This window comes from Camelus bactrianus, chromosome 19 (assembly GCF_048773025.1).
Source record: "Camelus bactrianus isolate YW-2024 breed Bactrian camel chromosome 19, ASM4877302v1, whole genome shotgun sequence".
NCBI classification, from domain to species: Eukaryota; Metazoa; Chordata; class Mammalia; order Artiodactyla; family Camelidae; genus Camelus; species Camelus bactrianus.
In genome coordinates, this window is record NC_133557.1 from 28484007 (window position 1) to 28624231 (window position 140225).

The 140225-nt window shown below is 51.8% G+C and overlaps 3 protein-coding genes and 2 long non-coding RNA genes across 12 annotated transcripts in view; 2 read left to right on the forward strand and 3 right to left on the reverse strand.

Moving 5' to 3' along the window:
* Nucleotides 1-23946: 23946 nt before the first annotated feature.
* Nucleotides 23947-62754, forward strand: LOC141574069 (uncharacterized). Its single transcript, XR_012500677.1, has 4 exons — nucleotides 23947-29390; nucleotides 34089-34167; nucleotides 59018-59103; nucleotides 59935-62754. It is a non-coding gene; the product is annotated as an uncharacterized LOC141574069 (long non-coding RNA).
* CTCFL (CCCTC-binding factor like) lies at nucleotides 33000-56005 on the reverse strand. 2 transcript variants are annotated; one of them, XM_010958761.3, is made up of 10 exons: nucleotides 55475-56005; nucleotides 54826-55048; nucleotides 50988-51158; nucleotides 50562-50695; nucleotides 48217-48337; nucleotides 47415-47564; nucleotides 45061-45221; nucleotides 42031-42213; nucleotides 36974-37097; nucleotides 33000-33354 (listed from the first exon to the last, which is right to left on the reverse strand). In XM_010958761.3, exons 1-10 carry the CDS (start codon nucleotides 55994-55996, stop codon nucleotides 33206-33208), a joined length of 1938 nt encoding a protein of 645 aa, XP_010957063.3. In that variant the 5' UTR covers nucleotides 55997-56005; the 3' UTR covers nucleotides 33000-33205. The 2 variants fall into 2 exon arrangements, with proteins under 2 accessions (XP_010957063.3, XP_074203586.1); XM_074347485.1 differs by lacking the exons at nucleotides 33000-33354; nucleotides 36974-37097; nucleotides 45061-45221; nucleotides 47415-47564 and having other exon boundaries at nucleotides 42092-42129.
* A 24324-nt stretch (nucleotides 62755-87078) lies between the features above and the next one.
* LOC141574070 (uncharacterized) lies at nucleotides 87079-91799 on the reverse strand. Its single transcript, XR_012500678.1, has 3 exons — nucleotides 91321-91799; nucleotides 89106-89254; nucleotides 87079-87475 (listed from the first exon to the last, which is right to left on the reverse strand). It is a non-coding gene; the product is annotated as an uncharacterized LOC141574070 (long non-coding RNA).
* Nucleotides 91800-91951: 152 nt separating this feature from the next.
* On the forward strand, nucleotides 91952-97916 carry PCK1 (phosphoenolpyruvate carboxykinase 1). Its single transcript, XM_010958576.3, has 10 exons — nucleotides 91952-92110; nucleotides 92357-92617; nucleotides 93074-93255; nucleotides 93692-93895; nucleotides 94029-94216; nucleotides 94751-94913; nucleotides 95511-95735; nucleotides 95822-95953; nucleotides 96351-96446; nucleotides 96874-97916. Exons 2-10 carry the CDS (start codon nucleotides 92394-92396, stop codon nucleotides 97326-97328), a joined length of 1869 nt encoding a protein of 622 aa, XP_010956878.2. The 5' UTR covers nucleotides 91952-92110; nucleotides 92357-92393; the 3' UTR covers nucleotides 97329-97916.
* A 30794-nt stretch (nucleotides 97917-128710) lies between these two features.
* Nucleotides 128711-140225, reverse strand: part of ZBP1 (Z-DNA binding protein 1) — an 11984-nt gene continuing 469 nt past the window's right edge. Inside the window, exons 1-8 of one of the 7 annotated variants that reach the window (XM_045519274.2) lie at nucleotides 140201-140225; nucleotides 137429-137641; nucleotides 136741-136803; nucleotides 135991-136164; nucleotides 135709-135864; nucleotides 134368-134571; nucleotides 133106-133339; nucleotides 128711-131782 (exon numbers count right to left, since the gene is read on the reverse strand). The exon at nucleotides 140201-140225 is cut by the window's right edge and continues 469 nt beyond it. In XM_045519274.2, coding sequence (XP_045375230.1) covers nucleotides 131634-131782; nucleotides 133106-133339; nucleotides 134368-134571; nucleotides 135709-135864; nucleotides 135991-136164; nucleotides 136741-136803; nucleotides 137429-137641; nucleotides 140201-140225 — 1218 coding nt within the window. In that variant the 3' untranslated portion in view covers nucleotides 128711-131633. Of the gene's footprint in view, nucleotides 131783-133105; nucleotides 133340-134367; nucleotides 134572-135708; nucleotides 135865-135990; nucleotides 136165-136740; nucleotides 136807-137428; nucleotides 139996-140200 lie in introns of all 7 variants that reach the window. The other 6 variants (XM_010958575.3, XM_045519273.2, XM_074347486.1 and 3 more) reach the window with 6 other exon arrangements.

The following is a 140225-nucleotide window of genomic DNA, read 5'->3' on the forward strand; positions in this document are numbered from 1 at the left end:
GGCAAGGGCCCTCCTTGGCGTCTGGCGAGATCGCCCTGGATGGTGTGGGTCTTGCCTGCCCCTCCCATCCTGGCCTCTCCTGGGTCCTCTGTGTCGAGGTGACTGATTCTTGAGTCTCTGGGACCTTTGACTTCCCCTTCCCTTCCTCCTCTCTTTCCTTCTCCCTCCTGCCAAGTCTAGGCCAGGAAGCACCCCTCCAGGCCCAGGGCAAATCCCTGCTCGCCGTCTTGATTTGAAGGTTTCCTTGTGGGGAGGGGGGCTGCCCTGGCTGTCAGCGCTCACTTTCCCAGCTTCTCCTCTCCCGCTTCGTTAGCCCAATGCACCAGTTCTTACCTTGCCTGTTCATCAGAGAGGCTTTGACAGCTTAGGGGAGAGAGCATCCCAGTTAATAACTAAGACAAGAGCCCACGTTCACTGAGCGGTGGCCGCGTGCCTGGCGCTGTGCGAGGAGCTCATTAGGTACCAGCTCACTGACTCCTCACCGTATTCCTGAGGTCATCTTTGATATCCTCTTATTCCCCATCCCTGTCTCCCACCACATCCAATCCATCAATGAAAGCTATTGACTCTACCTTGAAAATATCTCCAGAATCTGACCTTCTCCCCACCTCGCCTGCTCCCACCTGGGCCAAGCCACCATCACCTCTCGTCTGGATTACTGCCTCCTTCTGGTTGTCCCTGTCATCCCCTACACAACTGGAGCCCTGCCCACCTCTCCTCCTCCACCTCCTGCTTCACTGGGCTCCAGCCACTCCAGCCTCTTCTTTCTCAAATGCCCCAGGCCTGAGGATGCCTCAGGGCCTTTGCACTGGCTGTTCCCTCAGCCTGAAATGCCCTCCCCCCAATATCTGCATGACTTGTTCCTTCACCTCATTCAGGTTCTGCTTAAATATCCCCTCCTTATAAAGCCTGCTTGCCCCCTCATCAAAGGGAACCCCACCTTCACTCTCTATTCCTAACCCCGACATGGAGATATTTGTATCTATATTTTTTGTCTGTGTCCTCTCCATCCCCCGCCCCAAATATAAACTCTAGACAGGGTTTTTTGTCTGTTTTGTTCTCTGCTGTATCTTCAACACGTAGAACAGCGCCCGGTGCAGTGTAGATGCTGGATACAAATTCACTGTGTAAGTGACCAGCCCTGCAGGGTGGGCACCGTAGTTACCCTCACTTTAGGTGTAAAATGAGCCCAGAAAGGTCTGGCCACTTGCCCAGGGTCACAGGGATCTGCAGGGAGGGATCCCAGCGTTGAGCCCTCAGGGGCTGACCCCCGAGCCCTTGCACCCCACCTCTGGGGAGCGCTGCCTCCTGGCCTGGGCGAAGGTCTGAAGCAGACAGTTCTAGGCTCAAATCCTTGCTCTACAGTTACCAGCTGTGTGACCTGGGTGGCTGTCTCACCCTCTCTGGGCTTAGCTCCTTGTCTGCACAAATTAACAGCCATTCCTTCCAAGGATGCCCCAGGAGGGCGTAATTGGCACAGCTCTTAACAGAGTCTGGCATCCGGCAGACCTCTGGCTGTTGTCACTCTTCTGCTTTATAGATGAGGCAACTGAGGCCCAGAAACTGCTCAAGGCCACAGAGCCTCTGGACTCAAGTGAAGGCCTGTGTGGCTCTGAGTCTTCGCCTGGGGAACGCGCGCTCCCTGCTTGGCCAGTTCCCGGGCCTGCTCCCGCCTGTCTGCTTCCCTGGCAGGCGGCCTCCCGCCTCCCTTTGTTCTGCCGCCGCTGGCTGTCCAGGAGCCGGCGGCGTTGCCCTGGCACCAGAGGGAGGCTGAGGTGGCCACACACGGGTTGCTATTTGCTTTCCTCTCCACGGCCCTTCCTGGCCCGGGCGGAGGTGGGTGTGAGGCCAGGTGTGCAGGTGCGGAGGCTTTGTGGTCCGCTCCTTTCTCTCTAAGCTCCTTGTGATGCCTGGGCCCCTGCAGGGTGTGACACCAACTGTCCTGGTCTGTCCGAGACAGAGGGATTTCCCGGGGAGCAGGACTTTTCGGTGCTAAAACCAGGAAAGTCCTGGGCAGACTGGGGTAAGTTGGTGACCCATCCTTCAGGAGACCTGTGTGGTGGGGCAGTGGGCCCGAAAGCAGGTGGAAAGGGGACAGGATCAGCCACCCCAAGGACACTGCACTGCTCCCCTCTGGCCCTGCTGGCTGTGGGGATCTGTTCTGGGCCTGCCTTTGACATCAGGCAGAGCTGAGTGAGGGATCCCTGTCCTATCCCGTGAAAATGACTCCAGCAAGTCATTTCAGCTCTTGGAGACTCAGTTTCCTTGTCTGTAAAGTGAGGATAAGATTCCACACAGGGATGCAAGGGAATCAAATGAGCAAACAAACATACAGCACTCAGCTAGTGTAGATATCTGATACAGGAGAGCGCATCTGATTATCTTAGTAGATGTCTGCTGAAATCCCAGCTTCTCACCCCTCTTAGAATAAAACCCAAATCCCAGGGGACTTTGAAGCTCCTGTGATCTCTGACTGCATCTTCTGTTCCTCCCTGCTTACTCTGCTCCAGCCACAGTGGCCTCCTGACTGGCCTAGACCGGGCCAGGCCTCTCCCTGCCTCAGGGCCTTTGCACATGCTATTTCCTTTGCCTGCAGTACCACTTCCCTCTTTCCCAGAACTGGCTCCTTCTCATCTTTGGGCCTTGGTTTAAAGGCCGTCTGCACAGAGAGGACTTCTTTGCCTGATTTGAAGGGATGTTTGTCTTCTTGGGAACAGGACATTTCTTAGCTGGTTCACTGCTGCTGCCTCAGGTTCTAGGATGACGCCTCGCCCGGAGCAGAGCTCAGGACAAGTTCCTCAAGAGGATGAATGAATGAACATTGCCCTGCGAAGGTCTCCAGCAGGTTGGAGACAGAGCCCAGGGTCTTAAGTCTGTTTTCTTCTCCCAGCCTCTGTTTCCTCATCGGCCAGCAGGGGTGAGAGGGTCATCCAAGCTCCTTGGGGTTTATGAGGTAGGAATGCAGTGACAAAGATGGACCAGTCTTTGCACCGTGGCTGCACGTAGTAGGACTGAGACAGGTGGTCCTGCCAACGCTGACCCCCCCATGCACCTCCACACGCGTTTTCCTCCATGCGTCCTCAGTGGTGCCGCTGCGCACACTACACGCGGATGAGGAAACTGCATCCCGGAAGGGGTCGTCCCTGTCTGGCCCCTCCCGCCAAGCTGGGCAGCTCTGAGCCTCCTGCCTTGTCCCGGACGCCTGCCCCCTTGTCTCCCCTCCCTCCCGAGGGGCCGGGCAGGCAGCTGACGGGTGTCACATGCCCTCAGCCCCCCTGGGCCGGCTGGGCTCCCGCAGAGACTCCAGCACATTGTCAAAGCTGTCAAACAATGTCCCTGCCAGGTTTTTACAAGAATCCAAGGCCTCACTGCCCGAAGCCAAACACCCTCTTAAGACAATACCTCCGGGGCCTGGGGGCCCATCCCCAGCGCCGCCTCTCCTCAGCCATATATAGGCAAAAGCCGGGGAATCCCTCTCCCATCACCGGGCTGGGATCTGAGGGAAGCGGCCACAGCCTTGGCCTGACCTCTGGGATCTCGCACCTCCGGATCTGCCAGCCTCTGGCCCAGGGACTGCGGGAGGAGGCCAGGTGGGCGGGAGCGGGCTGCCAGGCCTGGTGGGTGCTCGGCAGGCTCAGGGCCTCCTGGTGTCCCATCAGCTCAGCTCTTACCAAATAAGGCCTGGGCTGCAGGGCCTGGACAGGCTCAGACTCGGGAGGCAGCGGCCTGCTGGTTTACCTCTTCCTCCTCCTGCACTGTCTTGAGCACGGAGCCAGTGGGCCCCGTGGAGTGCTGTCCCCGAGGCTCCAGGGAGAGCCCCAGCCCAAGGAGCCCCCGGGCACTGTTTAGCATCCCTGGGAGAGGAGCCTCCATTTAGAACCTCTGGAATGTTCCACTTGGAACCCTCAGAAAGCTCCATTTAGAATCTTGAGAGACGTCAAGGTGCAGAAAGACTCCTGGAACTCCTGCTGTGGCCCTGGGACCACTAAATGAGACCAAAGGGATGACCTGCCCCTCCTCAAAGTGCAACACCCACACCTGCTCCCACGTCCTCAGGGCTGATCTGCTGTGGGGTGTTATCTGTGGATCTCTAGTCACACCCGTCAACCTCTTCTTGGTCCTTGGTCTGTGGGGTCAAAGGGCAGACTGGCCAAGGGGCTAGGGCTGGGGGCCAGGGACTCTAGAGCAAACCAGGGGTCCCTGAGCAGTGAGTGATCTGTCCCCCTACCTGTAACTGTGGTGTGGTGAGCACTGGTTAGTATGGGAGAACCCCATCCCTGTGAACCAGCTTAAGCAGCACCTGGGAATAAGCATCCTGCAGGTGGGGAGTGGGAAGACGGAGGGGCGAGCCCGTTGCTGGTGCCGGGGTGCCGGGGGCCTTGTCATGTCTCAGGAGCCGTATGGGGAATGGAGCCCCCAGTCTGCCTACCTTGGTTCCTGCCAGCAACATCACTTCTTGGAGCCTCAGTTTTGCTGTCCTTAAAATGGGTACAATGCAAAGTACCACTGGAGTGGCTGCAGGAATTCAATGGGATAAGGCGCATGGAAGACTGCAGGGAGCTGTTTGAGGATTAAGTGGGATCCTGGGTGAAATAGGGGGTCTCTCCTTTCCTGGGAGATGGGGGAGGGGTTCTCCTGTTCCCAACACCCCCCCCCCAGCTTTTCACTGCCTCCCCTGCTTTCTCAATAGCCTATGGGAGCTGGGATGGCACTTGAGGTCTCCTGAGCCACTCCCAGGACAGAAAGCGTGTGGCTGGGGGTGACGTGGATGTTCACGTGTGAACATATGTGAGTGTGTGTGAATGTGTGGGGTCTCCGCGAGCTTCCATGGGCACAGCTGTGTGATCCTGAACGTGTGCAAGGGTTCGGACTCCTACGGTGGGCATGCGATGCCGGGGGATACTGGTGGTTTCTGCTGATTTCTGTTTCTGAAGCCTTTTCAAAAATTCTGGAAATCTCAGGTTGATGGGGCTCACCAGGGGGCCCTTACAGTCCCTCCCCTGGGATTGGCTGTGGAATAAGGGGCTTCGTGCAGAATGAAAATGCACAACTTCTTGTTCAAAAAGTATCGATTTCCAAGCTGGCACCAGCACAGCATTAAACCAAGCGAGGGGCCTTTCTGAACATGGGGACCCTGTGTGACTGCCACGGCCCTGTCCCCTCCCTGTCCCTGGCAGTGTGAGTGTGTGGACCCCCATTCCAGCAGTGGTGGTGGGATCAGCAGGAAGGGCCTATAAAGTCTGTAAAAAAAAAGTGACCCCCCAGCCCTGAATCATGGAAGCAGCCGGGAGCCCACGTCAGGACACAGAGCCTCTGATAAAAGCGCTCTCCCAGCCGTTGGACTTGAGTCAGGTGAGCTGTGTTTGCTTGGACCTGAGGCCAGTGAGTTTGTGCAGCTCCTGATTTAAGCCAGCCTGGCAGGACACTGTGAGCGAGGCTGTCCATGAGGGGGATGCCCAGTGGGTGGGCGGGACTGGCTCTGCTGGACGGGCAGCTGGGGCCGAGCTGGTGAGCCCTGCAGGTGGATGGCCGGGGGCAGGGATGTCCTGAGGGCCCCAGAGCATGAGAACTAGAGGCTGCCATCTGGGGGCTCCTGCAAGGGGCCTGGGGCTCCCCTGACAGCTGTCACTTGACATTGGCCCTAGAGTTAACACTCTGCTGAAAAAGTGTGTTTCCCCACCTCTCTGGAAAGTTCTTTGTTAGCTCCAGAAACTACCCACCCAGTGCTTGAATGTGTTCACTGGGAACTTGTGACCATTCTGCTGGAACCTGGGGGATTCCACTCAGAACCTTACGGGTCCCCCCACCTCCACTGAGCTCTGAGGTCCCTCGGTGGGGGCTGGGTTTGGCTTGTTCCCTGGGGTCTCCCAGAGCCTGGCACAGCGCTGGCACAGGGCTTCATGAAGGAGGGAACAGCGGGCTCCTGGCCGGCCCACGCCCTCAGAGCCGGGAGCTGGAGTTCATCACGGTCCTCCCCCGAGGCCGGGATCCCAGCCAGCGGGATAGCTCGCCCTCTGACACTGTGTTAATGGAGAGCCTGGTGATTCACGTTCATTGGCTGATTTTTTGATGTAGAGAAAGGTCTTTCTCCAAGGGTCTGAGGCGTCTGCCAACAGCTCATGTCTTTCCCCCATAACCCACACGCCTAAATCTTCTTCTGCTTTTTTCCAGTTTCTCTTTCTTCAAAGTGGAGAGAGAACCAATATGTTCACAGAGACAACCAACCAGAGAGCTTCTGGGCCAACTTCAATGCTCTAAAGTAAACGTGTCCTCTCGATTAATTAATCAACAAAGATTTATTTGGCATGGACTGCGTGCCAGAGCCGGAGCTAGATGCTGAGAAACCAGAGGGAAAATGAGCTGAGGGAATCCCTGCCTGAGTGCAGTGAGGTCGATTTTCTGTTTTATAACTGCAGAAACTGAGGCTCAGAGAGGTTGTGTGAGTTACCTAAGGCCACACAGCATGTGCATGGCAGGCTTTGGCCGGCAAGATAGCTCAGTGCAGAGATTGGCTAGAAGAGATGGGGTATCATTTGGTGGTTAAGACTCAGGCTTTGGGGCCAGTGCAGCTGGGTTTAAATTCCACCTCTGGGACGTTGGACAGGAGCCTGGGTTCCCTTAGCATGTTCCCTCTGCTACGTGCCGGCTGACCTTCTGGAGCCTGTTTCTCACCTGTAAGATGGGAACAAAAAATGTACTGCTCACTCCTTCAACCACTCAACAAATACTTATGGAGAACCTGCCACGCACCACCCACCACTCTAGGTGCTGGGTACAGCTGTGTAAGAAGCAGCCCCAAGAGTTATTGTGAGAGTTGATGGAGGATGCAGGCTGCATGCCTGGTCCAGGCTCCCTCTTCAAGCCACACGTCAGGTGAATCAGGGCAACAGGGCTGTGCTGCAGGTGGAATTTGGCAAAACAGGCCCTCACCTTGGCGATTCCATCATCTGTGCTCGGCGTGTTGGGGGCCAGGCCAGGAGCCTGAGGGGAGCAGGGAAGGGAGGGGCAGGGTCGTCACCACCTTCTGGGCAGAAGCGGGTTGTCAGGCACTAGCTGATGGGCTGGTCCCTCTGCCAGCTCTTCACTGCACTGTCCTGTGGCCTCTCAGGACCACCCGGCACAGGGCGGGGGCCCCATTTGACACTGAGGAAACTGAGGCTCAGGGGACGAAGTAATTTGCTTACGATCAGGCAGCTCGTGAGGGTGGAGCCTGGGGGGTGTCCCTCCACAGCCCGATCTTTTAATTATAAGGTGATGAGAGAAGACAGTCAGGGGAAGGAGGGGGGTGAGAAAGGGACTTGAAGGGGGAAGATGATGCCCCACTTTGGGGCTTCCTGGACCCTCGCTTGTCTCCCCCTCCACCCGTGCCTCTCTGGGGGGCTCATGCCCACCCACCTTTCGAGGTGAGCCTTTGGGCCCAGACACATGGCAGGTGTTATTCGTCTCTGAAGATGGTGCCCCCACCTTGGGGTTGGATTCTCCTCCCCAGACCTGGCATCTCCGGCAGACCGAGGAGGCTATTTTAGAACCGTAGGGCTGGTTTTTATCAAGGCTGCTGATACGGATGTGTGGAAGCATTGGGTTCGTTCTGCCAACACTCTAAGCGAACTTTGCAAGCGCTCCGGATGGTGCCGATCAGAGTGGAGGCTTGGGGGCAATCTGAGGCTGCAGCCGTGCTCTGTCCCCACTTCGACTCTGGGAGGAGAAGGGTCAGCCAGCAGGTCTCCATGTGGCCCTGAGCACATCCCTTGGGCCCCCTATTGCTTATTTTAAAAATCGCTAAGAGAGTAGATTAACTTGAAGTACTCACCAGGAAGAAAAAAAGGAAAAAACATCATACCCGTGTCCAGGGATGGACGTCAGTTACTGTGCTGAGCACTTCTCACTGTACACCGCAAACTAATACAATGGCCACCAATTATGCCTCAACAGACAATTAAGTCTTTCATAAAAAAATTAAAAATAAAAAAGATTTTCTCAGTATAAACTGAAATGTAAAATAAACTGCGTAGAAATGTTTGTTTTCAGTGGGGAGGTGTAATTACCTAATGGTTTATTTGTATATTTATTTAATGGAGGTGCTGGGGGTTGACCCCAGGACCTCGTGTAGGCTGGGCCTGCGCTCTACCACCGAGCTAGACCCTCCCCCGCCATGAGTAGAAATTTTTAAAAAACCTTTGACTTGCTCCCTTAAAAGTGGGTCATTCTAATTTGCCTAGATGTTTTCATTCATAATGTCCCATGTATTTCTTCATCCTGTTTCCTGCCTAAGGGACTTCCAGCTTTAAGACCTTCCAGTCTCTGTGTATGAAATTGTCACATACACCGCCTGAATCTAGTGTTTAAAATTAAGAAAAAAAAATATCTAACGTGATATGTGAAACAGAGGAAAGGTCGGCCGTTCAGCGACTCAGTTCCGTCTGCAGCCTTAATTTCCCTTTGCCATATAACCTAATGTGTACCCAGGCTCTGGGCACTGGGGTGGGGACATCTTGGGGGGGTCCATTATTCTGCCTCCCACAGTTACCTAACTGATCTTTGCAATCACACTCATTTATCAGATTGTCATAATGACAATTATGTATTCATTTGTGACAGTCTTTGTTTTCTGTCTCCCTTGCAAGAGCATTCATTCCATGACTGAGAGCTGGAGGTGCTAAGTACAAATTCCTTGAACAAACAGCAGGACTAGGGTTTGAACCTGCACCTCCATGTTGTTATTTATCAACAAAGAGAGTTGGATCCCCAGTTTCTCCACTGCCTCCATCAGGGCTGCTACGTCCAGTTGCACAGGTCATGGACCGCACAACTCTAGGGCTCAGCTCACACCTAAGATGCTGTGATCCTTGCAGTTGGTGGGGTCCAGCCTTCAGGCCCATGGGCCATGGCTCTGCTTCTGAATCTGGAGCCTGCATTCTCAACCTTGGCTGCCTTTGGAGTCATCCAAAGAGCTTTTAAAACCCTGAAGCCCAGGCCATGTCCCAGACCAATTCTTTTAGAATCTATGGAGTGGGCCCAGGCATCCGCATGTCCAAGGCTCCCCGGGTGAGTCCGAGGTCGGGCTGAGGTGCGAGTCTCCCTCTGGCAGGGTCAGAGAGAGAGTTAGGAAACACAGAGGGAGGGGAGCCCACTCAGCCAACTTTGCGTAATGGAGGCCAGCAGCTGCTGGTGACGCAGGCCCTCATTTCCTCCTTCTGTGTGGTTGCGGGTCGGCTCTCAGGTTCCTTGAATGGCCAGTTATCTGTCCTGCACGGGGCAGCTGCCCTCGTGGCCTCTGGCTGATTCCTGAGCTGTCCACATCTGGCCATCCGTGGACACGGTGCCCTCTTGTCCATCAGCCCTGCTCCATCGAGAGTGGTGATTATTTCTCCTGGATGACAACCTGGCTGCAGAGAGGGACAGGGAGCTCTGGGGGCCGGACAGAGGGAGAGCAGATGCCCTCAAGGACCCCGTGAGGGCATCCCTCGCTTGGGTATCACTTGAAGGTTACCAGACCCTAAGTTTCACTTGGCCGCAGTCAGTTTGCTGGCGTGTTAGTAGGGGATTATGTCCTTGGAGGGCACTGAGCACAGCTTCTGATGTCTGGGGGGCTCACTTTGAGGGGCAGATGATGAAATGCATTGACGGCTTGGCCTGGCAGCCGGGGTGAGATAGGTCCATGTTTCCAGGACACTTCTGCTCTGCCGGGTGCCTTGGGACTCAGGGGGAGGGAGGAAGGAGGAGGTGGCCTGGGGATCCCGGGGATGGAAGCCAGCGAGAGATAGCATTGTGGCTTACACATTCCACCATTTGTGAAGTGTACCCCTGGCCCACTCTCGGACCCAGTGTGAGGTTGGGACCCCTTGGCCGTGCCCTCAGCATAGGAAAGTGTGGTCCCTGCTGGGACACAAGCCCAGAGATGGGCCTAGCAGATGTCTGCCTTTCTCCAGGGTCTCCCACAGCCAGTTAGCCTGGGGGCCTAGCCACTCAGCATCCCTGGGCCGGGCGACCCTCTCCTCTAGGCACTCACCTCCTCATCCTCCCCAGAGGCTTGTGTTTCTGTCGCCTCTTGGCTGTGGGACCAGGCATTTCTGTTTCCTGCTCAGTGAAGTTGGCAGTGGGGGTGGGGAGACTCCAGGTCTGCTCAGAACAGGAAAGGGGAAGACCATGGTTTCTCCCTGGCGACTCCCCCAAAGGCGAGGCATCACATGGTAAACTGACCCCCTCACCTGCTAACACAGCCCCTCTACCCACAGCCCTGGGGTGCTTCTGTGCTAATGGTCCGCTGTGTCCTCTGCCTGGCTTGGCCAGACCCCACACGGGGCCCCAGAGGAGGAGGAGGGACCTGATGGAAGGCCACGCTTCTCGGCAGTGCTGCAAATTTGTTTCCATGATAATACCTGCTAACGCTTACTGGGTACCGGCTAGGGCCCTTTCTCAACTGGATACCTCTGAGTTCATTTAATTCTCAAGAAGCCTTGGGCTCCAGGTAAACGCTTGTACCCATTTTATAGGTAAGAAGACCAAGGCATGGAGCGGTGAGTTAGCAGAGTGAGTAGTGGGACGTAGCCGAGAGGCAGCTGGGTCTCTGCAAGGCAGGCCTGCTGGCCCTGTGTTTGCTCGGGCCTTGGGAGGGGATTCTCGGCCCAGCCACAGAGGTCACGGGGTGGAGGGGTGTTCGGCTGCTCAAGAGGAACCGGAACTTTGGGAACCGCATTCTTATCTGCTCCCCACAGGAGCTGCGACCCGGCAGGGCTCCTGAGCAATGAAAGCTGGTGGCTCTTCATTCACTTGCTTGTTCATTCATTCATTCATTCACTTGCTCATTCATTTGTTCAGCTGATGCTGATTGAGGCCTTCTCCTGTGCCGGGTTCTCGGCCCAGGGCAGCAGCTGTTGACCAGAGTTCCAGGTCCTAAAGGGAGACTGGTAATTAAAGCAGCAAGCACGTAGTGTGTGGGCAACGGCAGGTGGAAGGGTTGTAAAGACCATTAAAGTGGGTAAGAGCCTGGAGGCTGACGGGATGGGGTCTACCTGTGATGGGGTGGTCAGGGAAGGCCTCTGGGGAGGTGACATTTGAGCAAAGACGTGAATGAAGACAGTGGGTGAGCCAGGCAGAAGAGAGGTGTATTAGTCTCCAATGCTGTGTAACAAATACTACAAACTTAGTGGCTGAAAGAATACCTGTTTATTATCTCAGGTTGTCCACAGGTCAGGAGCTAACACCTTTTAGCTGAGCTTTCTGCTCAGGATCTGACAAAGCAGCAGCCATGGTGTTAGCTGGGCTGTGTTCTCATCGGGAGGCTCACCCAGGGGAAGACCTAGCTCCAAGCCCCCTCAAGTTGTTGGGAAACTCAGAACTGAGACACTGTCCTGCTGGCTGTTGGCTGGGGACTGCCGTCACCTTCTCAAGGCCACACCCATGCGTTTACCATGTGACCCCCCTCCTTAGGCCCTCTCACGCTTTCAAGCTCTGATTTCAGAAGGGCCCAGTCCCTTATAGGAGCTCACCTGATTAGGTCAGGCCCACCTGGGTCATCTCCCTTTGGATAAACTCCAAGTCAACTAATTAGTGACTCCCTCATGGGAGCGATATTCCATCATATTCACAGCCCTGCCCACATTCAAGGGGAGGGAATCATGCTGGATGCCTGCACCAGGGGGCAGGATTCTGCCTCCTTTCCATGCTGCAAGGGACTATAAGAGCACTCTTTGGAAGGACTCCTGGCCAAACTGCCTTAGAAAGAAAAGTCAGTGAGAGGCACAGACTCCTTTCCAAAACCTTTGGCCAGCTTTGGGAGTTTCTCCAAGTCCTGGGTGCTATGTTTGAGAGCCAAGTGGATTTTGCTCCTGTGTGGCCATGTCCTTCACAACAGAGGGGGACAGCTCAGGGCTCTTTCTGTCATAAGTGGCACAAAACCTGACTCAACTGACTTAAGAAAAATAATTCTTATGTAATCAAACAGTTGGGTTCAGGCACAGCTGGATCCAGGAGATCAAATGCTGTCATCAGGATTTGATTTGTCTCTACCTCTGGCTCTGTCTTCCATTCCAGTCAGCCCCTGGCAGCTCACCTCCCCTTCCAACAGAAACTCAGATTATTTCTTTTCAACGGTTTCACAGAAGTCACTCAGACGGGATTGATTTGGGTTGTGTTCCCTTCTGTGAGCCAGTTGCTGAGGCCTGGAGGATGAACTAAGCTGATGGGCCAGGCCTGAGCCACATGTCCATGTTTGGACTCTGGAAGTGGGTTACCCCTGCCCGAACGCCAGGGAGTCAAGTAGGGTAGGGGGTCCTGTAAGAAAATTCGATGTGCTTTTTCCAGATGTGGGAAAGCACACTGGGGTGTGGGAGCAGGGGCAGAGAGTGGTGGCCAAAACCATAGCTGTCTCTGCATCTGGTGAGACAAAAACGGCGGTGTGGGCACCTCCCACCCCACACCAGCCAGGGGCAGGAAGCCAGCTGATGGGAAATTCTAAAGCCGTGTGTGTGCGTGTGTTGTGTGTGTGTGTGTGTGTGAAAGAGAGAGAGAACCAGTGGGCCCTCCCCGAGGTGGGTGGATGCAGGGAAGAACTTGGGAGGTGGCAAAGGGGATACAGCCATCCCTGGGGGCGAGGGGACTTCCTAAGACTGGGAAGGGGTGTGTGTGTTAAATTCCTCGCAGTAGTGGGAGGGAGGATGGCGGGATCTCTGGGGGGACCGTCTCCTTGGAGCACCCGGCGAGGCCTGACCCATCTTGGGGGCTCCAGCTGGAGCCAAGTTCCCCGGCTCTGGCCCAGCAGAGGCTGCAGGTCTGCCTCCTCTAGGGGTGCTTTGGGCTCTGTCAGTGAGCACATCAGGGTAACCAATGTGGACGGACCAGCCAGCACCTGGAATGTTCCACCTGGGGAGGGACCTGGCTTTTCATAATAGCTGGGACAGTGAGGCAGGACGGGCAATAGACTGTGAGGCCCAGGGCAAAGTGAAAATGCAGGCCTTTGTTTAAAAACTATTAAGAATTTCAAGACAGCCGAGTATTAAGCCTAATGCAGGCCCTTCTAAGCGTGGGGCTGTGTGCGTCCAGGCCGGCCACCTGAGAAGCCACCAGCAGTGGAGGAGGGAGCCCAGCACTTCCCTCCAAAAATCTAATTTTATCTGATTAAGAGGAATTGAGTCAAGTGCTGCCTCCTGCCCCCACTGCCGCATCCTCACCCCAGGCACCCGCCTAGACTCCTGTCCTCTCTGGGCTGCAGTGGGAAGACAGACAGGCGCCGCTCACCTGTAAGAGCGGAGAGCTGCACTTGCTGGGCCTGAAGCCTCCTTTCAAAGACGGAAGAGCCTGAACGTGATTCGAATCTGGGTTCAACACTGCTTTTGCCATTGATCAGCTGTATGACCCCGGAGAGGCAGTTCCTCTCTGACCCTCCGGGTCCTCCTCTGTGGGATGAAGATTCTGATAGTGGCCATGGAACCACTGCCAGCTGAGCCACCTGGAGCAGCATCAGGGGTGGTCGCCTGGCTGGGCTCTGAGGTTGGTCAGCGTGTCCACTGGGAGGACCTTCACGTGGGTGGGGCATGCTAGGTGGGGGAGGGGGGGTCCTGCCCAGCTGTAATCGCCCTGAGTCAGGACACCCTGAAAATGGGGCCTGGTCTCTGTCTGCAGCCTCCTCTGCTGGTGCTGCCTGGGGTGTGAGGTGAGGAGTTAATCCCCTGCCCTGCACGCCCGTGGTCCTCCTGCTTGGTGGGCTGGCGTGAGGAGGCCGAGGGCCTGGTGTCCCGCAGAAGCTCAGACTATGTGAGTTTTATGTTATTTGAAATATGACCAAGTGTGGATCTTTCCAGAGACCCCCGCCCCCTCCCGCCATCCTGATTTAGGACTCCTCTGCAAAGCTGGGTCTGTCACCAGGTGTTGGAAGATTCTTCTCAAAGAACCCCCGAAGGTGGGGAGAAACCACACAACACATTCTAGCTTTTAGGGAGAAGGCTGGGGGTGGAGGGGCTGGAGAGGAACTCTGGGTCTTGTGCTCTGTATACTTCTGTGTGTATAAACTCCCTGGGGCTCCTTGTGAGCCTCCAGGGGCGCCCTTGATCTTTGAAGAAAAGTCGCAGATAGGGTACAGAGAGTTCTCTTATGTCCCTCCCACAGTTTGAATTTCTCGTAACGCTGTCGTTCTACGTGACCAGGTCATACACCAACACCGTCACGTCGTCAGTCACTCAGTTCTGGACGTGATTTAGAGTCCGCAGTGTTCCCACTCCAGGACCCCATCCAGGCTACTCTCTGCACTCAGCACTCGGGTTTCCTTAGCCCTCTGGTCTGTGACAGCTTCTCCATTGTTTCTTGCTTTTGATGACCTTGGCAATTTTGCGAGGTACAGCTCAGGTGTTTTGACAGATGTCCTCCAGTCTGGGTCTGCCTGATGGTTTCCTCATGGTGAGAGTCTGGGGTTTTTGGAAAGAAGACATTGGAGGTGAAATACTCTTCACATCCTACCAGGGGCTGCGTGATGTCCACGTGGCATTGCTTGTACTTTTCAGCCATTCTGGAAACTAACAATACTGCATCTTTCCTATGGGAAATGTGTATATATGTGATCGTATATATATGACACATATACAACATATGTAACAGCCTGGAGTGTGGAGGTGTGTACATCTATCTCTCAGAGCCATAGCCGTCCCCATACCAAAGTAATCTCCTGAGGGCCCCAGGGTTAAGTAGGCCCTGGGTAAATAATTGCTGGATGCATGAATGGATGAATGAATGGATGAATGAATGAATGAATGAATGATAATAGCCTTTACTCCTCTGTTATTCTGAAACAGGGCCAGAATTTTAATCCTGGTGGTAAAGATGCCAAATTCCCAATGGAATAAAACTTGTGTTTTCCTCCGGGTGGCCTCAGTGCGCCCTGCCTTGGATGCTGTGGCTGTTTGATTTGGGGAGGGAATGGGTTCATGGGAAGGAATTTTAAAGGACTTTGTCTCCCATGGGGCTCTGGAAGGCCAGCAAGGCATTAAGAAATATCTTTCATGAGACTTTAATTCAGCCCTGAGAGCGGATTTAATCTCTGCTAGATAAGCTTATTCCAGGGCTGCAGACAGATGCCGCGTGCGAAGCGCCCGCCTGGGCTCCGCTCTGGGAAGCAGGCCTGGAACTGCTCCGATGGAACACCGGGCAGGCTCAGCCCGGGCCCGGGAGGAAAAAGGCTTCAGGCTCGGGTTTTCTCTTGGAAGCCTCTCAACCAAATTTCAGGGAGCTGTTTGAGGATGTCCTTTTGAGACATCCTCCTGGGGTCTGCCGACCTCACCTGGGCTCAGAGGCCTCCACTCTACCCTCTGCCTGCCACTAATGGGCTGCCTGACCCTGGGACCCTGGCCCAGCATCGGGGCCTCGGTTCCCCCATTTGTAAAGTGAGCCGGATGCTTCCTATATAAAACATCTCAGAGGGGTAGTGGGTGTGCCTTTTGCAGGCTCCCTCCCTCCCTCTTCCTCTTCCTCGGTGATGAAGAAAATCCCAGGCAGGGACTTCGCCAACGTGGGTGCAGCTTCACAGCCAAAGGCTCCCTGTTCTGGGGAAGCTCGCACTTCCACCTACAGAGCAGCCCGTGAACATGAGACTGAGCTCCCAAAGCCCCCGGCCCGCTCAGCACCTGGTGCGGGAGCGGTGTGGTAGTGGGTTGAGGGTGGCCTCCCAAAGGTGATGTCGACCCGGAGCCTGTGAATGTGACCTCATTGGGAAAAGCGTCTTTGCAGATGTGATTAAGTTAAGGATCTCAAATTGAAGTCATCCTGCATTGGGGGGGCCCCAAGTCCAATGACAAGTGTCCTGAGAAGGGAAGAGAAGAGGAGAGGACAGACAGAGAGAAGTCACGTGAAGACGGAGGATCCCTGGGGCCACCAGAAGCTGGAAGAGGCCAGGAAGGGCTCCTTCCCTAGAGCCTTCAGAGGGAGAGAGGCTTTGCCAACAGCTTGACTTTGGACTCGGGCATCCAGAACTGTGAGAGGACAGATTTCTGGTGTTTCAAGCCACCCGGCTCGTGGTGCATTGTTGCATCAGACACGGGAAACAACTGCAGACGCTGTAAGCGGCAGTGACTATACTTAATCGCCCGTCTTGCCTTTGACTGCAGCCCCCCGTCCCCAGCTCAGGGTAGGCTGCCTGCAGATGCCCCAAGGCTGGAGATGCCCGAGGACGGACATCTTGCATTTATGGGCGTCCTCTCCGCTGGGTCGGCCCTGGGCCACTCCCTGGAGGGTGTAACGCCCGCTTCTCTCTACTGCTGTTGCTACATGATTTTTAGGAACCTTCTCTGACATCCTGCAATCTGACTTGGCCAATTTCCTTGCTGAAATCAGACCTGGGCACAACACTGAACCCCCAGCAGCCTGACTTCCTGGAGGCAGCACCTCCCCCACAGGCTCTTTGGAAACAGCAGGTTCAGGTGGATAGACGGGCGGAGGGCCCGGGCGTGTTGTTCTGGGGGAAGCGATTTCTTCCGATTTCAAGAAACCCTAAGTCCCAGGGACTTGCTTAAGGACAGCCTCCAGCTCTCACTGGCAGAGAAACCAGAGGGTGCAGGAGAATATTTAGCATCTTTTGAGGGGATTTGGATAAAAGTGAGTCCTCAGGGGAGGGGCCAGCTGGGTAGCAAGCATTTGTTCTGCAAGGAGACAGCTGGGCATGATTCCCCTCCACCTATACTTGCTGTTGACCAATGTGCAAGCCACACTACCTCTCTGAGCCTTATTCTCTTCAGCCGCAGAAGTGGGTAATGATGGTCCTGACAGCACAGATCAAGGAGATAAAGCTGACGTCCTCCAGAAGACCCCGTGTGGGTGCCCCTGGGGTTGTGCAACCTGCTGCTGCGGATGCACAGGGAAAGCATCTCAAGATGGTTCATCTTAAGAAGCGCCAACCCCGTGTGACTTAACGGGATGCCTCCTGGGACCAGCTTTGGGGAAGTTTGGGGAATTTTGGGGGAATAAACACCCAAACCAGGCATCCTCTCCTAGAGGTCTTGGTGCAGAGCTGGGCTGCCCTGGTTGGGGGGGGTCCCCGGAGCCCTGGGGTTCACAGCCAGGGCAGCACCCCAATGCAGCCCATCTGGGGAGCAGGTGTGCTGTTTGCAAACCACCTGGAGGCCAGGAAAGGAGACAGGGAGCCCAGCCCAGAGGGAGCCCTGGGTCTGTGGTTCCCAGTAACACACCTGGTGGGTCTGGCAATATTCAGGATATACTTCTGCTAAAAAAAAATGATTCCTTATTCATCAGAAATTCAAATTAAACTGGGCGTCCTGTGTTTTACCTGCAAGCCTGCTTCCTGGACCACCCCCTTTCTCTCTCCCCTTCCCTCCTTCATTATTTTATGTAAACTTTTTACTGAGATGTAAAATACACAAACAGAAAAGGGCACAAATCTTAACCGACCGGATGCATGAATCTTCACAAAGGGAATACACACGGGTAACAAGGACCCAGATCTAGAAAGATAGCCTGACCCCAGAAGCTCCCTCGTGCCCCTTGGTCCCTACTCCCCCCGCCCCTGGGGTCACCCGGGGTCCTTATTTTCAGCTCTATATGTTGACTTTTCCTGCCTTTGAATGACCTGTGCGCAGGAGTGCACAGTACGTTCTCACGGTCAGGGCTCTCTCTCACATGGACCGGTGCCTCATCTGTCCTCTGTGATCTGGAATATTCCACCATCATCCCTGTCTCCCAGGGTAACTCAGTTCAGGGTTCTCCAGGAGATAGTGTCCGTCAAGAGTTAAATTCCAGGCACAGAACTTGGATTTGCATGCACTTTGACTGAGGACCTGGGTAACTGGCATGCAAACGTTAGGAAAATTGGCCCCTAAGGCTGTGGGAGAGGAAGGGATGGAGCAGTTTGTGGAACAGGAACTTGCTTTCCCCCTGCAGGCTGCTGGCTTGGCTCCCACCTGCACAGGATGTCCTATTTACAGCCACCACCAGCGGCCTGGATCCCCCCAGATGTAGCCAGTGGGAACACTCCTGGGCTTCTCGACTGCCTCCAGTCACCCTGGGTCCAGCAGCTCAGAGCTGGATGATAAAGGCTGATAAAGGGCTCCAACCGCAACGCCGGGTGATCACACGGCGCCTTGGCCTTGTGCTGTCAGAGTCCTGCAGAACTCGCCTGCTTCTAGCTATTTTGGGTCCTGGAAAGACTGGGAGAGACACACTGTTTTGAGGAGAACCAAGAGGGAACCCAGAGCAGCTGAGAGGGGAGCTGGAGGCCCACAGGCAAACCCAGCTGCAGACAGCATTTTCCAGCAGATGGGAATGTTTCTAAAAATTGTAAATTAGCGCCCAATATGTCAGAATCATGGGCAATGTTCACATGAAGATATAGTTCCTGCCTCTCCCTCCTCACCCATTTGGGTGCCTGCCTGGCCCAGAAAACATTTGAATTGTGGCCCTGGGAGGACTTGGTCCCCTGGCCATTGCAGGGCAGGTCGTTCAGCGGAATGTCTCATTGTCCCCCGTGGGAACCCCGGCTGCCCTGAGGCTCAAGGCGGAGGTGTGAGGACCGTTTCAAAATCCTGTCATATCTCAGCTGAAAAGTTCTCCCTTCTGTTTAAACACCTCTCTCTTCAAATTAACTCAGTCTCAAAGTCTCTCTTTTTCTTCGTTAAAAAAAATGTTAAAAGCACATTTAAGGACATATTAATAAAGGAGGGGGCGCTCTAACCCCTCCCCGCCCCCACCAGCTCAGCTGCCTTTCATTTTGAATATTCCTTCCTGTGCCACCAGAGTTCAACCTGCCGCTGCTGAGTGGCTTCAAAGCACCAGGACAAATAATCGGTCTTGGCAACGTGGCTGCCTGGTCGGTGGCTGTCACTGTCCTGGGGTGCACGCATGGGCAGCAGCTGTTTTCCAAGGGGGTTTCAGCTTTGGTATCCACATCCTGGGTTCTCCGTCTTCTTTCTTCCACCGGTGAGCCTCAGCTTCTCCACCTGAGAAATGGGCGTGGCAGCCTACCTCACAGGTGGTTGTGTGGACCCTGGGTAGGCTGAACGGGGGGCAGAGTTAAGTGAGCCCGTCTGCAGGTGGTACCCTCAGCCCAGCATCCCTACCGCTCACTGTGCATGTTGTTTTGATGTTGCATTGCTCTCCTGCAATCTCGGTGCAGTCCTGCCCCCACCACCTTCCTCTCCTTTTCTTTCCTTCCTTCCCCTGCTCTCTCTCCTTCCTTCCTCAGGTGAGGTTCTTGGGAGCAAAGTAGCGCGACTGGGGCAGGCCTGGCTTCAAGGTCAAGCAGCCTTGTAGGCCAGGCTGAGTGTGAGGACAGATGGTTCTATGCTCGCCTCCTCGCAATGAAAGAGGAGGGTCATCTCACCGTGGGAGGCCCACCCTTCCCATCCCTTCTGATGGAATAATAAGGGGGACCCGACAGCCTGGGCTGTCCTTTCCAAAGGACGCCTCCAGGTGGAGAAATGCCAGGATTTACTCTAGAGAACGTGGGGTGCCACCAGAATGGAAGCCCTCCGGCCTCCTTGGCTGCCCAGCAAGCGGCTGGACCTCTGTGAGCCGCCCCGCCCCCAACAGGCTGTGGGACCCGTTTCCAGGGTGGCTATAGTGATGATGCTTATTAACTTGCAGGAGGTGCCAATCTATCCTTCAGCAGAGACAAAAATGAAACCTAGAGAGCCCACGTTTGAATGCCAGCTTAGAATCTCATCAGCTGAACTTGGTCTGGCTAGTCAGCCTTCTGGAGCCTCTTTGTAAAGTCAAGGTGATTGTGTCACCAACCTCAGGGTGTTGTCATGATGAGGGCATCAAGGGCATTGCTGCTCCCACCCCAGGGCCTTTGCGTGTGCTGTTTCCCCCCCTCCTGGCATCTCCCTCTCACATGGCTCACTCTCTCTTTGTTCAAATGTCAAACTCTTGGACCGCCTTTAGTAAAAGCGTATTGAATCCCTCCTTCCATCTCTAGCACTCCCAACCCCCACCCTTGCTGTATTTTTCTCCATAGCTTGGACCACCATCTGCCCACCAGGTGTTTAACATATTTCTTTACTTCCTGGGCTGTAAGCTTTGCCGAGGGCGAGGGTCTCAGTCTATTTTGTCCCCAGCACTTAGAGTAGTGTCCTGCACGCAGTAGATGCTCTGTACACATTTGTGGATGCAATCAGTACATTTAAGTAATGTTTGTCTCTTTCTCATCACTAGTAACGAGAACATCCTCTGATCTGGCATCTGAGTCACCGGGATGTTCAGATCCCGGGATGTTCTCCCAGAAGCGAAGCTGTGGCTCAGAGGTTTCTCTTCTCTGAAACAGGAGCAGTGAGGACTGTGGTCACTCAGAAAGCAGCCAGGAGGGGGCGCCAGGCGGCGTGAGACTAGAAGAAAAGGGAGCTAGTTTATCACACCCTGGTCAGAGAAGCCCGCCCCAGTCACTGTGAAGGATTGCCTGAGTGCTGGAAGCTTCTGGAAGGGTCCCTGCAGCCTTTCAGGGGTCTGTCCCAGGAGAGAGCAGACACGCGGGCAGCCAAGTCTCCCTGTCACAGTGCGCATTTCATCGATGGTTTCAGGACCTTCATGTCCGCCCTCTCTTCCTGTTTGTGGGAGGTGGGGGGGCGGCTGTGGGGGAGGTCTGCTCCACACCCTAGACTTCAGATCTCAATCTCTTTCTCCCTCTGAGTCGCCGAGATTTTGAGGTCGCCTGGGCTCTGACTCTCAGCGGGCGTCTGAAAATGCCCTGGTTATTGGCCGTGGCCGCCAGCTGGGATCCCTGGAGAGCTTCAGCCATCCTGAGCTGGACCCCACCGTGGAGGCTCTGGTCTAGATGCAGCTGCGACACTAGGGCTTTTTAAAAGTTCCCTAGGGAACTTTACTGCACGGCCAAACTTGCCCTGTGTTAAAGGATTCTGTGAATGGGATAATATTAACTCTCATTTATTCAGCAAGTGCCACAAACTGAGCTCACTCCAGAGGTCAGGCAGGTCATATAATTGAAGGAAGCAGACTGAGTGAGAGGCAGTAGGGGATGGTGGGGACAGTGGTGACCCAGGGACCCATGGCCCATCCTAAAGGGGCAGCCACAACTCGGTGCAGTTGATGGTCAACGTCCTAGGGAGCAAGCCGATGGGCGTGAGCCTCTGACGAGTCAAGAGAAACGGAATGAGCTAGTTTACAAACACCAGCAACTGATTCAGGTGAACAAAGGTGGGTGGGAGGTGGGTGGGGGAAGCAGTCGTGTCCGCTGGTTGGATGGAGCCTGTAGGCGGCCAGTTTGAGGTCTTGGCTTCATGTTTATAAGCTTTCTTCTTCATGGCAGAATCTGTGGGGGTTAGACATTATTGATCTTTTTAGAAATTTAGAGAAACAGATTCAGAGAGGTGAAATCGTTTACTTAAGTTTGCCGTACCCTGCTACCTCCATTAAAAAAATAAACCTAATTACCGCCCCCCACAACACAAAAAAAAATTTAAAAAGAAAAATATTCACTCGGCACTAAGTATCAGCTCTGTGCCAAGCACATTTCCCTGAATTATCTCATTTTACTGTCTCGGGAGTCCAAGAGGTGGCCTGTCCCTACAGAGAGGGAAACCGAGGCACAGAGAGGTTGAGTAAACTATTTCTCCGGTGAGGAAGTGAAGCTCAGATGCACTAATCGTTCTGCATCCCTTACAAATGGGAGGTGGGAGCTGGAATCCGAGCCAGGCTGGGCTTATTCAGAGCCTACGTTCTCTTTTCTGTCATCTGATTAAACAATGCTTCCCAACGTTTAATCTCTCCCCAAACGCTATCTTCCTCACAGACACCCGCTGAGCACGCTTGGAGGTGGGAGAGAGGGGGAAGAATTCAGCTTCCAGTTGGCGACTCCGATAGATGTCCTTGCAAAACCACATGGCTTTGAGGAGTTTAAACTTTAGTCCTGAAAGATAGATGTTTCGTTGTCGAAGTCAGATCTAGGAAGCCCCATGCTGTGAGCTGTGCTGCTTAGAAATATTGTTCCTTATTAGCTTGCTAGTGCCATTTGGTAAGGAATTTAAATCCCCCATCAAGTAAATGAATTGCTGTTAGTTTGAAAAGAATGGCCTTGGATTTCCACTTCTTTCTAAATAAAACCTCAGAAGGACAAAAGGGACAGGTGGAAGTTATAGGTTAATTTTTTTGTGCTTGCAGAATTCCAGGACGCAAGCAAATGAGGACAAACATGGTAATATGGATATTAACTGAAACACGCTGCAAGCGTGCCATTTCAAAACTCATTTTAAAAAATCACATGTATTAAAAAAATAAACTTTTCAACATTGCTGTGGCAAATGGAAACACTATTACTCACCAGAAACAGCAATACTTCTTGTCATTACCGTTAGTGACAGTCTGAGCATTTACTCTGTGGCAGGAACTGCCAGGATGCTGCCTGACAAACGGTGTGATGCGTTCATCCTCACAGATGTTCCTCTATGAGGCGGGGTCCATTATTCTCATTTTAAAGATGAAGAAACTGAGGTCAAATTCTTCTTGCAGTCTGTTCACAACAGGGGCCTCCAACGAAGATATGAAACTTACTTGGATTCATCTTCTTAATGCACCTGAATCGCCATGTTCCCCTCTCCTCTTCCCTCATTTCCCCTCGCTCCTATTCTTCCTGAAAAGTTGAGAAACTCGGTCCAGCATCACCACTCCCCTCCCAGGCCGAGAAGGATGAATGCCCTTCCCCTCTCCAGCACTGCGGCTCTGAAGCACCCACCGTAAGCACCCTCTCCACCACCAGACAGCACGTGGAGGGCAGAGACAGAGTCCCCCACGCAGCACACAGTAGGTGCTCAGGGAACACTTGCTGAATAGGTGAATGAGTGAATGAATGAAGCAGACGCAGGAAGCAAATTCAAGGTCCAGCTCAGCTGAGTCTCCCGGGCCACAGGCGCCAGCATGAAGAAGGCGGGCCCTGTCTTTGGCTTTGGTAGTGACACGTCCATCTGAAGGTGCTGCTGGTCTGAGCCTCTTTTTTCTCGTCTACGAGATGGGGTGACAGTAGAAAGGGGGCAACACCGCACCTCCCTTGGGGGCTGTCGTAAGGATTCAATGAGTTCCTATTTTAGGTGAGAACAGTGCCTGGCACAGAGCAAGTTCGCGATGATGTTAACAACAGCAACAGTATTACTTATCATCATGATGTGTGTTTCCCACTTCTCTGTATAACCATTTAAGCCATACTGGTTTTCTATTTACCGTAGTGTTGTGAAGTTTTATTTAAAAATAAATGTATTTGATTTTTTAAAAGTGAGCTGAAAATAAGTAAGTATCTGAGCAGTGGTACCCAGATACACTCCACATCCTGAGGTAGTACAGAAGGATGCGGTAACAGGACCAACAGGGAGGAGGTGACTTGACTGGGGGCAGCTTCTACAGTCCCCACGCTGGTCACTCGGAGACAGGCACACGGTGGCCTGGGACGCAGGCACTGGTGTAGAGAGGCCGAGGCTTTTTGAAGAAGCCCGAAGGTGCTCTGCCAAAGACCCCAGATGCATTGCCACCTCGGGCTTCCCCATCTTGTCTGTTCTGAATGTGAGGCCTCCACCCCACACCCGGGCTGCTATTTTTAGCACAGGCACCCTGCACAGCTTCATACACTCTGACCAAATTTAGAAATCTCAAGAGGTCTTTGTACTTCCACGCCCTCAATAGGAGCAATGAATGAAAAAGCCCCTGGTCGCCAGTCCAGCTAGAACCCACCCTAACGTTTGCTGGGCTCTATCTCCTGACTGGTAAACCTGAGATTTATCTCATAGTGAGAAAAAGCAAGTTGCAGAGTCACGTGTGTGGCCTGGGTCTACTTAGGCAAAAACAAAACAAGCCCCCGCGTGCAGGTGTGTCTGGACTGCATCGCCAGGAGGGGAGGGGGCACAGGCGGCCAGTGATGGGGACTGGGGGTAGCTTAGGTTAGGGGGTGGGGTCAGAGGCGGAGATATGAGTAACCCTGTCCTCAAGCAAAAGCTTTGTATTTACTGTAAAACAAGTACATATTCAGAAATTTGAAAACCTTGAGCCCCCAAAAGTTTAAGTATATCCCAATGTTGAAAAGTATATCCCAAGATTCAAACCGAATGCTCATTTAGGATTTTACAGTTAGACGAGGGCTTTTGAGGCTTTGGTGGACCCTCACTGTTTCTGACAACTAGACATCCGCTCTCCCTTCTCTAATGCCTCTCAGATGTCCCAGGGTCACAATTGCTCCTCACTCTGGTCCACTGGGTGCTGATTTGAACCCCAGCTCCAGGGGAGGGGCGTGGCCAAAGCTGGCCAATCAGAGCACTGCCAGTGCTTCCTCTGGTGCACTGGGTACTGACAACACCCAGTTCCAGGGAGGGGCGTGGCCAGGGTTGGCCAATCTGAGCGTTGCCATCCATCACTTCCTCCTCTGGTTCCCTGGGCACTGACTCCACTCCTAGTACTAGGGAGGTGCGTGGTCAGGGCTGGCCAATCAGAGCATCGCACGGCCCTGATTCTTCAGGGCTGGGTCTCACAGCTAACAGGGAGGTTACTGCAGACGTTGTCAGAATCGGAGAATCCAAGACCCTCTGCTGAAGAGCTACTGTGGAACTTTGTGGAACTGTGGAACTCTGTCACACAAACCAACTCATTCTCGTTGTCTGAGGCTCGTCTGAGTCGTGACTGGGTCTCTGCAAGCAAAGGAGGCATTCCCCCTAGGAACCCACACAAGCTGATGGCTGAATTATCAGGAATTTTGAGTATTGATTGTCAAACAAACATGGTCAATATTAAAATTAAGTATATAAACTTACAATTAAATAAGTTAAATTAAAAACAAAAGTACTCAATACTCAGCACTCACCACTAATCATTTCACTACACTTCACTGCACCTTTATCCATGCCTGTGGGGAAATATATCTCGATCCTCTCCGTAGAGTGGAAGAGCTCGAGTGTGCCCGAGTCTCTCCGCTCCGCACACAGTGAGTCACGCTGGTAGCTTGAAACCCGGCATGGTTGGCAGTGTTCACACCGTGGAAACTGGCAAACGCTGCAAATGAGTTTCCCCCGCCCAAAACTGTTGTTAAACAGTTACCAGCATGATGCTGAAGGGAGGCCTGATAGCACGTGCAGGGCCCGCCTGCTCTCCAGGAACCCCAAGCAACAGGAAGGAGAGACTGCAAGCATCCTCAGGGCAAGAACCACGCTTGATCTCTCTTGGCTTCCCCAGCATCTAGCAAGGGCATTCAGTTTACAGGTGCTGATTGACTAGAGCAAATCGGGGTCCAAGATGTCAAAGGTTTTGCCTGTCGCCTAGTGGTGGGGTAGGTCCTGAGCTCAGCTTTCATTTCACTCCAGACCCTGAGCCCCACCTTGGAACCAGCTCCTCTTGTACCATGATCTCTGACACCCACCCCTGGTGGCCTGAAAGGCCCTGCTGGCAGCCGGGCCCAAGGCTCTGCAGCCAGCCACGAAGGAGATGCCCCCTCCTCAGCAGCCTCGGGCTGTGCGCACTCATTTCTTAGCAGCTTGCAACTTTGCAAGGTGATTTTAGCAAGTGATGGGAACGGCATTTAATAACACAAGGTCCCAAGTTGAGGCCGATAAGTCTTTCCAAAATATATGAAGCAAAAACTGAGAGGATAAAATAGAGAAATCCGCAACCATAGCGAAGACCTCAACACTCGTCTCTGAGTGATTGAAAGAACAAATAGACAGAAATCAGTCAGAATGTAAAAGCTCTGGATGGCGCTGTCAGCGATGTGACCCGACTGACATTTTACAGCAGATCTGTAAATTCATCCCCTGCAAAATGTATTTTTGTCCAACCAGATGTACAAATGTGTACATATTTCATACAAATCGGCAAGGGAATTCGTCAAGTGAGACGGAGAGGCAGAGGATCTCGGAGAATCAGAACAATTTCAGGAAAGAAGAACAATGCTGGGGGACTCGCATTTTCTAATTTCGGTGCTTACTATAAAGCTACAGTAATCAAGGCAGCGTGGTACTGATGAAAGGCTGGATCAGTGGGACAGAACAGAATCCAGAAATAGATCCCCACACGTGTGGCCAATTTACTTTCAACACAGCTGCAAAGGGAATTCGATGGACAAAGGATAGTTTCTTCAACAAATGGTGCTGGAGCAATTGGCCATCCATATGTGAAAAAAGAAGCCTTGATCCACACCTCATATCGCAAACAAAACTTGACTCAAAATGGATCACCGACTTACGTGCGAAACGTAAAATTACAAAACTTCTAGAAGTAAACCTAGGAAAAAACCCTTTGTGACCTTGGGTTATGCAAAGATGTCTTAGGCAAGACACCAAGAGAATGATTCATCAAGAAAGAAAGGATAAACTAGCATCAAAATTTTTAAAAAATCTGCTCTTTGAAAAATGCTATTAAGAGACTGAAAAGAGAAGACAGAGTGAGAGAAATTACTTGCAAAACATATGTCTGGTAAAGAACTTGGGTCCAGAATCTATAAATAACTCTCAAACAATCCAATTTTTAAAAAATGATTAAAAGACTTGACCAGATAGTTCATCAAAGAACATGTGCAGATGGTAAGTAAGCCCACGGAAAGATTTTCAAACTGGCTAGTGTTTAGTGAAATGCAGACTAAAACCACGATGAGATATCACTACAGATCTACTAGCACAGCTGAAAACAAAACAAACCAAACCCTGACAATACCAAAGACTGGTGAGGACGTGGGCAATGCGCGTGCTCACGTCTGGCGGGTGGGAATACAGGTGTGTCCACTTGGGGAACCGGTTCGGCAGTTTCTTATCAAGTTCAACAAACCTCTATCTTATGACCCAGAGATCTCACCTCAAGTGAAATGGAAATAAATAAATATTGTACACAATGTTTATAAGCAGCTTTACGCATAATATGCCCAACGCGGGAACAACTTGAATGTCCTTGACCCGGTGAACGGATAGGCAAATTGTGGGATATAATTATGGAATATAATTATGGAATATTACTCCACGATAAAAAGAAGTGAACAAATGATCCAGGAAACAGCAGGGCTAGATCTCAAAGTCCTTACTTTGAATAAAAGACGCCAGATTCAAATATATAATGTATTTGATTGGAAACATACGATTCCATCTATATGACATTCTGGAAATTACGACTATAGGGACATAAACCAATGGTTATTTGGGGACAGGAGCAGGGTAGCAACTGGATACAAAGGAGCCCAGAGGGACTTGGGGTGGTAGTTACATGACCATTCGTTTATCAAAACTCATAGAATTGTATGCTTAAAAGGGGGAATTTTACTGTATGTAAGGTAGTCCTTTTAATACCAAATTAAAAATATGTAAGAAAAAGATATATTGTTGGAAATTCGCACCAAGAAGAATTCTAAACCCCGTTTCACTTAGATGAAAAGTTGTGATTAGTGCCCTCATTTCCATTTGGCCAACATTTGAAGGCCCCACATTCCCATGGCTAATTTCTGATTCTTCATGAAATTTTTTAAAAACAAAATTTTAGAAAAGTGAGCAAGTATCTATCTGTTCACATCCATCCATCCATCCGTCTGTCCGTCCGTCCGTCCGTCTGTCCCCATCCATCCATGCTGATGTTATCCTACCTGTTGCAGTAAATGGTAAGAACAATTTTAAAGAAGATCCATCTGTTTTTATTCTGAAATGGGTCTGTGTTATTCAAAGTGGACTATTCTCCTAAAACAGGACAAAACCAGTTTGCAAAGTCAGACAATTGCATTTCCAAATGGTTCGTGCTCTACGTGACACATTTACCATCATCCAGGGTAGGAACTCCTGTACAGTCGGCAGATCCGGAATCTTCCCGCTGTCTCCCTCCCCTTCCCGTGGGTTACGCTCTGCCACCGCCAAAGAACTGTCCCAGTTCACCAGAGTGTGGGCTCTCAGTGCCAAACCATGGAGGAGGCCCAGCAAATTCCAGAACACAGGTCACATGTTGCTTCCAGAGGCTCTGTCTTCTTCCATTCCCTCTGGGACAAAAAACCCAGAGAGATGCAGAGTTGCTCTTTGGGGTTGAACCACCCAGAATGAAATGCTTAGGTCCTGCCCACTGAGAGCATCTTCAATTTTTCTAACACTGGAGAAAACAGGGAAGAAACCCAGCCTGGAGGGCAGGTGACCCCGAGCTGACTTTGCAACAACACCACCCGTGGAAAAAGCAGATTCTCTGGTGCCACCTGGAGATGCTAATTCCGTGGGCCGGGGTGTCTGGTCCAGGAGTGTATGATTTTCACAAGCCCCTAGACAATCCCAACGCCCAGAGAGATTTCTGAACCACCTCAGCCAAAGGCCTTGAAGGAGCTGGGATTCCGCCTGCGCCCCCAGGACAGGATGAGATGATGGTCAGCTGTGTTGTGTGGTGGGGGCGGGAGAGAGGAGCCACGCTGGCCGAGGCCAGTGGGCAACCAGGTGACCAGTGCAGCGACAAGTACACACTCAGGTGAAGGGTGGTATTGCTCCAAGCAGGACCCAGGCACTCTGCACAGGCTGCCACTGGAGCAGAAGAACCCCAGAGAACTGGGGTGTCGCCTGCAGACGCACATGGCAGTGCCACGCTCTGGCTCCGGTCCAGGCTGGGCCCTCCGCTGTCCTCGCTGCCTTCCAGCAGCTCCAGCCACTCTGTCCATCCCTGAAGACATCCCACCCCATTTCCCCACCTCCACACAGGCGCCAGGCTGCACCCTGCAGCTCGTGAACAGTCCTGCTCTCTCAGGTGCTTAAAACATCACTTCCGTTTCGCTGTGGGGCTTCCGAGGGAATTCAGGAATCAGCCATAATGCGGGTTCCTGCACATGCTAGTGAGTACCAGCAGCTTTAGGACTGTGCTCTAAAATCCAGGCGCACAAAGTCGAGGAAGAGTGAAGTCAGCAACTGTGGTTACTTCTGGGGAGGACCGTCATGCCCACGCCGGGTGACACTGTGTTCTCCAGGGCTCATCCCAGTGAAGAATATTCTAGGGACCTCACTGCTAAGTTGGGCACATCCGTTAATAAAACTCAACTTCCTCCATCTCCTCTGAAAGACTCTTAACCTTCAAATATTAGCTTTTTTAATTTAAGGAGTTGGCATCAGGACTGCAGGCTTGCTAACGATCAGGACAGAAAAGGCGTATTTGTTCCTTTATTCCATTTAACAATGATTTTTGAATGCCTGGGGCAACTGTATAGAAATCTTTCTGTTCCAGTAGCATACCTGGGCGTGACTTTGTAGCGAAACTTTTATTTTCTGCTGAAGACAAATTATTTAACTGACAAAACATTTTTATCTCATAGAAAAATCCTGGAATCCCTCGGAACACCGCTGTGTCAGTGGCCACCGATGGTCCCAGTGCCGCAAGCACAGTCTTCTCGTTTTCAGGGGTGAAGTGGTTCTGAAGCTTTGAAATATGAGATGGGCTTCTCTCCACAAACAGAGAAGTTTAAAGTTTCCAAATGGCCGGTAAGTGAAAGGGTTACCTGGGAAAAGGTCAGACACTGCTGTTCCGATCAATTCAGCGGCCGATGCTGATCGATTTAAAGCGACGTGTCGTCTGGCGTGCCGTTTCCTGTTATTACTTTTCTGATGCTGACAGTTCAGGTCTCGGGACATAATTAGAATAATTATCAGGAGTCTTTTAATTGGCGACCTTTGGACTTGTCTGCAAACTCCACCAACAGGAAATGACACCACGAGCCGTGCCGGCTCCTCCTGCTGCTTCTGTGAGGAGTACTTCACCGGGAGGGCTATTTGCCGGCTTCCTATATGGTCCCTCGTGGCTGGCTCCCGGCCTCTGTGGCTCAGTTTAAGAGTTTTTTTTTTTCCCTTTACCACATTTTTTTTTGTCTCCACAAGCACATGAGCAAGCCATATAATGCTTATCTGCAGCTACTCAGAAAAACAAGCATCTGTGTCTTCTGACATCCTAAACTGTGCATTCTGTACAAGATGATGATTTACAGAAGCAAGGCTGACACTCACAGCCACATCTTGGAGATGGTGCAAAAGCTGTGTAAGTATCACCATAAACGAGGCTGCCACTTAAAATCTGTGTTTAATCTGATACGCTCCATTAAAAATAAACAAACCACAATGTGAGGATGGGGAGATGTAGAAACAGTTGGGGAGTTAAGCCAAAGGTCCTAAGGTTTTGGACTGAACACGTTTAGGTATAAATAGCACTGCCATCAGTGACTGATGGTCATAAGGGAGACATTCAAGGGGCGATTCAGTAAGATTATCAATTAGCCAAAAACATAACGTTTATACTGGAAATAACACCTAGAAAATAAGAAGTTCTGGCCATTTTCAAAAGGTTGTCGAACTTTATAACATAAACGGCTTAAGTTCCATCAGGACAGGACCCCCCCCCCCCGCCCTTGCTGAATCCACCCCCTTCAGTGACTGATCTCCAACAACAGAGACATGTGTCAAGCCTCAGGTTTGTTTAAAAAGCATCCTTTATATAGTAAAACTGTTGTCAAACAACTGTAATTTAAACACCCTTGTCCCAAAACAGAGATGTTAAATTATGCAAGAGGTGTGCATGCCAGAAGGAGCTCTTGCTGGATCTCAGAACTATTTTAAGCCAAAGTGTGTCAAAGATGGCTCGCTCTCCAAGCCCTCTGACCCCAAGCCCACAGTGTCTTCTCTCCCAGGTTCTTGGAAAGGCCCCTTTCACACTTAGCAGCCTTAAGTGCTAGAAATCCTCCTGTTACTATGAAAGATAAACAGTTTTTTATTCATCTTTCTGTGTGGTTCAGAAGTGATCAAACAGATTGCCAAGACTTTGTTGTAACTTGCGTTTTTTAACTGTCTCCAAGGTCTGGAGGAGTCTGTCCCCATGAAAGAAACCACTGCCCTCTTCTGGGGACGACTGTCATTGCTCCTGTCACAGCTGGCAGAGGCACTAACAAGAATTTCTCCTTTTATCCAGGTGTTGGAATTTGGGCACATACATGAATCAAAGCTGAGCATCTGAACCTGATTTTATCTAGTATCTCATCCAGGTGTCACACATGCAAAACACTGCAAATGACCTGTAAGAAATTGTTTCTAAGGAGTTTTGGTGGTGTTTAGATACCAACAGGGTTTACGTTTTGAAACATGTTTCTTACATTATCTGCTCTTTTTAAATTAAACAAATTTAAATTTTGGTAAGATATATGATATGAAATTTAGCATCTTAACCATTTTTACGTGCACAGTTCAGCAGTGTTAAGTCCATTCATTTTGCAACCTATCTCTAGAACCCTTTCTGTCTTCACAAACTGAAACTCTGTCCTCACTAGACAGTAACTCCCCACTCCCCCTTCCTCCCAGCCCCTGGCAATCACCCTTCTACTTTCTGTCTCTACGACTCTGACTACTCTAGGAACCTCATATAAGTGGAATCATACAGTATTTGTCCTTTTGTGTCTGGCATATTTCACTCAGCATAATATCCACAAGGTTCATCCATGTTGTAACATGCGGCAGCATTTCCTTTTCGAGGCTGAATACTATTCCATTGTACAGATAAACATGGTTTGTTTATCCATTCATCCATTCATGAACATTTGAGTTACTTCAACCTTTTGGCTATTGTGAATAACGCTTCGATGAACATGGGTGTACACATATCCCTTCAAGATCCACCTTTCAATTCTTTTGGATATATCCCCAAATTGCCAGATCACACAGTAATTTTCTGTTTAATTTTCTGAAGAACCGCCATACTGTTTCCACAGCGCCCACACCATTTTACACGCCCACCAACAACGCACAAGGGCTCCAGCTTGTCCCCGTCGTCACCAGGCAGAGAGGATACTTTTTAGAACCATCATTCACATAAAACAAAGACAGCAATTTTAAAGCATTTCATTTTATTGAGTTTTGCAAAACATCTCTAAACAACAGTCAAAGAATAAGAAACTATTACAAAACAGGCCCCATTACGGCACACAACAGACCACGGGATTTAAGTCTTATTGTGCCATTTCAATTAATTTGCTGTCATAAAAAGAATCTACTGCCTTTCCTGCTGAGAAATTACTTGCGTGTGTTCACCCTATACGGGCTTCCTAAACTTGGGCTATTTTTAACAGCAGATCCGCCTTTAAGACTTTGAATTCAGTTAGCTAGATGGCGAAAGTCCTTTCACAATGTACGCCTGTATCAAATTGTGTATCAAATCATCACAACCATGTGATTTGTCGACTATATATATCTCCATAAAGCTGAAAAAGGAAGAATCTGAATTTAGGACCTACTGATGGTATTAAAAGATGGGTGGAAAAGTTCACAGCAAAAGCAGCTGCTGAGATTAGAAAAGAAGGAAAATATGACTCAGGACAAAGACAGGTGGCCGTTCATTTTAAGTCCTGAAGAGGCCGTTTCATGTGCTGCTTGAATGTGGGGAAATCTTTGCAATTGGCAAGAGAAAAATACTCACTCATTACAGGGGCTTCTAAAAAAGTACAAATCCTTTACAATTACATGTTTTCATTATCAGATTTTTAGGTTTCTTCTCACTTTGCCAATTATTTAAAAAATATAAACAAAGGCGTTTCAGCAAAGCAGAAGGGTGAGGAACTGATACACTAATACACAAGAATGGAATGCAATGGGGGGGGGGTTCATACCTGCTGAAGAACATAATCAAAAACATAATCCAAAATCCAAAAGTGACCTTTGCTCATCTACCAAAGTAGAAAAAAAAAAACCTCAGTTTTCTTGTGTAATTCAAGTTTTTCATTTTCTACTCAGTTTGAAAAAAAAATAACATTAGAATCTTTTGTGCCGAATTTGGAACTAATTAAAAGTATTATGGTAGCTGTACATTTCATGGAAAATTCATTTGTATAAAAAAAGGACATAAAATTAGCCTTCTGTGTTTACAACTCATAGGATTAGAGATACGATGGGTGTGTCCAATTCAACACAGTCTCCCAGCTTTGTCTGCTGAAGTACTGAACAGTCTCTACGATGGAAACAACCAATTGTCCCCAAATCACTGCTCACTGCCTGTGGGCCAGCTTGCCGGTATCAAGTGAATAAAGTCATCGGTTTGAGGTTTTATCTTTCAACTTGGGATTTGGGCTCTTTATCAAATACCTGCAATGTTTTCAAAACATCCAGTTGAAAACAGGCAAACAATTCTAGACACTACTGCAAGCTCTGGAAAAACCTCGACTATCCACTGTCAAGAATCTGACTGTTTCAAAGGCGGTGCTGAAATTAACCCCCTGCAATGTGCTTTAGGAATTACGTGCTGCGAGGACGCGCCCTGAGCCCCGTCACTTGTCCATCAGGTCGAGGATCATCTCACAGGTCATGCCTTCACCCAGGTCCTCGCTTTCCGCCAAGGCCGCTCCGAAGTCCATGGGAAGCGCCCCTCCTGGGCACTGCTCTCCGCTTATCAGGGAGGCCTCCTCAGCTGCGGCTTCTTGGGGGAAAAAGGCACAGGGTTGGCAAGGTTAAAATAAACCCAAGAAATAAGAATTGATAAGCGGTGCAACTGCATTTTGGAAACAATCACTGCATTTTTAACACCACAGCAAGCGTTTTAGGAAACAATCCTCCCATTTATAGGACGGTACACACATTCTGATCTCCACTCTGTGCTTTAAGGCAGGGTCTCCCGACCTCGCTCTGCAGACATTTAGGGCTGGATCCTTCTCTGCCATGGAGGCCAGCCTGAGCACTGGAGGGTGGTTAGCCGCTCCCCGGCCTTGACCCATGGGATGCCAGAAGCACGCTCCTCCCCTGTTGTGACAACCAGAAATGTCTCCAGACCTTGCTACCTGTCCCCTGGGGGGTAAAAGTCACTCCTGGTTGAGAACCGCTGCTGTAAGTTGAACACAGATCCCGTGGACCGAGTGGCTGAGCTGCTCCCATGAGGCCTGTCTCGGTGCCCATGGAATGACACTGATGAAACGAAAAAGGCCAGCTGCTCTCAGGGCATCTGTCCCTTTGGCCAATCAGCATATCCTGAGTCACCTCTGGGTCAAGCATCATGCTAGGTCCACACTGTGAGCCACACTCAGACTGGCAACCATCCCCACCCGCTCACCCGCAGGTTCTAGATAATCAGCTTGACTTTGAGAGCCTAAAAACAGAGGCTCACTGTAAACCTATCTGTCTTCAACCCTCTACCCAGTTTCTAAATTCCTTCCCTAGAAAACCCATGGAATGTCACCACCGGGCCATGGGGAAAGCGAGACGGAGGACCCCACAGGGAAGGCAGCTTCTACCTCGTGTGAGTTCAATCTTGTTGCAAGATACTTTTTCCAGTTTTTGTTTTTTGGAGGGGAGGTAATTAGGTTTATTTATTTATTTAATGGTGGCACTGGGGATTGAACCCAGGACGTCGTGCATGCTAAGCACACACTCTACCACTGAGCTACACCCTTCCTCCTATAAGATACTTTTGCTTGAGATTCCTTGAAGCATCTTGGGGGTGGGGGGAAGAGCAGTAAGACCCGGTATATGCAGGAAGATGGACACGAGGCCCCAGAATCGGTGCACCTGACAGTCACTTGCAGAACCTCCTAAGGACCCGGTAGGGGACATGCTGCCCCACTAATGCTGCAAAAGGAGAAGTGAGACAATTCTCTGGATGACACAGATTAAAAAAAAAACAAACCCTGAAATGCACATTAAGTTTTGGCTAATTTAAATCAGCTTACTTGTCTCAATTCACACTTTGAATACACAACTGACTGTCTTCAATACGCAAAGCATCTTAACATAACTGGTTTTCTCATCCCCAAAGTTTAAACCTGCAAGAGTTTTCCCATGTCTGCATCTGGCACATGGAAGCCGATGCCAGCGGCATCTCCGGGGCCCTTCCCTGACGGTCCTGTTTCAAAGACTAGTGTTAAGTCACGGGGGGACAACGCTCAGCCCGACCCACTGTGCATCATTAAAACAAATTTTTTTTTTCATTTCTTTCAACATCAGCGTCCAGGAGGCATGTTGGGGAGAGGTCAGCTCAGGCTCACGAGGATGAGGGCCGCCCTCCGACAGCTGAGGCCACTGCTTGGGCTGGAGACCCTTGTGCTTCAACTCTGCTCCTCAGCAGAGACGTCACCAACCGGGGGGACGGTTTCAGGGGTCTCTATGCCCCCTCCCCTTCGGCTTCTAGTGTAGGCTACCCTCATCCAGGTAGAATTGTGCCATTTGAGGGGCCTTATTTAATAGATAATTAAAAGAAGATACTGTGTTTGGGTGTCAGGAGGACGCCCTCAGGCACCCGACTAGCTGGGAAGCCGCACGTTTATACGGGCGTCTCGGGGTCCCACCCACGTGGGGAGAGGAGTCCTGGGAACCTGGCCTCGGGAGCTCTTTACTATGGCTGAAGGATTTGGGTCCACTTCACCTGCTTGTCTTTGCCAGCAAAGGGCTGTGCTCATTATTCGCTGGCTTATTTAACATGTGGTGGATGGGCTGACACTAAAGCAGGCCTGGTGGGAGGCGCCGGGGACAGACCTGCCGGCCAGGCCCGCCTCCGAGGAGAGCCCGGCACAGGTGGGCAGGGTGACTCCCTGCAGGATCGGAGTAACGCAAGGCCCAGCACAGGGTGAGGGGCTGCGAGGTGCATGTGAAGGGGGCCGACCCTGTCAGGAATCCGAGCTGAGATATCAGGGAGGCCCAGGTGAGATTCTGGGGACCCGGGGCACAGTCACCCAGGAGAGGCGTTCCAGGCAGAGGAAAGGGTGAGCCTGGCCTGGTGGGGATGGGGGGACCAGCGTGGCTGGGTGTCGGGTGGGCAGGCTGTGCCTGGGTCCTGGGCTTTGGGCAGCAGGTGGCCAAGGAACGGGCTGCAGGTGGTGTGGGTAGTGAGGATGGAGGGGCCTGATGTGTGTGTGCAAAAGGCCCTTTGTTGGTTCAGGAGTGGCGTCCCAGAGCAGGTGGAGACAGGAGGACTCGGCATGAGCAGGGGCGGAAGTGTCGGGCGGCTTCAGATGTGAGCGAGAGGGAGTCTGCCAGTTCACGGGCCCAGACATCGGTGTGGGTCAGGGTTGCAGGAGAGAACTGGCTAAGGGTGGGAGGGATGGCGCAGTGAGGGGGTGGGGGGTGACAAGACTTCAGCTTTGGATGGACTGAGCTGGAGACAACCGCAGGGAGATGCTCTAAATGTTCAGGCAGCTGACTACTTGCTCCCCATCTGCAGAGGTTCTGGGGGCTGCAGTCCCAGATCAGCAGGGACCTGGGCTGGAGGAATGAAGCCACATGAGAGGGCGGGGCCTGGGCGTGGCTGCAGGTCTGAGTGTGGGCGCAGGTGTGGACGAGGGGCAGGCGCAGGCGTGGAGGCGTGGCTGTGGGTACAGGTGTGCACTCGGGCGCAGGTGTGGACGGGGAGGCCGGCCCTCTGTGGACAGCAGGCCCACTGCAGGGGAGGAGACGGGGCGGGAGGAGCTGAGGTCAGAAGAGGAGGAGGAAGAAGGGCGGCTCGAGAGGCGGGAGAGACGCCAGGAGGACGTGTGTCGGGCAAGGCGGGCTGGGAGGTGGAGAGGACAGCGGGCCAGCGGAGCGAGGACTGTGGGGGCAGGGAAGGCCGGTCCGCCAGAGGGAGCGCGGCTCAGCCGATGCCCTGACTGAGGGCCTCTGCCTCCAGAACTGTGAGAAGACAAACCCCTAAACCTCCCAGTTTGTGGTCAGTTGTTGCTGCCGCCCCAGGAAATGGACACAGTCCCCAGCAGCTCCACTAGGCCCGGGGACGGTCCACCAGCGCCACCCCGGAGAGCGGGGCCGTGTGCAGTGCCGCCGCCGTGCCCACGCGTCCCACCAGGACCCCGTGTGACGGGGAATGCGGACCTGCCAGGCTCCTGTGCTCCCCTCCTCACCACGTCCTCACGGCCGTCACTCCCACCCCACCACCCTGCCCCACCACTCTGCCCCGTGGGGCAGAAGCAGGGCAGCCGGGGGACCAGGCGCCCTCTGGGGTCAGGCACTCAGGGTCTCTGGGGGCGTCCCCTGCCCAGCGACGCTCCGCACCCAGGAGAACGCACAGGGAGACACCCACTGTCACATTAAAACCCAGCTCATTTAAAATGAGGTACCGTCTTCCTTGGCTGCTGCTTTGGGGACGGCCGGCTTTCTCTTCTTTGTTCTTCTTCTCTTTTTGGAGGTGGACGGCTTTTCTTGCCCTGAGCCACACTTCTCCGCGTGTCTCTGCAAGTTACTCTGTCGGAGAAATGACACGGAGCACATGAGGACCAGCGTTTAAAACCCACGGTTAGAGAGATGGGGCTCTGGGGAACAGGGAGTGACACTGTACCTTGTAAAATCCTGTACAAAACAGATGACTTTTAAAGGTGACCCTTTCTGTTGTGTTTAGGTCTAGCCAAAAGCTAGCTTATTTTTAAATATATTTTTACTATTGTGGATGTCAATGAAGAAAAGTTCATTTTTCAGACTGCTTCTACTCTCCAAAGTGAGGCTTGATATTTACACCAAAAATTCAATATGTCATCAGTTTTATGAAAATCAACAACGTACCACAGAAACTGTACTGCTCTGCCAGCTTCTCTCCTGACCTACTGTGCACAGAGGTATTAAAACTGCAATGTTACACCAGGAATTGACACAACACTGTAAACTGACTATACATCAATGAAAAAAGTGAACAGCATTTAGAATTAAAAAGGCAGCTCAGAGATTTCCTGGTCAAGCCTGTTAATGATATAACCTCACATATGGACCCTCAGGGTGATTTAAAGTAGGACAGAACACTTACACTGTTTGAAAAAGTTCACATGCCATAGAAAGATACCAGTGGCATGTCATTAAATTTGCCGATTATATAAAACGTGCCCCCTGCTTCCCCTTTTGACTTCAGGACTGCTTGGTGTGTGGGTGGAGGAGGAAGGATTCACAGAGAAAGGCAGGGGGAACATTACTCAAACTTCTTCCATTTTAAGCCTATCCACAGGGGTTGCAAACTACAGCCTGCGGGACAGGTCTGGCTGGCCAGCTGTCCTTGTAAAGCACGTTTCGTGCGACACAGGCATGTCCACCAAGATGCTTTGGTGCGACAATCACAGACTTCAGACTGGGGCAGAAACTGGTCAGTGAAGCTGGAAATAATTACTATCTGGTCCTTTCCAGAAAAAAGTGTGCCAACCTCTGGTTCATGTCGTGATTATGTAGAAACCAAGCCTTTGGGAGTCAGGGATTCCCTTGTGAATATGACAAAAAGCAGTGGTGCCTGTGTATCGCCAAGCACAGTCTCCCTACAGCTTCAGGAAATTCATGGCTGAGAACTCCTGTTACCAGTTTTGGATGAATGAACAAAACCAACAAAACCACATCCAGCCTTTAAAAACGAAGTGGGGTAAGGTTTTAAGTAAACATATGGACATTCAGGGCCCAGAGGGCAGAGTAATAATGTAGCAAACCTCTGGGTCGGGGAAGTGTTTCTCAAGAGAGGAGGTGCACTCAGAGCAGGGGTCCCTCCTGGGGAGGAAGCGGGTGGCCCTGCGGCATCCTGGTATAGAGATGCACTGGGACTACTGTGTGGACAGAATGGAGGTTTGTGAATAATTTACCCTGAAAAAATTAAATTGAATTTGAGTGCCCGGATCTGCTTTCATTTATTTGTTTATTTTTAAACACTTTTTTTTTTTAAGAGCAAGTTTTAGGTTCACAGCGAAACTGAGAGGGAGATAGAGGCGCCCTAAAAATCCTCTGTTCTCTGTTTATTCATTCACCCCCCCAATCCCAGCCCCTGGCAACCACTGGTCTTTCTACTGTCTCCATAGTTTTGTCTTTTCCAGAATGTTATCTAGTTGGAATCATACAGTACATTGCCTTTCCAGACTGGCTTCTTTCCCTAACACACATTTAAAGTTCCTCCAGTCTTTTTGTGGCTTGACAGCTCATTCCTTTTTAGCACTGAATAATATTCCACTGGCTGGAGGCACCACGGTTTGTTTATCTATTCACCTTCTCAAGGAAAGTCTTGGTTGCTTCCAAGTTTGGGAAATTATGAGTAAAGCTGCTATGAGCACCTGTGAGCAGGATTTTGTGTGGATGTAAGCTTTCAGCTTTTCTGGGTGAATACCAAAGAGCAGAGTACTGGATTGTATGGTGCGAGCATGTTTAGTTTTGTAAGAAATTTCCAGTCTTCTAAAGCATCTGCACCATCTTGCACTCCCACCAGCACTGAGTGAGAGTTCCCAGTGCCTCACATCCTCACCAGCACGTGGTGGTGTCAGTGTTCTGGATTCTGGCCATTCCAGGAGGTGCTGGGGTATCTCGGTGTGTTTCTTTGCATTTCCCTGATGCCACGTGATGTGGAACAAGTTTCGTATGCTTGTCTGCCATCGGCAGACCTTCTCTGGTGAGGTGTCAAAGTCTCTGGCCCAGTTTTCAGCTGGGTTGTTAGCTTATCACTGAGTCTTGAGTTCTTTACGTTTTGGAGAAGTCTCTTATCAGATGTGACTCTTGCATGTATTTTCTCCTAGTTTGCAGCTTGTCTTCTCATTCTTTTGACACCGTCTCTCGCAGAACAATAGTGTTTAATTTTACTGAAGCTCAGCTTACCAGTTACTTCCTTCATGGATCACGTCTTTGGTGTTTCATTCAAAGTCATCGCCACACCCCAGGTCGTCTAGATTTATTCCTATGTTATCTCCTAGGACTTTGAGTTTTGTGTTTCACATTTAGGTCTGGGACCGATTTTGAGTTAATTTTTGTGACTGCTGTAAGGTCTCCATCTAGGTTCTGTTTCTTCTCCCTCTGGCACGTGGGTGTCCAGTTGTTCCAGCCCCGTTACCTGAGAAGATAACCTCTTCTCTGTTGCCCCGCCTTTGCCCCTTTCTCAGAGACCCACTGACGGCATTTGCGGGGGCCTGTTTCTGGGCTCTCTGTTCTGTTCCCCTGGTCCAGCTACCTGTTCTTTCACCAGCATCGCGCCGCCTTGATCACCGTAGCTTTATAGTAAGTCTTGAGGTTGGATCACGTCAGTCCTCCCGCTTTACTCTCCTTCAATATCGTGTCGGCTCTTCTGGGTCTTTTGCTCTGTCAGCCTCTGAATCAGTCTGTCGATGTCTGCAAATAACTTGCTGAGATTCTGAGAGGCATCACGATGAATCTTCCATGACATCTTGACGGTACCGAGTTTCCTCCTCCGCGAACATGGGACATCTCTCCACTTCCTCAGCTCTTCTCGGCTCTCCCGCCTCAGAGCGTTCTTCATTTCTGTTACAACGCTGACCTCTGGCATTTCTTTTTGGTTCTTTCTTAAGATTTCCAGTTCTGCTCGCACTGCCGGTTCGTTCTTGCGTTGCTGCCTACGTTTTCCCTCAGAGCTCCCCACGTATAAATCACAGTTGTTTTAAACTCCTGGTCTGACAACTGTAACACCCCTGCCCCTTCTGTTTCTGATGTTTGCTCTGTCTCTTCAAATTGTGTTTAACACGCCTTGCAATTTTTTTTCCCACAGCTGGACATGCTGTACTGGGTAAGCAGCTCCTGTGAACAGGCCTTTAGTAGTGGGGGGGGGGGATGGATCTACGCCTGGGACTAGGTCTAGTCCTCAGTGAGCCTATGCCTCTGCACTGGGAACTGCAGGCGTGCTTCTCAGGTGTGTCCCCTCCGCGCCAGAAGAAGGTGGAGCTGCGTTATCTCCCTTCACCAGGTCAGGCAGACGCTGATAAACCCCGGCAGGTTAGGCGCCGGTTAACTGGCTTCCCCAAGGGCAGGCCCCGTGAAGAGCACAGGGCTCCGGGCCAGCTCAGGGCCTTTTCCGCCCCCTGGCAGGACGCAGGAGATCCAGTAAGTTGTCTGAGTTCTTCATGTATTCTAGATGCAAGTCCAAATATGCCTTCGTGAATGGAAGAAAAAGCTTCAGAACTCCCGACTTTATGTTCTGAGGGATTCTGAGGCTGAATTCTTCTCTTCCCAGCTGTCTTGTTTCTCGTGCCAAAGAGCAGCTTCTTGACCATTTACACTCAGTGCGAATGACATTGGTTTTTGGAGCACTGCTGCCACTTTTATTTGAAATTTTGAACTAACAGCACTAACGCTCCAGAAGGGAGCCACCACCCAAAATACACAACCACCCTGCGTCTTCTTTCAAGAGAAAAGATAGGTTCCCCCATAAAAACAGTCAGATTCAGAAAATTTAAAACCTTCACAAAGTTAAGGCGGACGCACATTGTCTAGGGGTCTAGCTAGTCATCCGCAGTGGCTTTAAAATGTCCCAAAATTCTTTGACACTCTTTCTTTCAAAGGGGACTTCAGCCCCCACCCCTTGAGTGTGGCTGGACTTTGTGGTTTGTTTCTAATGAACAGAAGGAATCTTGCGTTGCTTCCGAGACGAGGAGACGACAGGCACTGTGGCTCCCTCCCCGTTCTCTCCCACTTGCCCTGGGTCACGAGGACACCTGAGCAGCCCGGGGGGAGGCCCACATGCTGAGGAACTGACGCCTCCTGCCAGCAGCCATGCCGGGTGCGCCACATTGGATGTGGGCCCGGCGGCCCGGCCAGTGGCTGCAGCCCCTGACAATGCTCTGACCGTAACGTCGAGAGCGACCCTGGGCCAGGACCACGCGGCCAAGCCGCTTCCAGCTTCCTGACCCACGGAAACTGTGCGATAATAGATGTTTGTTGTTTGAAGCCACTAAGTTTTGAGGCACTTTGTTATGCAGCAATAGAGAAGTAATACAACACCTAAAAAATAAAATAAAGTTGAGGGGTAAATGTATTTCTCTGCACAGTACCAAGAGCATATTCTAAGAATTTCTATAGAACATACTAAAAATTAAGTTACCTCTGTGAAGTAGCCTAAATCTAATCCACAGGGACAATTTAAAAATGCTACACTAAAAACAGGAGTTCTTTGTCTGTGGATTGCTGGGAGTCTGAGAACTGCCTGAAACCATTAGGAGCTTTTGTCTGCAGGATTGTCTTTTACACAGAAAGTAGACCACGCGTTTATAAGATTTTCAAGAGTTTTGTGACTCCAAAAAGACTGCTGACCACTTTCCTGGCATGACAGATGCTACCGTAAGTCCTGGCAAGTTTCTATAACCAGGTTTAACTCCCCAAGTGTGACACGTGCCTGGAGGAGGGCGGGGCCTTTTCAAGGAGGATTTGCCGTGAGCGAGCTTACCCAGCGGGAAAAGCCTCTGCCACATCGGGGGCATTCGTGAACGGTCGGGGTGAAGTTGGTGTCATGGCATTTCCTGACGTGCACATTCAGCAGCTGCTTCTGCCGGAAACACTGATTGCAGGAGAGGCAGGCAAACGGCTTCTCTCCAGTGTGGGTACGGATGTGAACTGTCATATGGCGTTCCTGGGAGGGGAGGGGACGAAAACAAATGGCTTAGCTATTTATAGGAATTTTTTCTTCTCAGACATTATTTATTGAGTAATACCTTTTTCCCCTCCCCAAAGATATATGCATTTTTAAGGAAAAAACAAAGTAAATGCACCCTCAGCACAGCACTACGTGGAAGTTCGGCCTGGGTCCCAGGAGACAAACTCGCACACGGTCCCTGCCATCGGGTCTGCAAGTTCTCACGACTGACCCAGCTGCTCCTGCAGTCCCACAGCGGGTGCAGCAGAACACAGCTCGGGAGGGGGCCCCATAATCAATCTCCCCTCCAAAAGGCCTCATGTGCTTGCAGCCTGACTTCTAGAATTATTTGTCATGACCTGAACTGACAAAGGGCAGATGGAACCTGCAAACTTGAAAATCTATCACTTGGGTTTCAATTCGTTGGACATCTGAGGCTGGAAGGACAGTAAGCATCTAAGTGTTTTCCCGCCCACTTCCTGAGAGGATTATAACCATCTTAACAATGATTCAAAAGCACGGTGGTGAAAATAATTGTTCTCAGCAAAGAAACCCCCAGAAGTTTTGACTAAGATTTATATGAGTAAGTCACTGGTGAGTCAGGACAAACGTATACATGAAGTCAAGCAAAGCCCAGGCCAAAGCCCTGCCTGACACTCTTTCTTCCAGCCTTTCTCTCATGAACATCCTCCACCTCCCCATACACCTTTCTTCTCCTCCCTCCTCTCAGGAGAGCATCACCTGGTCTCTTGCCAGGAGTCAGGGTCCAGCGGGAAGGTAGGTCAGCGCCCCCGGCAGTGCTCCGGCCTCATCTCCTGCCTCCAGGTACTCCAGGTCTGCTCCCCAAACCCCGGGGGCTTCACCCTCCCTGGAACCATCCCCCAGGCTTCATCCAGCTTCCGGGGAGCCCTCCTAGTTCATCGGGACAGATGTTCTGTGCTCGGGGCACCCGACCATCCTAATGCTCAAAGTCTACAAGGAAAACTCTGACTCCTTTATTCAAAGCATTTCCTATTTCTAGCCCGCACTCTGGAACACCGCAAGCACTAGCTTCCACCTCTGGTGACCTGCAGTGAAATATTCACAGTAGCACACGACGCTTCGAAGCAGCCGTTAAGCTCTTCAATTTCTGGTCTTAGGACCCGTTATGTTCTTAAACAGTCCCTGATGACTCCAGGGGGCTTGTGTTTATGGGGGTGACAGCTGTCACTACCGACCGGATTAGAAATCGACGGAGAAATGAAGAAAGTGTAAAAACACTTTAAATTCATTTAAAAATAACTACAAACATATTCAATATGTTTCTGTAAACATCCATTATCTATTTCTTAAAACAAACGAAAATTAACGTCTGGCCTCATGCTAAAATTCAGGCTGCACTCTGGAACATACTTATATATGAAAGTGTTCGCTGTTTATCTGAAATTCAAACTTAACTGGTCATTCTCTATTTTTATTTCTAAGTCTGGCAACTTTATTAAAAGAAAACAGCTTCTGCCCTCAGCCTGCTGGAGCGTGCCGTCGTGGCTGGCACAGGGAAAGGGAGTCTGCTCTCCCAGATACACAGCTGGGACATGGAGCAGAATTTTTATAGCTTTTTTCAAATAATTACAGATGTTCTCTGATACTGTACTGAAACTCAAGACGTGGTAATTTCTCCAAAGTGGGTTAAAACGTTGAGCCTGAAACCACACCAATGAACTCGTGATGCTCTGTTACATTAAAATCTGTTGACTTATCTCATACTTTGAATAGATCCTTTACCCATGCGTGATTTTGCAAAATAATAGATAGGTCATTTGGAAAATATCAGTTTACTGAGTTATGAAGAGCTTCTAAATGTTGAATATATGCTGTAAGAAACTGCTGTCTTAAAATCACTCCAGTCTCATTAGAAACATCTTTTAAGTATTAGAAAGCCGCCAAGCTCATGCTGGGGGGTAGAAGTGCTCCAAAATTTGAATTCTAATTTCCTCTTGAAAGTGGAAATCGTATGCTTAGCAATACACCTGCCCTGAAGTGGCGGGCTCGCTTCATAAGTTCTCAAGGAAATGTCTAACAACTATCATCAGTAGTGGAACAAGCAGAGGCTGTAACTTGTTCTTTCAAGTAAAAAAAGGGATTCATAAAAAAGTGGCTTGTTGAGCTGGCAACTCAGAAACCCAGTGGGTGTGTCCCCCTCCAGAGGACCGCAAGTGTACTTTATGACGGCTTCCTAGCTCACCACACGGACAGTTACAGAGGTGAGCATCCAGGCTCAAGAGTGAATAAAGTGAGTAACTTCCATGCTTTGTCAAGGATGTTCTTAAGGAAAACTGCCCTTCCTTTGTGCTCCGGGAGATGAAGGTGAGGAGCACCGCGGGCCAGCCTGGCGTGGCCACCTGGGTCCCGTGAAGGCAGCCCCAGTGCTGCTGCACCTCCAGTGCCAGGGCCACACAGGCAGAAGGTGTTATAACTAGTTCGTGACAGTAATTCTGACCTTCTGATCCTGGTCGGTCTCAAGGACCTCTAGGGCTCCGTGAGCCACACTTCAAGAACAATTGCTTTAAGGGGGGAGGGGATAGCTCAGTGGTAGGGCATGTGCTTAGCATGCATGAGGCCCTGGGTTCCATCCTCAGTCCCTCCATTAAAATAAATAAATAGAAAATCTAATTATCTCACCCCTCAAAAAACCAAAACAAGAACGGTTTCTTTAAACTCTCGGCTTGTGGCTACTTTTTGGTTATTCTAAATAGTCTCTTTTTTTAAAGCATGGCTTTAAAAAAATTTTTTCCAAGTGACAGAGCATCTCATTCCAACCCCCCATCCACGCGCCGCCAGCGCCCAGCGCGTCCCACGGTGCACCTGTCTGCAGGCGTAGCCGCAGTGCTCACACTTGAACCTCTTCTCGTTCTTGTGCGTTTTCTGGTGCTGAACGAGGGTGTAGCGGTCGTGGAAGGCAGCGGGGCAGTAGCGGCACTCCATCGCCGTGGCTCTGTAAGTGTGCAGGTTGCGCAGATGGACACCTGGAACAGTTACAGACCGTCACAGGCGAGAAGAGGACTGTTTCCATGAGGTTGCCTCTCCCTACCCACCAAACAGGGGTTCCCAGCCTGGGCTCCACGGGCAGACCGCAGAGACACCGCAGGGTCAGCTCCAGCTGTGTATAAAATTCACGTTTACGCTATACTGCAGTCTGTTATGCGTGCAACAAACAGCATTACGTCTAAAAACAACGTACGTACTCTAATCTAAAAATACTTCATTGCTAAAAAATGCTAATCATCATCTGAGCCTTCAGCCAGTCGTAGTCTTTTTGCTGGTGGAGGATTTGAAATATTGTGGGATTTATCCAAACGTGACACAGAGACAAGAAGTGAACAAACGCCATTGGAGAAATGGACTTGCTCCAGGCAGGGCTGCCACAAACTCCTTCTGTAAAAAATGCAGTACCTGAGCAGCGAAGCAAAGCAAAGTGCAGTAAAACGAGATGCGCCGGTGTTAACGCTGGAGGCGCGCTAACTCCTCCGCGGGTGGGCAGGTCCTGTGCGGGGCTGGACATCAGCAGCAGTCACCTGCTGGGGCCAGCAGCGCCCCGGCCTCCCCGCTTTGTGACAGCCACAGTGCCTCCAGACAGTGTGACGTCTCTCCTGGGGGGAAAATCATTCCCAGCTAAAAACTGCTGCTCTGGACGAACAGCATAAGGACATCTCATTTTATTGCCCTTTCACGGGGAGTCACGCGTTGCATGAGGCAGGGCACGCTGGACCTGACTGGCTCCTTCAGCAGAGCACGTTGAGAGCCTCACGGTGCAGGTGGACCTTTAGGATAACGTAAGATGGTTTTACATGACAAACACAGAACCCCTGCATTCTAACTTAAAGCCCGGACGTTCCGTTAGAAGTCAGTGCTGTTTGTCCTGCATCATAATCGACAGACATGCTCCAGGGTGACTTCTGCTCAGCTGGGTCTAGAGCACGGCGGTTTTGTGATCCTTTGAATAAGAGGCCAAACAAAAACTGACAAGTGCAGGGCAGAGGTGCAGCCCAGATGCGCTGACTCAGTCATTCAAAGAGCTCTATTTCTCACACACAGGAGGGGACACTTCGCTTGTTTATAAAGCATCTTATGGGGTACACGGGGTGTGCTGCCTACTCAGGTGGGACGTAACCTGTGCTTCTTTGCTGTGGTGTGAAAAATGTCCTTTCTTGGAGGGGAGGGTCTAGCTCAGTGGTAGAGCATGTGCTTAGCACGCACGAGGTCCTGGGTCCCCAGTGCCTCCATTAAATAAATAAATAAACCTAATTACCTCCTGCCCTCGCTCCACCTGCCTCCCGCCCCCAAAAGTCCTTTCTTGGCAACTGGCTCTCGACCCTTGTGCCCTACCAGGTCCCACTGGACTGTGTTTTGCAACTGACACATGTTCCAGATAAAACAAAAAGTTAAGGTTTGAGTAAACATCTATACCCTTTCAGAAAAGTTCTCAAAACAGTGCCTTACATCTCTAGAATTTCTCTGGGCAAACTGGGGACTCTATTTTTTTGACATATTTTGAATATCATAGCATTATGTATTTTGGAAAGAGAAAAGAGATCATGGAAAATGGGAGGCCAGGAACCCTGGAACAAAGGAGAGAGGCTGGTTCACCCACCGTCACCCCCACCACTGCCCACTGCTACGCACAGGCAGACTTTCCCTGCAGGCGGGATGCGACCCCAGCTCCTAACGTGGCACCTGGACTCGCTCACAGTGACATCCATTCTTGATCCGCGGCGCCTCGTACTGTTTGTTAGGGGGCTCACCACATCACAGTGTGGGTTTCATGTCACCTGGGCTCTAAGACCGAAGCAAGCTCCTTATGGGAAGAACCACGTCTTGCTTCTTACAAGGGAACATTAATAAAGAATCAGAACCTGCGGTCCTGGGCACCGTGGGGCAGCTCGCTTTCTGTCTCTGATCCCCTTCGTCATCCATAAAAACAGGCCCAACAGGGAATAAAATAACATCCACCCGTGAAAGTGCTTTATGAGCTCAAGTGCCCCCGAGAGCTCATCTGCGCACCTGGACTGGCCGGGGCGGACTCGGAACCTGCACTTACACTATCCAGCCACAAGATGGCACCACAGGACCTGTGGACAAAAACCCAGGCCCAGGCGCCCAGTTCCCCGAAGAGCCAGCACCCAGTGCCGCTCAAGGAGCTCACTCAGCCGGACACTCACGCAGGTCGCTCTTCCTCGCGATGATGGCGGCACAGTGCGGGCACTCGTACTTGGGCAAGTTCTCGCTGTGCTTCTGCAGGACGTGGATCTTCATGGTCCCGCTCTGGGTGAAGCGTGCGTGGCAGACTTGGCACTCGTAGGGCTTCTCACCTGGGACACGGGCGACAGCAGTGACCCTCTGCCCCGGGCTCCTCCCCGAGAGCCTGACGCTCCCCCAGAGGCCCCTGGAGCCAAAAGCAGTTCTTTCCCCCAAGACTCCTTCGTCAGCCCCTTTCTCATGCGTCTAACCCCCCAGTTAGAGCCAGGTGCCTAAATCAAGCTCGGACAAGGGGCCGTCCGGCTGCGTGGACAGCGGCCGGTGGGCGCCTCCCCCAACACCTGCGGGCTCCTCACAGCTCACCACCGACACCTAGCTCCTCGCCCTGGCGTCGAGAGCCCAGAAGCGCACGTAACACGTGGCTCCTTACACAACCAAATGTGTGTGCGTGTAAAACCAGCACACTTTATGTTTTGCCTTAAAGGGTGAGTTCAGGGGTCGGCTTTTAAATGCCTGGAAAACCTATGGAACCAAACAGCTGACGATGTCCGCTCATCCTGGTGGGGTCTCCACGTGGTATTTACATGTGTTTATGTGCTGAGTTATGCTCCCTTAATGCTAGGTACACGCAAGGGCACGGATCAGCGTCCCTGAGTCAAAACTTTGTTTTGACAAACTCCAACTTTGCACCAGAGGTAAGTTTCACGAGGCCACTTGTAAAGACGCACCTGTGCTTCCCCTGTTCGGTGCGCGAGATGCCTTTACCTGAATGTGTCCTCATGTGTCGCTTCAGCTTGTAGGTGTCTTTGCTGGCGTAGCTGCAGAGGTGGCACTGAAAAGGGCGTTCTCCCGTGTGCGAGCGGATGTGGCGCTTCAACTTACTTGCCTAGTCAATGAGCGAAAGGTAGTTATTGCAATGGAAGCATCAAGCTTGTGGAGCCTGCAATAAAGCAGCCTTGAAAAAGAGATTTAAATGAGTCCGACTTTATCATCAGAGTCTATTTCACACCCCGAGAAACAGGCTGAGCAGTGGCCTTTCCTGCCCTGTGGTGGAGGGTGTTTTCCATTTGGTGCGCGTGCGTGCGGGACCCTCTGGTGACAACGAGCAGGTTAAGAGACTCTCGTCTCCGGCTTCACTTTGCAAGGGAGGATGGAGATCTCGCTGCTCAGCGCCATTCACGGTTTTATGCTCATTTCTAAGGCAACTTCCTCCCCAGAGCTGGGAAGTTCAGGCCGTGCCGCAGAACCAGCAGCCTTGTGTTTGCATGAACAGGGAAACACGAGCTCTTCCGTGGGCTGACGGCCGTCTGAGGCACGTCACACCCCAAGTCCCGCGGACCCGATGGCACAGGGATCGGGGAGGCCTGCCTTGACGTTAAGGACAGGGTCTCTGCGCTGGCACTGCCTTCCTAAGGAGTACTTTTAAGTAGAAGAAAATACATTCTAATTTGATTAACTATGTATCCCAGGCAATTCATTAAAAGGCAAACGTCCCACCCACTTGATCCCTTTTTGGCTGTTTTTGGACCTTCCAGAACTGCTTTTACTCTGCGTCACTCAATCCAGGCCCTGATCTACCGTGGGCAGAACAGCAGGGACCCCACCAGGCTCGGGCCGCCGAGGACGGAAAGCCCGCCGGGCTCTCAGCCAACGCTACACTCGGCCTGGTTCCCTCGTGGGTGGCCAGGTGCCCGGAAGCCTAAAGAACATTCAAGAACAAAAGAAGATGTGGAATGGAAAACAGGATTCAAACCAAAACATTTCACTTAAGACTTTTAGGGCAAAAAATAAAAAGGGTATCTGAGTTTATCAGAAAGCAAAATACAAAGAATTCTTTAAATTACAGCATGGAAGGTCGGGTGAGTCGAGCATGTGCCCGGGCGGTGTGGGAACCTGCTCTGGACGCTCTGGAAGGGAGGGCGGGGAGGAGCTGGTGAGGTCTGCACCCAGCTTCCTGTGTTCCTGCCGGCGCCTGTGTGAAGGGAGGGCACCAATGGGAGATTAGGCTCCTCCCCCTCAGACCAGATCAGCAAGACCCGGAGACTGCAAAGACGGGGCGATGGCAGCTGTAGAGGGTCCATATGTTGGGGCCGCACCCCCTACAGGCTGTGGGCAACTCAGGGCCCCAGAGAAGGGTCTCAGCGAGCTCCGAAGTTGGCACTAAGAATGGGCAGGACCCCAACAGAAAGTCCATCCCGGGCTTGGGGTTCTCAGATGGCTCTGCTCTTTGAAACTCGCATCCTGTGTTTCCATGTTATAATCACAACCTTTAACTCAGATGAGAAATCATTTTTAAAAATAGTAATGGCAGAAAAAAAAATTCTTGGAAGCAAATCCTGACCCTGTCTGTGAAATCTACTGATGAAACATGGTTGCATCACTACTGTACTTAAACTTCAGCCGCCCCCTTCAACTCACTGCCATTCGTGTGTCGTCCTTCCCGGGCAGGGGGCGGGCCTCAAAAATCAGGACCCAGCAGGTGTCCTACTACAGAGTGGAGTCCTTAAAAGTTAACTGCAGAAAACTGACACTGGCAAGTGAATGCACTGTTCTCCTGCCATTTCCCTGAGGGTGTGCTAAACCTGCCGGAAGGTATAAATAAAAAATCTAGTTGAAATGACCATGACACACAACTGAAGACTGAAAAAGGTGGTCGAGGTCACAAGGAGTAGGAACGGCCACGTTTGCATCTTCTTTGCACCTAACCAAGTGCCCCTGGGGAAAGCAAACATTTCAGCAAAGTTCACTGCATCTGGGTTCTACGCTAGTGCAAATACATTTTGAGTTTTGTGGAAAGAGTACTGCATAAAACGCTGGGCAGAACATTTTACCAAACTTGAGAATTATTTCTCAAGGACCACGAATACTATTATTTGTGATGTATACATCTTTACATATAGCTCTCACTAGCTGGTAATCAAAGAAAAAAGAAATCCTGTTTTCTATTTTCAATTCAGAAAACTGAGTACTGTTTACCACATAGAGGTATGACCAGTGTCCTCAGTAAGATCTGTTTTGTAAGAGATTCTCCTCCCAGTTTAACTTACATAACTTTCACAGCAACATCTTAACAAGCCGCCATGAAACTCTGAGTACAAAGGTCCACTTACTTCCACACTAGCATACTTGCACAGGGAGCACTTAAAGGGCTTCTCGTGAGTGTGTTTGTAACGTCTGTGTCGGACAAGTTCTCCACTGGTGACAAACGCCATGTCACAATCGCCACACTTGTAGGGCCTGGTTCCTGTAAAAAATCACGTGGTTTATTCTTTTAAACGAGATTTAGCTACAAGTTTTCCTAGGAAATTATAACTTACAAATTATAGCCTCAAAATTCTTTAAGAATTGAGAAGAGGCTTTTTCAACCATAAACACGCCAGAGAGACACGTGAAAAGTCTTTGCAACATCCAATGTTTTCAACCAAAACTAAAGTCTAAGAAAATTGCATTATTTAAAGATAGAAGCAGGTGGACTGGCATGCATACGCAGGCCTCCACACACATCACTGAAGGCAACATCCCTCCCCATGGCTCACCTGTATGGGTGTTGACATGATTCCGCAGAAGAGTAACAGTCCGGAAAGCCTTCAGGCAGAGGTGACACACGTGGGGCTTTTCACCGGTGTGAGTTTTCAGATGACGATTAAAGCTCGAGATTCTAGAAGAGGTGAACACGCAGGCGTCACAGCGGAAGGTCTGTTTTACTTCTGCAGGAGGAACAAAGTTTATATATTTGTAAAGATCTTTCTGTAGGTGTTCAAACTTCATATAAACACATCAAAGTAACTTGGTGCGTCATTTTTTTAACCGAATGTGGAAACTTGACAAAAGCTATTCCATGCAAATGGTAACTGAGAGAGTGCTGGCTGGCTATACTAATAGATAGAAGAGGCTCGGACAAAAACTGTTGCCAAAAAAAAAAACCAAGAACAAAACAAGACCACTATGTAATGATAAAAGAGTTAAACCATCACCAAGCTATAACAAGTACAAACACACATGCACCTAATAACAGATCCCCCAAACACTTGAAGCAAAAACTGAAAGACTTGAAGGTGGAAAGAGATGCTTCAGTAACAGCGACTGCAACGCTTCACTCTCAACAATGGGCAGAACTAGACAGAGTATCATCAGGGCAAGTGAAGACTTAAACAACGTTACAAACTAACCGGACAACCGATGTAACACTGCACTCCAAAACAGCAGAATGTACATTCTTCTCAGGTGCACAGAGGACCTTCTCCGGGAAAGACCATATATTAAGCCAGAAAACCAGTGTCAATTAATTTAAACAGACAGAAGTCACTTGCCCTCTGGCCATCATGGAATGAAATCAAAAACTGACAACAGAAGGAAATCTGGAAAATTCACAAACATGTGGAAGTTAAACCACAGACTCCTCAAGGACCAATGGTCAAAGAAGAAATCCCAAAGAAACTGTAAAATGCTGTGAGGTGAAGGAACGTGAAAACACAGGACACCAAGGCTTACGGGATGTACCGAAAGCAGTGATCTGTGGGAAATTTTTAGCTGTAAACACCTACATAAAAAGGAAAAAATATTTCAGATCAATAACCTAACTTTATATCTTGAGAAACTAGAGAAATAAGAGAACTCTAGACCCAAAGCTAGGAGAAGGAAGAAAATAATGAGGTCTAGAGCGGAGGGACATGGGGCAGAAAATAAAAAGGCGAGACAGAGATAAACAGTGAAACTGAAAGTTGGTTCTTTTAAAAGATCAGCATTAACACTTTATCTAGACTTGAAACCAAGCAAAAAAAAGGTAAAAGTTAAATAACTAAAACCAGGAAGCAAAGTGGGGGCATTACTGCCAACCACACAGACATGAAAAGGATTATAAAAGAATACTACAAACACGTGTGTGCCAATAAACTAGGTAAGCGAGGTAAAATGGACAATTCTTAGAAACACACAAAGTACCAAAACTAACTCGAGAAGCAGCAGAAAACCCAAACAGTCCTGCAACCAATAAAGAGATTGAATCATTCATCAAAAACCTTCCAACAGAAACCCCCCCAGGACCAGACAGCTTCACTGGAGAATTCTAACAGCTGCCTAAAGAAGGAGCATCAATTCTTCTCAAACGCTTCAAAAAAGAAAAAAAAGAAGAAGAAAAGAGTAGGAAACACTTGCCAACTCGTTTCACGAGGCTGGTTATTACTCTGATACCAAAGAAATAAAACACCAAAACAAAACTAGACGTCAATATCCCTTATGAATACAGATGCAAAAATCTTCAACAAAACATTAGCAAACCAAAGCCAGTGGCATATTAAAACGACTATGCATCTTGACCAAGTGGAATTTATCACAGGAACGGAAGGGAAGTTCTGTACATGAAAACCCCTCCGTGTAATACAATGTATTAACAAAAGAAAAAGAAAAAACTCACATGGTATCTCAATAGGAACAGAAAAAGCATTCCCCAAATTCCAACACCATTTCATGATAAAACACTCAACAAACTTGGAATAGAAGATTCTGGGGTTGAACTGTGTGCCCCCAAAGATACGCTGAAGTCCTAATGGCAAACATCTATAACGTGACCTCAGTTGCAAACAGGGTCTCTGCAGATTGATCTGTTCAGATGGTCACACTGGATAAGGGTGGGTCCTAATCCAACGGCACTGCTGTCCTTATAGGAAGAGAGACACAGAAAGAGACACACAGAGAACGTTGTGTGACAACAGAGGCAGAGACTGAAGGATGCACGCACAGCCCGAGGAAAGCTGGGCCTGCGGCCACACCACAGGCTCCGAGAAAGGCACGGAACTTACTCTCTTCCAGAGCCTTCCAAGGGAGCAGGGCTGTACCCACGCTGTGATTTCGGGCTTCCAGTTTCCAGAACTGCGAGAGAATACATTTCTGCTGTTTTAAGCCACCCAGTTTGTGGTGTTTTGTTATGGCAGCCCTGGGGAGCTAACACAGGCACCAATTTGCCAATGGGCAAAGGCTTGGAATAGACATTTTTCAAAGAGGACACACACACGGCCAACAAGCACAAGGAGAGATAGTCAACGTCGTTAGTCATCAGGGACAGGCAAACGGAAAACACGGGCTCGATACCTCATCACACTCTCTGGGACGGCTGCGATTTTTTAAAACAATTTTTATAATCCTGTGATTTTAGCAGTTCATCAAAAAAGTGAAACAGAGTACCCATACGACCCAGCGATTCCACTCCTAGGTGTGCACTCGAACCGAAAACAGGTGTTCAGACAGAAACCGATACCTGAGTGTTCACAGCAGCACCATTTCCAATAGCTAAAGGGCAAAAACACCCTACACGCTGACTAATGGATGACCCGATAAAACACGGTGTACCCACACCATGGGACCTTATTCGGGGGGAACGAATGAAGTGCTCACACAAGCCACAACACGGTGAGCCCTGAGAACATCATGCTCAGTGAGGGAATCCAGACACAAAGGCCCCAGGTGACCTGTGCGCGACTGTTTAAACGACATGCCCAGAGGAGACTATTTAATGGGTACACTTTTCTTTTCAGGGTGATAAAAGTATTCTGGAATTAGTGGAGGTGGTTGCCCAAAACTGTAAATATATTAAAAACCTGAAGATGAGCGAGGAGTTGGGAATTTGCGGGTCGGATCTCTTGACTGAAGTATATGAAAAACTAACGTTCAGCAAAGGCAACAGATGCCAGCAGCCACTGAAGCCAGAGGCAGGCAGCCTAAATGGCCAACTCTAACCACATGTAAGAAGGGACAGCGGTGGCAGTGTGGCTCTCTAGACTGGGTCACTTTCCAGCCCTGGCCACCCGCTGCTAGGAGCGGGAAACAGAGCCAGGGCTGCCACATACGACTTTTTATAAATGAGCTAGAAGTTGAGATTTTGGAGTTGAACTCTCTTGATTTAATTAAGTGACAAACTAGTATTTTTTAAAAAGCCAAACAGGTAACGTTTGAGGGTGCAGATTCATCCTCTTTTCTTTCCTGGCCTCACCTAAACATCTCTTCCCCTGAAGGTGCCTCTGCTGCCTTCTGGACACCTGCCTTCTCCTGGCCCTGAAGCACCTGCTCTGTCTCCATCAGACACCCAACCCCCCGGGGCTGCAAACTGGGAAGCAGATCAGGACCCAACCTTCTACTTAGGTGCACGGCGCTTTGCGGGAGCATCTTTACCACGCTTTTAAAACATTTCTGCACAAAAAGCAAAACTCCCTTGGATCTGATTCACAATACAGAACATTAGTTCAAAATGTCTCCCATTTCCTGACATTTTGTGAGCAACTAAGTCAACCACTTAAAATTTCAATGACCATCTCCCCTCCCCTAAAGACAAACCACAGCCTGTTGTTTGCAGAGTATTTTATATCAAATGAACTGGCCTACCCTTTGTCTTTTTTTGATTTTCTGTAGTGTTGGCTTTTTCAATAGGTGCTTGACAGGGGACCGGTTTATCTTCTTCTTCCATATTCAAGTTGGAAATTGTCAGAACAATTTCATCGCTTCCTTCATCTCCTGGCCTCGCTTCCACAAGAAAAAACTGCTCTTCTCTTTTTTCACTGACTCCTTCTTCGGCCAGCAGCTGTTCCTCCTTCTGAGCTTTCTCAAGCTAATCAACAAAAAGTATTCAAACAAGTGCAATTCTATCAATGAGTCTGGTTCAACTCTTTGCCTTAATGAAACCATTGAATCCATAAAAAAAACAAACCCAAATTAAAGATGCACAGGGGATTGTCTATTGCAACCAAAATGCTTAAGTTGTAATTACTGAGCATCAAGGGTTTGGGTGGTGAAACAAAATGCTATTTAAAAAACCCAGTGCTCCTTCTAGTATTCTAACTAGTGTAACTTTTTAAACTCTTAAAAAAACAACAGGAAGTCCCCCAGAATTTCCCTGAGGAATATTTTTAGTGCATTTAATATTTAAACTGCAAATTTTAAACTGCTTGTCCATACCATGCCCTGTTCAAAGGGCAACTCTACAAAACAGTTTCCTGGCTCTCCCCTTCCTCCTTTTTATGAAAATGAGCTGTACCTTAATCAGTTCAGTGCTTTCTGCCAGGCTCACTGCTAGCTCACTGTCCTCACTGGCCACGGTCACACTCTCCTGCAGGACGTGAAACTGCATCACCTCCGTTTCCTGCATCGAGTACACCTCTTCCTGAAAGCTAATGGCCACACACTGGTGCAGGCTCGGAGGGGACCCCTCGCCGAGCCACACCAGGGACTGTAGACCGCCGCCGGCCCGCTGCAGCAGCAACTGCACCTCCCCCTCGTGCGGCGGCTCCACATCTCCCGAGGTGAAGTGCACTGCCTGCAGGGTCAGGATGAGCTGCTCGCTCTCCTCCGTGGTGGCCGGCACCAGCTCCTGCTCTCCCTCCGGGATCTTGGCCTGGAGGGCCCCATGGGTGCTCTGGGCCTCCAACTCTCCAGAGCCTGAGTGTTCCTTCACTCTGCACACGCCATCTTCCTCCTCCTTCTCCTCCAGGGCTTCTTCTGGCATTAACTCCAGTTCTTTGATTTTGGTGAACTGCTCGGAAGGAATTAAGAACTCCATCCCTGCCACTGTGACCTGGCCTGTCAGAGAAAAAAGCAAGCCGTCTGGGTGGCCATAGTGGGGGTTGGGGCTGGCGGGCATCAGGGCTGACCAAGGTCTGACAAGTTTCCAGCCCCAAAAGGCTTTGGGCCTCGTTGGGGTCAGGATGAAGTTGACTCAGCCTAGGCCTAGGAGGGGCTGAGCCTTAGCAGGATTTAGGCCAAAGCAGGTGTTTGTCCAGAACATTCTAGAACCAACAGGCTTGTGGCAAATCCACAGTCTAGGCTTAGCAAAGTGTGGCCTGTGCAGGGTTCGGGCCAGTGCACAGTTCCAGGCCTAGAAGGCTTGAGCTTGAACCGGCTTTCAGCAAATGCACACTGCAGGCCTAGAAGCGGGGCCTGAACACGATTCCCACCAGAGCGCATTTCTAGACTGCGCACCCTTTGAGCCACGGAGGCTTTGGCCCAGAGCCTGTACCCACGCAGCCTTGGCCTCAAGGCGATCACGCGCCCTCTCTGGGCCTGAGGCACCCGCTCTGGACCGGGAGAGCCCCCACCCTCCTGGCCCCTCCCTGGCCCCCTCCTCCGCGCCGCCTGCCGGGGCCTTACGCGCCAGCCCGCCCACGCCCACGCCCACGCGGAGCAGCTGGTGCTCAGCGGGAGACGCGAGTCTGGACCCTGGGGAGGCCCCTCACCCTGGAGGCGTGGCCTGGGCGCCAACCCGCCCAGTCCTGGTGGGCTCCGCCTTGCGCCGCGCGGTCCAGGCCTCCGCCCGCCGCCGCCAGCCGCCTGGGCACGAGGGTCAAGGATAGCAGTGCGCAGGCGCAGGGCGGGAAGTGGGGTGGTGTGCGAGGGGCGGGGCCCTGGGGGGAGGGGGCAATGGACGGCAAGGGAGGTAGACGAGGGGGTCGAGAGCTGCACCGGGAGCTGCAGGGAACGATGAGAGACCATGGTGAGTGGGGATGGGTGACGAGGGGAGCTGGGGGGGCTTGTAGGAGGCGCTGAGACCTGGGGGTTGGTGGGATGGATGAGGAGGGGAGTAGGGGGCCTGCAGGAGGCGCTGAGACCTGGGGGTGGGGATGGATGAGGAGGGGAGTGGGGGGGGCCTGCAGGGGGCGCTGAGACCTGGGGGGTGGGGATGGATGAGGAGGGGAGTGGGGGGGGGCCTGCAGGGGGCGCTGAGACCTGGGGGGTGGGGATGGATGAGGAGGGGGGTGGGGGTCCTTGCAGGAGGCGCTGAGACCTGGGGGGTGGGGATGGATGAGGAGGGGAGTGGGGGGCCTGCAGGGGGCGCTGAGACCTGGGGGGTGGGGATGGATGAGGATAGTAGGGGTAGGAGAGAACTAACTAAAAAGGGTTTTGAGAGATGGTAGTGGTGGAAGAGGGACAAGGGAGCCTATAGGTAGGATGCTCTAGAGACCTGAGCAGGAGGTAGGTGGTGGAGGGAAAAGGCAGGAGACAAGGAGGGAATGGGAAACACAGTGGTTATGGTCATGATGGAGAAAGGGAGGGAGCCCAGCTAATGGTCAGGGGGTGAGCAACGAAAGTGAATGGAATTAAAGAACCTGAAGGGCAGAAGGTGGGGGGGTGGGGGCGTTGGGGAGACTAGGAGGCTGGAAGGAAGAAACCGGGAGGTCAAAGTGGAGACAGTGATGAGAAGGTGGGAGGGGGCTGGACCACCCGTGCAGCTTTACATCTTTCCCAGCTCTTTAGAAGTCCTAGAATTCATTCCAGACTATCTTCTGTAAGGCAGGTGGGAGGGAGAGGGAGAGTGAAGAAACAGAGAAAGGGATTTGGGGGTGGGCAGTTAAAACTCAGGAGCCATGACATGAACGCACTACCTGTCACTGAATTGTTCGTTTTAAAGGGGTTACTTTCTGTTGTATAAGTTTCATCTCAATAAATTCTTTTTAATGGAGATTAATTTAAAGCTGATTTTGATGGTCTTCAGAAAGAGTTGAGTCTCCAACTAGATACAAGATAAATACAACTTTGGAGCCAACAGATGATTAAAATCTTTTGCAGTTCCCTGAGATTTTTTTTTAAAGGTATGGTTAACAACATTCCAGGAAATTTCATTTTGTTTCCACTTTTTAATTAAAAAAAAAAAGTTGATGAAAATTTAACAGAATTTTCTTGTTTGCTGATTGTGAATAAATACATTTGGATGCTGGAAAACAAACCAAAACATAACTCGAAGAAGAAGGCGGTCTTGAGGACTAGGTTGGGATGGGCTTCTGGAACCTCAGTGGAGACACGGCCTTCACTTGGCCTCCTTTTGTTTGAGCACACCTTCCAGCAGCGGGGGATGGCGTTTCTGTCCCACCTCTGTACCTTCTGTACGTCTGCTCATTCGTTCTCCGCAGCCCCTTCTTGTAGCTCTTTGTATTTTATCTCACATTCTGGTGCTTAGTGTGGACTCAAATATTTTTCTTTCATTTTCAAATTCACTTTTCAAAGAAACTCACGTGCCAGCAGGGATGTGCTTGTTGGTTAAGTTCTTGGGTCGCTACCTTTCACAGTGTGTCTAGGTGTCTGTTGCAGTGTGTGTGCTGCAAGGGAGGAGAGAAGTATTTGAAGGTCCCCAGGAAAATAGTGTTATAATAACTTCCCTTAAATCATGTAAATGAGTTTCTCTGCCTGAACCACCACCTCTGTTTAGTGCCCTCTCGGGTAATTCTGTGTTACGGTTCCAAAACTCCTGCAACGAGGAAGCTTTGTATTATAAATTCGTGTACTTATAGTATATTATATTTATATTATAAAATTGTGCTTAGAAATTTCAACTACAGATTGAAAAAGTATTATTTAAAGGAGAGGTGGGACATAGAAAGGGGAAACTGTGGTAGACGTGGAGGGAAAAGCAGGGGCCTAAGAGGAGAGAGGGAGAGATGGGAGAGGAGGGGTGAGCAGGAGGGGAGAGAGGGCGACGTGGATGGGGGACTGGAAGGAGGTGAAGCCGGGAAGAACCGTGCAGTGTTCCAAACTTTGTTTCGGAGGTGAGGAGTCCACCACAGTTCACAGGTTTCCTTTCCTCTTTCAGAATGTTCCTGGGATTGACTGGACAATTTCCCACTGGAGGATGTGTCACCTTGGACCCTCTGTGGGTCCTTCTCTCAGGAGGTAGAGGTAAGAGGGGAACCCCAGAAGGCTGTCTTCCTTCCAGAGTGCCCTGGCAGCCCCACTGACCAGGAGAAGGGGAGGAGCCTTTACGTGTGGGTGAAGGGCGCATAGGGCCCATGTGGGGGCTGACGCTGTGGGAGCTGTCCGGGGCCAGGCTGCTACCCTGGCCGTGCCTGTGGGTGGCTTCAAAAGCTGGGTGGTATTTGGAGCCCACCTGTGGGCCAGACTCAATCCCAAGGCAGTGGGCTTGTCTGGCAGCCTCTGGAAGAGTCCGGAGTGTCAGAGCCTCACCTCAGCAGTGCTGGCTCCTTTGGGGGTGCAGGTTCTGTGGGACCTGAAGTGGCCCTTCCCTTTTGACCCTGCAAACCTCCCTGTGTTCTTAGATAAAACAATATTTGGGGAGACACCTCAAAAAAGAGGTGCTAAATTTTCCTAAAAGGCCTGGGGAGTGCAGAAGACTAAAAAAGTAAGAGATGCGATTCTGTTTCACCCCGAGTGTGCAGAGCAGTTTCTGCCTGTTGAAGGCGCAACCCCTGTTAATTAGGGGGTTGAGGGAGAGCAGAGGCCGGTTGCTTGCCTTTAGTTTTGAATGAAAAGAGCAATTAACTCCTGGGCCCACCACTGTCTTGTAAAGTCTGAACTCCTCTTACTCACTTCAGTTCCGCCCTTTATCTACCCTCATATATCTTCCCAAACGCTTTTTTTCTGCCGCTTCCTGTCCCTGCTCCATCCAGACCCACCTCCTACTTACTGCAGGTGGCCGCTCCACGTGTGACCTGAGCCCCGTGTCTGTTCTGAGACCCAGAGCTTTGACCTGGCTTGGCTTTGCTGTCGTAGGTGTCCCTGGGAACGCTGATGGCCACAGCTTAGTCGGACTGAGACCCGGAGACACAGCATCCTCTCCTGGAGTCAAATGCTGCTTCATCTCCTAAAGATGCCCCGGGTTGTGGCGGGCCAGCCTCCAGTTCTCCCGATGCCGGTGGTACAGTGTTGGTCACCTGCCTCCTCCAGGCGACAGTGATGCTTACTATGCCTTTTGCCCAGGATGTCAAGGGACTTGTGCGTGGTTGACAGCTACTCACCAGGCACGTCCCTGGGAGACACTCCCAGGCCTGCAGCGCTGGCATTTCAGCCTTGCGGGGGCAGTGTTGCTCCTTGGCACGCTCACATTATCAGCTTTTGATCTGTCAAAGGGGCTCAAAGAAAGAAGAGGTCCCGGCCAGGTATGTGGTGCTTCCCACGCAAAAAGGAACAAGGGTAGGAGGCCACGAGAGCGCTTGGTTGCAAAAAGCAAGTGTTCAAGTACCTTCTACTTAGATAGCTCTTTGGCCACAGGCTTTATTTGCCTCCAGGGCCTGCTTTTGACCCAGTAGGCATAGGATGTCTGTGGGGCAGGCATGATATATAATGCTATTTGGAAATGTAATAGCTTTACGCAGAGATATAAAGTGATCAATGTAAAAATATTTTGAAACAAAAAAATAAAATAGATGAGTGTCTTGCAGAATAGCAGCGAATGATGCAGGCCAGCAGGCTTGGTCATCATTTTTTAAAATTATTCTCAGTCTGCTCACTGCTTCCAAAGTAAGTGTCACGAGTCTTACCACGTTATGAGTCCCCGGCCGTCTAACTTGAGTGCCACATCTTTACAAGGCACGTGGTCAGCACTTAAGTTTTTGAGGTTTCCGAGTAAAAAAGGAGGTTGATAATGAAATGAGGCATGAAGGCTGGAATTGCCAGAAAATCTGCGGCAAGGGGTCTTTGTCAGTTTTGCTGATGTTGGATCCAAGGTGCTCGGGACAGAGAGGGTCCCCCGGCAACTCTCTGTTGAATTTATATATGCTGGTGTCCATCCTTAACCATTCATTTTTTTTACCTCTCTAGCATCCAGGAAGGGTGAATTTGATTTTTATGTCCTGGAGTCTTACATAAATAAACGTTGGGGTGATTTCCTCCTGTTGCTCTGCAGTGATATTTACCTGAACAGTTGGATGACATCTCTGACCGCTTCATTTTAAGGAGCCTTCCTAGAGCCTTTTGCTTTATTCAGCAGTTGTTCGTTCGTGCAGGAGGTGTTCACCATTAACTCAGGTAGCTCCATTGTTGGGAAACGGGGTGCTCAGACGGCTTTCCTGAAAGCTAATGTGGCACCCAGAATTTCCACACTGATGCTGGAGGTACCATTTCCCAAGTTGGACAATGTGCCTGCTTACAGGTGAAGAGCGTTTAACACATGATGGGTTAGCAGGTAGCTCTGTACTAAGACGTGTTGGTGCTGCCTCAGCTGTGCATGTTTCTATGATCAGCTCCATTCTAAGGAAGAAAAGCTGGACAGTTAATTTCTCCTTAGTGGACCATTATAATTGCCGAGAGATACCAGGTTTTTGTCCTGCACAGGTGGTGGTTTCTGTGTTTGTTTATTTTGTTCTGAAGCCTGACTAGCAACTAGTCGTAAACTATTGTTTAATTCACTCTTACAGTGATAAGATTGGCTACTCTCAGGGTCATAAAGGTAATTTGCATCCCCCCAAAATACATAAAACAGCCTTGCTCTTTTGTCCGGAATGTTATTACCGTCATTGTACTTCAACCAATGAGTTGCCAAAGGAGTGTCCATTTTCGAACATGCCAGTTAACCTGTCGGGCAAACGTTGTTTTTATACAGATCATTATCGTTTGAACTTTGGTATGAACACAGAGCAAATGCATTTTTATTTGGTGAGCAATTCAGCATTGCCCGTGGACTTGGCCACAGGGGTGAAGAGTTTGGGGGCAAAGGAGGCACAGGGGAGAGTTCTTAAAGCCATGTGGAATGCTTATGGGACAGGAAGAGGCAGGGTCCAAGCATGGGAATTTGATGACTAAGCAAAAGGGTACTTAGGTGTTCCAGAGCTCTCCGGAACGCTATCATTATAATCTCTACTTCCTCCTGCTTATACATGAAGAAACATTTAGGAAATAAACAGATAAATAAATAATAAAAGCTTTATTGCATTTAGTCTGATTAAGTGGAGTCTGAACACTAGCCTCTTGGGGGGAAAGTCTGGAAATGTACTTTAGCCCATTAATGGTAGTTAATTTGGGGACTGGGGATACTGAAGGGGCCAATGCGAAGGACCCCCTTTTTTCTGTGCATGATATCTTTAAATAGCACACAGAACTGGTGCAAAAGAAAAGGTGATCTCCTCTTCCGTTGTTGGAAAAAAAAAATCCTGGAGGATCAAAAATCTGAAATAAATACCGGGGGTTTATGGGGTGCATTCTGTTTGTCTCTGTCTCCCAAGCCTCTGGCTACTAGTCAGTGTCCAGAAGAATCATAACATGGCAGTAAAAGTGGGACACAGCTTCCCTGCTGTGTGACCTTCCACCGGTTACTCACCCTATCTGAGTCTGTTCTCTCACCTGAACCTTGAGCCCTGCTATAGTACCTTCCAAATTTTCTTATAATGAAGAAGGCATGAACTAATCGATGTCAAGGGCTTAAAAATAATGCTGGGCTGGGGCTAGTAAATGCCAAGTAAATGTTAGCTCGTGTATTATTTTCACTCCCTTATGCAACAGTTGTTATTTATAATGAAAGTTTTTTGATGTCGTTGGAATTCTGCAAGTCTTTTGAACTTCACTTTTTAGCTTTCTTTTGCTAGTTCTAAAATTAAATCTGCCTTTAAAAAAAAATGACATCCCTAAATCTTCTGGCGCAGAGCAGATAAAGAAGTGTTATGTTACATTTTTGTATTTCTCCAGTAGGTTTAGCATTAGAAAGAGGTCTCAGTTCAGTGGCATGGTTAGATCATACCTCCTTAGACACTAATTCGAGGCTGATAACTCTACTCTAAAATCTAAAAAGAGTGATACCCGTTGTTGTCTGGTACCGAGGACATTTTGGGATGTGCTGCTTTTTGCAGAAGCTGCTCCATTCTTGCTCTGGTCGAGGGTAACAGTAACCACGCTGGTGGGTGTATGCTCAGTTCTGACGCTAATTCGACCTCTCAGAGGCATTTGTCAGTCACTCCTCTTTCATGTACTTTCTTCACTTGTGCGGTAGGCAGAATAATGGGTCCCCAGATAAGTCTACATCCTAATCCCTGGAACCTGTGAACATGCTCAGATACAAGGCCAAAGGGACCTTGCCGATGTGGTTAAGGTGAGGGTGTGAGACGGGAAGCTTTTGCTGTATTATCTGAACAGGCCCCGTGTAAACACAGGGATCCGTATAAGAGGGAGGCGGGGGTGTCAGGGTCAGAAGAAGGCAATAGGGTGACGGGAGCAGAGAGAGGCATTGGAAGATGTTGGCTTTGGAGGATGGGGCCACGAGCCCAGGAAGGCAGCCTCTGGACATTGGAAAAGACAAAGAAATAGATTCTCCTCTCGAGCCTTCAGAAGGAATGCAGCTCTGCTGATTCCTCTTAGACTTCTGACATCCAGAACCATAAGAGAATAAATCTGTGTCGCTGTAAGTTGCTGGGTTGTGGGAATTTGTTGCGATGGTAACAAGAAACACAACTTGCATTGAGGTGACTCCACACCTCTGGTCCTCTCCTTCGCTGTGGCCACATCTTCGTCTTCTGTGCTGCTTCCTTCCTCCCTCTTCGGACCTCTTAGCAAGAGACGGGGTCGCTGGGCAGAGTCCTTGGACCCTCCCTCTCTGCATCCTCTTTAGGGGTCTCACCAGTCTCTACGTTTCTGATGCACCGTGCGTGCGTGATGGCTGCCAAATGTTGTTCTCCAGCGGAGGACTCCGTTACCCACTGCCTTCTCTCTGTCCCTGTCAGGGCACCTGCTGGGCAAACGTAATTTGTCCAAAGCAGAATTCTTGGTCCCCTTCCCCCCAAATCCCGTTTCACTCAGTCTTCCCATTGCAGTCAGTGGGGATTCTTCCAGACGCTCCAGCCAAACACCTTTGAGGGCCCTCTCTCTCACAGCTGCATGCATGCTTTCACGAGCAAATCCTGTTGGCCTTACCTCAGAATACTTCCCGAATCTGACCACCTCCACCCTCCCCTGCGCCCACTCGAACCCAGGCCACTAGTGTCGCATCTCTTTCTAAAACACCAACCATGCCCCACGCAGAGCCCTCCAGGCACCGCGGGAGCTGGGGGCCCCCTTCTCCTCGCAGACTTCAGCCAGGCGACCACGTTTCCCCGCTCTGCTCCCTCCGCACGCCCCCTGCTGCTCCTCACACGCCCCAGGCAGGTTGTCCCGCAGGGACTTTGCACTTTGAGGGGAGGCAGAACATGCACCCCAAATACCCTGCTTTGGCATAAGGATATTTTGGGCTAAAGGCACTTGGGAAAGAGCATGTGCAGGACGGGCCCTCTGACCCCCCTTTTCTTCTCGAGAGCAGGAGACAAAACCCCTTTGTGGACGGTGCCCTCCCTGTACCAGCAGGAAGCGGTCTTGTCACCAGAGACGGGGTGGAGGCCAAGAGAACTCCGCACGGACACACTGGCTGAGATAACCCAGTCTTCCTTGAGGTTCCCCGTGTATTGTTACCTTTCTACAGCTTCTGGTCTTTGCTCAATTTGCTGCCTAAACCCCAGGCCTGGCCCCTTCCCTGGGTCTCCCTGTTTTCTGGGGACACCCATGTCCACCTAACAGTCTGCATGCGTTTCTCCTGTGAATGTGTTTTAGGTCAATTTACTTCTCAGCCGGAGACCCTAAGAGGCCGAGGAAGAGTTGTGCCTCCGGTACAATCCAGTGATTCCTCCCCCCACGGTGTGTGGCTCTTTTACCTCCTGCAAATCTATGTTCTGCTGTCCCTTCTCTGAGGCCTTCCTGGCCTCCCTGTTTAAAACTGAAACCCCATACTACTCAGCCATAAAAAAGAATAAAGTCCTGCCATTTGCCGCAACGTGGTTGGACCTGGAGACCGCCATTTTAAGTGAAGTCAGCCAGAAAGAGAAAGAAAGACCACAGGATAGCACTTATGTGCAGACTCTTTAAAAAACCATACACACAATTGAACTTGTTTACAAAACAGAAACAGACTCACACACATAGAAAACAAACTGATGGTTACTGGGTGGGGCGGGGGAAGAGGGGTGGGAAGGGATAAATTGGGAGTTTGAGATTTGCAGATACACACTACTATGTATAGAATAGATAAACAACAAGGTCTCACTGTACAGCACAGGGGACTACATTCAATATCTTGTAGTAACCTAGAATGAAAATGAACATGCAAAGGAATATGTGTATGTATATGTATGACTGAAATATTATGCTGAAATGATACAACATTGTAAACTGACTATACTTCAATTTTTTAAAAAATGGTAAAGAAAATCCTTTAAAAAAAAACCCAGAACCTCCAGTATCCCTCATCAGCTTCGTGTTCCTCAGGATTTAACGTTGCTGGCATCCCCTCCAAAAATGAAAAGCTCGCGGTGTCACCAAAATGCACACTCCCCCAGGGCAAGGTCCTTCCTGTGTTTTCTATGCTGTTTGTTTGTTTTTTCCTTCCCGGTACTAGATCACGCCTGCCCCACGCAGGGCCCTCAGCAAACATCTGTTGAATGAATGAACCTGAATGAACAGTTGTGGAATAAATAACCTTACCCGGTTCTGAGGGCTGCGTGTTCAAAACAAATGTGTAGTGGGTTCGTCTCACCTTTGGCGGTTAGTGGTGCGTCTCGCTTGAACATGCCACATGCCCAGTGGTTTTTAGCTTCTCTGCTTGTGGGAGTCGTGGAGGCTGCCTGCTGAGACTCAGCGACACGAATGGACTCCCCAGACAGAGGCTGAGAGTGGGCTCATGGTTTACTTCTTCTGCCCAAGGCACCTCTGGCTTTCCGTTGACACGTGTTCCAAAGTAGATGCTCTATGCAGTTAAGATTCAGAATCATTACTTTGGAAAGGGGAAGGGGCGGTTTTCATTTGGAACAAGGGCTGCATTTAGGGTGTCAGAGGGCTCAGGAGAGAACCCCTGTTTGTGGGATGCCCGCTGAGATGCAGGGCAAATGATCTTCTCTTTGATTTTGGGTCGTCAGGGCTGGGCTTAGGAGGGGCCAACTGAGTATTTGTGCAGGGAAGGAAGGGGTTGGAAAGCAGTCTAGAAGCCCCGATGACTGAGAGGGAGGCTGGCGGATAAGCCAGGTTTCCCAGAGGCTGCTATTCAAGCCGGATGCCCCTCCGGCCCGGCCGCGTGGAGGGACAGAAGTTGTCTAAAGCAGCCGGCCTCCTCGTATCTCTGGAGAGCAGGGCTGTCCTCGATGTGGGAAACCACCTTGATAAGTTGCCTGCGGGTGGAAGGGGACCCCGGCCAACACCCTAACAGAGATAAGGAAACCGCTGTAAGCTGGAGATGGAGAATTCGCCTCTATCGAGTTTGCTTTTTCTTGTCTGTTTGTTTTTGAGGGAGTGGGGCAGGGAGGGAAAAGAGCAGGAAGGGAGGGGGCAAGGGGCGGCCACACTATACAGTTGACCCTTGAACGACCTGGGGGGTTGGGGCGCCAACCCTCCGCAAACAAAAATGCCCATGTAAGTGGTAGTTGGGCCCCCCGCATCCGCTGGTCCTCCGCGTCCACATCCAGGGATGCAGCCACCGTGGACCTGGCTGCATAGTGGTATTTACCACTGAAAACATCCTTGTGTAAGCGGACCTGCCCAGTTCAAACCCATGCTGTTCAAGGGTCAACTGTACTGTGTGAAAAATGGCTAATGCATTGCCGGGAGGTGTATCTTGGTAAACAGTAAGGTGTGTGTATCTCCCTCCAACCGTCAGCGAGCTGGCGGCACACACAAAGCCCTTGGTCTGGGGGTGGGGTGGGGGTGTGGTACCTGTAAAAGTCAAGCAAAGGGCGGGGTTCCCTGTCTGCAAGTGTGCAGTGCAGGCCAGCATCCGCCCCGGGGCAAGCGCCACACATGGAATTAACCCAGTCCTGGGGCTTAGATGCAGGGGCCACCAGAAGGATGTAGGTTTTGTTTTTAAACTTTCTGTTTTGAAAATAATTGTAAATTCACAGGAGGTTGCACAATGAGACTGTACAGGGAGGTCTCGTGGACCCTTTACCAGGTCTCCCCTGGTGGTTATGTCTGATCTGTAGGGCACTAGCAGAACCAGGAAACAGACATGGGTACAATCCAGAGTTTATTTAGATTTTTGCACATACTCCTCTGTGCGTGTGAGTGTGTTGTCCTATCACACATCTAGATTTGTGTAGCCAACCCCACAATCAGGACACCAACAGTTCCATCACCCCCCCCCCCCCGGACCCTTCGAGCTCCCCCTTGATAGCCACGCCCACTCTCCTCCCCCACCCCATCCCTATGACCATAAGAAGTTAAGCCCCTTGGGAACTGGCAGAAATCGTGGGAAGGACAGTGTATTTTTCCACAATACTTGCTGGGGAGGCTCATGCCTTTCTTATCTAGACATTAAGGGCCGTGTTGGTTACTGTTCCATCAATCTGGAACTATGCTGATGTTGCAAACCAGCACTGATTTTCATCCTAAATAGCTCACACTCCGAAGTCCTCTCGTTCGCAAAGTCAGGGTGTGGACGGTCTCTGACAAGGGAGTGGGGATGGCGTATAAGAGCTAGAAGTTACGAGTTGGATCCTCAAGTGCCAGAGGGATCCATGGAGAGTGGGGAACAAGACCTCAGGGAGGCCGGAGGCACTGGGACCACATTTTGTCAGATGGTTGCTCTGCGGCCCTGGAGTCCTGCTCGGTGCCCCGTGGCAGCGGTTGCTTACATGAAGCGTCCCATAGTGCCCGTATTACGGACAAATGATACATTTTAAAATCTAGGACAGAGGCTGCAAAGCCATTTGCCTTTAGAGACTAGGCATGGCGGTGACTCTGGCAGCTGGAGACGGGTGGGTGTCCTCTCCCAGGGGACAGTGCTCCCAGCTCTGCTCAGGTGCAGCCTCAGAGGGATAGCTGCAGCTCATCTTGGACAAGCCAGACCCTAAGTGTATAAGTAAATTCCTTCGACTTCCGAACACTGGCAATGAATTAAAAGAAGTTGTAAGTCCTCTTGTCAACCAAACAGAATAGATGCAGGGACCAGACTGGCCCAAGCCAAGTGGGATGTTTTCACATTGGTTCCCAAGACTTAGTCACAGAACAAGAAAACACAGAAGGAGGGGACTGGATGTGGGCACAGTGGATCCTTCTGAGAGTGCTTGTAAGCACTTCCTGAACTTGTGAAGGCATTGTTTTTCTGAAAAGAGAGCTCTGGAAGTGATAGTAATTAAAGTCTGTCCAGTGCTTACCGAACCAATGCCGATGTGTGCTTCCTCGGTTTCCCTCCCGGTGCAGTGGGTACCTGGATGGCTTGTCTGAGGTTGCAGGGCTGGGAGCCCAAGCACGGCCTGAACACCTGAACCAGGGGTGTGCCAAAATCAGGATGGGTGAGGGGCACCCAGGGGCTCCTACCAGAGCCCCCACGTGCGTGACAGTTACTCCAGTGGGAGTCACCAGAGAGACAGTGACCTTTTCCAACTTGAGAGGAGAAGCTGGCAATGTTGGACCTGTTGTGTTGAAAGTGAGAGGTTATTGCTGCTGCTTGAGGCGCTTTCGTGTGGAATTTAGGTGACATCTGCTTGAGACTGTGTTGAGAACCTGACCCCTAGTTTTTCTTACCACCACCACACACATCTGTCATCATCCTGCACACACCACACACACCACACACACACACACACACGGGCTCCCTGCATGTCTTCTCGCTTGCTTGTCTTTCACAAGTCCAGCTCTGAAGCATCCCTCAAGACTCCTTCACATCTGCCTTCTCGTGGGTCTTCCTGGGCCACACGGCCCCATCTGGGCCCCTGCTGCCCCGTTCCCTGTTCTCAGCACCCCTGTGAGGCGGAAAAGGGCCGGACCGGCTCCTGCAGGGCTGTGGTGATAGTCTGCGGTCAGGAGCTGGACTCTATTTGGGCTCCACAGAAAGAGACCGGCGGGGTTTGCCCCGGGGAGTGACTGATCCAGTTTATGCTTTAGGAAGTTCTCTTCTTTCCGTACCCCTTGTCTCCTGGCTCTTGGTACCCTGGGGATACCTAGGTCCATGCTTTTGGCTTCAAAGCTGTAACTGTGCTCTTTGCTGATGGGCACGTGTGTCTTATTTCCACTGACGTTGAAGGTGAGAGGCAATAAAGGTGTCATTCTGTTGAGGGAAATGGGTGAAATGGCCACGTGGAAGGGGGGCCAGCCCCTGCCTGCACCTCAACTTCTCATGAAGCTGTAATTATTTTCTTACAGCCATAAAGGTCACAAGCGTGACCCTCTCCCTTGAGTGACATGTCCGTTCCTACAGCCAAAGCATTTTTCTCAGCAGGTTACTGTTCGTGGAGGTGCTCATCTGGGACCTGATTAATCTTTAGTGTTTTAAACAGCCTGGGCTGGGGCGTGAGGAAATTAGTCTTCAGTTTGTTGACCTTGAAAACTTGATCTCGAAAGAGGCCGAAATGTTGGCTCCTTCTTTTCAGGTTGGAACACTTCACCCAGGCCTGCACGTTCCTCCCACCCAGCTCCTGCCAGCGGCTCCTTGGCCCGCAGACACCTGCCTCCCTGCCCCACAGCTTCTGCGCTGAGGCCTCCGAGGCCCCAGAAGTGCCGCACGCTTGCTCACTTTCAGGGTCTCCTCCTCCGATGTAAATGTGGGCACCCTTTCTCATCAGAAGCGTCCGGTCCCCAAATCAGTGCTGTCCGGAATGCTCCCCTCCCCGGCATAGTATTTCTGTCACCGTCCTGCATTTTATTATCTCATTTATCTGGATTCTTGTCTTGTGTTTGCCTGTTTATTGTTTGTCCCCCCTTAGGATGCGACTCGGGGAGAGCAGGGCTGTCCGGGTCCCCTCTGTCCCACAGAGCCTTGAACAGGGCCTGGCGTTCATCTGCTGGGTGAACCTGAAGATCAAACGTCGACCTCCTCTTTTTTTTTTCCTTTTTAAACTTTGTAAGTCTATCAGCTACTTTTTATTTTTATTGAAGTAGGGTGAGTATGGTGCACTTGTGCGTCCCGCGTTCCTGCAGCGGATGGCGTGAGGGCAGTGCGGATGGTCTTGACCTTGACAGCAGCAGGCCCAGCGTAGGCCCTTCCCCAGACTCAGCCTTTTCATTCACCCTGTGCAAGCCCTTCGCTCTTGCAAACGAGCTCTCCATGGCACAGAATATTCCAGAGGATGGAGGCGGAGGGCGCCGTAGTGAATGTGTACCAACCCACCTCTCCTCCTGCTGTTTGCTTTGGCACCAGAGGCCTGCTTTCTTCCTGAGAACTCCGTCTGGCTTCTTTCCAGGAATCTGTCAGGAAGTTATAGACTAAGCACCCTTCCGCGGTTCAGCCGGACTTCAGTTGTTTTTGAAAGATGAATTTGGAGGTAATTTTCCAGTTACCAGCAGTCGTCACATAAACTGAGACAAAAGACTGCCAGATCTTTGCCTTGGCACGAACGGGCCCTCGCTCCGGCGGGAACCGGTTGTTGTGTCTTGGTGATGAATGCAGAGAATCCGCAGCTTAAAAACCAATTAGCTTTCTGCTTCTTTTGCTAATGAGGGGACAGAGCTGGGCAGAGTTTGGCTGCCTGAGAACAGAGTTCAGACAGGGCCAGCTGCGGAAGTTAAGCTAGCAGAACTGATGAAGGGAACACACTTCAAGGACGTCTGTGTTCTTAGCGATATCAAAATGTTCGTCTTCATTTGATGGAACTCCTCCGAGTCTGAATTGTCAGTACAAACGCTAAGGATGTAACAGCTGTTGACACCTGTTCTCGATAATAATGCTTAAAGATACCACTCGGGCGTTTTTCATTGGAGCTTTAATCTGTGAGTGGAAGTTTTCCTGGAGGGCTGCTGTCTGCAAAAACGTCAAGCTTATACACGCTAATATTTATAAGGTGGCATTTGTGTTCTTCTCTGCAATTGTTTGTGTGACGTTTTGCTTTGTTAATTAACGTGTTGGGTCATGGGTTGATGTCACAGGGCGATCGATGGCACAGGGTGATGGGGGGGTCAGCTTGAGGCTGTTGCTTGGGCTCAGGGTCTGTATTGCCGCTGTGAAGGTCTAGAAATTTCGTTCTGTCTGGACTTCACAGTGAAACCACCAGGCTCGGAAGGTACTTGTGTGCCAGTTTCTTAATTTACAACAAAACACTGCCTTTCTAGAAAGATAGACCCCAACTCTGCCACTCAGGGTTCCTCACAGTAGCTACTGTGATTAGAGACTTTGTGATGAGGTGGAAAGACAGACCTGGTGCAGAATCTCAGCTCCACTAATGACCCCCAGCAAGCTCGACCCTTTCTGATAAGATAACCACCCTGCCTTCAACTCTCAGGGTAGTTGGGAAGGTTAAAGGAAAGTACACATATAAACTGTTGGGTCCCCAAAGAAGCACTGAGTGATTTTAACAAGACAGCCAAATGCAATGGGTGAGTCTAGACTTTGGAGCCCATGAGTGGATTGCCGTTCCAGCCATGGTCACCTAGAATAAGCTGCTTCATTTCTCTGAGGTTCAGTCTTCTCATCAACTAGATGAGGACAGAATTTTATCTGTCGCATAGATTTGTCATTGTGTTGAATGAGAGATCGAACGGTGGTATTTACAGACACTGTGAGGGCTGCAGTGAACGGAAGCTGCCCCTGCTATTCGGAGTCTTAGCAGTTGTGATGGTGGAAATCCATTGTGGTACCATCAGCCACACAAGCAGAACAAGCCAGGAGGTGAAGGTGGCTTGGGGAGCACAAAATCGAACGAAGAGGTGGCACTGCTGCTGTTTCAGGCTGGATGACTCTCTGATGTGGGGCTGTCCTGTGCATTGCCAGGGGTTTAGTTGCATCTCTGGCTTCTACCCCCAGATGCCAGTAGCGCCACCCAATTGTGACAACCAAAGATGTCTCTGGATGTCCCCAGGGAGGGGGCAGAATCACCCCACTCGAGAAGCTTTAGTCTGGGGGACTCCTGCACCCAGACCCAGGAGAAGCCTGTGGCTCTCCGTGGCCTGTGTCATTGCCTGCACCTGTACAGACTCCTACCTGCCCAGTGTGTTCCTTTGATTTTCCCTTTTCTAGACTAATCTGTGCTATCTTTTGTCTGTTTGATGACAAATACTAAATGGCTACTGTGGTCCAAGTACCTGGGAGATAATCTACTGGGGAACAAAGCTCAGCCTCTGCCCTCGGGGACACTCCCACAGACCTTCCACCTTCACCCCATTTGTCCTCACACTCCTTGCTCACCTGGTCCTTAATGCCATCAACTGGATCACAGCTTCTGAACCTCACTGTAGCCTGGAGCAGAACATCTCCCGGATCCTCGGTGACAAACCTTCTCTGCAGAGAATTACTTCTTTGGAAGGCCCTTTTCCCTTTTCCTTCAGTATTTACGAGCATTATAATCTTGGGGGTGTGAGTTAGCCGTGCTGGATCACAGGCTCCTGTGCAAAATGAGGACAGTGCCATGTTCCCCAAGTGGTCCTGGGGGGCGTACCGAGATTCTTCCCTCTTCTTGCTGCTTTCTGATGATAACCTCCTTCTAAAGGGGACCTCCCCTGGCCTCTGGATATTTGCCTCAAAGTGGTTTTTCAGGACAGAGTTTAACTTAAAGTATCTTAGCTTCAGTTTTTGTTCAGTTATCCCAAAGTCTATATCTGCCTGCTTTACTATCTGATTTAAAATGTTCCTTACCAGTGGCACTCAGTGGTTTGTGAATCCCTATATCATGACCAGGGTCCTTTGTCCCATTGTAATTTGGACTAATGTCTTAGAAGGCCTGGCTGCATGAGTAAAAGTTTACATTATTTACCAATTAAAAAAAAATATATTTTATTATTTTCAAACCAAGTAAGAACTGGGCTAGAAAACTATGACTGAAGAAGATTCTTTAGGGGAATAGTAAGTGGGCATTAAGATGCCTTGGAACCTCATTTTCTGTGTTGCTCGCTCGTTTCCTGTCCTGGTGTAATACCCGCCGCGAGATCAGCGCGTATTTAATCTCCGCTCTGCTTAACGTGCGGGGTAGCAGCTTGGACACTTAAGTAGCTTCAACAGTCACTGGATATCTTGTTGACACTGTTGGTTTGCTTAGCAAAGGCTTTCTTAAAAGATCTTAAGAGGCAAACTTTAACCCGGCCTCTGTCAGAAGTGCTGTTAGAGGGACAGAACTGATGAGGTTTCTTAGCTCATTTCCATTTTTGCTGCACTTAACAGGGCCACCGTTCCATACTTCTGAGATCCAGAATGTTCGTGTCATGACACTGTTTTCATAGCTGCTTCACACAGTTTAATTTGGGGCACCCAGTTTTAATTGTGTGTGTCCTGTTTTACCTCCTGATTTTTTTTCAGAGAGAAATAAACAATTTTTAAAAGGAAATGTGAATTCCTGCTCACCCACACTAGCCCCCTGTCTTTGGTAATTTGAGTCGTTGCCGAGAGGTCTTCCGGGGAGCTTGCAGGGCTAGCCTTCAGCAGGCCTGGGCCAGATTCAGGTTTTGTTTCTAACAAGCTGTGTTAATTTCTTCAGCATTTGGTTTCAGTATTTTGGAATAGTCTTCAGTTTTCCTGTCTCTCAGAATTGTGAAGATCAGCTTTGGGAGATGAGGGGGTCTAAAGACAGAAAGCAGAAAGGTTTCACACAGAAACCTGGCAGCAGGGTCTGTTAGATCTGCAAAATGAAAATGGATGGGTTGGCATATCAAAATTCTAAAAAGATCCTCAGGAGAGCGTTTAGAAAGGGAGCCGGGGAGACAAGCGGAAATGTCACAAGGGACATTTCACAGAACACATTGCCATTTAGAGATAATGTCAAGTTTCAGGCAGGAGAGGCAGTGCCTGCTAAGGAGGAGGTGGGGCGGGCCCAGGGACATTTGATCTTTAGATTACACTATGACTTTGGGCCACAGGCAAGGTGAGGAGAAGGGTGGGCTGCCACAGTCACCAAGGAAGTGCATATGGCATTGTTACAAGGTAGAAGAGAAGGGCCAGCAACTTTATCCATAATATCCCCAAAGGGAGACAACCCAAATGTCCACCAACAGAGGAATAGATAGACAAAAGAGCATAAACACACGATGGAATACTATGCAGCCATAAAAAGGGCTGAAGTGCTGATAGATGTTCCAGTGTGGATGAACCTTAAAATACTGTGCTAAGTGATAGAACTTCCCTAAGGCCACATAGTATATGATCCATTTATATGAAATTCACAGACTAGGCAAATCCATAGAGATGGAAAGTGAATTGGTGGTTACCAAGGGGCCAGGAGGTGGGAATGGGGAGTGACTGCTAAGTGCATTCTTTCTGGGGTGATGAAATGTACTAAGAATGATTGGGGTGACGTTTGCACAATTCTGTGAATGTATTAACAGCCACTGAATTGAATACTTTTAAAGGATGAATTATTTTAGAGTGTGTGAATTGTATCTTAACAAAGCTGTTATGGAGAAAGAGAGAGAGGAGGTGATGATCATAAAAACTTGAAACAGGATTTTAAAAAATGATTATTTCTGTTTATAAAAATGATGTTTCCAAGTGCTGAGTTGCTGGGAAGAGTTTGGGTTTTGGAGTCAAGAGACCTGCGCCGAGTCCTTGGGTCTCTTAACCTCCCAGGGCCTCGGTGTTTCCTCATCTAAACATTAGAGAGTTGGAGAAAATGAGCCACGTGTTTCTTTCCAGCTGTAAAAAACCTGTGATTTCCAAGATTCTCTTCCTGTCTTCTTTCTTCCCGTCACCCCAGAAAATTCCACCTGACATCTCCTTGCCAGTACTGATGTGAAGAGAGTTTATGCTGTTAAATGAGTTCTGATGTTTTATATTGGGTTTCCTTTGAATGGAGCATCCTTAAAACAAGAAGTTCCTAATTCTTCTTAAACTGTCCCACACGATTCTAAAAACACGTAGAAACTTCGTGCACAGATCATTGGAATTGTGACCGTTTACCTATGTTTATGTAACCTCCTGGTTACACAATCAAGCAAGTTGAGGTTAGAAAGAAGTGTCTTGACTTTTGTCTGGGGCCCAATACCTGCCCATGGAACCAATTTATCACCTTATTTTCTTTCTTGATTCCTGTTTCTCTCTCCTGATCTTATTCAAAAGGACTTGAAAACATTAAGTGCAGCTCTCGATTTGATTAAACTGATTGCTCTAAGTGAAAAACAAGACTGTCAACCTGGAGCTGCAGATAAGATGATTTTCCAGGGACAGGACGACACCAGACTTTACCTGAAACTGACATCTGAAAGTTTAAGGTTGAGGGGGCTGGTGGGGAGGAAACAAAGAAAGGCAAAGGAGTTATGTTACAGTCAGTAAAGGTTAGAAATGAATCACAAGATCAGGGTAGAAAACCAAGTAATAAAATAAGTGCATACGAGTGGGCTGCCAGGCAGACAGTGGGCTAATGCTGAAGTGACAACGGAATACAGCGAGGGGCGGGGGGCTGAGCAACAGAGTAGAGTGGGTGAGATGGAAAAATAAAGGAAGAAATAATAAAAGCCACCACTGAAGGGAAGAGCAGTCTGTCACTTTGTCTTAGGAGAAATTAAGAAGCCAGACAAATTATAAGTGTACTTTCCCTGGGAAGTGTGATCAGATGGTCAGATTGGCCCTCCTGGCAGGGTGGTGAGTGGTGCTAATGGGTCCTGTGGGTTGCCTTCTCTAACTCGACGTGGGGACGTTCGGGACTTGACAAAGTTTGCAGGTGTCTGTGATGCAGGAGCGGGGCCAGGCGATGTTTGAGGGTCCTGCTGGATCTCCTCAATTGTTCTGTTCAGAAAGGGAATAGCAGGTAAAGGTAAAGATGTGTCCCATCATCGGGACCGAGTGTCCGGCCGTGGGCTGCCGCGCACTCTCCCGTCTCATCCTCCCTGTGGCCCTGTGCCGCGGGTACTACTCCTGTCCCTCTGTCCCGGACAAGGACGCCAAGGCGGCTTGCTCGCTCACACCCAGCAGGGACTCCGTGCTTCTCCCCTCCTTGACGTCCCCCTCCCCGGCTTGCTTCTGGAGTCACTTCATAAATGGTTAAATGTGCCTCTCCCAGGGAGGGCTGGAGGGAGGGGTCTTCGGGGACCACCTAGGCTTGGACGGACGTGGAGTTCATTTGTCCTGTCACCACAAAGGAAATGGACGGGGCCACTCTGAACATTTGATCATCTTTGCATTTGGTTGTCTTTTTCTTCTCTTCATTGGCGATGGCTGCATCAGGCTCCCAGAACAAGGCCTTAAAAAGAGTGTGTCTTGATATGTCTCGGGAACAAGCTGCCCGGAAGCCCCGCACACTCACGCACGGGCGGAGCCTGTCCAGCCTGTGCATCTGGCAAAGACGGCGGGTTCCGGTCGGCTTTCGCGTTCACGGAGCAGCTCAGCACAGGTGTCCAGGCGAGAGTCGGGTCTCGGAGGGAAGGGGCGCCTCACCCCCATCTCTCTAGAGCCCATCTCCAGTCATGCAACCATGCTTGGCCACAGTGATCTCTGCAGATTGAGAAGGGATCCAGTCTTCTTCTAGAAGGCTCTCCCCAGTTCTCAAATGTCATCACGGGATGAAGAAAGAAATGCAGACTTCGAAATCAGAACCTCGACACAGCAAAAGTGAAGATTCCTAGTGGACTGCCCGGGTCTGGCTAACGTTCATGAGAATAACAGAAGGCATAATTTGTTTTCAGAGTGTAATTTTACTTTATCTTAGTACAAAAGAAGGTAAGATAAATTCCCTATTATTTTATAATAACCCTGTCGTTTTCATAATACTACCCTGCTGTAATAACCATTTCACTGCAAATGGTGAGATGTAATAGTGTTTCTTATCTATTAGCATATTATAATGCACACCACCAAGTTTGCCCTTATTCCCCCCTAATTTTTATACTGTCACCATTGAAAAACTTTTTATACTTTAACTTTTGAAAAACTTTAAAATAGTTTCTAAATTGGCTCATTCAAGCTTACATAGTAAACTTTCTGCAACAAACCTGTATTTCTGCTATCACCTCTCTTTTCAGATGGTAAATTACCCGGAAAGGTTTAATGAATACATCAGTTAATAAGGACCCGGGAAAGGTCCCAGTGCAGCAGTATGTGTTTGGGGTACTCGGCTGGCATTTGATGAATGGTGGCAATCTTATGATCTTATGATAAAAGATGAGCTTAAGGCTCCCACCTCCCACCACAACTCTCTCCTTCCTGACTCATAAGAGTTTTCACTAGCACGGTTATGTAAACGCACAGAGCATGAGGGAAATTATTGTTTAATTTCAAAACCACAAATGAATCACTAATATAAAGGATGATTTTGCATCATGCTTCTGTGTCTCCGGTGACCTGTGACACGGTACTATGTTCTCAGAGAGGTGGAGCTGGGAACGAGGTGGCATGCCTGACGGAGGTCGTTGCATTCCTCCTGTGAGCCATGTGGATGCTGGGTGCCTACGGCTCCAGTGCCCTCCACCAAGAACTCAGAGATGCGGCGAGTCCCAGTGAGGTCCTCTGGGGTTGGGGCAGGGCAGGTGTGCGGCCCCGTCCAGAGCTTTGTAGGATGTGGGGCGTCCCTGGTCCCCACCTACTAAATGCTAGTCACGCTTCCCTCCTTTTTGACAACCCCACCAGCTCCACACCTTTCCAGAAGCAGCCCTGGGGCTGTGGTTGTGGGGGTGGGGGTTCTGCCCCTGGTGGAGACTGTGCGCGACAGTGAGGATCTGCCAAGCTCTGGCGGCTGCTGTGTGCGCATGCCCCTAAACGCCCGTCTGCGTCTCCTGTATCGACCCCTTGGCTAAGTTACAATCGCTCATCTAATTTAGTGCTGTTATTATTTCTTCCTGGCAAGACACTTGTTTTGGGTTTTTTGTATTTCACTTACTAAAAGAAGAATTCTTGTGCACACCGGCTCTGAGCTCTCAGGACAGGAGAGAAGTGTAGAGTACCTCGTACAAATAAAAGCCGGAGCCCTCTTGGTGATCTGCTTCGAAGTCCAAACAAGTCCAAACAGTGGCAGGAGTTTGAGGCCTGGGCAGGACTCCCAGGCTGTCCCCCAGTTGCATCCGGGGAACATTACTTTTGGCTAATTTTTCCTAGTCCAGTGTGGTGGCCCCAAGCTCCCATCTTTACATCCAGCGCCGTGAGCAACCCGGGAGTAGGTGGCTCTCAGAGCTGGGCTCATCTTAACCGGACTCATGGGACTGATGTTTAGAAGAGAACGCCAACGTGCTGACCTGCGATGAGACCAGAGCTGTGCTGGGATGAGCTCCCCGTGCCTCCAACCCGCACAGCCTTGAGAAACCACATCGTAATCTCACGGTGCTCAAGACTAGAGAACTCAAGCAAAGGGACTGGTTAGATCCAACTGAATTCACTTGCTGATGCAACAGGTATCATTGAGCACTCACTGCAGTCAGGGCTGGATCACAGTTGTGACCAAGACAGATAAGGTGTTTGTCCAGCACCGAGCTCATTATGTTTGAGTCAGGGATTCTGAAATTTAACCTGTAGACAAATGCAGACATTAATGCCACTTAGTAATAAATGCCTGGAAGGAAACACGGTAGGGGACAGTGTGTTGCTGGGTGCTGGGAAATGCTGGGCCCTGACTGACAAGAAGACCCAAGCCACACACAAGCCAGGAGGAGCGCTCCAGGCAGAAGGAAGAGCAGGTGCAAAGGTCCTGAGGTAGGAACAAAGGTGGCTTAAGGATGTGACCAAGTTGAACTCACAAAAGGTAAGCTGATTTTGGAGTTTTGAGGAACTCCTGAGAGCTCCCAAGAGCTGACCACAATCTGATACTGAGGGTGGGGTCAGCAGATGGAACAAGTTAAAAAAAAACAATGAACTGCAATTTTCAGGATTCTTCTGGTTGCTCTACGGACCGTCACATGCCCAGCTCGCCTCTCACAGCAGTGAGCGTAGTGTCTGGCCTCATGAATTGCGCTCAGATATGCATTAGTAAACGTCCCAGGCGCTGCAGAAGGGAAAGGGGGCAGCAGTGGGCAAACCCCAAACAAATAAATGCCTTTTTGTTAAAATGCAAGTGCCTCAGCCGGAAATAGGAGAGGCATCTCCCAGAGGTGAGCCGTTTGCGCCTCGATTGTCCGTGGAGAGGTAGATTTCATTTCTGACTTCGACTCTTCTTTTTTTTTAAGGACATATGTCACATGAAACTTTTTTTTGACATGACAGTAGCCAGGATAATTAGATACATAAAGAACAATGAAAAGTTAAGCGTTTCTAAGTATATTTTGAGCAGTTATTATCCACCATCAGTGCCTTTCAGCTGTCACTTGTGGCGTGTTCCTCTGTTTGTAGTGAGGCAGAAAACTTTTTCGCTGTTCTTCTTTAAGTAGTTGAGAGTATTTTAAATCTCCGAGTCGAACCCTGGCAAGGTGCTCCTAAAGTAAAGCGCTCAAAACCTGTATTTTGAAAAGCCCAAATGGTGCCCGTCAAACCAGCAAGGAGAACGTTCCGTTTTCAGAACTTAGCTCGTGCTTCTGGAACCTGTCAGGTGTGCTCTCATTTAAATAATGTGACAGCTCGAAAGAAGACATGAGCAGCACGTTCAACTGTTAAAAGTACAGCAAAGAAAGTCCAAGAAGTTTCCTGCCCCCCCACAAATTTATCATTAAGAGCTACTTTATATGTGGTTGCCTACTGAATGTAATCATTTAATTTCTCTCTCTTTCGCTCAGCAAATAATGGCTGTGAAGACTCATTTTAATAGAAGAGACATCTGGAATTTTCAGCTAAAAGGGAAAAAAACAAAGCATTACCATTGCTCAACTAGGCTTCACGTATTTAAAAATGTATGCAGAAGGGGTTGGAGATTAACAGACACACATGACTGTATATAAAATAGGTAAACAACAAGGATCTACTGTAGAGCACAGGGAACTAGATTCAGTTTCTTGTAATGACATATAGTGGAAAAGAATCTGAAAAAATATATACGTATGTATTTGTATAACTGAATCACCTTGCGGTACACCTGAAACTAACATTGTGAATCAACTATGCTTTGATAAAAATATAAAACAAAATAAAATGTATGCAGAAACGTCTAAATGCTGAAGTACTTGGCATAAATCTTCAAATACAGGTATTTCAAAAAAAAAAAAACAAAACCAAAACTGTGACCCCCAGCGCCTGAACTTTTGGTTTACCACCGCGGGGCCAGCTCGCTGAAGACCCAAGATCGCCTTTCTGTGGGTCATCACCTGTTTTTGCAGAAGTGCACAGACTTCAGAATGCTTGTGTAACCCTTTAAACTTGGAACCTGGAAGTTGTCATTTGCTGAATAGAAATAAGCATAGAAATAAATGTGAAGGACTGGTCCACGGCCACCATCTTCTTCCCAAGATGCCACAGGCCTGGGGAGACAGATGTTGGGCTTTCCGGCTTGTAACATTCAGGTTGGGGGTTGGCGTAGTGGGGCAGTGGGAAGAGGACCAGGGAGGTGAGAGCCCTCTTACAGCTGCTCCTGTGCCTGGAATTCAGCCTTTTCCTCTTCGTCCTTCCTTGCTCCTCACCCTTGGTTAAAAGTATAAAGGCCCCACTCACATGCATTCAGGTGAATTCCTGAGACAGGCAGCTCACCTCGCCCATGGACCAGCTCCCCACTCCCACTTCCCACATCCTACATCCTCAGAGGGCAACAGCCTCCCCAGTGCTTCCGGGGAACAAGGTCCGGTGTTGGGGAACAAGGAAGAAACCTTTGCTAGCAGAGCCCCCCTGCGCAGGAAAGGGATCTCTGAAGGAGAAACTGTCCTCTGTCGGAGAGAGTCGACTCAGGCCAGCCCGAGTCGCTGTGTGTACTTCTGATGCAGTCGGTGATGCAGGATTCATCCGGGAGGGGGCGCGGGGCACGGAGGGGAGTGATGGGCCGGCTTGCTTCCTCTCACCGGCTTTCAATTAATTTCTTCAGATGTTGCTTAACAATGATCGATAGAGTGAAGGTATCATTAATAAAAATGAGTGCCTGGCTTGGGAACGGGCTTCTGTTCGTGCCTCGGCACTTAGCAGAGAGCAGGTGTCAAAGGGATTCTGTTTTTCAGCAGCTTGCGATTGGAAGGAGTTGGGCCAGGTGGAAAACGGTTCCAGCCATTCATCAAGGTTGTCAAGACGCGTCTCCCCCCAGAAGTGTTTTACCACTATTCACAACCAGCTCCCGTGTCCCGCTAACAGGAGCCTGTTCGGCCGTCACTCAGGACTTTTCAACCGACCCCGGGCGATTTAGTGCACCTGCATTACTGAGTGTGCACACGTCTCGCTCCTCGTGATGAGAAGACACCGTGGGACTTGCAGGAAAGTAAACAATGCACTCAGAAAAATGCCTGCCCTGGCAGCTTTGCGTGAGCCCGGCCGGACCGTGCTCCGAGGAGCTGGTGAAGCCAGGGGACCAGCGGCCTCAGGAGTGAAAAATGAGCTGGTTATTTCACACACATAATAACATGAATCTGATTCGAGGAAATGAGAGAGAAGAGAAGACAGGAGAGCATATGGGAAAAGTTAGATAAAAACCCAAGGCGACAGCGCCCCTCCTCCCCGGCAGGGGGCTATTAGGGAGCGGGTGCCTGGATTGGGGGCGCTCAGGGCCTGCACCGCGCGCTTGGTGCCGGGTCACTCTGGCCTCTGGCGGTTCTGCTCCTGGGTGTGTGGAATTTGTCTTCCTAGCTGCGTCTGTGCGGCGGCCGTTAGCTGAGCACCTACTGTGTGCCAGGAATGGTCTGAGGTGCAGCGTTGGCTGCGAGGAGTGAGAATACAGACCCTTAGAAGCTGGGGATTTTGCCTTTGCTTTTTTGTGCCTTTATGAAGACCCCAAGGGTGTTTCTCTGGGTTACCAGTGTGACCTGGGCACCCTCTGATGTAAGTACTGTCACTGCCCTCCCGTAACAGATAGGAAACTGAGGAAGCGCAGAAAGGCTGTGACTTGACTAAGGCCACGTGGTCGAGATGTGAATGGAAGCATCGTTCATGCTGTTGGGACTGCACTGCACTGCTCCCCAGAGGACACCACGGGCCCTGCATGCAGATCGAAATACTGGGCCAGTTCCTATTTATGATGATTTTAGTCAAATAGGGTCTACTTCTCAGTGGGGCCGGTCCACCGCTGTATAAAAGTTGGTGTCTGAAAGTCCAGACTTCTCACTGCTTTCCAACCCCAGGCAGTTGACCCTGCTGCTTGGAGAGGGAGCCCACAGGGGCTTGTGAACTGAGATCAGCGCCCCCCAAGACAGATGTCTGTGCCCTAGTCCCTGCCACATCGGTCCCCAGAGGGATCGAGAAGGGTTGAGAAAGCGGCCTCTTGCGTCAGAGCTTCCTTGCATCAAGCCAGGGAGAGAAAGCTTGCATAACCTCAGCTTTTGGCAGAAGAGCTGCAGGACAGAACTCTGCCCGATTGAAAATTACAGAATGACAGAGACCAACACACACACAAGGGTCAGAGGTCTCCTCAACCCCCTGCTTTCCGTTTTTCCATCTGAAAAACCAACTGATGGACAGGACGAATCTTCCTTATCTGTGTTGGTCTGTGGTTCTGTGCACCCTCTGCACATTTCTCATTCCCCTCGACAATTTTACTTTCTCTTCGAGTATCCAAAACACCAAAATGAAAGTTTTTTTCCCCTGACTTTACCATTTATCTTGGTTGCCTCTTCAAAGCAATGCAGACGAGTTTGGGGAAGGTGGCTTATGGGCTTATGCCTTTTTCCATTAGACTCTGTGGTCATTGTTCAGACAAACAGGGTTTTCTGCGTGCGTGTAGATGGGCTGTGATTCTGTACCAGGATATGAGAGCAGCGTCCCGTGGGGCCTCCGTTTCCACTGTATTTCAACTTGGAAGTATTTCAGGGTACGGCTAAGTTAGATGCCCCAGCCCCTGATAAGAAGTGCTGGCTGGACGCCTACCCTGCGGGTTGTGTCCCCGGGTTTCGATGTTGTGAACTCTCCCCACCTTGGGAGAGGGGCTGAGAGCGTTAGATTTACTGAGCTTTTAGGAATCATCCCCAGCACGGATCTGAAAAGACATTTTTGTTCTGAGCCGCAACACTACAGGCGTGTGGAGGAATTTGCATAGTTACCAGGGAGCGCAGGGGAGGAGCGGCGTTCAGTTCCCGGGCAATTACCGTTATTTCCAATAGAGTTAACTGCGCTGCAAAGTGGATCCATTTTCTCGCTGCAAAATAAGTGCGTTGGATTGCTTTGGTGGTAACTAGGCAATTAGTGCCTCTTGCCCTGTGCTTTGCCTGGTGGTGCTGTCTCTTCTCCGCGAGTGGGTTTGGAACAGCATCTGGGGTGACTCTGTTCTCCTCTGCTGCAAACTCTCCCGGAAAATGGATTTGCTTACTCCGTAGCACCTGAAATCAAGGGCACCGTGGGTCAGAAGGGCTGTCTCAGTTTAGAGATAAGGAAGCTGAGACCGCAGAGGATAAGTGACCCACCCAGGGACAGTCAGTACAGATGGCACAAGCATTGTCAAAGACCACGCGGAGCCGTACCACCCAGCTAGTGCCCCCCCAAAAGTCATAGGCAAACAAATGGGGAATAGTAGAAAATTGGTGACTTTGGCCAAAAGCTGCGCGCGCTCTGGTTACAGCGTGAAACTGATGAAGAGAACTAAGGCAGGTTGTGAAAAATCAGGGCAAAACTGAGTTTTTAATTTTCTTTTGTCATGTCCTGGTTTGCTGACCCTTTGCACTCAGTGCAGTTTTGCACCTGCACTGCCCAGCAGGTGATGTTGACTTCCCACTTTAATATGCACGTGTAGCCCAGAGAGGAAGTCCTCCCGGCCTCCAACAAGAAGGGCAGCTTAGCAAACACAGTGTCGCCGGTCTTCCAAAGTAGGTGAGAGGGAAATAAGGCAAAAACCAAAGCCACTGTGGACCTCGGAATCCATGGCAGTGAACACGTGCAGTGATAAATCGACAGGACTTCAGGGATGGGAACAGCCTTGGACCGTATCTCATCCACCTCCGCGCTGTACAGGTGAAGAGACTGAGACGTGGCTGCTGTCTCTCTGGTTTCTAGGGGAGCTGGACCCAGAATTGACCTGGGTCTCCTGAATCTGGGTTCTGTGCAGACTGAGTACAGGATCTCGTCTCCGGATGCTTTTGGCTGCGAACCACAGGCTACCTAACTCAAACAGCAGTCCTGGAATCTGCTCGTCCCTACTCTGAGGGTGATTCTCCTGTCACTGCCTGGTGCCACGGAAGCATCCTACAGAGGTGACCCTGCTCTCTGAAGGGCAAAGTTGTTCACGGGATGCATGCCGCGCGGAATGTTGAATTCCAAACTCTACATCGTTTCCGCACAGCAGGAGCTCCTTTACGCCTCTCCAAAAACCTGATGCAGAACTCTCCAAAGGAAATAAACAAGATTTTATGGACTCGCTCTTTCCATGGGCTACTCAGGATTGATACAGGACATTAGGAGGCCGCTGAGAGACGTGGAGAGGATTAGGTGGGGGAGTGGCAGGTGGGTGGAGGGGGTTGGAGACCTGCCTGCCTCCAGGTGTGTGCTTTAAATAAGCGCTGTGCCCTCCCGGGACACACAAGAGTCCTGCCCCGAGTGCTGGGCTGTTGTCTCCACACCTTTCAAATAAAAGACTGGACTATATCATCTTTTTTTTTTTGGTTCTGTTTTCAATTGAAGTAAAATTCACGTAACACAGAATCAACCATTTGAAAGTGTACAATTGAGTGGCCTTTGATACATTCACAGTGTTATGCACCACCGCCTCTATCTAGTTCCAAGACATCTTCATCACCCCCGAGGGAGGCCTCCCCCAACCATAATCTTTTAAGGACCCTTTCAGTTATATGATTCTGTGGCTCTAAAATAGGAACTTAACTCATTCAGCTCCCCTCCAGGCTGCAGAGACTTTAAGATCGCCCCATAAAAGTAGAACATCTAAATATTTGTCCCAAACAAACACTGCTGGGGTAGGTGAGTGGGATTTGCCCGGGGCAGATCATGACACAGCTGGACTGTGTCTTCCTGCTGCTGGAAACACCCACGGCCGGCCCGGTCGGTGCCCACGGAGCAGCCCTGCTGGCAGTGGACACCCGGAGCTGATCTGCGCACGTATCTTTGGCTCCAGGACAAGGCACGGGATTCACACTGTTCGTTTCTTATCACCTTCTGGAAAACCACTGTCCCTTTGACCTTTACCAGGAAAGAGGCATGTGTTTCTGTGAATCCAGATTCCCGAGCTGGGGGGCGTTGCGGGGGCCACCCCATCAGCACTGAGGCGTGGCGGGGAGGTCCCGGCCTTGCGCTTGGGAGCAGGGCGTGTTTGCCCGCCCTCCCTGGGTCTCAGCCCTTTCACCCGCGCCAGCAAAAGAAGTGGTTGTGATTGGCGGGTAGTGGTTGTGATTGGTGGGTAGTGGTTGTGATTGGCGGGTAGTGGTTGTGATTGGCGGGTAGTGATTGTGATTGGCGGGTAGTGGTTGTGATTGGCGGGTAGTGGTTGTGATTGGCGGGTAGTGGTTGTGATTGGCGGGTAGTGGTTGTGATTGGCGGGTTCGAAGGTTTTCTGAGATTCCTTGTTCAGGCAGCGATCCAATATGGAAGCCTAACGTAGTAAGTTCCGCGGTGAAGTCAAGGGCGCTGTGGGTGCTCTGAGCACGTCTGGCCGGTCTCCCTTCCGCCACAAGGAGGCTCAGAGGAAGCCCCCAAACCCTTCAGAGCACAGAGTGGGAACCACTGATCTTGCCTCTACAGGAACTCCGAGCACTGGTGTTAATGGCCTTTGGAATTGCTGAGGGGTTTTTTTTGTCTTTCATTGGCCTCCACGTAACCAGGAAACAGCAATGTATGTCAATCAGACTGCCCTTGGAATCCTCTGTGAGACTCCACCCGGGTGCATGGCTGTGTTTTTCACTGCTTATCTGGGGTACAGCCGCTCCACACCCGGTGCCTCACCTGCTCACACCTTTCCGTCCTGACAGGCGCTGCCCGCGTCTCCCTGTCGCCTTCTGGGCCGCTCCATCCTCACAGGGACCCACAGGCTTTTCAGAGTCTCGTTCCCTCAGCCCGCAGAACCCCGGGGACCGCCAGCCTGCAGCGGCTGAGGACAGCAAAGTCCGTGCATGTTGTGACTCCAGGGAGGAGTGGTGAAAACATTGCCTTTAGGTCTGAAACTTTTTTTCAGTGTCTGGTTTTTTTTTTTCTCCTTTCAACGAAGCAGTTTTGTATCTGGGCTCAACTTCTTACATGCTTCTTTTTGAAAAAGAGCAATCTGGTTGGGGAGGGTATAGGTCAGTGGTAGAGCGCATGCTTAGCACGCACGAGGTCCTGGGTTCCATCCCCAGTACCTCCATTAAACATATAAATAATTACCTCCTTCCCGCAAAAACTAACAAACAAAACCCCCAAATCAAAAAGAAGAGCAACCTTGTACCTTAGGCCATAAGTGCTTAGGTGGCCCAGGGAAAGCAGTGGAGGGGGAGGTACCTGTGGTGTTTGCAGTTCAAAGGGTGGGTCCGGCACAGGCAGCCACCCACCCTCCCCAGCCACCTTGGAGCACAGTGAAAACTCCGTGCGGCGGTTTGACCGGAGGTCCTCAGGGATTCCAGCAGCTGGGAAGCAGTCTGACTGCCCCCGTAGCTCTGAGTGGAAACCAAGGGCAGGTACTCAGTTTTGAGGCTTACTCACAACCAAGCCACTGGGTAAGTGTGGAAGACACTGATGTCTCTGGCCAGCCCCTTGAAAGTGTTGCTCAGTGAGTCCCCGTTGGTGCAGGGAGTCTCCGAGGACAGGGACAAACTGGGGCTCTACCCAGGACATCATCAATGGAAGGATAAGGGAATGTTGCCTGTGAGTCCTCAGAACCCTGGCTTCTCTCTGCATCACTCGGTTCTTCTGGAGAACTCACTGCTTTTAGGTACATCTGCGACCCCGTGTTTGCTTTTTAACATTTTGTCGAGGGACCGCTCCTACATTTTAGTTGAACCAGCCCTTTCTCTCCCGGGAGACCCAGAACCCAAACACCTCGAATGTACAGGCAGCACTTAGAACTGCACAGAAGTTCTGGTTCCTCGTTTCTGTTTTCAGTCTAGGTGCTCTTCCAGGGAGTCTAACCTGTTACTGAGCAAAGGCTTGTGAGCCCGCAGCACAGAAAGCCAAACTCTGACAGTGGGTGTTTGCAGCAAAGGATTATTTGCAGGGCATCAAGGAAGGGAGTGGGGGACAAGCCTCAGACCCACTCCAGCTTGGTCTTTGAGTTGAAGGTGTTTTAAAGGGGAGGAACAAAGAAACTGGGGTTAATCGTTGTCTTGTGACGTTTCTTACCAGGTCAGGATGCCTCTGGTTCGCAGTTCTCCGTCCAGGTGGCCCATGGCTTGGGGGCCTGTGAGCTCCCCTTGCCCTGGAGAAACATCCCCGGTTTTAGGTCAACGATGACACCTACGGCTGCAGCTTCAGTACATTAATGGTGTTACGGCAACAGCAGTCAGTCCGCTGATCCTGGTGGAGTAGTGTTCGGTTAGCACAGGATTGTGGTCAGAGGCGACAAGCAAGGGAGAAAATTTTGGATAGAGAGATTAATCCTAAACTCGGTGAGGGAGCTCGGTTTTAGGGGCTCAGGTTCTATCCTCACTCTTGCTTTAATTCCCCTGGTCTTTAAGGGAACGAAGCAGTGGCCGCGCTGGCTACTTCCTACTGAAACAGGGTGTGGGCCCACCTTAATGCGGGGAATGGAAATATTTCACACTGAGTTGGAAATATTCCCAAGTTCCAGGTCTCGGATTTGAGTGTTTCATGATTAAGAGCTTAGTCCCTTGGTCCACAGTTTTGGTGCAACAGACCCAATTAGAAGCGGGGGTCGGGGTGGGGGGTGACAACCTGAAGTTTAATATACCTTGGGAAAGAGATCTTATGCCCTGAGGAATTCAGGAGAATAAGCCTGAAAGCCAGTCTGGACCTGGCACTTCTGGGGAGACTTGTAGCCAGGTAGCCAGTTGCCCAGTTTTATCTAAGTAGGTTTTAACTTCTGATGTGGTATTAATGTATACATGGCAGGAGCTATGGGCCACTACACACATGCCTCCTTTGTCTGCTGGAATCGAATCTGACACAATTTTATTGTCTAAGGCTGTTCTGGCTAAAGAATCCAGGGCCTTCTACAGCAAGGATTTACAGTAGAGCACAGGGAACTATGTTCAATATCTTGCAAAAGCCTATCATGGAAAAGAATTAAAAAAGAATATTATAAATCGACTGTACTTCAATTAAGGAAAAAAGCATCTCGTGCCTTCTGCTGGGAGAGTGTGGCTTGCGCTGTCCCATTTGCCACAGCTATTCCTAAAGTAAGAGAAAAGCTTTCCTAGTTACAAGAGGAGACCTTGAGGTTAGAAGGTTGTAGTTGGCAGCTGCTAGCAGACATTGTTTTGAGAATAGTTGGTGGTGTCCTTGAGTCTAATAGATTTCAAAAATATTCAAGCTCTCAGTAGCAGAGGAACACGTCTGAACCATGTCCACGGTGGCCCCTCAGCTCTGTTTTGGATGCCCGAACCACAGTTACTCTACTTTGATCTCAAAATGCACTTTCTCTCCTTAATGTTTAAGGCCGATGTCCAATCCATGCTCGCCAGACAACGAAATAGGCTGTTCTAGTTTGTCTTACATAAGCCAGAGTGACCTTCCCAGACCTCAGTGGTTGCAAGTTTCTTTCATCATCTCTCCTTTTGGTTTGCATATCTTTGGATAGATCAAAATATTTGTCCCTTGGTGCCAGGTTGCTGCCTGCCCTGGGCGCATCATTGTCCCTCGGTGCTAGGCCTCCTTTTTGTTTATTTTTATATATATTTGTCTAGTTATCCACGTAGGAGGAAATTTAATCAGATACAGTGAACAAACTCAGAAGTACGCTAATAGGGAAGCATTTTATAGGCTATATATTTTGTAAATTATAGCAAATTATCACACAGACATTATCCACGTGCTTTCAGCAATAGACTTAAAGCAGACAGTGGCACATGTCATGAGTAGCTAACTGACAACTTCACCAGAGAATTTTCTTTCTTTCCTGAACCCTGGGGGCGACAGTATGGTTAAAAGTAAAACGATCACTTTGAGTTTTGACAGCGAGACTAACATTTGGTAAACCGTTCAGCCAGATTAGTCGGGTACGTCTTACAGGCCTGGTCCGGATTCTTGGGTCAGCTGTCTACCGACCGGCGTCTTCCTCTCGTCCTGTTGAGGTCAGCAGTTCTTTCTATAGACCAGTCCGGTGCAGAGGCCCTTCTGACGTGGAGATACGAGTTCAAGAGTCAGTTCCCGTCAGTTTAAGAGTGCCTGATACCGGTCCTTACATCTAGATCGGAGACAGCCCTTTGGAGGGTGCCTTTCCCAGTATGCATCTCCTGTTTGCAGATCATGGGGCATCTGATCTTCATCCAAAGATAGATTCCTGTGATAAGCTTCAGGAACAAACTTAGAATGTCCTTTTAATAATTCAATTAAACTTTACAACATAGCAACAAGGAGCTGTTAGTGAGTCTAAGGTGGTGAATACAGGCCTCAGTTAACAAGCCTAGAATTTAATATCCACGAAAACATAGTCTTTTTCTCTCTAAAATTACCCTCGTTTCTACCAACGATAGCCAAATTAAGATTATTTTGTTTGCCACACAAGTCAGATTTCAAAAAACTTGGCCTGATTATTTACGTAAGTGTAATTGATCATTATAGAATTTTAAAAATTAGCAGTGCTGGAACTTTTCAAAGAATCTCAGACCAAGCTTTTAAAAGGTCTCTCAGGGCCAGGAAAACCAGGCCAAGGGCTTGCCACAGATTCTGTCTGCAACAGCTATAGATTTGGGCAAATTTCTCTCTTCTCAGAGTCCCCAAAGTATCTTGAGATTCCTGTACCTGTCTTCTTTATTCGCTTGGTAAGTCAGCTGGGAACTTAGGAGTTTCCAGTTTCTGGAGGGATCAGGTAGAGACAAAAGATAACTATTTCAGTTCTGCCTACAAAGGCATAATTACCTAGTTGCTTTAAGTCATAACTAGCTTAAGGGGAGAGGTTTCCTTGTATCTGAAAAACATAGATTAAAAGCCAGAAATATTTCAGACAAAAACCATAAAAATAACCGTATTCTCCAGTTCACTCAACCTTATGTAACTGATCCTTTTTGTTAATATTTTTTTAATGAAGTTTTCCATTGGGAAACTTTCATTTCTTACCCAGTTCGACAACATGATCTGAAAGTTATCAGAAACCTGTCCTTGTCAAATGTCCTGTCTATGAATCTTCTTGAAGATGAAACGCTTTTGCAAAAGCATCAAACAATATTTGTAAGTGACAAAGGACTTTAAAAGGCATGGTTAAGGATCTGATTACAGTGCAACTGACAAAGAAACTTGGTCACTGCTGTGACACAGAACATTTTAAGACAATAACTAGAATTATGATTGATAACTTTATATCAGGATGTATCCAAATTTTACAAATTTCATGTAATTTCTAGAATATCTGTATTAGTGACATTTAGTACAGCCTAAGAAGGTGTATCTCCAATCTTTTGACAATGCTTTCCAATCAATTTAACATACCACATAACCCTCATTCTAGTGACCTAAATGGCAAATAATTGTAAACTGCACGAAAATACCTCCTGTTGTATTTATGCTGAAAGATTCAATTGGCTGAATAAAAAAATCAGAATAAATGAAACAGCAATGAGTTGGTAGTTGTGGTGGAAGTTGGTGATAAGGGTATACCCAGCGTGGCAGTGGGAATGAAGCCCTACAGGACAGTCCCATAAATACGCTTGGTGTGACACCATTACTCCCAACGCCTTGTAATGGCCACAGCTCCTGACACAGAGTCAGCTCAGCTCACAGCCCGTGGGGGAGGTGGGCGAGTCCCCACTGTCCTCCTCCGAGGGAGAGGGTGCCCACTGGGTTGTCAGGCTGGCTGTGGGGAGTCGGGACCTGGCCCCATTCTCCTGACTTCTCACCCAGTGTTCTCAAAACTCTAGCCAACGCTCCATAGCTCATTAAATTGGACTGAAGTTCTGACAGCTTGCAAAGCAAAATCTTTGCAACTGTTATAAAGGTCTCATTGCTCAAGTGTAATCTAGCAAAACCACCAAGCCCCCTCCACTCCCCGGACGCTAAGACCTGCAAGGGCAGTGAAGGGTGTACAGTCGACTCCAGAAATAACTGCATCAGTCCAGAACTCCTTGGAGAATACATGGAAGGTTCTAGAAGGGGCAAAGGTACCTCACTAGGGGCAGTTTGGGATGCTGCCCCAGAGCCCAGTGGGGCAGCTGGGGAGCTGGGAGGAGCCACCGGGCCCCCTGTACCTCAGTGTCCTTGTCTGTACACAGGGCTGTTCGTGGGATCCTCAGAGAGTGGGGGGGAGTTAGCGGCGGCGAAGCGCTTGGAACGAGGCTCAGCACTTGTTCATTCAGTGCGCACCGTGTGCCAGGAACTATGTATACAAAAAAGAGCAAAACAGACAGAAATCCCTGCTCTCATGGAGTTTATGTTTGGGTTGGGGGTGGGGAGGGGGTAACACAGTGGACACTCAGTAGGGTTCATTGCTCCTAATTAAATCAGATCATTGCCAGTTAGCCCCTGGCCGTCCCGCATTCAGGGCGGTCTTCGCCCGGGCCTTTGACTGTGGGCAACCGATCGACAACATCCTTAGGCAGGTGTTCCCCCAGCCTGTGCTCCATCCCACCTGCCTGTCAGTGGGAGGGCGACGGGTTTCCAGCAGTGGGCTGGGTCAAAGTTCCATCCACCAGAAGTTGCGAAAGAGTTTACTATGGCTGGTCCGGGGCTGAGGCCTCCCAGCACTCATTAACAATGGTCCGTTCAATGATTATCTCCCCGGGGTTTATTGTGGTGAGTCGGTCCAAAGCATAACTGACCGTGGCCATGATCCAAAGGCCTGCCCCTGACGTCAGGGACGAGCCTCCCTGGGGTGTGGCCGAGGGGCAGGGCCTTTCTCCTCCTTGGAATTTAAAGCCAGGAAATCCTGCCACCGAACCCCAAACAGGGCTTTCCCACGGGGAACGCACGCTCACCGGCCGGAAGAACTTTGAAGGAAACCTTTGCATCTCTGGTGCAGATCAGCCACAGAGAAGAGAGGTAGGTAGAGCTTTATCAAGTACCTTTCTCAGGAGTTGCAGCCCTAAAAGGAACTCATCTTTTTTCCTTCCAGCTAGGATGTCTGTCTGTCTGGTGACATGCAACCCAAACAAAGCGGGTGGAGTGTTATTTTATTTTAATTTATTTTAATGGCGGTACTGGGGATTGAACCCTCAGGCGCGCTAAGCATGCGCTCTACCCCTGGGCTATACCCTCCCCACCAGGAAGCCTGTGCTTCTGTTGCAGGGAACCCCGGCCAGCCCCTCAGCACAGCCCTGCAGAGATGCCTCCTCAGATCTCAGACGGCCACAGCTACTCAGCCAAAGTCATCCAGGGCTCGCTCGAGAGCCTGCCCCAGGCTGTGAGGGATTTCGTGGAGAGCAGCGCCAAGCTGTGTCAGCCTGACCAGATCCACATCTGCGATGGCTCCGAGGAGGAGAACCAGCAGCTACTGGGCCGCATGGAGGAAGAGGGTGTCATCAAGAGGCTGAAGAATTACGACAACTGGTGAGCGCAGCCCCGCGCCCGCGTCCACACCTGCCCCTCCGCGGGCGGCGGCGGGGGGCGGAGGGCCGCAGTTTTGCAGACTCTTGAAAAACTTACTAGAAGAGCCAGAACTGTAATTTTATGACGTTTGCAGAGCAACCCAAGTCTTTAGTGAGGTGGAGCCACAAACGCTCTTTGCAAACTAGATCCCTGATAAAAATGAAGGTCAGACAGTCCCTGTCCTAAAAGACTATCTCCTGGTCTAGTAAGTGTCTCCCTGACTGTGTCTCAAGCAGTGTGGTTGTGTCCACATGTATGGACCATCGTCAGTGTGCTTGGCACCTGCTAGCTGTGGAAAGTCACAAACTGGTCCATTCCTGAATGATGCTCGGCTGAGGGAATCCCTGGCACAGATGCCATGTGGAGTGGCAACACTTCCCTCTCCAGTCCTAACCTGTGTATCTTTGATTTTTGCAGCTGGTTGGCTCTCACCGACCCCAGGGATGTGGCCAGAATTGAAAGCAAGACTGTCATTATTACTCAAGAGCAACGAGATACGGTGCCCATCCCCAAAACTGGCCTCAGCCAGCTGGGTCGCTGGATGTCCGAGGAGGACTTTGAGAAGGCATTTAATGCCCGGTTCCCAGGGTGCATGAAAGGTGAATGAAATGTTTACTTGATTGGGCGAAATGTCAGCAAACCTTTTATTAGCATGTCTATCCTAATGGTAATTGGACTGGAAACTCCCATGGCCTCGGAGAACTTTGAGTTCCGAACGTGGGATTGGCCCTGTGGTGAAAATGTACATCGCAGTGCTGGCTTTATAGACTTTCTCATACGACCGTGAAAACGATTTCTATGCATGTGGATTTCCGATAGCTTGGTGGAACCCTACTGTACGTTTAGGAAAACTCTTTAATTTTTGCGTTCTGTTCACTTTCCAGAGGACTCATCTAAATCGGGGTGGGGGGCTGGCAGCTGCAGGGCGTGATGTTGTCAGAGGGAGAGCGAGATGGGGGTCCTGCTGGGAAAACCATGATGGTGGTTTGTGAGTCTAGGGTCATTTCTCACCAGTTCCCACCACTGGCCCCCCAGGTCGCACCATGTATGTCATCCCGTTCAGCATGGGGCCGCTGGGCTCACCTCTGTCCAAGATCGGCATCCAGCTGACCGACTCGCCCTATGTGGTGGCCAGCATGCGCATCATGACGCGAATGGGCGCGCCTGTCCTGGAAGCGCTGGGTGATGGAGAGTTCGTCAAGTGCCTCCACTCTGTGGGCTGCCCTTTGCCTTTAAAAAGTAAGCGTCCTATTTCAAAATCAGAAGCTAAAATTAGGAGAAAAAAAAAGCACTGAAATTCACGAAAGTGAGCTTGGCCTTGAACCCAGGCGGGGATGTGGCACACTAATGTGGGGCGTGTCCTCCTGCGCAGAGCCTTTGGTTAACAACTGGGCCTGTAACCCAGAGCTGACGCTCATCGCCCACCTGCCCGACCGCAGAGAGATCGTCTCCTTCGGGAGTGGGTACGGTGGGAACTCGCTCCTTGGGAAGAAGTGCTTTGCCCTCCGGATAGCCAGCCGGCTGGCCAAGGAGGAGGGGTGGCTGGCAGAGCACATGCTGGTAAGACACAGGAAGTTCTCTGGGTGCGTGGTCGAGGGCTGGGGAGGAAGAGAAGGTGGCTATTACCTACTGTGTTTTGGTTCCTATCCGGCAGGACACAACGTGCCCCAGGGACGGATTTGGAAATTCCATCAATAATTTTTAATTTGAATTCCTCCCACGCCTCTCTCCTGCTCTGGTGTTTGCAGGCATTGCTTGGCGTGTGGATGCAACGGCCACCTCCATCTCTACCTCGACTTTTTGCCTTTGTGTCCAAATTTCCCTCTTGTAGAGATAGCAGTCATGTTGTGTTAAAGGTTCACCATACTCCAGAAAACATGTATTAATCCACCTGAAGTGGATGCCTCTTTGAAGGACCTCAAATACCATAGCGATCCTTTGGGCCTCCTCATTCAAATTGTTCCTTTTGATACCTGAAGACGTAGATCTTGGGACCCTACCTTCTGGGACTTCCAGGCACACTTCTAGACTAAAGCCTGGACCTCTGTGGTGGGAAGGAGTGAAGAGCTGAAGGCAGAATCTTGTCTCCCACAGATTCTGGGCCTAACCAACCCCAAGGGCCAGAAGAAGTACTTTGCCGCTGCGTTTCCCAGTGCCTGCGGGAAGACCAACCTGGCCATGATGAACCCCACCCTCCCGGGGTGGAAAGTAGAGTGTGTGGGTGATGACATCGCCTGGATGAAGCTTGACTCACAAGGTCACTCTTTCAGGCCCAAGCGTTGAGGATAATACTTGGACCTAAGTAAAATTTTGGCTCTCAAAACGCGCCAAATTCTCCGAAGTCCACAGTGGCTGGATTTGTAATTCGGTTATTTCAGATCTTACAAAAGCTTAGACATAGGTATTCTGTCAGCATTCTTTCATCGCATATCAAATCTGAATTGAAATGTGACCATATGTCACTGTTTGTATACATAATACATTTATTAAGATAGTTTGGTGGAAAACTGGTGAGAAAGAAAGAGTTGTCACGGTGTCAAAGTTAGCTGTAGTGGGGAGGGTCTAGCTCAGTGGTAGAGTGTGTGTTTAGCATGCACGAGGTCCTGGGTTCAATCCCCAGGCCCTCCATTAAAAGGTAAACAAACAAACAAACCTAATTACCTTCCCCTCAGCCCCCCAGAAAAAGTATAAAGAAGAAGTTGACTGTGATGCTTGGATGGAAAAAGAGAGCCATATTCCAGGGAGGAGGAAAAAAATAAAAGATTTGAGAATTCAGCACCAAAATCAGCCTCGGAAAATGCATGCTGTGCTTTGCTTGGCATTTATTTCTACTCCCTGGTTTAAAACTTTCCAGGGAACTTACGGGCTATCAACCCAGAGAATGGGTTTTTTGGCGTTGCTCCTGGAACCTCTGTGAAGACGAACCCCAACGCCATTAAGACCATCCAGAGGAACACCATCTTCACCAACGTGGCCCAGACCAGCGATGGCGGCGTTTACTGGGAAGGCATCGACCAGCCACTGGCCTCGGGCATCAGGCTCACTTCGTGGAAGAACAAGGAGTGGAGCCCGGAGGATGGTAAGCACCCCCGGGAGGCCCGGCGCCCCAGCCCGCAGGCGTGAGTGTCTGGCAGACGCTCAGGGCCTCTCCTCTCACTGTCGTAGGGGAGCCTTGCGCCCACCCCAACTCGCGCTTCTGCACCCCTGCCAGCCAGTGCCCCATCATTGACCCAGCCTGGGAGTCTCCGGAAGGCGTGCCCATCGAGGGCATCATCTTCGGAGGGCGCCGACCTACAGGTGAGGCTCTCCTGCAGCGGGGCCAGGAGCACGGGTGTGCGGCTGCCGGAGGACGTGGTGCCCTCTCCCCCAGCCCTGACCTCATGGGAGGGGGTCAGGGGTCTGGAGCACCCTTTCGAAACAGCAGGGCCGTGAGCTCCAGTGTAGAACCTGCCCTCCGCCCGCCTAGAGCCTCCGGGTCCTTGACCTCCTGATGCAGTTTCTAGTTTGACTTTGGCTCATGGCCTCGGGGCTGTAACTTCCACGTAGTGGCAACCGCCCTTCAGCTCTGGGAGGCAGGATGAGCTCAGATAGAAAGATGCCGTCCTGCCGAGTCTTCCCATTTCCAAGATGGCATCGCCGGCCAAGGGGTCTGGGTGTCAAGGCCTTTAAGGAGCATTTCTTTCTCCTGCTAAAGGTGTCCCTCTGGTCTATGAAGCTCTCAGCTGGCAGCATGGAGTGTTTGTGGGGGCGGCCATGAGGTCGGAGGCCACGGCAGCTGCGGAGCACAAGGGTGAGTCCCGGCTGCCTCTGGGGCCGCAAAGAGCAGTGATGGACCCACTCTCTCTGTCTCTGTCTCTCTGTATGTCTCTGTGTGTCTCTGTCTCTGTATCCCTCTGTTTCTCTTGTTTCTCTTTCTCTCTCTGTCTCAGTGTCTCTGTGTCTCTGTCTCTGTATCTCTGTGTCTCTATGTTCTCTGACTCCCTATGTCTCTTTCTGTCTCTCTGTCTCTCTCTGTGTCTCTGTGTATTCTCTGTCTCTATCTCTGTCTCTTTATCTCTGTTTCTCTTGTTTCTCTCTCTCTCTCTCAGTGTCTCTGTGTCTCTCTGTGTGTGTGCAGAGGTAGAGAGACCCACGGGGCCGTGTCGAAAACAAACGTGCCCACGGTGTCCTCTGAGCATCACTTAGAACAGCCCCCCCCCGCACCCAACCGTTAACAGGCAAAGTCATCATGCACGACCCCTTCGCCATGCGGCCCTTCTTCGGCTACAACTTCGGCCACTACCTGACCCACTGGCTTAGCATGGCCCAGCGCCCGGCAGCCAAGCTGCCCAAGATCTTCCACGTCAACTGGTTCCGGAAGGACAAGGACGGTAGGTTCCTGTGGCCAGGCTTTGGCGAGAACTCCCGGGTGCTGGAGTGGATGTTCAATCGCATCAACGGGGAAGGCGGCGCCAGGCCCACGCCCATCGGCTACGTCCCCGCGGAAGGCGCCCTGGATCTGCGGGGCCTGGGGGACGTCAACGTGAAGGAGCTCTTCCACATCTCCAAGGAGTTCTGGGAGGAGGAGGTAGAAGAGATCCAGAAGTACTTGGAGGAGCAAGTGAACGCTGACCTCCCCTACGAGATCAGGAGCCAGGTCCTGGCCCTGAAGCAAAGGATCAGCCAGATGTAATTGGACCCCACAGCCTTCAGTCCTCCCCCTTCCGGTCCCTAAGATGTCCCAGCTGCGCGAGAGACTGGCACTTCCTGAATTCTCACTGCCTGCAGCCCTGTAATGATCAAACCCGTGAGCTGACCTGAAAGACACACCCTAATTTTTCAAATACGATGACAGAGCACAGGCTAGTGGGGAGCACAGGATAATGAGGTGGATGGGGAAATCTCAGCACGGCTCCAGGGTTCACTATCCAGCGCACGTTCGTTCAACCTAAGGACACTCAGGCAGAGCGTCTTTTCCGTTTTTTCTCTGTAGCTGTATCATTTCGCCAGAATGCACAGAAAAAAAAGTACTTGAGCTGTATGTTTGTGTATGTGTGCGTGTATCTATGTACTGTTGTCTGAAACATATTTAATACCTTTGGAGAAATCTTGGGCAAGATTACCTACTAGTTGTTGCTAGAAAGCAATGCTGCTTTGTTATTAACATGCGTGTTTAAATTATTTTTATATCCCTGGTTCCTTACCTTCACATAATTTCAACTTTCCTCCTTACCAATTTCAGGGGAAAAAAATCACAAAATAAACTTTTATAGAAAAGGTGGGTTTGTTTGCTTGGTTTTTCTTACTTGAACTGCCAAGGAAAGGGGACTCTGATGAAACCCTTTGTGATCTAAGCTCCTGCAAAGAATATCGGGAGGGGAGTGTCAGGACCACCCTTATGGAGAGGGTGAGTAGAGGGGATGGAGGCAGTCAGATGGGGAGGCCTGAGCAGGGAGAATGTCACTCAGAGGTCACCTGACACCATACTTTGGGTTTTCTGAATTAACCACTGGTTAATGCCTAGAAGCCGCTAGTTAGTGTCCTTGAAAAATTCCACAAACCTTTAGATGGTGGATCTTGTGTAACTGGAACTGGGAGAGTTTAAAATGTGCTTTTTGACCAAAACTTGGGCTTGGGGGCTCAGCCTTCCACACGTGTTATATTGTGGCCAACGTCACAGGCTTCTGTCAATAAACTCTTCTTTGAGCAATGTTTTTCTCAACTGTCACCCACAGGGGAGGAGAGTAGAGAGAAAAATGTCCTGTAGAAGGACCAGCCAAAGTGCTCATTGAGCATTAATTGAGCACCTTCTGTATACCGAGCATCGTGTCATCGGTGGGCTCACGGCTGGCTACCCTGGACAGTGTGGGTGGTATGGTTTGGCCTCCAGCCCTCCCCTGATTCCTCTGCTCCCAATGTTTATTGGTTTCTCTGGACAATCCAGACCAACCATCCACGGGACACGGTACCTGCATCCCGCAGATCAACGTGACTTTCTCGGGTTCCTGTTCTTTCTGGGCCCGGGCTGTTCTTGGATCAGGATGCCTCGGCTCAATTTGCTTTCACAACACACAGGCTTACTTGTTCCCCTGAAATCCTCTGCGCCTTCCACATGGTGAGTGAAGCCAAGACCCCCTGATTTTATAGATGGGGACATGGAGGCCAGGCTGGGAATCAGCAACCCGAATCTTCTTTCCCTTCAAGGAGCTGAGAGCTGGCGGGGCTCTGCTGACAAAGGGTCGGGTTCCGATAGCAAAACCGCTGATGGGGAAAAACCATTTAACGGGATTAAATGCTATCTGCTGTGTTAATTTAAACCAGTGGCTTTCAAATTTGTTTTTCCTTTTTGCTGCAGAACACTCGCTTGTCATGTACTCTGACTCAGAAAACGAACGTCTAACAGAGACAAAACAGGAGGTGGCCCACCCGAGGCTGGGAAGGTGTTGGGACCTAGGCCACCTGGCTTCTTTTTCTCCACTCCCTGGTGGCCTCTGAGGCAGATCCTTGGACCCTTGAGAGGTGCTTCCAGAATCTAGTTTGGGCACCATTTTTAAATGTATGCCCCAGGCTGTCCTGTTCTAGGCCCTCAGTAGTGTTCCTCCCTTTTCAAGCAAAGACAGCCGTCTCAGGATTCTGTAGGCACAGTGTCACCCACGCAGCCAGCAGACTCGCATATGGTCATGTTCCCACCTGACCTTGGAAGCCTGGAGGACAGCCCAGAGGAGGTGCCTTAAATAGAATAAGAGTTTCGGGGGGACCAAAAGGACTCAAAAGCCATTGGACCCTAAGTCAGTTTCCCCCCACCATTCAGGCTGTGTTCCATCCACCTCCAAGTCCTGGTTTCTGTGCAAGCCCCATGGCTACAATGATCAGGACACTGTGACCTTGATGACTGACGCTATTTTGCTGTACCTAGATCTGTGCAAGGCAGGAAGGCAAAGGCCAAGGCAGGTGGTCATGCCGGGGCCCTGAGTAGGTGAGTGGCCTGTCATTCAGGGCGGGGTTGGGGCGAGAATGAACACTCAGTCTCCCGGGTCCTGGTCAGCCCTCCCCATGGTACACAGGAGTCCAAACCAACACAGGGACTGGACGTCCTCTCTTGGAATCCAATGTAGAAGCTGTCCCCTGACCTCCGTGGGTTCCTGGAGCCATGCTGGGGTCTGGGTTAAAGATCACAACCCAGTAGGTACACAGCAAATATTGAACCAAGACAACAAACTTGTCCCTGCGTTCACCTGAGCATCTTGGGGTGCATCCAGGGGGACGGAGGAGGCTGGCTGGGGGCTCTTGGGAGCTGGGAATTGCAGGACCCTCTTCCTTCTTTCCCCCTCTCCTTGGGGCCACCTTAACCCAGAGCCCCTGATCTGCATCCCACTTGCCCTTCTGGACGCCACAGCATGTCCCTTCCAGAGCTTGAAGACCACAAGGCACAGGCTCTGGAGCTCCAGGCTGGAGCAGTGATCTCTGCTTCGTCCTCGCTGTCAGCAGTTGCAGCAACAGGGGACCAGGTTCCATCTTCTAGGGAGAGGGACTGCTGCCCGCTCCCTCCCTCCCACCCGTAGTAAATACTGGTGACCTTGGACACATCCCAGCTCTGCCTCTGGCCAGCAGTGTCACCTAAAGTGACACCCTCCACCATGGATGGGGTAATAATTCCCCTGCTGGAGTCCAGTGAAATGAAACAGCTCAGCTCAGCTTAGATTCTGGGGTCCAGAGGGTCTGGATGTGAGGTACACCCTGCCCCTTCCTAGCAGTGTGCCCTCGGGTCATTGCACAAAACTCTGAACCTGTTTCCTTGGCTGTCAAACGGGCTCCACTCCAATCAGGACTGACTTTCAATATGGCGGCGCTGGGGATAACAAGCTGAAATCACCCACATGGGCTGATGGGGAGCTGCTGACCCCGCACCCTGACTGCCCCCGACTCATTCATCCCAGGTCCTCCCCCGGGACCCCTAGACCTTCCCACACAGCCAAGGGGCTCCCAAATCTCGCTCTGGATTGTATCTGAGTGGTTATTGCTCCCACTGATTTTTAGATATCTTGACTGTCACTCCTGTCCCAGCTCCCCTCCCATGTTTTGATGCTACACAAACCCCCAGACCCAGAATTTTCCTGCAAACCCTGAGCTAGGCAGGAGAGGAAGCCCTCTAACCGAGGAAACCCTGTGTTAGCGGACCTCACCCCCATGGATTGACATAAAGTTTCCTCCATGGGGTAAAAGCACTGCGGGCTTGAGACGGAGACAAGTTTCAGGGGCAGTAGAATTTCTGCTTTTCTGAAGTTTTGCCTTTGAATTTTCTTGCACAGGAAGCGGAATTCAGCCGAGCCCTAGGGAGATGCTCCACTGGGGATCTGGTTAAGGGTCAGCTCCCAGGACCACCACACAGGTGACAGCCGTGTCTGGGACAGGATGGCCACATTTCTGATTATTACAGAGCTGTTCCCCACACCATGTTCTCTCTGCCGTCTGGGCCCCCACCCCCCAGAGCCCAGAGGTTTCTTTGATGCCGCAGAGCTGGGATTTGGGGCTGCACGGAGGCCCAGCGGACGTCACTGGTCAACAGTCGCACCGTGGAGGGGCCCAGAACGCGCTCGCCTGGCTGACACCTGCCACATCTTTGTACTGACGCTCCTTCCTTGGGGGATGGCTTGTCTGCCACCTGCTCGGCGCTGAGCGGCCCCCCTGGCAATGGGGTATGTAAATGTGTGAATGTTCACCAGGCACACCAGCCCGAACGGCAGAGCCTTTCTCCAGGCGAAGCAATTTGCAGCAAAATATGCTGTAAATATTTGTTCAGCCCAGGAAAATGACTTTAATTGCATAATTAAACTTGATGTGGATGCTGCTTCCGGACAGAACGACTGGGGAGAAGCGGAGACCACAGCTGTCCCTCTGCAGTCTTTGAATAGAAGGATGGACTCCTTGTTTGTGGAGAACTTGCCCTGGTCTCTGTCTTTCATCTGAGTAATGGGGATTTTGAGAAAAGTCAGGGAGGCTGGAAGAAGGGGCTTGGTGGCTGTTGGAGAGAAGAGGGAGAGAAAAAGTTCCCCAAAACAGAGAACCGACAGCAAAGGAACCCCCATCCCTCAGACGGGGTTTGCACTGTGAGTTCCAAACGTTACGATGCACGTCCCACCCTCCGTGGGTACCTGGTAACTCAAGCACACGGTCAGTACACTGAAACGGGAAGAAAAGAATAGACTGAAAGAAATTTGCTTCAGGAGAAAACATTGCATCCCAACAGTTAATTAAAACCCAGCATTCCTCGCCAAGGTAACCACACAAACACAATCCTGTGCAGGAAGCCAGCCACAAAAGACATACATTGTGTGATTCCATTTACATGAAATATCCAAACTAGGCAAATCCTCAGAGACAGAAAGTAGATTTGTGGTTTCCAGAGGTCGAGGGAGGAAGCACTGGGGAGAGACTGCCAATGGTCACAGGGTTTCTTTTGGGGGGGGTGATGAAAATGTTCTAAAATTGGATTGTGCTGAAGGCTGCACAGTCCAGAGAGTATATTAAAAACCATCCTCTGGTACATTTTAAGTGAGTGAATTTCATGGTATGTGAATTATAGCTCCATAAAGTGGTTTAAAAAAGAATAAATACAATCAAAGCAAAAGTCTGTCTTAGCTCACACTCGAGGCCAGTTGTCTGCCAAGTGCTCGCCTAGTCAAAAAGGGAGGTGAATGAGGGGGAAGATGGGCAGAGGCGGTCCCTTGGGATTCCCTCCCAGAGAGGATCAGGAGGATTCAGAGGAACCGGAAGACGGCCGGACTTCCTCATTATGGGATTCGATGCCCTTCAACTCCAGGCCTGTGAGCCTCTGTGAATTATCATGAGCCCTGTAACAATCACGCCGGCCACTGCCGGAGGAGGCAGCGGCCGGAGGACAGAAGCCTGCAAGAGCCATGAGGCCAGCAGGTGGCAGAGCTGAGACCGCAAATTCCAGGTGTCCAGTCCGTACCAAGATCCCAGGGTCCTCAGCAGAGGGAAGAACTCCCGTGACAGGAGGCCAGGGACCCCAGCCCATCTCTGACAGTGGATCAGGAAACTCGCACAGCGGAAGGGACGCTCATGTCAGTGCACAGGGGAGGGTTGAGACACAGGTGCCCTGGACCCAGAGTCTCCAGCCTCGGCAGGAGGGCCCCTCCCTCCCTGGTAGCAGGAGCCTGTGGAACAGACTCCAGGTTAGGGAACAAGTCCCCACTGCAGCCACCAAGTACCTGGTGCAGCCCTGCAGCCCCTTCCTCGTGAGCCTCAGTTTCTCCAGCTGTACAGGAGTGCCCTGCCTCGCCCCCGGGATCTCCTCCAACCTGCCGTGTCCTACCTCCAACCTGCCACGAAGTCGGAGCCATGTGGCCTTGTGGTGGGACCCTTAGAACTGGGGTTGAGGGAGCCCAGGCCCAGGTGTGAGGAGAGGACTTCAGGGACAGAAAAGCACGTTCCACTCACAGACGGTTCAGCTGCAGCTCATCAGCGTGCCTGCCCCCCACCCCACAGGCCCCCACTCCCTGTTTATCCCACTGCCCTTCTTGTGCTGCTGAATCCTACCAATGCCAGGACCCAGGGAAGGACAATGGGGAACAGGAGGTTCAGGGTTGTGGGCACAGCCCCAGAGCCCCTCAACCCTCTGTTCTGGCACAAAGGCCTACAAGCTACAGAGGAGAGATGGAAACTCACAACCCACTGCTGGTTTTGTCTTCGGGGGGCACGGAGCTCAGACAGTGGGGTATCCGGCCCTTAGCATCTCTTGGAGAGGGAGGGGACCTGCTCGGTGGCCCGGGGCAGCTCCAGGAAATGATCAGCCACAGGGGAGCCAGCATCTGGAAGACGGTGGCTGTCATTCAAGTGCTAGAGCCTGAGAGTTCAAGGCTGCTTTTCGGGTCTGGATAAAGACCGCTCCCTGCCCCAGTGAGGACCCCCAGCTCATGGTGAAATTCCCTGCCGGGGCTGAGATTCCTGACTCTGGGTGAGTGGGCGTCCTGGGAGACTGATCTAGCCCAGTTGGGGCCTCCTGGGCTGAGCACAGCCTCTGGACTTGGCATTAACCCCCTGCCCAATGTCCCCCAAGTTACTAGAACACAGCCCTCCAAGGTGAGCTCCGGTCTGGCCTCAGTGGGCACGGGGGCTGCGGCTGTTGGACTGAAGCCTGGGCGAGGGTTTCATCACCATTAAGAGCAGAGACCGGGGAGCCAGAGGCCCCGGTGACTCACGCGGCAGCTGCTCCCCGTTATGTAAAGCAGAGCTCAGAGCCATTAGCCGATAGGAGATGAAATTTACATTTTGAATTAACTTGGATCATCAGAATGCTTCCTCTCGACCCAGGGAAATTAAACATAAAGTTGGAGGGAGCTGTGGGCCGGAGAGGTAGGGGCTCAGCCAAGCGTACCAGATTGGCTGTTTCTTTTCATTTTTTTTCAACAGGCTGCAGGCAAAAGGGGACAAGAGGACACTGCCTGCTGCAAAGTCAGCTTGGGAGAGAGAGGGAGATGGAAAGTTGAGATACTCTGGCTTTCTCTTCCCTTGGGCAGGAGCACAATAAATCTGCGTGGCAGAATTAAATTCTGATCTGTCTGATTTCCTTGGTCTTTTCCTCCCCTAATAATGGTTATTTATTGAGCTTTTATTATGTGCCTGGCACTTAGCTAAACACTTAAGAGATAAGACAGAAATGAATTTCTCTCCCCCAGCCCCTTTATTTCCTGAGGGAAGAAGTGAAGGGACAGTTTTATTAACAATACAAGGCTCAGTGACTTAGAAAGCTTTGTTTGTTTTTCAAATGCACCACTCGGGAACCAGGGGCCCCCAAACCCCCTCCGACAATGAAGCACCCTGAAACCCACTGCCCCCCTCCACGGTCACAGGGAAGGGCGCTCCCAGGGGTTGTGAAGCGCACCTTCTCCTGGCCGCCCAGGTGAGAATCCACATGCCTGTCCAGGTCAGCACAGAACTTGCGGGCTGGGCTGAAGGCTCGGCAGGCACGCCGAGGTGTCTGCACCTCCCTGGGGCCTCTGAGTGTGCCTGTGATCAACATTTAGTCAGATCTCTCCTCCCTGGAAAGCATGTCCTAATTCTGTGCAGAAGAGGTCTGCTGTCACTCGTCCCTCCCCACCAACAGCTCCACGGCGTGGCTCTTCATCTACAGGGTCTTCTCGGCTTCACAGAAAGATCGACCCCTGAGAGTAGGTTGTAACTCAAGTGGCCCTGAACTGACTTGACCCAGCCTCAAGTCCCTCATATCTGAACCCAGATGGACAGAGGTTAAACCTCCTGGAATCAGGGGTGAGGGTCCCAGTCGGGAGGCATGTGCCCTGGGGCCCTTCCGTTGTGTGGATTACAGTCACCGCACACACGTAGAGGGTGACGATTGAAGACTGGGTCTGGGCTGGTTGTAGCAGGACCAACTTTTCCTGCTGCTGAAAAGAAGGGAACGTGCTCTGATGGGTGAAACACTGATGTGTTTCTGATGGTGCTGCTTCCAGCCGGCCATGCCTTCCCCGCTTGGCAGGTCTCCAAGGTTAATCCGCCACTTTCCAATGAATAGGTATTGAATGCCCTCTGGCTGCTTGGCACTTAAAGTCGACCCAGGTACTTAGATGAGCTGATCAGGACTGTCCTTCCTAATGAACTGGTCCCGCGTGAGGCCCTGTCCTCTTCCCAGGGTCACAGAAAAACTTCAAGCCTAAGTTGTCAGGAGCATTATTTTGTGTGGACAAAAATCCACAGGTTCACTTTCTGCCCCACACAGAGTTTCTGGATGGTCAGCCTCCTGGTCTGCCCCTCAGACAGCGTAACTCTGCCTGGACAGCTGGGCACATCTTCCTTCCTTCCTTCCTCCCTCCCTTCCTTCCTTCCTTCCTTCCTTCCTTCCTTCCTTCCTCTCTCCCTTCCTTTGGTCCAGCCCTACCCTTCCATTTAATGGTACATTCCTGTATCTTCCATCTATGTCTGCACATACGCTGCATCCTCACACCTATCCACGGGACCGTCCAACCTCTACTCAGGTGCTCATCTAATCTCCAAGGGGTCAATCAGCTGTAAGCTCTGCATCCATCTTCCACTCAGCCTTCCATCTTCTCACCAAGGTTACGCAGCTACCAAGCCGAGAGAGACAGAGTTTGCATCAGCTCGGCCTGATTTTTCACTCTATGTTGTGCCTCCAGGAGGAAATCACTGTTAAGCTGGGCAGATCAGAAAAGCTAGGGGCTCTCCAAGGTGTAGACAAATTGCTACAGAGGTTCAGAGGAAGGGGAGTGGGGATCAGGAAGGCTTTTTAGAGGAAGCAGCATTTGAGCAGTGTTTGCAAAATGATGTCAAATTTGGAAAGCTGAGATCTGCAGGGTGACGTGGAGGAACTGCAGGTGGAGTGAGGGGTGGGGTGTGTTTGTGGATGGGTTTGGGGTGAATAGAGGGTAGATGTCGTGTAGATGGTTGGAGGTTAGACGGATGCTAGTGTGGCTTGGTCAGAGCGGAGGGTGTGGGTAAGGGAGAGAGGAGGAGGAAGCGGGGCCCCCGGCTGGCACAGGGTACGAAAGGCCAGGCCGTGTCACTCAGCTGGAGTTCATTCTGATGGGCACCAGCCAGTGAGGGAAGCCTGGACCAAGAGCAAACCCCGAAATTTTGTGCTCTCCCCTTTCAGGGTGCTGGGTGGCGCTGTCCTTCTCGACCTGGGGAGATGGGCACAGGCTGTCAGTGAGTACAGCCCCAGACCTCCTGGCTGTGTGCAGGGTCCCTCCATCCAGTGCCCACGGCGGGACGCAATAGGGACTTCGAACAACTGAGCCAGAAATCAGGCTGTGTCAGGAGCAGGGCTGCCTGCAGCTCAGAAAATGCCGCCTCTGCGGCCATTTCATAATGGCCTTTGCAGTCCCTGCTTATCCACCAAGAACAAAGTGGCAGAGGAAGCCGAACTGCTTCCCAGGGTCCCGCCTCTGGCAGGGGAGAAATCGAGGTCTTTTATGGTTTCAGACATAAGTGCTAGCCTGCTGTTATGCTAAAAATTTCAGCCTCTGAAAAATTCTAGGCTAATTTTCAGGGGGGGAATTAGACTCAAAGTGGCTTTTAAAACCCAGAGGATCTTGGGTTTAAAACCTTGGTTGCCAGGGAAACTCTTTCTCCAATACTTCCTCGCCACCACATGATAAATTAAGCCCCCTAACTGAAGGGTAATTAGGGTAATTGGTGGCACTGTTGCAGACAGAGAATGCGGTGAGGCAGCTGGGCAGAAGGGACCCCCGACATTTTAGGGCACGTGCCCCCACCCTTGGCCCCAGGGAGGCTGGACCCATTACTGCCCTGGGGGCTTGAAGGCATCTTTGGAGGAGAATGCAAGCCAGCGAACAGCTGCGCGCCGTGTTCTGTGAAAGGCCAAGCAAGTGATTGCTGAAAGGAAACCTTAAATGTCACGCCGCTATCCCACCGGCTTTGAATAGGTGAAAAGCTCCGTGAATCAGTTAATGAGCAGATTGTGAAGGCTGCAGTGTTCCGGCCCCCTGCGGCCCTGTTAATGTACGCGGTGCCCGGCAGGAGCTGAAGCAATTGTTACCTGCACCTTCCGGAGGGAGGCAATTTAGGTTTTCGTTTGTGGTCCCAGCCATCCAGCAATCCATCTGCCCGTTCATCTATCTCTCCATCTGTTCATTCATCCAGTTGTCCATTGGAGCATCCATCCACCTGTTACCCATCCACCCATCAAGCCAGCCACCCACCATTTATTCATTCATCTACCCACCCGTCTGTCTACCTGTCCATCCAATATCCATTCACCCAGCCCCCACCACATACACACACACACACACACACACACACACACACATATACAGAGTTGGATGGATGGACAGATGGGTGGATGGTGAATGACTGCACATCCATTTTCCTATCCATGTACCAATCTAGGTACCCACTCACTTAGACATCATCCATCCTTTCATCCTCTCATCCATCCACCCGTCTAGTTGGTAAACATTTATTGAGCACCTGTGTGCCTGATAACAATAGCTTCTAGTTACTTACAGTGCGCCGAGCACGTGCCAGGCGTTATCTCTTTAGTTCCTCCTCTCAGTGCTGAGACTTGGGAGTTACCATTATCTGCGTCCTATAGATGAGGCAATAGGAGGGTTCTCACAGCTAGCTCAGATGGGAGTGGGGTTTTAACCCTTCTCTCCACCCTGGGTGCAAATCCCCAGAGAGGGGGCTGTGGGTTTGGCATCATCCATCCACCAGTGTTTCAGCCCTAAGAGCAAGATTTGAATGAGGATGGAGACAGAGAGGACGAGACACCAGGACACAAACCTACATCTGAAGCTCCAGGGGCCAGGGGCTCTCAGGGGTCCAGGTCCAACTGCCCTGCCTCTGACCTCCTGCCCCAGTGGGCGTGTGTGCACACACACGCACACACATGCTCACACACGTGCGTGCACCCCCGCCCCCCATATCTGGCCCTTTCGCCTTCCTGCAGGGTAAATATTGCCAGCGTGGTCAGGAAACTGGTGCCAAGGTGAAAAGTCCATGGGTCAGAAACCTTAGTGATGGAGGCCAAGCCCCCTGGGAAGCGCTGTTCCCAGAAGCCGAGACCTTTCCCCCAGTGAGCTCTGCCCCCTTTCAGGGAGCAACCAGTGGGCAAACTGGTGCCCCCAGCTTTGGCCTCTGCCTCGCCCTTGACCTCCTTCCAAGGTACCCCTAGAACCAGGCTGGTCGCTGGTGGACTCCTTGAACCTCTGACTTCTGACTCACAGGAGATGGGGGGTCCGAGTCCAGAGCCAAGTAGGGGTAGGGGGGCAAGCAACTTGCCAAGGCCACCAGATATGAAGGGGCAGGGTGGGGCTTGAACCCTGGTGGGTCTGGGCCAGAGGGGCTGCGTCCACCACTCTGCCTCCCAGCCCTCTGCTGACTAGGATGGAGCCGGGCTCATGTTTCTCCTGGTGCTTTTGCAGGTGTTACCAATGTCTTACTGATTGGTGAAGGTTTGCTCAACCCTGGGATCATCTGCTGAGTGTCATCCCCATGGCAGGTGCTGGGGGCTCCCAGGGGAGCCAGACAGGCTAAGACATTGGGTAGCAGTTTCTCCGCCAGGGGTCCCCACCCACGAGTCAGCTCTGCAGACCTTTTCGGGGGCTGCTTCCTGAACCCAGAGCTAAGCCTGTGACATGTGCTCCTCTCTGGATAAAAATCATAACATCTACTCCCTGTGGACAGATGTCAGGTGTCCCAGCTGGAGTCCCCCCACCAAAGTCCTGGAGGAAAATGCTACCCATTTTGTTTATGAGAAAACCAAGGGAAGCTTGCTGGGGCGGGGCACCACCACCTCTCTCGTTCCGTGAGCATCTCCATCCTGCATTCCCACGGGCTCGCACGCCCACCTGCCTCAGCCCGCCTCCCAGGTGAGCAGACCGAGGTGATGCCATGCCCCACCTCTGACTTTACAGATGGGGAAACTGAGGCTGGGAGATGGAGAGGGGCTGATCTGAGGGCTTCCGAGTTTCTCTCCCTCGCTGCAGACAGTCTGAGAGAGTCATCCAAGGTCGCCGGGAGCCCGGCGGCGGCAAGACAGCAGCAGTGTTTTGACTTCTGGTCAGGTCCTCCTCCCTCACGACGCGCCGCGAGAGGGGAGGGGAGGCGTAGGGGGCCGCCAGGGGCCTCTTTAATTCATGAGTTACTGGCAGAAGCACAATCTCGGGGGAAGATTGATGACCGGCTGCAGGTATTGGTGGGTGGATTCATAAAGCTGTCGGCAGCGGGCCGTAAATCAGATGAATATTCAAGATTCCTCCTCGGGAGCAATTCTCGGGCTCTGGCAATAACAGGATGGATGTGCCGCAGGAAGGCAGGCGCGGTGGCCTCAGGAGCCCTCGGACCCCAGCACGAGGCCCTTTCCACCTGCAGAACTTCTGCTTCTGCCTGGGAAACTTGGGCAGCTCAAAAGAGATGAGAGAGGAGGTCGTGGACCCCAAACCCAACTGCAGACCCCCTTTCAAGGATATATTTTATTCAAGCAGAAATTACATGAAGCAGAAGACACAAGTCTTAAGTGGAAAATGGGATGAGTTTGGCCCCCTGTGTGTAACCGCCGCCAGATCAAGATCTGTAAAATTCCATCATCACCCCAGAAAGTTCCCTTGTCCCTTTCCTATTAACCCCCACCTCCCCGAGCCCCAGGGAACCACTGATCTGTCCGTCACTAGAGACAGGGTTCGCCTTATCCGTGACGGACAGAGTCCGGGGTGATTCCCGATACCCTGGTTCATCCTCCACGTGCGGGTTCCGTGCGGTTCCACGTGCGGTTCTCCACCGGAAGTGAAGACCAGGACTGGCCGAGCCACCCACCTCCCCATGGTTGCCTGGTCTGTTTCTAGTTCTGCCTGCTCAGGATCAGGCTGCCGTGAATGCCTGTACCGTTCTTTCTGGGCACTTTCTCTTGGGTAGGGCAGATGCATGGTTCACTTTTTAAAGAACCACCAAGGCGATTCCAAGTGGACAAGAGGTCGTGGCGCTGCCTCTGCGCCCGGGCCAGCATTCGGTGTGGTCTGCGGTTTCCACCACATCCCCGGTGGGTGTGCGGTGGCATCTGGCGCAGGACTCCCCTTGATTTAACCCATAAAATCTCCACTGGCCCTGAAGGAGGGTGGCCTTTCCTCTGTCTCAGGAGCTGCTGGGGGCAGGCGGCTCATCTCCTGGGCTGCGTTTAGGGGCCAGATCTCTGGGCTCAACCTTCCAAATGGGGCTGAAGCTTGTCCCTGAGTTTGCTGAGGCCCTTTAACAAACCCCCCCACAGCCGCCCATTGCATTCGTGGTGCAACCCAAATTCCTCCCCACGAGGCCACAAGGCCCTGTGTGATCTGACCTGGGCTGCCTCTCTGCTCGCATCTCAGGGCACCGTCTCACCTGCTAACCAGGCTCCAGACTCCTGGTCTGGGGTCAGGTCCCATCCCAGGGCCTTTGCACGGGCTGCTCCTTCTGCTTGGAGAGTGGTAGAGATGAGGGGCCTACCTTGGAGATGTCAGTGTTTTCTCCTCTCCCACCCCTGCAGAAGGGGTCCCACAGCCTCGCCTGGGGGAGACCTTGAGCTGCAGGGGCTGCAAAGAAGCCCATTGGGCACAACCTCGTCCGAGGCCTCCCACGCCCTCCATAGTCTCCAGCTGGTGGAAACTGGCTTTCCTCGCGGTGCAGACCCTGAGCAGTCTGGGCTGCCTTCGGGCAGAGACTGATGAAATGCCTCCCTCTGGGGATTCAGTGCCTCCCAGTAGGGCAAAAGGAAGGCCATGACCCTTGCTCTCTGGAGAACGTTCCCCCATCTCCCGATTCTCATTACACGAGCTTCTCTCCTAATTCTGGGCTCTCTTGTCTCACTGGTAGCAGCCAGCACCGCAGGGGAATGCTCCTCTGGATTGGGAACTTTTAGAAGTTAATCCCCGAAAGACCTCCTTCCCCATCTGGCTCACTCCTACATGTCTGGGGCCCCCTTCCCCATCCTGGAATAAGGCCGCCCCAGGACTCATCAACATCCCACGATCAAGGCCCTCCAGGTGGGCAACCGCAAAGCAAGCTTTGTCCACAGGGAACTTCCCCTCCTGCGCCCCATTCCACCCTGTGATGGGGGAGGGGTGGCTGACAAAGGGCACGTTCCCCCCCCCCGTAGCTCTGTCTCGTCCCCCCAGGCCTGAGACCACTAACAGCCCTAGCCCTTGAAGAAAGGGACCTGTCCCTGGGTCATCTCTCTGGGGTGCTGCAGCCGCCCTGATTTCTATCTAAGAATATTAGTGCCATCCATCAACCCCTCAGATCAACTCCCCCAAAGGCAGTCACCCCAGATGTCCCCCCGTTGAGATAAAAGTTCCTTGTCCTAGACTTTCAAAGTCCGAGGAAAAGCCTCAGCAACACAGTCACGTCTGCTGGCAGACGTGTGCGTCATGGAAAGCTTGGAGGCTGGCGATTGGGCCGTATCTGCTGCAGCGAGTCAGGTCCCCAAACGCCTGAAAAACAACATAATGTATTCCTGTCTGCAGCTCTGAGCAAAAGCTCATTTCGTGTCTTGTGTTTCCATTTCCTGAGGATTAATAAGTGTGGAGGGGGACTCGGGCTCCGTGCCGAATATTTATTTAGTCAATATACACATCAATTTAGCAAATTAGAGATTGCAAGCCATTTCTAAGCAATGCTGTAAAAATAATAGCTGTACTTTAAACTTGTAATGGATTTTGGTGTGGGGGGGTGGCGACTACGTGCCTGGCACTTTATAAGCACAAAGTTTAGTTCTCTTTAAACTTCAGTGAATGTCTGAGTCATCCTGGGTGTCTGTTAAGAAAGCAGACATCTAAATCCCATTGTCTGGGGGACATGGGAGGGGTCTGGGGTGGGATTCTGAAAAGCATTTGGAGAAAACAGAGAGGGGACTTGGGGTGAAGTGACCCTGCATTGAGACCCCAACTCTGCTCCTTCTGGGTCAGGGACTGCGGGGGACAGGATTTCTCAGCCTCGGCACTGCTGGCTTTTGATGATTTTTGGTGGCTGGGGGCTGTTCTGGGCATTGCAGGATGTTTTTAGCGGCATCTGGCCTCTCCCCACTGGATGCCATTAGCAGCAGCCCCCTCCCCAGTTGTGACAACCAGAAACGTCTCTGGACATTGACATGTGTATGCTGGGATGCCAAATCTGCCCTTCCCCCTTAGCTGAGAACCGCTGGTCTGAAGCTAGGTTCTTAGTTGCTATACACCTCCATTTCTTCATGGAGACCCGCATTCTATGAGCAAGATTCCACCCCGTAACTCAGTGGGAGAGTGGATACTGCTGACACTGTATAGGTGAGGAAACAGGCTCAGAGAGGTCCTGGGGCTTGCCTGAGGGTGCACAGCAGGCACGTGGCTGAGCCATTTCCTGGTTCTTGGAATGGTCAGTGGTTCCATCCAAAGGGCTCCTCTTCAGAAAGGCCCACTCTGTGTCCCTCAGCTGGGGTAGATTTTCACCCCTTCTCCCCACAGCTCTTCCTCATCACTAGCGTTCTCTTTACGGGGCTTCACTCAGAAGCCACCAGCTCATGTGTGTGTTAACCTGGGACTCTTCTGTCCCCATCCCTACCTCCCCACCCCTGCTGGAATGCGGCGATCAGAGCTTTCTTCATCTCGGTCCCTGCTGTTTCACTAGCATCTTTGCATACCAGATGGACCAAAGAATAATTAATTGGAAGAACTGCTAGGCACATGTATGTGTGACCAAGTGCCGGCCAGTAAGTCAGAAGCAGAGTCTTGGTGTGGCATTCTGTGAAGTGTCCTTGCAGGGAGACAGCAAGGTCTTCCTCACTTCTTTCTCCTAACTCATGGCTTGAATAAGGACATGATGGCTGGAGCACAAGCAGCCACCGTGGATCATGAAGTGGAAGCTCTGTGTTGAGGATGGAGGGGCAACAAGGCAGGAAGGACCTGGGCTTTACTGACTTCAGCGAGTGCCTTACCCACCCTGGACTTCCTTCTTCTGAGCTTCTTACACGAGCGTAAAATAATCCATTGTATTTAAGCTACTCTCACCTTGGTTTCTCTCTTCTGTGTAACACAGTGAATCCTAACCAACACTCTAGGCTTTGAGGAGTGCCCAGGGTGGAGGAGAGAGCAGATGGTGTTCATTTTGTCCAGTCTGTTCTCAGATCTATGGATCTCATGGGGCCCTTCAGTTAGGAGGAGCTCCCACCCACACTGTCAAGGTCAGTGCCTGAAGGTGAGAGGGTTGTGAATGGCCCACGAGAGAAGTGAGGTTCAGAGGGTCAGAGGGAGGACACAAGAGTGCACAGTGGACTTGGGATTCAAGCCCTGCAAAGTCAGCTCAGGAACCAGCGTTCCTTAGATAACATTGCTGGTCCTCTGATGCTTGGTCAAGTACTTCTGGTCATTCATTCATTTATTCATTCACTCATTCAGTGAAGGCCACCTTGGGCTTGCTAGAGTCCGGTGACAAGATGGCAAATACTTTTGCTTTGGGAATCTTGGGGTGAAATGGACCAGTTGGGGGAGGCAGACCATGAACCAGTAAACAGGGAACTGGACACGGAGATTCTGGAGTAGTTGTGCTGGGCTGGCAGTGAAAGGGGAGAAGGAATGGGAGGGACTGAGTGGGTGGCTTTTGATGAGAGACAGGAAAGGGCTCTCCAAGCCGGAGATGGTGTTGAGACGCGAGGAGGTGAGGAGTGAGGCCCGTGAGAGCTGCTGGGGACACAGCCAGTGCAAAGGCTCTTGGACCGGGCACGTGCGAGCAGCAGGGAGATGGCCGGGGGGCTGCAGTGGGAGGACCAGCCCTGAAGGCGATTTGGTTAGGGGCTCAGGTCCAGGGGCTTTATGAGGGGAGCCGGCCGCACAAGCTTCCCCACGGCTCTGTCTGTGGGGCCGATACTTCCAGGAGCTGCTCCCTTGCCCCTGGCGTTCTCCCCGCGGCAACCATGACTCTGTGGGCTGGAGGGCTGCCCGGGCCCCCGGAGTTGCTCTTCCCGCCAGTGGGGCAGGCCGCTCACAGCCCCCCTGCACAAGCCCCGGAGCAGCCCTCAACCCAGGGCTGCTCAGGCTGTTGGATGAACACTTCATCCCGCTCACCTCCCGGCTGGCTAACCTCGCTCTCAAGGTTATGACGGCGCGTCCTGCACTGGCTCCCGGAGCTCCCCGTAGGACTGAGCCCCAGCCGCCCTCAGGGATAACCCGCCCTGCCCAGGGCCCTGTACCACTTGCCTCCTGCTTCCCAGTCTCCCTTCCCGGCCCTTCCCCGGGACTTCTGGGCCCTCTCTTATCCTTGCCTCCAGTCTGCCTGTGGGAGAACCCAATCCAAACACAGTCTTAGCTTGTTCAACCCTCTCAACAACCCCAGAAAGGAGATACTAGAACTGCTGCCATTTTGCTGAGAAGAAGACCAAACTAAAGCACAGAGAAGTTAAGTCATTTGATCAAGGACACACAGGAAGCCACAGAGCCAGGACTTGGATCCAGACAGTCTGGTTCCCGAGCCTGTACCTTAACACCCCGCCCTGTGGCATAGTTAAGCCGTTCCGATTTTGCTGTGAAGCACCGTAGGGCTCCGGGCAGACCAGCGTTCTCCTCCCGTGGTCTCTTGCCACCTCCAGCACCAGCAGAACCTCACTCCAGCTCTGCTGAATCAGAAACTCGGGGTGGGGCTCAGGATCTCCCCACAGAAGACTCTGGTTCACACTCTGGTTTGAGAACCACCCTTGGGGACTGCGGTGGAGATGTGACCTGACCCACAGTTTTAAAAGTTTCCCTTCGGCTACTGTGTGGGAGATGGACGGGAGGAGGCAGAGGGGGTCTCCATCCTAGGGAGGAGGGGCTTCAGGGAAGAGATGGAGGTGGAAAGCATGTTTCAAATTTGAGCCACATTTGAGGGTTGAGTCACAGACCTGGAGATGGATAGGATGGTGGCAGTGATGCCAAGAAGCACCAAAAATAATGCCTTGGTTTTTCCCTTCAACCAGTGGGTGTAGGTTCCAGAGGGAAGAACACTGGAAGTGAAGCTGGTTGTCTCCCCTCAGGGAAAAAAAAAAAGCTATGTCCCACAATTGCATTCAAAGCTTTAAAATAATGGTTGCCACCCAAAAGTAGACCCCTCGAAGGACAGCCACATCCTGGCAGTCCGGAGGTACGACGGGGGCTTTGGCTGGGGTACCACTGGGCACACCGTGAATGTCCACATCAGAGACCAGAGTTATCCCAAAGCCAGTCACCATGATGTTCAAAATTGATGATCATTTTGAAAAAGCCTTTGAAAATAATTCTATCGTTTGCATGCGGTGTTTGGATGCTCAGGAAAATAATGTTCAATATGGCCCAAGGACCCTCAGGAAGGATGGAGAGGCGGGGAGAAGGGAGGGGGTTTAGGACTTGCAGACATTCGGAGCAAAGTGGAGAGCCGTGAGAACAGGAGGGATTTGAAGAGAACACAGAGGGAGACTGCATTTCAGACAGGAGGACGGATACAGAGGCGGGAACAGAGGTGGGAACAGCCACGTCTGGCTGCAGGCTGGCAGGTGGCTCTCTGAGCCTGGGAGGCGATGCCTGCGGTGGGCCGGCTAGAAGCCCACCAGGCTGGGAAGGGAAATGTGGGTTCACTGAAGTGTGGTTGCTTGGTAATGGCAGACGGAGAATGAAAACAGATGTTTACCTCTGGGAGAGGCTGTGGTTTTATTTAACCTGATCCAACACTCACTGAGCACTCACCACACACGGGAACTTTGCACACGAGGACACTCAGGGAAGCCGGCAGGTGGGGCTCCGACCCCGTGGAGGGCAGGCTCGGGTGGGGCAGCTTAGGGGTCATGATACAAGGTCACCTTTGAGAAACGACTCCTCGGGAGCAGGCTGGGGGTGCACCAGGGGCCCCCAGTGTCCTCTGGAGCAGCTGGGGTGCATCTCAAGCAGAAGGGACTGAACGGTCCACCCTGTGTATCCTTCTGGGAGGAGGAGAGACATTCTTGCTGCCGTAAGGAACCTGCTTGTGTTTCATCTTTCTCCATCCAGAAGGAGGCCTCTCAATTTGGAACTGACTCTCGGACAGAGGACAGAGGGCCCCCAGGCCACCTCCCCCTCGGCGGGCCCTGTGCATGTGCCCTGTATTCTGCGTGAAGGCGATGGTCAGTTCTTAGCCTCCTGTTTTGGCCGGAGCTATTCTGCTCCAAGCCCAGCGGGCTCGGCCGAACTGGAGTCCTTGGAAGCGCGGCTGCACCTCCGTCGAAGGAGCTTCAGGGGGCGCCTGCTGCCGTCCAAGCACACTTTGGGGAGAGAAGTCTCATCCCCAGACTAGGTGATCTGTCCTGAGATTTCTTGCAGTCACAGACACACTGTCCCTGAGTGGAGCTCTAATAAATGTGAATTTCTCCAATTTGCCACATTTCCATGGACGTTCCAGCCCTTGGGCAGCTGGGGCTCAAAGATGCATCTAGACTCACTCCTTACCTGGTTTCTAACTTAATCCTTAATCCTTCAGCGTTTTCTCACCTGCTGTCCCATCTCTGTGTTATGCACCTGGGCATGTAAACAAAGCCACAGACTCACAGAATTTAGGACTGGAAGGGACATTTATTTTATTTTATTTTTTGGTGGGGGGAGGTAATTAGGTTTATCTATCTATTTATGTATTTAATGGGGGTGCTGGGGATTGAACCCTGGACCTTGTGCATGTTAGGCATGCGCCCTACCACTGAGCTATACTCACCCTCCCCCGGAAAAGTCTTTTAAAGAATAACCAGCACATGTTGGATGCTACGAGCCAGACACTGTGCCAAGTGCTTGACCAGGACTAACTTGTACCCACCGACCCCTGTTGTCAGGCTGCTACCTTAGGGAGTTGTCCAGTTCACCCTCCCACCTAGGGCAAGCCGCCTCAGGACCATGGACAATAGGATGCACACACCCACTGCTTTATTTCTTCCAGGGATGGGGAGCTCCCTTCCTCTCTCACATGCAGCTGCAGAATAGTTCTACCCAGCAGTGACAACAGCCACTAGCCCCTCTGGGTCCTCAAGGGCTTCAAGTCTATGTCCCAGAAAAATACTTGCAGGCACCCTCCCTCAGTGGGCCCAGACATCCCTCCTTACACACTGCCGTCCTTGTGTGGGTGCCTTCATCCTTGCTTATCTAACCCAGTCTGAAACAGCCCCGGTCTTCCAAGAAGGCTCCTGGGGTTTAACCTCCAGCATCTCTGATGTTGCTTATAATTAGGCTGAGAGGAAGAAGAAGCAAGAACGGGAGGAGGGCGCCCACCCTAGCTTGGACGCCTGGGCTGGCTCTGTGGATGCTGGTATGTCCTGGGGAGGCCCAGGGTGCAGGGGGAGCAGTTAAGCCAAGTGAATGGTTCCACCTTGGGGACAGTGACAAAGCCACCCATGCATGGCACTTCCCGTGTGTTCTGGTCCCTGAGAAAGACTAACCCCGGTACTCGTACCCACCCACCCACCCCCTACATTCATGGGGTTGAGGTGAGCATTAAATGAGATGATACACGTGCAGGGCTTAGAACGGGGCCTGGTTCCTCGCAAGCACAGAAGCACAGACTGTTACTAGTCCTATTTGACAGGTGAAGACACTGAGGCCAGAGAGGATAAGTGATTTATGATCAACCTTCCTGACCCCTGGGCTGAACCCTGGATATTAACCCTGGACTCTTCCAAGGAATCAGGCCCATGACACCAATAATGAAAATGAGGTTGTTTCTGGGGGGTTGGCCCCAGAGACTTTCTGAGCACCTCCCAATAAGATAGGGGCTATCATTGTCTTCATTATGGATGGAAACACTATGGCCAGAGAGATTAGACCCTGCCTGAGGCTACACGGGAGGCAGGATTTGAATTCAGTTTTCTTGAACAGCAGGACACGAGTGCTTAACAACCTACGGTCCCTGCTGCTTCTTCCTCCTGGGCAGAAGAGGCAGGCTTCACTTTAAGTCAACACTTTTTACACTGACACCTCCGACATGCCTGGAGGTGGCTGTGTCCAGGCAGCATCAGCAAGAGGGGCAGGGCTGCTGTTGGTGGCCAGGGTGAGTTATTTGGGCTCAAATCCTGCAGCTATGTGACCGTGGCCAGTCACCTACCCACCCTGAGCTTGGCTCCCTCAGTTGGATTATTACGCCCATTTTGCTGAGAACACCGTAGTGTGTCTGGGGCTGAACCAGCCAGTGAGGCTCCTAGTCTGTCCTGGCTCCTCTCCGCCGCCCTGCCCTAGCCGGGGTTGTTGGGAGGAGGAACTGGGGCAAATCCCACAGAGCCCCTCGCCCAGCTTGGCACACAGTAGGCCCTGCCCATCACCACCTCGAACAGCCACACTCTGGGTCGGGGCTGTGTTCTGACTGGGGCCTGGTCCCGGGGCGAGAACTGCAGCCCAGAAGAGGTCTGCCCAGGGCAGAGGGCCGAGCCGGGAGAACTGCCCAGCATAAATCCCCGGCCCCAGTGGGCTCCCAGCCTGTGAGCGAGCAGCCTCCTCCCCAGGAAGGTCTCCAGGTTCAAAACCAGCCAAGAAGCAAAGCCGGAACAGAGTTGCATTGCGCACTTGAGAACCCAGACCCCTGCCTTGGGAGGCACTGGTTCTGGGGAGTTTTGCTTTCTTAGCAGATGAGGGGAGGCCATCCAGTGTCCCCCGCGCTGCCCTCCTGCACTGCTCAGACAGGGCTTTGCAGGGTCTGGCTTTTCTTTACCAAAGTCCTGAGCAGCGGGGGCAGAGTTGGATGGGGTGGGGCTGCTAACCCAAACCAGCGTCTCTGCCAGCTCGGAAGTTTCCAGCCAGAGATCCAGCCTGAGCCAGCTCCGTTAATCATTTCCTGCCCACCGGAGACCCTGCCCGCACGGATTTTCCAGGCCACAGCAAGACCTAGGCCCCTGTGAGACTCCTGACCGTGACCCACCCCAAGGAAGGGGGAGTTTTGGGGTCCGTGGGGAAGGCCTGAGCTCCTGGGGCTGGGGTCGCACCGCCCTCCTCATGCTCCTTCTGCAGCCAAGATGCAGTGGGATGAGGTTAGTCGAGAAACAGGGGCTGGTGCGTCAAAGCTGGGTGACCCCAGAGACCAGAGGGCTGGGTTCTCCGAGGAGCCCTGGGCACTGCTGTTCATCCACTACACACCTGCCGAGCACCTGGTGGTGTGAGACACGCCAGGTGCAAACGTGATCCAGGTAAAAGGATGGTGAGATCAGAAAGGAAAGCGTCCCGTTTACTGAGCGTTTGCTACACGTCAGGCAGGGTCCTGGGTGCTCAGCACCCGCCCGGCTCTCGCCGGCCCTGCCTGGGAGGTGAGAGCCATTGTTTGCTCCACTCCAGGGCAGGGGCACTGAGGCTCAGTGTGGTTAGCCCCCTGCCCTGCGCCCCGGGATGGCAGGCCGCAGAGGAGGTGAGCTCCGAGCCCCTCGGCCACCTGTGGGCCAGGTGTGGGCCAGGCCTGGAGATGGAGACAGACACGTCCCCCTGGGGACCTCAGGCCAATGGCCGGATCCCCACAAGGTGGCGTGTGGGCTGGTTGGGGACTCTTGTGAATTCACAGACCTGAGGGGTCACCTGGGGCAGGACCAAGACCCACCAGCATCAGCTGGAGTGAAGGGAAGGGGCTTCCCCGGGAGGGGACCCGAGCAGCCGGTGGAGTACATCCTCATGAGGGCCAGGCAGGGGGCCTGAACCCACTCACTCTCTCTGTCCCAAGGGCACCACAGCCTCTGTCACTCCAGGTCCACATTGGCCCAACACAGCGGCCAGAGACCAGCAGTGGCGTGCCAATTCCCGGGCCACACTCAACACCAAAACGGCACCTCTACAGGGGCTTGGGCACCTCTTGGAGGAGAGTGACAAGAGCCTCCTGCCTGAGCTGAAGCCTGGAGCCAGTGAAGAAGCAGGAAGGGTGTTGCCTGAGAGGGAACAGCCTTAGGCTAGGAGGCTAGGAGGCCAGGGGGCGGCTGAGTCGTGTGGGGAACCAGACGCAGCGGCCGTGGGGGAAGCAGGGAGAAGAGGTGGAGGGGCTGGAGGGCCAGGTCTGGCTGGCCTGAGGGCCGAGTTCCGGGGGCAGTGAGGAGCCATTGAAGGTTGCAGCGGGGGAGCAGCAGGACTGGAGCTGCATTTCCCCAGTCTCCGGCATGCTGGGTGGAGCACGGGCAGAGGGGCGAGGGAGGAGGTCAGTGGGGCGCTGCTGCAATGTCTGGAGAATGACGGTGGTGTCTGTGGTGGGGCGGCTTTGGGAGTCGGGGGTCTGGTGGGTTTGAGGGCTCTCACGAGTGCCCTCCCAGGGAGACTTCTCAAGAGAGGAAGACCTGCTGAGGTCCTGGGGAGGACATGATAAACTGGGCTTGGAGACCCAGAGCCATCCGGCCAGGCCCATCCCTGCTCCTGGGGCACTGGGTGGGCCAAGACCCAGGAGGCTGGATTCTTGCCCTCTGAGGACTTCTGTCCCCAGAAGGAGGACCTTGCTCAGGCTGGCCTTCATCTCTCATGGGGGGAGATGAGGACAGGCTGGAGGGTGGGACCGGTGGGCAAAGGCGTGGTGGCACACTGGGGTGTGTGGGCAGTGGGGCTGGGGTTGCAGTCTGGGGACTGAGGACAGAAAGGAGGTTTGGTCTGGGCCTTGAATGCTTGCAAAGGAGAGTCTGGGTCCGAGGTGGGAGGGGCGGCCCCCACTCAGGTGGAAAATCTCTGGACCATTTCTGCCACGTCCAGCCTCTGGCAGTTCTCTTGGATGTCCCCTGTTCAAAGCCAGAATCAGCCAGAGAAATCAATGCTTAACCCAGTGTCTCCAGCCAGGACATCAGCCACGACGTCAGCACCTGGATGGAGACCTGGGTCTCTATGAATACCCAAGCCTGGAGCGAAGTCTCAGCCCAAAGTCCCGGGCCCATCAGTGGGATTCAAGTCCACAAGCTTGACCCTGTGTGGGGGCGCTTGGCAGCTGGGGCCCAAAGGGGAGTAGGTGCAGAGATTGGGGGGTCTGTGGGGCACCTGATCTTCTTGGAGCCCGACTGTGGTCCCCAGGGAATCTGAGATGCAGCTCCACTGTGATGGCCTCATCAGGGGGGTCACGGCCTCCCCTTACAGGGGCGAATGGATATGACCATCTGGGCCTGGGCACAGGGACGGGGAGGTGGGCGGGGATGGCTCCCCGAGGTTCCCGAATGGGGGCACAAGGGTGAAGGCACAGCCTGAGGAGCTCACAGTCCAGTAGAGGGAACAGGCCCTGACTTCCATCCATGTGGGACGTCGGATGGACGAGAGTCCGTGTTACAGGCAAGGAAACTGACTCGGAGGGTCACCAGCGCACCTGCCACCAGGCCTTGTGCCTTATATGGGCCTCATGCAGGAGCCTGCACTCTGCTTCTGGACTGACTTTTTCTTCTTCCACAAACATCCCTAGAGTCTCTGTGTCAGGCTTGTTCAAGCACATCAGGTGTCTGGGCTCCCTGCACCCCCGCAGGAGCCCGTGGGGTTGGTGCAGACAGGAAACCACGCACAGAGAGGGTGTGTAGTTGCCCACGGCTGCACAGCCTGGGAGAGGGTTTGAATCACTGAGGTAGCTCTGGGCCAAAGCCCCTGCCTTTGGGACAAGGAGGACAGGGAGACCTCGATTCACCCTGCAGCCCTGGGTCCTGCAGAGGTTCTGGATTCTGGGCCCCTGGCTTAGCAAGACGTGAGTCACCAAGTCCAGCCAACCACATCCTGCATCAGCTCCTGGGGACGGGGCTGATGAATGCTGATTCCCAGGGCCACACTCACCCTACACCTGTCGGTTGGGGCCCTGGAGCCAGCATTTCCATGGAGTCCACACAGGGGCAGACCCCAGGAGGGTCAATACAGGCCAGGCCCCAGGATGGTGTGTCCCTGGAGGACACAGCAAACACCTTGGGCAGAACCTCAAGAGACCCATAAAGTGTGGGGTGGAGTTTATAGGACAGAGAGGTAAATATTGACTCAGGGAACAACCCAGGAAGGTCACGGCAGAGCTGGAGGCTGGGTAGGGCCCTCAGGGTGAGAGTTCAGTGGGCAGAGCTGAGAGGAGAGGGAACTCAGGTGGACGGCACGGGCTGAGCAAAGGCCGGGGGCTGGGCCGGGATGTCCCTGGACTGGAGTAATCAGGTCTGGGGAGGAAATGAGATGGGGCCAGATCTTGAAAGGCCCTGAATGACGGGCCAGTTGCTCAGGTTTCCAGCCCCTGCTAGGCGTCAGTCACCTGCGGGGGTTCATTCATACATTCACTCATTTAATCGTGAAATACAGATTGCATCCCTACTCGTGAGCCAGATGGAGTTCTCGAAACTGAGGAGTCAGAAGACAGACTGACAGATGAGATCCCTGCCCTAGTAAATAATTATATTAATTAATTAATGACTATAATTAAAGGAATGAGGAATTAAAATGATGGCAGATTCCTCTGGGTGCTTAGAAGGAAATAGCTCAGTAGGTGTGACAGAGAGTGTTTGCATGATGGGAGGGCCTCTCTGAGGAGGGGACACTTGAACTGAGACCCAGAAGAGGAGCCAGCCAAAAGAGACAGAGAAAGGAAACCAAAGGGAGTGTGTGTGCAAAGGCCCTGGGGCAGGCAGATTTGAGTAAATTCAAGGCTGGTGAGGCCGGGGTTAGGAAGGGAGACAGAGGGAAGTGAGGAGATGAAGCCAGAGGATCAGCAGGGCTAGGTCAGTCCTCCACTCCAGATTGGGGGGAATTTTGAGCCATGAGCTCACCACAGAGGATTTTTAGCAGAGGGGGAGTCTGATGAGATTTACATGAAATGCAGATTCCTGAGACACATCCAGACCTGCTAGACTGAATTTGCAGGGGTGAGGCCTGGGAATCTGCCTGTGCAGACTCAGGGGTGTTGAGGACTTTGATGAACAATTAAGATGTATTGTAGGAGGGGATGGTGGGGGGCAGACAGAGACAGAGACCCAGAGACAGAGAGAGGAAATCAGACAGAAAGATGCAGAGAGAGGTAAGCAGCAAGAGACAAGAGCTGTTAGGGTTCCAGGTGCTGACCCAGGGGGAATAGGTGGGAGACATAACAGGGCAGGAGCACTACCAGAATAAGGGTGTCAGAGAGGGCGGGGAAGGGGCCAGGACGGATATGCCCCGTGGTCACCCTTGTTCTGCAGAACTGCCAACTTGGGAGTTGGGAGTCTACAGAGATGAGATGGGGGAAGAAGGGGTTAGAACCTGAAGTTCCAGCTCTGGCAGGGACCTCAGGAACCATCCCACCCCCTCTAGGCATCCTGGGCTGAGCTGAGTCAGAGAACTGAATCCCATGACCCCCGCCCCACTGCCCAGTTGATTCTAACCTCGGGCGCAGTCGGCAAAAAAAAAAAAAAAAAAAAAAGGATCGGGGCGCCACCTGGTGGCTAGAGCCGTGGCCCGTGTCAGAGTCCACAGTGTCCTGGGCACAGAAGGCTCTGTTCTTTCAGGTGCTTATAGTTACTCAGGTAATGCACGTGCCCTGCGAAGATCCAGATAAAGCCAAAAGAAAGCGACCCCCTGGGACGTCAGCCGGCGAGAGCCTTTCCTCACATGTGCACTGACTTCCTCCAATCTTTTTCAGAAGCATCCAGATATTTTTTAATCCAAAAAGTGCCTCACACGCCACACAGAGCTCTGTGACCTGCTGGGATTGTCCAGACACACCACCGGGGGTGGAGCTCTTTCCATGTCACTGAAGACTCTTTTACAACGTAATTTGAGCAGTTGCACGCACCCTCTGGGTGTGGCCCGGGGGTGACCCAGGCTGGCTGAGCGCCGTAGGTTGGATTTAGAGGAGCAAAGTGAGTTTTCCAGGGTTTTTTGGTTTTGTTGCTTTCCTTGAGGAAGATCGAAAAGTCAGTGCCCTCGGCACTGTGACAGGAAGGGGGTTCAACGAATCCATGTTTGGACACAGACATCACGGCTCTGGGGCCCAAGCCCACCTGGCCTCCCAGTGTCTGCTCCAGAATGGCCCCACTTACTGTCCTGGGCTCCCCTCAGAGCTGAAGGGTCCTGACTGCCCGTGACGGACCCACCGGGGTTGGATGCACGGTGGAGACCTGGATTGGAGCTTGCTTTTCTGGGCCTCAGTTCCTCATCTGTGAAATGGGCAAAATCCCAGTTGGTCCATTTCATAGGGCTGCTGTCAGGGTTAAACAGGCGACCTCTGTGTGGAGGGACAGTTTCTAGGCCTGTATTCAAACACGGATGCAGGGGCTCTGGGACTGGGGCAAACTCCAGAACCACCTGGCTTGCTGTCATCCCCAGGAGAGGAGTCAGGACACCCCCGAGGAGGGGTCTGAGTGACAGGATGCCATTAAATCATAGCAAGTGAGACCCACTGTTTGCTCTCAGTGTGGCTGTGGTTGTGTGGGAAACCGTGAGCACAGAGGTGACAGCAGCCACTCCCACTGACGCCCACTGACGCCCACTGACACCTACTGTCGTCCATTGATGCCCACTGACGTCTACTGGCGCCCACTGAGGTCCGCGGAACGCTCACTGCGTGCCAGGTGTCACCATGGATTCTCTCGGTCAATCCTCCACTTTGCAGATGGGGAAGCCGAGGCTCAGAGAGACTGAACACGCTTCCCAGGGCACGCATCGGGTGAGTCTGAGCCCTGATGGGACCAGGCCTGGCTGCCTCTCCAGGAGGGTTGGTTGGGCGGAAGGAGGTGGTGCTGCTGGGGTCACCGAGGTGGGACACACGTGTATGTGAGATGGTGGGAGAGGGCTGCCCCATCGGGAAGACCCCCTCTGCCCCGGGCGCTGAGCTGTGTGTGCACTGGGGCTTCGGGGTGCTGAGGTCCGAGGCGGCGGGCCACTCAGGGCGTGTCACAGCCCAGAGGGTGAAGCTGCTCCCACCAGGCCTGACCGGGGGCCATGCGGCTTCTGACCCTCCTATCTGAACTGATTCTCAGATTAAAACTAGGGGCTGAACCAGGAGTCAAAGGAGAAAGAGGGGGTCAAGGTTGGGGCAACATGGAAGAGGGGTGGCCTCTGAAATCTGGCTTGCTCAGGAGATGGTGGGGCTCGGGGCAGTTATCAACAGCACTGACACAGGGACACCTGGTTCCTATGAGCTGGACACTGATTCCATCCTGCAAACCATCCTGAGAGGGAGGAACTATGATTATCTCATTTTACACATGTGGAAACTGAGGCACAGACTAGGCACCTGCCCGAGGTCACACAGCTGGGAAGCAGTGGGGCTGAACTCCAAGCTCGGATGGCCCTGAGCTTGTTTTCTTCAGCCCTACACTGTCACGGAGACCTGGGGGCACCCACCTGCATGGTGGGCCCATGTGAAGACAGATGGTGTCCGGTACCACTCACCATTGTGAGGGGGCCCAAACCCACCCCCGGCATCCCAGACGAGGCAGTTCCCAAGCACAATGTGAACCTCTGTGTACAAAGGTTTTCTTTCACCCCATAGAGGTTGTCTTCACCCACTTTGTACCCTGGGTTTGATCCTGGCTGTGTGATCTTGGGAAAGTAGCTTAACCTCTCTGTGCCTCAGTATTTTTACCATTGAAAATGGGGGAAGAAATCGCTTTCTTCATGGACTGGATGGAAGGATTAAGTGAGTTAGTACCTAGCTAGGAGATCCACAGAGTTCAGGGCTCAGGGCTGTGATGCTGCAGGAAAGGACTCCCACGGGGGCCCAGTGTACAGGGCCCTCCTCATGAGGAGAAACCAGCACTTGTGGGCCCTGGGTTTTTGACTTTGTGGTGCTAGCATCCCCGGGAAGGGAGGGCAGTGCAGAAACTTAGCCTGGAGTCTGTGGACAGGCTTAGGGCACTGTGCAGAGCCCCAGAACCCTAGAGGAAATGTCTGGCCACTTTTGGGGGAGGGAATGGCCCCATCCTCGCCTGGCTCCAGGCTGAGACCCTGGAATCACAAGTCCAATGTGGTGGGGGATGCAGCCAGCTGGCGGCCAGTTAGTCCATGGCCAGCAGATGGCGCTCGGCCCAAAGCTGTGAAAGGCTGAGCGCCCAATTCTCCACTGCAGGTTCCAAGGCCAGCTGGGACCTGGGACCTGGGACCTGGCCTGGGGCTCCTCTCCTCCCAGATGCTCTCCTGCCACAGAGACCAGCCAGAAGGTGGTGCTGGGTGGCGAGCAGCTCCTACTCAAGGGCCTTCCAGGGTCCCAACTATGGCTGAGGTCCGTTGGTGTTCTGGGTGTGCCCAGCTGGAGCCGGGCCTGTACATCTCAGCCCCTGAGAGGCTCGAGATCACGGAAGAGCTTCAGAAAATAGCCCTGCTTGGCCCCCACTTCCAGAGACTGTCGCCCCTTGGTCTGGGGTGGTGCCGGGAATCAGCATTTGTTAGATGCCCCGGGGCTGAGAATCACTGCAAGATCCCCTTTAATCCTCCCGAGGAACTCAGGGGGGAAGGTGCTGTCCTTACGTCTGCCCATCTCACAGAGGGGGAAACTGAGGCTCCGAGGTGATGGTACCTACCTGAGGCTACACTCAGGTCCACCTAGGGCTGCAACACCAAACCCCGCTCATTCTTTTATCTCCATGATGTTAATAACATCACTGGGTCAGGCTTCCCGGCCTCAGCACTGCTGACCCTGGGGGCATGATGATTCTTTGCTGTGGGGGCTGCCCTGCTCAGCTGAATACAGCCCCGGCCCCACCTCACAGTGATGCCCAAGCCCTAATCCCCAGAAGCTGGGACTGTGTTACCCTATGTAGTGAAATGGGCTTTGCAGATGTGAGTAAGGGTCTTGAGATGGGAGGTTATCCTGGGTTGGCTGGGTAGGCTGAAAGTAATCACAAGGGCTTCTAGAAGAGAGAGGAAAAAGGAAAGAGGAAAGAGAAAGATGGAGAGAGACTGGAAGATGTGATGCTGTTCAGGATAAAGGAAGGGGCCACGAGCCGGGAAAGCAGGCACCTCTGGAAGCTGGAAAAGACAAGCGAGTTTCACTGAAGCTCCGGAGGAAACAGCTCTGCCCACACCTTGATTTTAGCACCGTGAGGCCATGTGGGACTTCCAGCCTCCAGAACTGTAAGATGATAAATTTGTGATTTTTAAACTTATGTGTGGCAATTTATTACAGCGGCAACAGGAAACTGCTCCCCTCTGCCCTGTGACAACCAAAAGTCTCTAGACTTGCCACATGTCCCTGCGATGGGAGGATGTGGGTAAAATGGGTCCCCGTGGAAACCACTGAACTATTTACTCTTTGCTGTTTTCCCCATGTGTGTCCCGGCCGACTGGGGCCCCTGAACTATAACATCTAACCCTCTTGTAAACCTGAGCTGTGTGCACTGCAGGCCCATTCTGCAGATCAGAAGGCCGAGGCTCAGAACTGTTAAGTGGGCGGCTAGGGATGGGGTCACACAGATAGGCCGGCAGAACCAGATTCCTCTCCAGAATCGCACGGCCTCTGACCTGGACTCTGCATCCCCGCACCTTCATGCATCCCTCCAGCGGGCGGAGCTGAGTCTGCTGCCCCAAGGAGAGGCCAGGCCTTTCAGGGTCTCTGCAGCCCGGGGAAGGGGCCGCTCAGCCCCCACTCACCATCTGACACCCCTGCCCCCTTGGGCTACGGCCTTTTGCCAGCTGGGCTGCTTCTCCAGCAGCTGATGATGGCAAAGGCCATAAGGTCCCCAATGGGGGGTGGGAGGGGAACGAGCAAGAGAGTCACAAAAAGTGGGGCCAGGCAGTGAGAGCTGGGCTGGTGGTGGTTGTCTTCCATGTGGAAGAACACTGGCTTAGGAACCCAGAGGACTGTGTTCAATCTTGTCTCTGTCCCTTGGGCAGTTGTTTAGCCTTCCTGAGACTCAGTCTACCTCTCTGGGGAGTGGGCTCCCTGAGGATCGCCCAGGGCTGTATCTCCAGCTTCCCCCCCCTCCCCCGCCGAGAAATGTTATTTGACAGAGCCTCTTGCAGGAGGAGTGTTTTCACTGAATACAAAACGCTGGTCCTGCCTGTCCCTCTTCTCATCGGATGCATTGGTGGCATTCTGGTCTCATCCACCAGAACAAGAAGCATGGAAGACGTGAGTGTGCCTCTGGGTGATGGGTTTATGACTGGGGCTAGAAAAATCTGATTCAGAATCTAGAAGGCTCAACCCCAGGCACTACCAGTTTGGGCAAGTCATTTATCCTCTCTTGGCCCTAATTTCCTTTTCTGCTTAAAAGGAGGATTAAAGGATGCTTAGAAAGTGCCAGGTGCTCAGTGGGTCTTCACGGGTCTAGGCTCCTCCAGCTGCATGGATGGACCCGGACTGACTACAGCTGATGTCTCTCATTCCCATGGCCAATTGGAGAGGGTGAATCCTCGGGTGGTTTAGAAGCTACTTTTGTCTCCTGTGGGAATGTGAGGTCTGGAACCACAGCAGCCACTTTGTCACCACCAGGGCAGAACTCCTTGTGGCTGGAGAGTCTCCATGTGGAGCCTGAGAAAGCTGAGTCTGTGGGAAGCCAAACTGAGAGATGGAGGGACAACAGGTCCTTGGCCACAATGAGCTGCTGGATGAGGGCTTACCTGAAGTCTGTTTACAAGAGGCAGTATTAATTAATTAATTAAACTGCTTTTTTAAAATTCAAAAGTTTCAGTAGATCTTCAATATGCCAATCTTCAGTTCTTTAAAAAAATGCATAAATATATTTTAAAAAATCACAGTTTTATTTTTCCCATAGAAATTGCATTCCCACCTTCACCCAGCCATCCATAACAAAGCTTTATCTACTGTCTGGGAAATTTTTTCTCAACATTTTCTCCCAATTATTCTATTGCTTTTTAAAAAAGTAACAATCAGCTTTCATACATAAAATGTCGAGGAGCGTGTCCTCGTTCTCCTAGACTTCCTTTATTTGAGCACAGCATTCTTGTTTTCCAGTTGTGATTTCCTCTCTTCCCTTGGAGGGCGTTACTGATGGAGCCTCGAAGTTTTCTTCTGTTCACTACATTTTCTCTAGTTCCTCGTAATTCCCTTTTATGTTTGAGAGCTATTCGTCTGGCCATCATATTGGAAGCTTTTCTCAAATGTCTTGTGAAAATAACTTTTTAAATGAAAAAGCAAATAGATTCCCTTTTCCAGGTTTCTGTCACTTGCAACCCAAATGCTCCTGACTTGCTCCCTAGACTCTTTCCCTTCTTCTAATCTCAGCGTCTGCTGAAGCCCCACAGGTGAGGCGTCCTGTCTGGGGTCACCCTGAGAGGAGTAAAGGGGCTGGGATGAGAAAACAGAATTGCATTTGTGAGCAGGGCACAGTGGTTTTGGAAAATCGCTTCCAACTCAAGAGACAAAGTCCCTCTCCCCCTCTGCTATCCCCACGCCGTCCAGTTCCAGGGGCTGCAAGTTCTCTGCACACATATCACCGCAGAAGGGAGTATAGTGGTGGGTGAGCTGGTGAGGGCTAAGGGCTGGGGGATGGATGGACTTAATCATTCTCTGCTTTGAATGGAAGCTAGTTAATTTCCTTCCTGAAGAGACCAGCTTTGACCTTCACCTCCAGCCCCCGTTCACTGCTGGCAATGCTTTGTCAGCGTGTTTATGACAAATTAATTATATGGAGAGGGGAAATCCCTCAGGAAAAATGACTGTTCTGGCTTGGGCTGAAGGTGGGAGCTGAGGCTGGATTCTGAGATGCATTTTGATCGCCTGCTGATATGGGCCTGGTTAACCACAGACCTTGGGCAAAGTTGGAGGCAGGCAGTTAGCTTGCAGCTCACCCCAGAGGGAAGACCATGCCAGCAGCGATGAGCCAAACCCGATTTCCAGCCCCTTCCACCTGCTGGCCTGTTTGCAAACCGGATATCTCATGCCAGGCTGATTCGGAGGCCTCAGGGCACTGTGGTGCTGAGATAACTTTGCCCCCTGTAGGTCAGGCAATTCCAGCCCAAGGAACAAAACCTTCCCTTCCCTGTAACGAATCCAGCTTCCTTGTTGCGCGGACCTGCCCCCTTCTCCCTGGAACATTTGTGCAGGTGGAGCCGGGCTTGTCCAGAGCTCAGCAAGTCCAAACTCCTCTCCAGCCAAACTCCCTCTTCTGTGTCCTTCGCGTGGCGAGAACAACACCCGATCGCTGCGCCGCTCTGAGGAAGTCGTCTAGTTCTGACCATCATGCCTTCGCCCGGCCGTGAGCCTGCCTAGGACACCATTCCCACCCCACCCTCCCCCCGCCCCCTGCCAGCTGCTGAGAAGGAGCTCTAGCCTCTCTCCTCCCCCAGGAAGCCTCCTGGCCCTCCAGGCGGCATCTGGGCCCCCGTCCCGCACTCCCCTGAGTCCCTGTGATCACCGCGGCTCAGGACTCCCTGCTGGTGTCCCGGGCCCAGTGCTCCCACTGACTGAACTGCTCGCTGAGGGCAGGGCTTGGCCTCCCTCTTTCTGTAGCCCGAGGGCATGGTCCTTCAGAAGTGGTCGGCAGAGGGGCCTGTCCGGCACACATTGAGGGCTCCAGAATGAAAGTCAGGGCCTCTGTGCCTAGTGAGCTCACTGCCAGATCCTGGGGGAGATGCAGCCGACTCCTGAGGTTCTTGCCTGCCTCGAGGCAGCCCTTTTCTGGTAACTTTAGAGAATGGCCATCCTTCCCCCTGAAGCCATGTGACTGGTCGTGACTGACCTTCCTCCTGATTCCAGGGATAGATCATGTGGCACCCATTGGCCATTCGCAGCATTCTGTCACTCTGACCAATGATCATTTGAGGGACGGGCACATGACCAAAGCCATCCAACATGACTTGTGCTGTTAGGAAGAGGTGCTCTCCTTCCTCTGCGCAGCTACACTGGCGGCATGGGAGCCCGGAGACTCCGAGCCATCTTTGCCAATACAAAGGAAAGCAGAGAGATGGAGAGAGGAGGCTGAGTCCTAAGACATTGTCTGAGCTCCTGGATCCAGGCATTTCTGAAGCAGGATTTATGCTTGGAGTTGTCTATACCAGAAGAGCCAATACACTCCTTGTTGTGCTGAATCAAGTCCCAGCTTTCTGTCATCTACAACCTAATGACTCACCTAATGGACAACTGCAGCAATAGATCCTGCTTCAGGAATGACTGGATCCAGGAGCTCAAACAATGAATTAGGATTCCCATTTAAGGGACATACTGTAAGTGTTGTGTGTTGGTCCAGGCACTGACCAACACGTCAGGGCATATGCCTCAAGACGCTCACAGTTGAGCTGGAAAAGGAGATAAAAATGTGTTCAATGATGTTCCTCACTGAGGCCCTCCTTCCCCCCTGCAGACACTAGTCCTGGGGGGACGTGGCTCCTGGGCATTGAACGTCTTTGGTCCAGGGGAGGAGACACAGTGGAGTGAGAGAAAGGCCCACCTGAGGTATGGGTGTGGCACCGGGAGACCTGGTGTGTGGACACTGAGTGGCAGGTGCCTGTGTATGTGCATGTGGGGGACATGAGTCCTGTTCCACAGTGGCGTTGCCTGGCTGATCGCCACCCTTGTCTATCCTTTTCCACCTTTTCCCAGCATCCCTTCCCAGGCACCCCTGTCCCCACCCGACTTCCTGGTCCTGGAAATGCCACTGGATCCACCTCCCTGGGGACCCCACGTCTGCAGTTCTGTGCACTCAGGGGCCGTCTTCCGGGGTCCTGGGGCCCCTGCTTTTGAGAGTCATGGCTTCGAGCTGGGAGATGTGTGTCTCATCGTGGATGGGGGCAGCTTGACCACCGTCGGGAGGGAGCTCGGTTGTCAGTCGTTCGGCTCTGGAGGGAGGGTCTGGGAAGAGACGGGGACCGAGGAACACATGAGCCGCCTCCCCTCGAATAACCGAGGTGATTTGGTTCATGAAGACTGAGATGCTGCCCCGGGTGGACGACCTCATGTTCTACCTCCGAGGCCCTCTCCTTTCTCCCCTGGACCGTTGCTCCCACTTCTCAGCCCTCTTTGCTTTCCCCATATTGTCTTTGGCCAGACTTTTAAATACTACACCACATCATGCTGTCCCTGCCCAAACCCCCAGGCCTCCCCAGCTCACTTCAGGTAAGATCCAGACCTTTTTTCTGGTTTCTTGGCACAGAAAGACCTGTCCTTGGCTGGCAGATCCACTCCTTCCTGCTCCCTGGGCTCCTGTGCGTGGTTCTGAACTTCCCCCTTGCTCCCACCTCAGGGCCTTTGCACCTGCTGTTCCTGCCACCTGCAGTGCTGGCCCCACATCTGTGCTTGGCCGGCTCTTCTTGCCCACAGACCTCAGCTCAGATGCCACCTCCTCCTGGAGCTTCTCTGACTGCCTGGCTAAGGCAGCTCTGCCCCCCACTATGGCACTGCCCCCTGGCCCCAGGTTTTATTGGTTTTTCCAGTGTTGGTCTTGAAATCCTTGAAAGGCTTGATTGCTTATGGGTTTTCTGTTCCCTGCTGGACTCTCATCTCCATGATTGGGGAGCATCTGTCTGTTTCACTCGTGGCTGTATCTCCAGGGGAGGGAGTGACTGAGGGTGAGTGGAGCCAGAGTGGGTGAATGAATAAATGACCTTCTCCTAATCCTTGGAAGATGGAAGGAGTGTGGTGTGACTACAGCAATATTTTGGGGAAGAATCAGTGAACTGGGTAACTAAGAATAGAGGAGGGATCATGTTCCAGAAGGCTCCAAGGAGGGTCAGCCTCACAGGCGCGTGGCCGTTGCGCAGGTCCGTTCAGAGGGGCGTGTGCTCAGTTCACTGCTCTGCTGCCTTTGTCTGGAAATTCTCACTAAGTTGCGAATATGGAGTCTTGCTGTTTCATGTCACACCGGCCCCCACAAGTCACGTGCCTGGTCCTGTCCAGCTGTCCCAGCAGCGAGGGGAGCTCATCCAATCCTCACCGCGGCCTGCGAGCTACTGGCTATGCTAATCGCCCTCATTTTACCGATGGGGAAGAAGAGGCTCAGGGCTGAGTGACGGGCTAGGCTGACCCCACACACTCTAACTCTAGAGCCCCGCTTCTGCTCTGGCCCTCTCCTGCCTCTCAGGGAGAACCCGGAGACTCGTGCGTGTTGAATGAATGAATGAATGTATGAATGAGAGAGAGAGAACAGGCAGGGGCCCCACTGTGCCCCAGGCTCACCTGCGCCTTCTCCTGGCTCCCCAGGGCCCCTCCTGCCCTCCTCAGGCCCTGCGACTCCTCCGTGGCCACCTGCCCCTGGGCTGATGGTCATTCTGTTGTTGTTGCCGACCGTGGTGTCCTCAAGGAAGCACGCATGAATGTGGACTCTCTGGGACATGACCCCTTCAGTCTGAGCTCCTGGTTCAGGGATCTGAATTTCAATGGAAGCTTCTGGGCCGGCCGTCGGGACAGAAACTGTGGGTCAGCCAAAGAGAGAGATGCTGGGAGGGGTGTGTGAGCAGCTGGAGCCCTGGCCTGGCTCCAAGTCCTCCATGGGTGGCTCTCCTCCCTGAACCTCCTCGTGGTGACCCACGCTGTCCATGGCAGAGGCCTTGCCTCACATGGCACCTCTGCACATGCCTTTCACTGGCCTGGGCTGCCAGCTGTCTCGACCCCCGGCTCTGCCAGCTTGGGTCCCCTCTCCTCCTGCAGCCTGGCACAGCTGACCTGGTCCTCTGCGCCTTCTCCTGGGACTCAAACAGTCCCTGCTGCTGCCTCCTGCTCCCCTCCTGTCTGCTGTCGGCTTCCCAGCAGGTCTGGAACACCTTCTCCATCTCTGGTTAGAATCTTCACGTGGTCCCCAGCCCAGTCCCCAGCCTCCCTTGTGCCTCTCCCGCCTTTCCCAGCCAAACTTCAGAGCAGAGCTGTCCACACTCCGTCTCCCCTCCTTCCACTCCCCACTCTCTTTCTGTGTGCTCTGGTCACCACCGACCCCTTGCTGCTGGGCCCCATGGACCTCCCTTGACCTCACTGGCCTCCCCTCTTCTGGAAACTCGTCCCCTGGCGTCCCTGGCTCTCCTCCTCTCTCTCAGGCCTCTCCACTGTGTCTCCCCAGCCTGTCTCTGGATTGCCAGTGCCAGGGAGGACACAGCCTGGGCCCTCTGGTCACTGATGACAGTGCCTAGGCGGCTCCTGTTTTCCGCCCTCCTTAGACACCTTCCCAGTCCAGCCGTCTCTGTTGTCCTTCCTTCAGCTGGCCCAGGAAATGGTCCCTGCCCATTGTATAGATGAGCAAACTGAGGTTTCCCGAGGAGGATGGTAGGGGATGGGAACTCGAGTGCCAGCTCTGAAAGACCCACCTGCTCTACTCTGGTACAGCCTCCTGGTGAAAGGGGAGGAATTTCCCATCATGCTTCTCTCCCACAAGGACTGGCTCAAGTTCTGTCTAGCCCAGAGCCGAGTAGGGTGGGGTGGGGGCGGGATGTTGCCTGCTCTCCCATTACCTGGGGGGGTCCTGTGGGCGCTGTGGGCGGGGCTCTCGGCCGGGTGGCTGTGAAGGCTCATTTGATTGCCGTGTCCCATCTGTACACGTCTGAGCACAGACTCCTCCATGCGGATGTCCTGGGGCCCCAAGGATCCAGCCAGGGGACCCTGAGTTGAGGGATCAGCTGGTGCCCTTGGAGGGAGGTAAAGCGGAGCCGTGGAGCCTGGAAGGGGACACAGAAACACGACCTCTGACCGGCACCCTCTAACCTCCCCCCCCCCCGCACACACGTGATTCCTGGCAGGACAGAGGAGACAGGCCTCTGAGTTCTTTCTGGACCCCGTCAGACTGGGGATGACTCAGGCTCTGGACTGGAGAGCAGGTGGGCCCGGCAGAGCGGGCAGCAGGGGGCGCCCTGCGTTTTTATAACTGGTGCCCGGGTGTCACTGGGGCACTCGAAAACCCAAGCAACGAGCACGTCTGCCTCGTAGCCGTTCCCAACCGTCTGACTGCGTCAGGAGAAAGTCTCCTCTGGGGCCAGCTCGGTGTTGGCACCCAGCCCTCAGAGCCGCGGATATTGTTTCATTTTCTCAGCATTTATTTTTATGGTGACCTTCGTGGTTTTCAACTTAAGGTAATGCTGTAAAAATTCACTTTAAAATAAATTTGAATAGAATAAAAAGGTAAACTGTTTAAGGACATCGAGGACATAATCGGCCATGGGAGTGGCCAGACTTGGGAAGGCGGAGCTCAGGGACCCAAGCTGGGGAAAGAGGCTCTAGATTCCAGAACAAAGGTCCTCATTTCACAGTTGGGGAAACTGAAGCCCGGATCGGAAAAGGGCTCCCTCCAGGTGACAGGGAGTGTGCCAGCTTTGGGTGATGCTCTTGCTTGTGTCCTGTGGCTGGACTAATGGGTGAGCCTGTGCCCTCTCCCCACAGTGCCTGGCACAGAGCAGGCACCCGTTTGCTTACTGTATTTCATCAAAGCTAGCATGCCCCTGGCAAGGCATCCCAGTTGCTGAGATGTTAACATGTGGAAAAAAATTGTTTGTCTCAGAACAAACGAAATACTACAATGACTCCTTGTGACATCCTACTGAGGGAGAGCGAACTGAGTTGTTTCTTGTGGGCAAATATCGGGTCTCATTGAAAATGAGGCAGAAGATGTTGGGATAAAGGGAGAGCAGGAGAGGTTTGATCCAGGCACAAGGAGAGCTGTCCTTCTCGGGAAAGCCATAAAGGACTTGGAGACCTGAAAGCCACCCGGAGGGCTGGCTGCCCGCCTACCCCCGGCCCCTACCCGGATGGAGCAGGTGCCCCCGACAGGCCGTTTCTCCTGGGCGTCTCAGAGGACTCACCATCCTCCCCACGGGCCGTTACTATGGTGTTCCCATGTCCGATCTGGATGCCTTCAGAGTTCTGAATGGAGATGTGGCTGTTGGGCCCTTTCTGACAGATCATGTTGATGGGATTCTGCTGTAAAATGACAGCGGTGGGCTGATGTCTAGGACCCTCTGCAAAACAATATCCCACTCAGGGAAAGCGCTTGGCCCAGCAAGGCCCAGGTGTTGGGTGCTGCGGTTTCTCGTCACCGCTCTGCTCCTCTCTCCTGTCTGGCGGCGCAGCAGGCGGGGGCCTACCTGGTCGATAAACCGCCCATGAGTGTGATTTCTCGTCTAAATGCAGGAGGTGCTTGTTCCTCAGCGCATACAAGTCTGGGTTGACTTCCTTGGCTGTCTTCATTCCCAGGGCCTGGGCGATGATCAGGGCCTTATGGGGCCCACGGGCTTCCAGAAACCTGTAGATCTCTTCCTCTGCGAGGCAGGAGGCAGGTGGTTAAGGAGGACCCCAGAGTTTGAATCTGCTCCCCTGCGTGCGACCTTGGCAGACCCAGCCCCTCTGTCCATTGTCCTCATCTGTAAAATGGGCATAATCACAATGCACTGGCGGGGGAGGGCAAAGCTCAGTGGTAGAGCGTGTGCTTAGCATGCATGAGGTCCTGGGTTCAACCCTCAGTACCTCTATTCAAGATAAACAAACAAACAAACCTAATTACCCCCCCAAAGACAAAAAAAAGAATAAACAGATCTTTAAAAAAATAAAAGCAGATATGATTTAAAAAAAAATTATGCACTGCAGAGGTTGTCCTGGGGATCAAGGGCTCTGAACAGTGCCTGGCACGTGGTCAATAAATGCCAAGCACCCATCAGATCAATGATTTCTCAGCCATTTATCTTCTTTCCTGAAAAGACTGAGTCTTGCCTCCGAACACGTTGTGGGAACATGTCAGTGGCTGGGGCGTGGCCTCTGAACACTTGTAACATCTCAAATGGCCAAAGAGAGTCTGGGGTCAGAGAGAACAGGGGCTGAGAGGCAGCGAGGGTGCTTACGCCGTTCACTGAGCTCCGCGCCAGGCTTCCTGGGAACTGCAACTGTGTCCTGCTGGGGCCTCTCTGCTGGAGGGAAAAAGACAGGTCAGGGGCAGAGGAAGAGGAGAGAAGCTGGGGACTCTACAGACAAAGGCGGGTGGCTCTGGAGGAGGGGCGCCCAGGCACAAACGTTGCCAACTCGGACGGACTCTAGAGTGAACCAAACTTGGCTTTGAACCCTGCCCCGCCCCTTCCAGCTGTGTGGTTTCCATGCTCGTTAACCCCTCTGGGAAACGCGAGAAGAAGCCCGCCGACTGCCTCTGGGTGGTGTGTGGGCTGAGGGACCCCCGGGCACCGCATCGGCCCCCTGTAAGTGCTCGACACACACGGGCTCTTTTGGTCCACAGGCTGCAGCCCTAGAGAGGGGCCCCCGCGCGACGCTCAGCCTGTTCTGTGACCGTCACCACCCTTGTCAGAGTCGCCATCATTATTGTTTGGCCGAGCACCTCTACGCGCTGGCGCTTGGCTGAGCCCTTTGCGTTGAATCCTCTTGAAACCCCGTGAAGCAGCCCTACTGTTATCTCCGTTGGCCAGAGAAAGACATCAAGGTGCAGTAAGGGGACTTCAGGAACCGAGGCCCCAGTCTGGGCTTGGCCGTTGCCAGGGCTGCTCGTGCTGGGTCCCACTCGCCCCCAGGATGGCAGGTTACCCGGCTCTGTGGGAACCACTTCTCTGGTCCCACTGTCGCCCAAGCACCACAGCGCGGGGCCCACGAGGGTGAGTCCTCCTTTCGACTCCTTCTTCATTTGGTGCAGAACTTGGTTGAGTTTCTTCTTGGGCACTTGGCATTTCTTCAGCAGGTGGGCAGTCTTCACAGGGGAGCCGGCGTCCCTCAGCACCTCCAGGATCCTCTCCTCAAGGTCTGGGAGAGGGAGGCAGAGGCAGAGGCAGAGAGAGAACTGGGTTCCCCTGACAATCCAGCCTGGGCTGGAGGCCCCCCCAGGAGAGGGGTCCAGGGCAGAGGGAGGGGCGGAGGTCTGAGCAGACATCCAACAATATTTCTGTTCAGTGAGCTGGTCAGAAATGACCTTGGCTGGACAGCCTGGTGGCCAGAGGAGGTGCCCAGGCCCTGTGAGTGTCCTCGCCTGGTGTGAGTGCTCGAGGGCAGGTGGGAACACTCAGGTCTCAGATGTCCTCAGAGCAGAGGGGAGTGGGGGTGTTAGGATGCAGGAGGGTGAGGGCAGAGCACAGGAGGAAGGAGGGGCGGGGAGACAGGCCTGCCTCTGGTTTTCTCTGACCCTGGTCCTCCTCCTCCCTGCGGAATGTGCCCCTCCTCTTGGGCTCATCATCCACATGAGTGACGTCACGATGCACCCTGCCAGAAGCCTACTGTACCTTCAGAAATGGCTCTTTCTCCTGGACACCCAGTCATGGAGTCCTGGAAAAACTGTTCCTGGCTCTCCCCTCTTTGCCTCCACCTCCCTGCTCCTTGTCACCATCTCCTGGATGCCAGCGATTCCACCAGCTCCAGTCAGGTTTGCTCTGGGCCACCCTCCCCTCAGCAGGCAGCATTGCTTCTGCCAGCCTCATCTTCACCTACCCTCGGCTTCCCTTCAAGTGCCAAGCTGCCTGCATTCCCTTCAGCTCCACTCACCCCGGGGCCTTTGCACATGCTGGTCCCTCTGTCAGGACCATTCTCCCCCAACCCCAACCTGTCCACCTCAGGTCTCACTCAGACTTCACGGTTGGGAAGCCATCCTGGATGCCCTGAGCAGGTGGGGTGCTGTCTGTGTGTGGGTCCCCTGCAGCATGTCCTCAAGGACCCCCTGCTGTGATTGCCCAGCTCCCTGTAGTGCCTTTGGGGTCTAGCACAGTGCTGGGCACACAGTAGGGTCTCAGGAGATGGCATTTGAATGGAGGAGTCACTGGATGAATGAGTGCATGTCCTCTGCTGGGTAGGTGTCCGCCCAGATGACCAGGACAAGGGACAGACAGCTCCTCCTGAATCTTTTCCCCACCTGAGCTTAGTGGCCCTAAGCAGGACCCTCTGAGGCTCAAGGAGGTACTTTCCCAATGGCCCCTGCTCCTCCCAGACAGGGTCCCCTAAACCCAAACCAGCTGCTCTGTGGGCAGGGAGAGGCCTGAGTAGACCCGGGGCTGGCAGCGCTGGGAGCTGGAGAGAGGAAATGTCTCCTTCCGAGAAGTCCGAGGGAAATGCAGAGCAGGCCCTTCTTGGGAAGACCTGGGTCCGCTTCCAGGGCTGAGACCCGATCCTTTGCCTTCTGGGTTTTTCCCAGGGTCTTTCAAGGCAGCACTAGTGGGTGAGGGGACAATCTATTTGCTAACTCTGCGCTGGGCGCTGTCGCTTGCTCTTGTGGTCAAAATGTTTGCATCCTTGCTGGGTGTAGACAGAACACTGGGGTCTCCCCCCTTCACCCACCAAACTCTACCCCCTGCAGTAGAGATCCCCACCCAGCCTACTGTGGCTTTGCCTAGTCTTGAAAAGAGTTTTGATTCTTGAAAAGCCTGTTGTGGATAACCCTCTTCCCCTCTCTCCTCTTCCGATCCCCTGACCCTGAAGAGGAAATGGGCCTGCAGTGAAGGCTGGGCTGGCCTCACTGACTGAGTCCTCAGGCTGGTGAACGGGAAGTGTGAAATAGACAAGGTGCGACAAGTTGGTAAGAAGGAAAACCCACCAGGGAGGAAGTTAAATTTGGTTCCCAAGTGCCCTGGAAAGGTCACTGCACGTTCCCTTGGGGAAACAGAACAGGAACCTGGGAACCCCCAGGCTCCCTGGGCCACACCTAGTCGGCCTCCCTCCGTGATACACCCTGTTTTCTTGGGCTTGAGCCCTAGCTCTGTGACCTCTCTGAGCCTCAGTTTCTCCATCTGCAAAATGATGTTAATAGCTGCGACTTCAAAGATTGTGGTGAGGAGTAAACGAACTAATGGTCACAAAACAAAATCAAACAAAAAACCCTCAGCCCACAGCCCACAAGCTTTAGATGAGGACCCTCGAAAATAGCAATTGTTCAGTAATAATTAACTTTCACCACGTAATTCCAGGAGTAAAGTGTTATCTGAGGAAGGAATGCAGCCGGAGGAAAACCACACACATGCAGATGCCCCTCTTATCAAAGCAGCTTCCGCACTTCCTCAAAATGAGCATGAAGATGGGTGTTCAGCCCCAGGCTCAGCCGCAATCCGAGTCATTTCACCCACAGGGCCTCAGGGATCTCACATGTAAGGTGGTATCACGCTTGCCCCTGCAGGTGACTGCAAAATGCACACAAAGCTTGTTGCAAGATGCCTGGGGCAGAGCAAGGCTTCTGAGCCAGATTCCACCCGCTCTGCCTTTCTTGTTACTGCTGTGCGGTCAGATACTGTCCTCGCCGGGCTGTAGTCCGGGTGGAGGAAAAGAACCAGAAAGAAGTGCAAGTCCCACCTGAGAACTCCCACTGTTCCTTGGGAAAAGGAGTACCTGTCTCTCCGGGGTCGGCAGGGGC

Coding starts and splice junctions, on each gene's coding strand:
- CTCFL (XM_010958761.3), bottom strand. CDS start 55,996: ATGGAGTTCTTAATTCCTTCCGAGCAGTTCACCAAAATCAAAGAACTG. Junction 48,338..50,561: donor GCAAGTATGCTAGTGTGGAA/GTAAGTGGACCT, acceptor CTCATTGACTAG/GCAAGTAAGTTGAAGCGCCA. Junction 45,222..47,414: donor CGCGAGGAAGAGCGACCTGC/GTGAGTGTCCGG, acceptor TAACTGTTCCAG/GTGTCCATCTGCGCAACCTG.
- PCK1 (XM_010958576.3), top strand. CDS start 92,394: ATGCCTCCTCAGATCTCAGACGGCCACAGCTACTCAGCCAAAGTCATC. Junction 92,618..93,073: donor CTGAAGAATTACGACAACTG/GTGAGCGCAGCC, acceptor TGATTTTTGCAG/CTGGTTGGCTCTCACCGACC. Junction 94,217..94,750: donor GGCTGGCAGAGCACATGCTG/GTAAGACACAGG, acceptor TGTCTCCCACAG/ATTCTGGGCCTAACCAACCC.